The following is a 122,692-nucleotide window of genomic DNA, read 5'->3' on the forward strand; positions in this document are numbered from 1 at the left end:
TGTAAACTGGCCTCCCCCCTAAATACATTTCCTATCCCCCTCTGTGGCCCCACCCCCATAGCATTAAGCACCATCCCATTAACTGTGTACTCTGTTTTTTTTCCTGAGTACTCATACTAGAACATATGCTCCACAGTGCAGGGATTTTTGTCTTTTAAAAAATTACCCTATCTGTGAAGCCTAGAACAATGCCTTACAAATAGCAGGCACCCATTATTTGTTGAGTAATACTATCATCCTTTTCTTATTTATATAGCTGTTGATCTTTTATCTTTTTTTCATCTACATATGTCTCTCTGTCATAAGCCAAATTATCTTGCTTGCCTTGAGCTTTCTTGTTCTGGTGTTTCCTCTACGAATACTCCTCCCTCTCACTGCACCTTCAAAATTACTTTCCTCCTCCTCCTCTCTCTCTCTTCCATCTAGGTGTGATCTTCATCTGTAGCACCTCTTCCTTGTATGATGGGGTTTTGTATGTGTGTAGCTCCTTTGCTGGATTACAAACTCCTTCGGGGCCAAATCCAGGCCCCTTTGTCATCTGTTTCTCATGTATTCCATTCAAAGGGCACCCTGGAGCAAACAAAAACTCAGAGCTAGCCAGGCCAGCATGGCTAAGTGGTTGAGCATCGAGCTATGAACCAGGAGATCACGGTTTGATTTCCGATCAGGCACGTGCCCAGGTTGCGGGCTGAATCCCCAGTGTGGAGCGTGCAGGAGGCAGCCAATCAATGATTCTCATAATTGATGTTTCTATCTCTCCCTCTCCCTTCCTCTCTGAAGTCAATAAAAATATATTTAAAAATATTTCTGCTTACAAAACAAAAAACTCAGAGCTAAGTCACTTGCTCAATTGTTAATATAGTAGTTTTCCCTTCTTCAGAATTTCAGTTACCTGCAGTCAACCATGGTCCAAAAATATTAAATGGAAAATTCCAGATAGAAACAATTCATAAATTTTAAATTGCATGCCATTCTGAATAGCATGGTAAAACCTCATGCTGTTTCCCACCTGGGACATGAATAATCCCTTTGTCTAACTGTCCAAGCTGTACACACCCATTAGTCATTTAGCTGTCTTGGTTATCAGATCCACTACTGGTTTTGCAGCACTTGGGTTCAAATCACCCTTATTTTATTTCATAATGGCCCCTAAGATGCTGGCAATTGGGATATGCCAAGGAGACACCATAAAGTGCTTCCTTGATGTAAAGAGGTATGTATGTATGTATAGGAAAAAACATAGTATATATAGTGTTGAGTACTATAATGGTTTCAGGCATCTGCTGGGGGTCTTGGAAAGTATCCCACACAAATAAGAGGGCACTCCTGTACTTTTATCCTCATTTTCTTATGGTCAGGGCATCTGTAGTGAAATATATTTCACTTTAGATGTGAGACACCTACATAAGATAATGACTAAGTGTTAAATGAATGTAACATTAAATAATATGGAATCAAATGGTGAGAAAGTTGTTTCCTCTCTTGTCCCCTCAGCCCCCATCCTTCTGGTTAAATCAAGGAAAGTCCAGCAGGTGTGGCTCAGTGGATTGAGCATCATCCCATGCACCAAGGGGTCGCTGGTTCCATTCCCAGTCAGAGCACCTGTTTGGGTTGCAGTTCAATCCCTAGGAGGGGGCATGCAGGAGGTGGCCAATCAGTGTTTCTCATCCATGTTTCTCCCTTTCCCTCCCTCTCTCTAAAATCAAGAAAAACATACTTTTTTAAAAATCAAGGAAAAAGAATCACTCTTATGTTTGTCACATCTAACATATTTTTAATAGGCCTCTGGCTCAGAGCCTTTGGCAGACAACAGTAGCTACTTACTAAAAAATTTTCCTTGTACTTGTTTTTAAGGCTACATCTAAACATGATACTAGCCTGGCTGGCATGGCTCAGTGGTTGTGCATCGAACTATGAACCAGGAGGTCACGGTTCGATTCCCAGTCAGGGCACTGGGTTGTAGGCTTGATCCCCTGTGTGCGGCATGCAGGAAGCAGCCAATCAATGATTCCCTCACATCATTGATGTTTCTATATCTTCCTCTCCCTTCCTCTCTGAAATCAATAAATACGTTTTTAAAAAACCAAACATACTAATTTTCTGTTTACAGAAGTGATCAAATTTTCCTTTTAAAATAAGAGTGGAGCCCAGCCTGTGTGGCTCAATGGTTGAGCATTGACCTATGAACCAGGAGGTCATGGTTTGATTCCCAGTTGGGGCATGTGCCCTGGTTGCGGGCTTGATCCCCAGTAGGGGGGCATGCAGGAGGCAGCCAACTGATGATTCTCATCATTAATGTTTCTATCTCTTCCTTCGTCTCTGAAATCAATAAAAATATATATATTTTTTAAAAATAAATAAAAGTGGAACTCAGGAGTTGTGGCAGAGCAGTCAAATACTCTGAATTTTAAGGAGGGGTAGATCCTCCAAAGAGATCAGACATAGAGTGGTTCACCTGTAACAGAGCATGGGAGGAAGAAGTGTTGAGCACATATGAGCAGGTAAGAGGAAACCAACAAAAAAATGAAAGAATTGTTAAAGGCCAACTCTGGGCTAACATGGCATTTTAAAACCCCAGAGAGCTTCAGACACTAAGGAAACTTGCATGCGTTCACAAGCTCCTCCCAAGACCTTCACCAGGTGTTCACAAGAAAGACCCGCAGGGACAGGGAGTGGTGCTGGAACTCTGAGAGCATCCCTTGGTTTGGAGGCATGCAGGAGGGATCTGCTGCCACTTTTCATGAAAAGACATGAAAGCTTGCCTCCTCTCTTTATACCTTCCCTCATAAGGAGCATAAAGGCCTAAGTCATGGGGTGAAACAAATCCTGTCTCCACTGCTGCTGGAACAAGGTAAGAAAAAACCCAACTTAGAGAGGGACAGTCCTGACTGAGCCCCAGGATTCTATACCAATTCCATTAAAGGTTTCCTACCACTCACTATAGGAAGGGCCAGCTGCAAATACAAGACGGTTTGGTTGCCACAGAGAGGAGGGGCAGAAATACTAAGAAAAGACCTGTTTCCAAGACCTGGCCACAAGGGACCTACTTAAGACTGAGACTGAATTAGAACAAAGAACCCCTGACCCCTCCACCACTAACCACCTAGGAAGCAGCTAGTAACAAACATCAGCTGGTGAGGGTGAGCAAATGCACAGACCTAACCACAGTGGTGCAGGTATGCAGGACAGCTGAAAGCTAAGGATGAAATAACAACCCTTAAGAAAAGTTCAATTCTAACCTAAAGCACAAAATAATGCTGGAGGATATGAAAGCTGTGGTACACTGAAGGCAACCATAGCAACAACAAAACCCAAACCCAGCTCAATTCCTGACTAAATTGACCAAACCCACACAGCCTGACAGAAGAAGAGGCTTGTCCATCTCCAAGCATTACTACTCTTTACGCAGTCTCTAGTGGTATATAAGCATTGACTGGCAATCAAGAAAATAAATGAGATACACAAAAACCAAGCCATTTTTCATCGACAGTCAAAACTACATACAGATATGATCCAGATGTTAGAACTATTGAACGAAGACCTAAACTCTCATTAACATGTTGAAGAATCTAGTTGAAAATATGGATAATATGTGTGAACAGATTTCAGCAAAGAAGAAGAAATTATAAGAGACAAATTGAAATAAAAAACAGGATCAGAGATGATGAATATCTTCTATGGGCTCATCAGTAGACTTGTCATAGCTGAAGAATAATCAGGAAACTTGGAGATAGGTCAATAGAAATGATCCAAACGGATCCCCACCCTCAAAGGGTGAAACAACAACAAAATATTCCAGATCTATGGGACAATCTCAAATGGTCTAATATGTATAATTAGCATTCCAGGTGGAAAAGAGACAGCAGGAGAATATTTGAACCAATGACATCTAAGAATTTTCAAAATATAATGAAAGACAAAAACCACAGATCCAAGAAGCTCAGATAAACCCAAGTGCTTTCTCATACAGGAAAATATATTTTTACCATATGATCAAATAATCTCACTATTAGGTACTTACAACAACCTGTATATGAATGTTTGTAATGGCTTTTATATTCATGGAAATCTGGAACAATTCAAATGTCCATCAACTGGCAAATGGAATTTTTTAACCCCCCTGGTCTACCCATACAATGGAATTCTCAGAAATAAAAAGGAACAAATTATTGAAATGTCTAACAATATTGGTGAATCTCAAATACAATATCCTAAGAAATAGAAGTTAGACCCATAAAGGCTAAATAGGATTCCATTTATAATATTTTGGAAATGGCAAAACTATACGGACAGAACACAGACCAGTGATTGCCACTGACAGTGTATGTGGGAAGTGGATTGATTTGGGCACAAAGGAATTCTTGGGGTGGAACTAGTCTATATTTGTGGTGAATGTATGTAAAGTTCCCTAACTGTACAATTAGAAGGTAAACTTCTGTACAGAAATTATACTTTAAACTAGAGGCCCGGTGCACAAAAATTTGTGCACTGGGGGTGGGGGGCGAAGGGGGGGTCCCTCAGCCTGGCCTGTGCCCTCTCACAGTCTGGGACCCCTCGGGAGATAACGACCTGCTGGCTTAGGCCTGCTCCCGGGTGGCAGAGGGCAGGCCCAATCCCTAGGTGCAGCCCCTGGTCGGGCTCAGAGCAGGGCCGATTGGGGAGTTGGGGCGCTGCCCCCTGTCATGCACAGAGCAGGGCGGATTGGGAGGTTGCGATGCCACCCTCAGTCACGCTCAGGGTAGGGCCAATTGGGGGGTTGGGGTACCGCCCCCTGTCACACTCAAGGCAGGGTCTATGGGGAGTTTGTGGCGCCACCCCCTGTCACGCACAGAGCAGGGCCCATCAGGGGGGTTGGGGCTCCGTACCTGTCACACACAGAGCAGGGCGGATCAGGGGGTTGGGGCGCCGCCACTCTCACACTCAGGGCAGGGCCGATGGGGAGGTTATGGCTCTACCCTGTCACACACAGAGCAGGGCCGATCAGGGGGTTGGGCCGCTGCACCCTGTCACACACAGAGCCACAGGGCGATCATGGGGTTGGGGAGCTCCCCCGTATCAGGCACAGAGCAGGGCTGATCAGGAGGTTGGGGCACAAACAGAGCAGGGTGGATAGGGAGGTTGTGGCCCTGCCCCCTGTCACACAGAGCCGCAGGGCGATCAGGGGGTTTGGGTGCTGCCCCCTGTCACGCTGATCCCGGTGCCGGGAGGCCTCTCAGCTCCGCTGATCCCGGTGCTGGGAGGCATATTACCCTTTTACTATATAGGATAGAGGCCTGGTGCATGGGTGGGGCTGGCTGGTTGCCCTGAAGGGTGTCCTGGATCAGGGTGGGGGGCCCCACTGGGGTGCCTGGCCAGCCTGGATGAGGGGATGATGGCTGTTTGCAGCTGGTCACACACCCTTCAGGGTGGGGGTCCCCACTGGGGTGCCTGGCCAGCCTGGATGAGGGGATGATGGCTGTTTGCAGCTGGTCACACACCCTTCAGGGTGGGGGTCCCCACTGGGGTGCCTGGCCAGCCTGGATGAGGGGATGATGGCTGTTTGCAGCTGGTCACACACCCTTCAGGGTGGGGGTCCCCACTGGGGTACCTGGCCAGTCTGGGTGAGGGGCTGAGGGCTGTTTTCAGGCTGGCGGGTGACTGAAGCTCCCAACTGCTCCTTTTTTTCTTTTTTCTTTTTTCTTCTGGGCCAGCTTTAGCTCTGGCTCCAGCTCTGAGGCCTCTGCTGCTAAAAGCAGGTATCTGATTTGTTTGGGTTCTATAATCGAAACAATGTATAACTCCAGCTCTGAGATCCTGGCCGACTGAAAGCAGGTTTCTGGGGTTTTGTTTAGCTTCTATATTTGTTACAATGTTTCAAACTGCAAGCTCAGAGGCCGGCAAGGCAGGCGGGGAACATTGGAGTCAAGCCTCATGTTCGCTTCCAGCTGCCTGGCTGCCAGCCGCCATCTTGGCTGGCAGTTAATTTGCATATCTCGCCGATTAGCCAATGGGAAGGGTAAGGGTCGTACGCTAATTACCATGTTTCTCTTTTATTAGATAGGATAAACCTCATTTAAAAAAAATTAGGGAATAAATTTTAGGTAGTTTGATGATGGGATATGTAAAAAAATTATGAACGTGGTACCAGAATGCCTGAAATTAGTAAAATACTGGCAGAGTGGTTATAAGTTGTCCCCCAAATGATAAAACAATACCTGTATTGATCTTTAAGGCACTTTTCAGAAGTTAGAAAGACAGTACTATTGTCTTTGGATTTGTGGCTTCACCACTTATTAGATGAACATGAGCAAGTTGCTTAATCTCTCTCAACCTGTTTCCATTCCTATAAAAGAGGGACAATCATACTTGCCCAGAGGGTAGTGGTTACCAGATAAAATACATGACCTCTAGCTAAATTTGGCTTTCAGATGAGTCATTTTTGGGGTATAAGTGAACATGTTTATACTAAAATGTGGTTCATTGTTTAACTGAAATTTAAATTTAACTAGACATTCTGTGTTGCTTGCTAATCCTGGCAACCCTACAGGCAACGGTTCTCAACCTGTGGGTCGCAACCTCTGGGGGTCGAATGACCCTTTCAAGGGGTCGCCTAAGACCATCAGAAACACATATATAATTACATAGTTTTTGTGATTAACCACTATGCTTTAATTATCTTCAACTTGTAACAATGAAATTGGGGGTCACCACAACATGGGGAACTGAATTAAAGGGTCTCGGCATTAGGAAGGCTGAGAACCACTGCCTACAGGAGTGGTTGTGATCATTTAATAAGACACTGACTGGCACGGCAGGACGTTCGCCCAGCTTTGGCGTAAGCGCCCAGTGGGAGCTAACGCTGCTTGAACCCCACCCCCTCACTCATTACTTGCTCCTTTATTCTTTCACTCAACTATTAAATAAACCAGATGTACTTGTGGCTCTTCACCCCAAGCAGGGACCCAGGAGGGAGCTCCAGGGTTTAACACATCAGGACGACGTCCGAGCGGGTGACGTCAAGGCGTACAAGGGCGCACGAGACGCACAAATACGACGTCACAGGCCGGGAACCAGCCCGGGACCTGTCGGGATTGTGGCGGTCCTATCTGCCAACTCGGAAGCGGCGGCTGCCTCCGGACGCTCTCAAGATGGCGACTTCTCTGGGTTCCAACACCTACAACAGGCAGAACTGGGAGGATGCGGTGAGTGTGCCTGCCAGGCGAGGCCGGGAAGGGGCGGCGAGGCCGGGCCTCCCGCCGGGCCCGGCGTGGCTGCGGCGCCGCCGAGGGAACTCCGGGGAGGAGCCAGCGCCGCGGCCTAGCCGGGCTGGGGCGGGAGGCCGGAGGGCGGCCCTCCTGCGGCCGTGGAGGGAGGGGGCGCAGCCAGGGTCCGAGACCAGCCCCCTTTGCATGCCTGCCTCCTCCTCTCTCCGTGCTGCTCGCCTCCCGCCGCCGCCGCCGCCGGAAGGGCAGACGGCGCCCCCTCCCGCGACCGGGCCCGCGCTGGACCTCGGGCTCCTGCCCTGCGCTTCCCCGCCCTCGCTCCTCGTCCCTCCCCCACCCCCCGTCTCCCGGTTGCCCGCCGGTGTGGCCGAGATGGCGGGGTCTTCGGAGCCTGGCCCTCAACCAGATTTCCCATTGTCACCAGGACTTCCCCATCCTGTGCCAGACGTGTCTTGGAGAAAACCCGTATATCCGAATGGTGAGTGAGGGTGTGTGAAGCGGGGTTGTTGGCATTCTGTCAACGTGGTGGTCCCTGCACACGGTCCGCCAAGTGCTGCTCCCAGCCGGCGGAAGTAACGGTGCTCCTGTACCAGCCGGGTCTGTGACAGTTTACAGAGGACTGTCATGCTTATTCTGTCGCTTTGAAACGCAGACAGTTCCGTGATGTAGGAGTCATATAATACAGCTTGGGTTTGTTGAGCACTCACCTGGGAGATGGATCTATTAACCAGAAGCCGGGTTTATGTCTGTTCATTTAGCAAATCATGAGTGGGGCTGGGATTTAAATTCATATGGTCTCACTCCAGGGGCCTCAGCAAGTTCGGAGACACAGGACTGGAAGCTGGGTGTCCTTACTCCTAAACAAACGCCTCTTGGTCACCGCACCGTGTCTGTCTCTTTAATGTCAGGTGTTCCTGTCATCACAAATAAGGGTTAAATTCGTTAACAGTGAATAGTAATCAGGACTGTGTTATTGGATCCGTCCCAGGTGTTGATAGATTGATTTGTGCAAGATGTTGAATAGCTTATGGGAAGGGAACGTTTACTATATGCAGGATATCCGCACGGTCTGTGCTAGTTACTTTCTGACTAAATTTTGTAAAAGATGGGTTGGCCATGGCTACATCCCTCCTGAATCGGGAACTGTGGGAACAGTTAGGGCAGTGGTTCTCAACCTTCCTGATGCCGCGACCCTTTAATACAGTTCCTCATGTTGTGGTGACCCCCAACCATGAAATTATTTTCGTTGCTACTTCATAACTGTAATGTTGCTACTGTTATGAATCGTAATGTAAATATCATATATGCAGGATGTATTTTCATTGTTACAAATTGAACATAATTAAAGCATAGTGACTAATCACAAAAACAATATGTAATTATATATTCAATATGTGTTTCCTGATGGTCTTAGGCGACCCCTGTGAAAGGGTTGTTCGACCCCTAAAGGGGCTGTGACCCACAGGTTGAGAACCGCTGAGTTAGGAGGTTTCGTTCTTGGGAGACAGTGGTGAGCCTGAAAGTTGTGGCTGTTTAAAGACACATGCTACTTGGTGTTAGATCCATAAGATTCTTAAGAGGTTAGAACTCATAGTTGGTGATTAGAATTTATCCCCCCCCCCCCCCTGCCAAACACACACACCCCCTTTAGGATGCCACACACACTTCCTGGGTTGTATTGGGGGAAGAAGCAGACATCTGGTCTTTTTTTTTTTTCTGGAACTCCAGCTCTTTTCTGTTGGTTTTTTTCTATTTCAGACCAAAGAAAAGTACGGGAAGGAATGCAAAGTAAGTATGTCTGTTAAAGAGTAATTATTTCATTTTATTTTCCTTTTTTCTACCAAATTAGCTTTCAACTTGCTGAGCTTTGAGGTCTTCCAGTAAAAGTCAGTGCTACGCAACTTTCATATATCATTTATGTACTCATTGGCTGTTAACTGTTTAGTGTGTGAGGTAAGAAAATGAGCCCTTCAATATAGGGGTTCTTAACCTGGTGTCTGTGGATGGGCTTTGAACCCCCTGAGATTGTATACCAAGTGTTGATTGTGCACATGAGAATTTTAGCTGCAGAGGAAGATCACAGCTGTCATAAGATTCTCAAAGGAGTATATGACACTCCCCACTCACCCCGAAAAGGATTAAGGGTCACATTATTAATGGGGTGGAGAGGACTGAAAATTCCTCTTTCTGTGCTATGTGAATTTTTTACTACTGGGGCAGAGTGTTGTAAATATGATTGAAATATCAAATGGCATTTAGGCTAGATGATTGCTAAGGTTTCTTGTAAACCCTAGATTTGGGGATCCTTTCTTTGAATCCCCCGTTGTTATTAAGTCTGGATTCATTGTCCAGATGAGGACTCTTCACACTGTGACCCTTATTTTGTGTTAAAGATCTGTGCCAGGCCATTCACAGTGTTTCGCTGGTGCCCCGGAGTCCGCATGCGTTTCAAGAAGACTGAAGTGTGCCAAACGTGTAGTAAATTGAAGAATGTCTGTCAGACTTGCCTCTTGGATCTGGAGTATGGTATGTTTGCCCTGTCCAATAAATCTGAAAGTATGCAGGTGCCCTAGACAACAAACCAGTCTTTTCACCTCCCATGTCTACCCTACCTCTGTTCTGACCCCAGTTTGGAATGTGTGCTGTGGTCTGCTTTTTCTTGTAAGGGGAGAACCATACTAGGCGATCCTAGAGAACTCCTGAACAGCAGTAGGAACATAGAGAAAAGTTGGGAATTAATTAGAACTAGCCTAAAGCTCCCTTATGTGTATCTGTAGTCAAGGGGAGGTAAAGGCCTTGTTCCTATGGTAGGTAATTTCTTTGCCTTGGGCTTCTTTCTAGATCCAAAGCTTTTTTCCACAGTTCCCACCAGAAGCTCATAGGCTAATCTTGCTTTAGGTTTTTGTCTCAACTGTATTGTTAGGACTGATATGCTGCCACTGTTTCAGAGTAAGTGCTTTTTTTTCTTAATTGAAAGTGACTTGTTTAGGAGAAAATACTTTTTCCACAAGAGTTTCTGCTGTACGGTAAAAGGAAAATACAAGTTTATATATGTTAAATTCAGAAAGCTGCTCTGTTTCTCAGTCCTGGTCACAGTATTGTTATTATTTTTCAATATTTTTATTGATTCCAGAGAGAAAGGGAGAGCGGGGGAGAGAGAGAGAAACATCAATGATGAGACAGAATTATTGATTGGCTGCCTCCTGCACACTCCCTACTGGGGATTGAGCTCACAACCAGGGCATGTGCCCTTGACCAGAATTGAACCTGGGACCCTTTAGTCCCCAGGCCGATGCTCTATCCACTAAGCCAAACCAACTAGGGCCCTAGTCACTTATTTATATGTTTGTTAAGGAGAGGTTCTGGTCCTATAATACAATGACCCCATAAAAGACCATAACTATCCAGACAATCTGTAGGACTAACCTAAAATGAACCACTTTTTGCATTTATTTAAAATATGTCTTTATTGGTTTTTTTGTGTCGGTTTTTTTTTTTTTTTTTTTTTTTGAGAGCGAGAAAGGAAGGAAGAGAGAGATAGAAACATCGATGAGAGAGAACATTGATGAGCTGCCTCCTGCACGCCCCCTATTGAGGATTGAGCCCGCAACCTGGGCTTTGAACCCGTGATCTCTTAGCTCCTGGGTGGATACTTGGTGCCTGGGGCAATGCTCAGTCCACTGAGACACACCGTCCGGGCTAGATACATTATTAATTTACAAGTCAAATCTGACTATACCCAAAGTTTGTTCATCTAAAAAATTTTCTAAAACATTTGTTTCAGAATCATGCTAGCTCAGGAATTAGGATAATTTCTTAGAATGCTCCGTAGCAATATTTGCCTGATGGTGCTAAATATTTTCAGTAAAAATATAGTAAAGCCTCTGGTACTGAATAAGAAAGTGGAAAAAGGATGATACTATATTCTGTGTGTATATTCAGCAATGTTTTTAAATATGCCTGTTTTTCCTCCTTTCCTTTGTACCAGGCCTGCCCATCCAGGTTCGTGATGCAGGGCTGTCTTTTAAGGATGACATGCCAAAATCAGATGTCAACAAAGAGTACTACACACAGAATATGGAGAGGGAGGTATGCTGCCACTTTCTTGATGTAGTCTTTTATTTGGTAAAAGAATCCTAGTGGATTGACACAGTTTATATAATTTATCTTTTGAATTTGCCATCCCTGTGTGTAGATTTCTAACTCTGATGGAACACGGCCAGTTGGCATGCTGGGGAAAGCCACATCCACCAGTGACATGCTGCTCAAACTGGCCCGGACCACACCCTACTACAAAAGGAATCGACCCCACATTTGCTCCTTCTGGGTGAAAGGAGAATGTAAGAGAGGAGAGGAATGTCCATACAGGTAAGAGCTGAAGTGCGTTTTCAGTATTTGCTTTCAGATGATTAGTCATCTAAGAAGTGAGAGGTGCTAGTTTAAACAATCTCTGCCTTAAAATCTCAAAGTATGTACAACTAGTGTGGTATATCTCATCTCAAGACTGTTAAATTTAGAAAAGCTTGATTAAATTGTTTTTACATGTAATGGAGCTTTTACTTATAACTGAGCGTTGGGAAGCTAAATTACTGTGCTGTATAACACAGATGTGTACCCTGAGTTGTAAGTCTTCACTATTACGGTCTCACTGGCTTGAATTTCAATGGGCTGATGAGGTCAAATTAAGGCCAGGCATCTAAGGGTGTGTGAGTATGTTTCCGTCAGGACTGCCAAGCATGTGGATTAGGAGCTCTTAACTTGGGGTTGGTTAATCTCACCCCCACCAAAAAAATTATTTCGTTTTCTAGGCCTGGGTCCATAGCTTTAATCAGACTCTGAGTGGAATGCAAGACCTCAAATATGTTAAGAACCATTGACCGTGAGAGAGAGAATGATGTTTTGGTTACCTTTGTTTGGGGGTGAATTGTGCCAAAAGTATTTCTAAGGAAACTGCCGCCCTAGGTGGTCATTTCAGTGGGTTTCAGGAGGCTGGCAAGTCCTTGTAATACAGTAAATCACTTGATATCAGCTCTATATCAATAACTTTGTCTTGGTATGACCAGGGTTTTAGTTTAAAAGGCATTTCTGGGTATTTATTTGGGTGTAGCTACTGTTGGGTGATACCTATAAATTGTTTTGTTTCATCTTTATGCATTGTTCTTGAACCACAGACATGAGAAGCCTACAGATCCAGATGACCCCCTTGCTGATCAGAACATTAAAGACCGATATTATGGAATCAATGACCCTGTGGCAGATAAGCTTCTAAAGCGGGCTTCAACAATGCCTCGTTTGGACCCGCCAGAGGACAAGACTATCACCACACTATATGTTGGTGGTTTGGGCGATACCATTACTGAGACAGATCTAAGGTTTGTGGATATAATTTTATGAGCTCTTTTTGCTTTTAGCTGTCTTGGAATAACTTGTGGGGGGCAATAACAGTCAAGCATGATAATCCTTTAAAAATACATTTTTCTTTAATTAGTTTATAGTCAGTAAATATGCCGACTAGAATTTTTATAAAATTGTTCTTTACGATGCCAGAGTAGTAATGTTCATCAGCAGTGCTTAGTCCATTCTTGCATGTGGTGATAATTACATGAGATTCTATTTGGCCTAATAGCCAAATAGAGTTTTTAGAATAGGGCACACAATCAAGTAGGCTTACTTATGTAGGGGAAGGGAAGTTTTGCCATTATAAGACTCTTATGGTTTACATTGTTGGCTTTTTAAAGAGATTGGCATTTGGTAAATTTGTATGGTTCTCAGCTTGTATTTTAGTCAGCTAAATGAGACATCTGGGCAGAGAGTGGAAATACCTCTCCCAAAGAGAGAAAGTGGTAAAGAAACTCCTATAAGTTTATAAGCTGCCTTGGTAGCCTGTCTTCACTACACCCTAAGTGAGCTAGACAGTCTCCAGGGGGTGGCTGGCTCTTCTCCTTCTCTTCCTCTTTTTACAACCTTTTAAAACATTTCTGTAAACATTCTTGGCTCATGGGCCATGGAGGCTATAGTTGGCTATCCCCTTATCTAGGGTTTAGGGTCCTTAAGAAACTTACTCGGGCCCCCTTTCCTCCATGGGGAAGATCTGAGATGTTGAATAAAATTTATTTGTCCATTATTTTTCTTTTCCTCTCAGTACGCAGCCTCATAGTACGTAAGGTATTGGGGAAACTACCTGCAGGTAGTTGGGGCCATGTACCTTGTGGTGAGTCAGTACAAGAGTGATTAGCCTGCTGTCACCCTCCTGGGAACGTGTGTGTTGTTATCATTTTTCTCTGCCTGTATCCCTTCAGAAATCATTTCTACCAGTTTGGAGAGATTCGGACGATCACCGTGGTACAGAGACAGCAATGTGCTTTCATCCAGTTCGCCACAAGGCAGGCCGCTGAAGTGGCTGCGGAGAAGTCCTTTAATAAGCTAATTGTCAATGGCCGTCGACTTAATGTGAAATGGGGAAGGTGAGGATAGACTATTTTAAAATATCTTTGAGATTTTCAAGAAAACTTTCATTACCTGGGGCTAGTGAGCTTTTGGTGAATGGGTCAAAAAGAATATTTCCTTATCTATCTAACATTCATTCCTGTGGATGTTCAGAGTATCCTGTTTTGGACTGTTATTCTGGGTTTTGGTGTAGTAATCTTTGAGGGTTCATGTGTTTTGTGACCAGTTATTCTAGGCTAAGTATAATGCCAGGGCCTGAAGGTGGATACAAATGAATTAGACCAGATTCTGTCTTCTAGAGGCTGACCTCCAGTGGGGAAGAAAAACTAATTTAGGTTTGAAAGTGATGAAATGCCCTGAAAGTTCAAAGGGGAACATGTTTCTCACCGGGAGCCACGGAAAAGATTGCTGATAGCAGCAGCAACCCTTATGGAGAGCTTCCTGGGTGCTAATTAGGCTGTGTACTAAATATACATAGGTTGCCTCTTCTAGTCCTTATAATAGTTCCAGCAAGTTATGAACCCAGGTCTTTCTGGCTTCAAAACATGTGGTCGTGCCAAGCTGGCATGGCTCAGTGGTTGAACATCGACCTATATGAACCAGGAGGTCATGGTTCGATTCCTGGTTAGGGCACATGCCCAGGTTGTGGGCTAGATCCCCAGTGGGGCGTGCAGGAGGCAGCCGATTAATGGTTCTCATCACTGATGTTTCTATCTATCCCTCTCCCTTCCTCTCTGAAATCAGTCAATATATTTTAGAAAAAAGCAAAACAAAAACCCTTTGATCTTATCCACTGCACTGTGACATTTAAAGGGAAAAAGTGGGGCAAGGAGTGAAGAAAGTCCATTTGACTAGGAAGCCTGAGAAGTAGAGGTGTGAGAGAAGGGGCACAGTGCTGATGTGTATGTCTGTCTCTCAGGTCCCAAGCAGCCCGAGGAAAAGAAAAAGAGAAAGATGGAACCACAGACTCTGGCATCAAGCTGGAGCCTGTTCCAGGCCTGCCGGGAGGTGAGTGCAGGCTTTCTTGCTAGCTATGGATGCTCTGATGATCCCTGAGTGTTGGAGGAGACCCAGGTCTCTGGTTCCGGCAACAGCTCTGTCTCCCCTCAGAACTCCCAAATTTAAAGGCAGTGGAAACAACATTGCACAGTTGTCTTCCCTTCTAACTGTTGGCTCTCTTCTCTCCTCCAGCTCTTCCCCCTCCTCCTGCAGCAGAGGAAGAAGCCTCTGCCAACTACTTCAACCTGCCCCCCAGTGGCCCTCCAGCTGTGGTGAACATCGCCCTGCCGCCACCCCCTGGAATTGCCCCACCCCCACCCCCAGGTAACTTCTACCTTCCTTCTTAGTAAATAAGTCTGACTTAGCCCTAAAAAGTTCTTTTGAAAGTCATGTCTATTGGGCTACATCTTTTGAGTTTGTCTCATAGAATCCTCAAATAAATCTGATTTGTTAGGATTCCTGATATTTCTTTTTTTTCTGGCCTGCCGAGGAGGGGAAAGTCACCAGTTTTCTAAAGATCTGAGTATATTTAAAATCAGAATAGGAGTTCATCGATTACAGTGACATATGGCCAGTTTGTTCCCTGTTCTAATGTAATCCTGATGCCCTAGAGCACCACTGCTTAAAGTGCAGGCTGTGGATGTCCACCAGTTCACAAAGTGTTGTTACCTGTATACCAAGATAAGGAGCTTGTGCCAGAATGTGAATGAAAGTCTTGATATAAAAAATTGTAAGACAAACTAAACAGTGTGCTTGGTTGTGTAATTAGTTACATTTGGCTCACAGTCTTTACCTTGTTGGTGGCCAGGAGTACACAGTTGAAGAACTGGCAGTTTGTATAGTGCTGCTCTAGAAAATGTCAGTGTGGTTCAGTGGTTAAGTGTCAACCTATGAACCAGGAGGTCATGGTTGGATTCCCAGTCTCAGCACATGCCCGGGTTGCAGGTTTGATCCCCAATGTGGGGCATGCAGGAAGCAGCTGATCAATGAATGATTCTCTCTCATCATTGATTTTTCTATCTCTCTTCCTCTCCCTTCCTCTCTAAAATCAATAAAGTACATTTTTTTAAAAATGTCAGTGACAGTGTGAACAGTGTAAATCACAGGTGGCCAGTGCCCCTGTGGCAGAATTCCCATACTCTTTGAAGAAAGTCCCGGTTTAGAACACCCTCCATTCTAATATAAATCATTGAGTTTAATGATGACAGGGTCTTTCATCATTTGATTCCATCAAATCAGGGTCAGCCTGATTTCTTCCTCACCTCCCAGATCCTGAGGAATCCTGCTTGGCAGGATTGGCATGTTTGATAGCTAGCAGGGGCTCAGATGACATATTATCAGATACCTTGAGTCCTGTGGAATTTTCTGTTAACCTGAACTGAGAGGAATGGATTCTCAAACTGAGGAAGTAATACAGGGAGACATTTCTAAGCAAGTCTTAAGAAATGACATTTTCTGAAGCTCCTTGTTATTTGGTTTATGTGCAAGTGGTGTTGACCTTAGAAAGATGCAGAGGTTTGAAAGGTGGTCAGGGGAACTGCAAGTCTAACATATTTGTTCTCCCATCTGCAGGTTTTGGGCCACATATGTTCCACCCAATGGGACCACCTCCTCCTTTCATGAGGGCTCCAGGACCAATCCACTATCCTTCTCAGGACCCTCAGAGAATGGGAGCTCATGCTGGGAAACACAGCAGCCCCTAGCACATTATCACCATTCTGGGGCTCTACAGAAGACAGGGCGCTTAAAAATCCCAGTAAACGAATCTTGGAATAAATATATTTTTCCTTCCTTTGTAGTTTCCATAGTAGCTGAATGTGTTCAGATGTGGGCAGTCAGAAAACAATAGCCATGCTTTGATTGATGGACCTCAAATAAGCTGCCATTGACACATCTGGTTACTATAACGTTACTAATAAAACTTAATGCCTGTTCCCCTTCTATGGGGAGCAAGCAGTGGGGTGAATTGGAATATCCAATGGAGTTTCCATCCCAATTATATGTTCATTTTGTATTATTTTTTGGAGGGGGGGGGCATTAACCTGCGGAAAGAATCTTTTGACCGTTTTTATGTCCATTAGGTATTTTCCTTTTTATCATCTAAAAAAAGATTACTAGTACTAATCATTGTAGTGGCATAAATGTGATTTTACACTTCTGAAGTCACACCCTCAGAAAGACAAGTGGAATCCAGCAGGCAGCTCTGCCCAGGTCTCTACTTAACCTCGCCTTCCCTCATTGATGGCTAAAGGAATCTGGCTGATAAGTTGTACTTCTCTGCGCTACCAAAAGAGACAACAATAAAAATTACTTTGTATTCCTTTTGGGTGGAAACAAATGTCATGAAGCTGTGTATCATTGAAGAAACCTGGTGTCTGGGATGAAATTATTTTAAAGAACTTCCTGTAAAACACTTTAATAGACTGAAACGAAAAGCTTTGGAGTGTGTTTGAATGGAAGACTTGTGACCTCGGCTGGAACTTTGATCTTCAGCATTCACCTTCATGTGTCTCATTTTAATTCCCCGCTCTGGGCAGGGAACTCTGTTTGCTCTTAGGATGTTTGGATATAACTGAATTGTAGATGGTAAAACATAATTTGATGTTGTGTTGTGTTTTATTTTTTTGTTTTTAAAAAATTAAAACGGGTAAATTTTCCAAATGTCATGGGCTTATTTCTAGATTTCTGTTTTCTTTATCCTTTGGTAGATGAACTGGGGTTAATGGAAGTTAAAAACAAGCTATATATAAATGTAAATTTTTGCTTTAGACTTGATTTTTATCTCTGTCCACTCTGATGATAAAAAGGCCCACAGCCAGCAGGTGGTTGATAAATGGTAACTTTAAAATCATTCTCATATTATACAAGTCATTTGAAAAGGAAATGCAAAATTTATGTACAAATCCCTTTTTTCTGAAGGCAAAATTCCATGTCATTTTTATTGAAAATATGTATTTATGGGATGAACATACTCCATATAACACCATTGCTTCACTGGAGAATTTGTGTTTTCCTCTAGAGCAGCGGTTCTCAACCTGTGGGTCGCGACCCCTTTGGGGGTTGAATGACCCTTTCACAGGGGTAGACTAAGATCTTCGGAAAACACACATAACTACATACTGTTTTTGTGATTAATTACTATGCTTTAATTTTGTTCAATTTGTAACAATGAAAATACATCCTGCATATCAGATATTTACATTACGATTCATAACAGTAGCAAAATTACAGTTATGAAATAGCAATGAAGATAATTTTATGGTTGGGGGTCACCACAACGTGAGGAACTGTATTAAAGGACTGCGGCATTAGGAAGGTTGAGAACCACTGCTCTAGAGAGTTTTGTGTTGTTTTTTGAAAAAAGATAAAAATTAGAAACACTTCAAAAATTTGATTTTATTTCTAGGAATATAGGGTACTTTCAAATATTTTGACACCATTTTGGATAGGGTTTTGGGTTTGTGGGTTTTTTTGTTTACTTTTGAGCATATAGAAGATTTTAACTTGTGAATAAGATATGAATCATGTAGTGTTTTAATAATTGCCAAATTTGGCAATCCTATTGCCAAATAATTGCCAAATATATATATGCATAAGTAAACGTATGACTATCCAATCGTATATTGCCTTTTTTTTTTAATATATTTTATTGATTTTTTACAGAGAGGAAAGGAGAGGGATAGAGAGTTAGAAACATCGATGAGAGAGAAACATTGATCAGCTGCCTCCTGCACATCCCCTACTGGGGATGTGCCCACAACCAAGGTACATGCCCTTGACCGGAATCGAACCTGGGACCCCTCAGTCCGCAGGCCGATGCTCTATCCATTGAGCCAAACCGGTTTCAGCCGTATATTGCCTTTTTGAGAAGGAAGAGATTCTAAATTTTGTGCACTGTCTGGCAATGGATATATACGTATTTTTTGAAAAGCATAAGGCAGTGTAAATTGAAGTGTAGAATAGTTGCTCAATTAGTGTTTCTTAAGTCAGAATTATGAGCAATTAGATATTGGCAAAAATAGGTGCTCACCAAACTCCATTTCTTTCTCTTCTAGGGCACACAGCTGGGGGTACACTGGTGAGAAGTAACCTTTGCCATCCCCAGACCTGGTCTGTGACAACATCTCACCCAACCCTATGAGATCTCCCCACTCTCTCCCCCCCCCCCCCCCCCAATCTGCTGGTTAAATGTGCAGGTCCATCTCTGGAAGGTGGCAGTCACAGTGAAGGGAGTGGGTTTCCCTGTCACTGCCTTGAGAGCACTGTTATCTGAGGATTCCATTGAGACCTGGGGACTTTTCTGTTACAGCAGCTAGTGTTCCTCTACTGAGATGTAGTCAAACTTGATCATAAAAATGTTTTTAAAAAACTCACTTTTGTTTATACCAGGCAATGGTTGAAACAGAACCTAGAGCCAGATTACCTGATTTCAAATCCTCATTTCAGCACCTCCTGGATGTGTGACCTTGGTCATGTTACTTATCTCTGTTGAATCAATGCCTCACCTCCTAACCCTTCTGACTACCTGTTATTTTGAGCTGCTCCCCTCATGGAGAAGGCTCAGAAGGAATCGCATCATGACAACTGAAGTGACTGCCCACGGGGCAAAGAGTGATATGCCAGATTTTTGGAAGGCAAATTATAGTGAGACATTGAACCTGAAGTAAATGGAGGTGAAAGAGGAGAGGGTAGAGTGACCTCTGTCCCCAGGTCTCTGGCTTGATCACTGGTTAAGGTGATGTCGCAGGTTTCTTGGTAAAGGTAATATTTTCCCTTGCTATGCTTTATTCTTGGAAACCAATAAGCCCAGTCTAATCAGTAGGAGGGGAATTACGACCCTCCTCTGGGTGGGGGGATTATATGTATTTGGAAGTCTAAAAAAGTAAGGCTTGTCCCTTTTCCCCCTTTTGAGTCATTTATTTACATCACTGTGGATTCATGGATGTTTATTCTCTGAGGTATAATCCTATTCTGTGAGTTGCCTTTCACTCTCTTGACAGTGTCCTTTGATACACAAAAGTTTTTAATTTTGTGTGTTCATTTTTTAAAAGTGTTTCATAGGTAATTGAAAATAATGAGTATTCTCTAATTTGCTGGTACAGGATTCTACGTTTTTATTTTGTTCAAATTTTCTATATCTTTACTCATCTGTTTGATAACTGGTCAATAATTTAAAAACTCTATTAAATCTTCTATTATGAATATAGGTTTATCATTATGTAAAGATCCTTATCACAATAATACTTTTTGTCAGAAAGTCTTACTTTGCTAGTAATATGGCTAGAACACATTTCTTTTTAAAAAATTTATTTTCCAATTATAGTTGATATATTAGTTTCAGGTGTACAACATAGTGACTAGACCACCTCAATAAGTTTAGTATCCATTTGGCACAATATATAGTTATTACAATAGTATTGAATATATTCTTATGCTGTACTTTATGTTCCCATGATTATTTTTATAACGGCAATTTGTACTTCTTAATCCCTTTCACTTTTTTTGCCCATCCACCCAATCCCCCTCCTATTTGGTGACCATCAGTTTTTTCTGTAGCTATGAGTTTGTTTTGTTTTGTTTGTCCATTTACTTTGTTTTTTTTAGATTCCACACATAAGTGAAATCATCTGGTATTTGTCTTTCTCTGTCTGATTTATTTCACTTAGCTTGGGTCGATCCACCCATTGTTGCAAATGGCAAGATTTCCTTCTTTTTTTATGGCTGAATAATATTCTGTTGTATATATGCACCACCTCTTTATTCACTTCTCTATTGATGGACACTTAGGTTGTTTCCATATCTTGGCTATTGTAAATAATGCTGCAGTGAACATAAGGTTGCATATATCTTTTTTTAAAAAAAAATATTTTATTGATTTTTACAGAGAGGAAGGGAGAGGGATAGAGAGTCAGAAACATCAATGAGAGAGAAACATCGATCAGCTGCCTCCTGCACACTCCCCACTGGGGATGTGCCCGCAACCAAGGCACATGCCCTCGACCGGAATCGAACCCGGGACCCTTGAGTCCGCAGGCTGACGCTCTATCCACTGAGCCAAACCGGTCAGGGCTGCATATATCTTTTTGAATTTGTGTTTTGGATTTCTTTGGATATATACCCAAGAAGTGGAATTGCTGGATTAAATGGTAGTTCTATTTTTAATTGAGGAGCCTCCATACTACTTTCCATAGTGTCTCTACCATTTTATAATTTCACCAACAGTGTATGAGAGTAGAACACATTTCTTTTTTTTCTTTTCTTTTTTTTTTTTTTAAAATATATTTCATTGATTTTCTACAGAGAGGAAGGGAGAGAGATAGAGAGCCAGAAACATCGATGAGAGAGAAACATCGATCAGCTGCCTCCTACACATCTCCCACTGGGGATATGCCCGCAACCCAGGTACATGCCCTTGACCGGAATCAAACCCGGGACCCTTCAGTCCGCAGGCCGATGCTCTATCCACTGAGCCAAACCAGTTTCGGCAACACATTTCTTTTTAAAAAAATATATCTTTATTGATTTCAGGGAGAGAGAGAAACATCAATGATGAGAGAGAATGATTGGTCAGCCGCCTATTGCACGCCTCCCACCGGGGATTGAGTCTGCAACGCAGGCATGTGTCCTGACCGGGAATAGTACCATGACCTCCTGGTTCATAGGTCGACGCTCAACCACTGAGCACAATTGGCTGGATAGAACACATTTCTTTGGGATTGTATTGGACTGATTTATCCTTTTCCACTTCTTTATTTTATTTCTGTGTTATGTTTTTAGGAGTGCTGCTTGTGAACAGCATGGAGCTGGAATTACTTATTATCTGATCTGTGAATCTGTCTTTAAACTGGTGAGTCCTATACATCTATATCTGTTGTGATAACTGATATGGTCGAATGTATTTATATCACTTTATTTTATTTGTCTTTGCTTCTTTTGCATCCTTTCTGCTGCCTGTGGAATTGATTTCTCTGCTTACTGTTGCTTCTTAAATTCTATGCTTTCTTTCTGGATCCTCCCCAAAATAAGGTTCTTTTGTAGTTCTTGCAGGGGTAAGTGGAAAACTCTTTAATATTTATTTGTCTGAAAATTTATTTATTTGGCTCTTCTTGAAGATTTTGTTTTCATCTAAGTGTTGTTCTTTTGTAGGTAATCTAACTTTTTTGTCTGGGTGCCTTTGACATTTCTCTGTGACTTTGGAGTTGTATAATTTTAGTATAGTGTTTCTGAAATACGGATTTAATTTATCCTCCTCATGCAGGGTGAGGACTATGTGAGTTTATGTTTTTCATCAAGTCTGAGAAACCCTCAGTCATTTTTACAGTCCTTCTGGAACTCCTGGTGGTAGTGTTGAACATTTTAATTTTATTTTCCATGTCTTTTAACTTTTTTCTCTCATGTTTTCCATTTCTTTACTTCTCTGTGATACATTATGGGCACTTTTATTTTTTTCTTTTTTAAAATCTTTATTGTTGAAAGTATGACATATGTCCCCCTTTTCCCCCATTGACCCCACTTATCCCACTCTGCCCCAGGCCTTCACCACCCTATTGGCTGTGTCCATGGGTTATGCATATATGCATACAAGTTCAGATGTATCATTGCCAAATATGTTCTACCATACTGTGGGCTCCCTTTTCATTTTCTTTTGCTGTGCAGAAGCTTTTTATTTTGATGTAGTCCCATTTGTTTATTTTCTCCTTAGTTTTCTTTGCCCTAGGAGATAGATCCATAAACATATTGCTACAAGAGATGCCTGAGATTTTGTTGCCTATGGTTTCTTCTGGGATTTTTATGGTTTCACCACTTACATTTAAGTCTTTTATCCATTTTGAGTTTACTCTTGTGTATAGTGTTAGTTGGTGATCTAGTTTCATTTTTTTTGCATGTATCTGTTCATTTTTCCCAACACCATTTATTGAAGAGACTGTCTTGACTCCATTGTATGTTCTTGTCTCCTTTGTCAAATATTAATTGAGTGTAATGCCTTGGGTTTATTTCTGGGGTCTCTCCAGGGGGGAGCAGGCCTAAGCCGGCAGGCGGACATCCCTCTCGCAGTCTGGGACCCCTCGCTCCTTACTGCCCGCCTGCTTGCTGCTCCTTACTGCTTGGCTCACTGCTCCTTAGTGCTGCTGTGGAGGCTGGAGAGGCTCCTGCCTCCGCCACAGTGAGCCGGCTTCTGGCTGAGCAGCGCTCCCCCTGTGGGAGCACACTGACCACCATAGTGACCGGTTGTTCTGGTTGTTCCGCCGTAAGGGTTGCTTAGGCTTTTATTATATAGACTATAGGCCTGGTGCACAAAAATTTGTGCACTCGGGGGGTGGGGGGGGTGTCCTTCAGCCCGACCTGTGCCCTCTTGCAGTCTGGGACCCCTTGGGGGATGAACACCTGCTGGCTTAGGCCTGTTCCCCAGGGGATTGGGCCTAAGCTGGCTGTCAGACATCCCTCTGGCAGCCCGGCAACCCTCGGGGGATGTCCACTTGCCAGCAGGGAGCAGGCCTAAGCTGCAGTCAGACTTCCTTAGCACTGCTGAGGAGGCGGGAGAGGCTCCCACCACCACCACTGTACTGGCAGCCATCAGCCTGGTTTGTGGCTGAGCAGAGCTCCCCCTGTAGGAGCTCACTGAACACTAGGGGGCAGCTCCTTCATTGAGCGTCTGGCCCCTGGTGGTCAGTGTGTCATAGTGACCAGTCATTCCCAGTCACTCTGCTGTTAGGGTCAATTTGCATATTACTCTTTTATTATATAGGATAGAGGCCTGGTGCACGGGTGGGGGCCAGCTGGTTTGCCCTAAAGTGTGTCCCGGATCGGGGTGGGGGTCCTGCTGGGGTGCCTGGCCAGCCTGGGTGAGGGGCTGATGGGTGTTTGCAGGCTGGTCACACCCCCTTCAGGGCGGGGGTCCCCACTGGGGTGTCTGGCCAGCCTGGGTGAGGGGCTGATGGGTGTTTGCCGGCTGGTCACACCCCCTTCAGGGTGGGGGTCCCTACTGGCGTGCCTGGCCAGCCTGGGTGAGGGACTGATAGCTGTTTGCAGGCTGGCCACACTTTTAGGATGGGGGTCACCACTGGGGTGCCTGGCCAGTTTGGGTGAGGGGCTGAGGGCCGTTTTCAGGCTGGCCAAGCCCTCCTGGCGATGGAAGCTCCCAGCCTCTCCTTTTTTTCTTTTTTATTCTGGGATTTATTTACCTTCTATAATTGAAACTTTGTAGCCTGAAGTGGAGCTCAGAACTGGCCAGGGCAGGCAGGAGGGAAGCTTGGCTTCCTCCATCGCCAGGGGCAACCCAAGGCTCCAGCTCCGTGGCCACGACCTGCTGAAAGCAGGTATCTGGGGTTTATTTATCTTCTATAATTGAAACTTTGTTGCTTTGAGTGGAGCTCAGAGCTGGCAGAGGCAGGTGGGAAGCTTGGCTTCCTACATCATTGGGGCAACCAAGCCTCCTGCTTGCTCCAGCTCCGTGGCTGCCGGCCGCCATCTTGGTTGGGTTAATTTGCATATAGTTGCTCTGATTTGCTGGTGGGCATGGCTTAAGGTGTAGTGAAGGTAAGGTCAATTTGCATGTTTGTCTTTTATTAGTGTAGATATGCCTGTCCTTGTGCCAGTACCAGGCTGTTTTGATTATGGTGGCTTTGTAGTAAAACTTGATTATTTGGTATTGTGATTCCTCCAACTTTGTTCTTTCTCAAGATTGCTGCAGCTATTCAGGGTCTTTTTTGGTTCCATATAAATTTTTGGAGTATTTGTTCTAGCAAATATGTTGTTGGTATTTTAATGGGGATTACATATAATCTGTAGATTGCCTTGGGTAGTATGGATACTTTAATGATGTCAATTCTACCAATCCATGAACACCATATATTCTTACACTTGTTTATATCTTCCTCTATCTCTTTTTCAACAAAGTCCTGTAGTTTTTCAAGTACAAGTCTTTTACCTCCTTGGTTAAGTTTATTTCTAAGTATCTTAATTTTTTTTTTTTTTTTTTTTTTTTTTTTTGCAATGGTAAATGGGATTGTTTGTTTAGCTTCTCTTTCTGAGGATTCATTATTGGTGTATAAAAAAAAACTATCAATTTTTGGGTGTTGATTTTGTATCCTGCTACATTGGCGAATTCATTTCTTAAATCTAGTAGTTTTTTGGTGGAGTCTTTGGGGTTTTCTATATACAATATCATGTCATTGGCGAATAATGAGAGTTTTACTTCCTCCTTTCCAATTTGGATGCCTTTTATTTCTTCTTCTTATCTGATCGTTGTGGCTAGAACTTCTAGTACTATGTTGAATAAGAGTGGTGAAGCAGACATCCCTGTCTTGTTCTTGTTCTTAGGGGAAATGGTTTTAGTTTTTGCCCATGATGTTGGCTGTAGTTTTGTCATATATGGCCTTTATTATGATGAGATATGCTCCCTCTGTTCCCACTTTGCTGAGCGTTTTTATCAAAATGGGTGTTGGATTTTGTCAAATGCTTTTTTTGCATCTATTGATATGATCATGTGATTTTTGCCTTTCAGTTTGTTCATGTGATGTATCACGTTTATTGATTTTCGAATATTGTACCAGCCTTGCATCCTGGAATAAATCCCCTTTGGTCCTGGTGTATGATCTTTTTAATATATTGCTGGATCCAATTTGCTAATATTTTGTTGAGGATTTTAGCATCTATGTTCATCAGGGATATTGGCCTGTAATTCTCTTTCTTTGTGTAGTGTTTTTATCTGGTTTTGAAAGTAGGATAATGCTGGCTTCATAAAAAGCTTGGAAGTGTTCCCCCCTCTTGGATTTTTTGGAATAGTTTGAGGAGGATAGGTGTTAGTTCTTCTTTGAATGTTTGGTAAAACTCCTCTGTGAATGCATCCAGACCAGGGCTTTTGTTTGCTGGGACTTTTTTGATTACTGCTTCTATTTCATCAGTTGTTATTGGCATATTCAGGTTTTCTGATTCTTCCTGATTTGATTTGGGAGATTGTATTTTTCTAAGAATTTGTCCATTTCATCCCATTGTGGGGGTTTGCAAATTCTTCAAGTATATTTAATGCTGATTTTAGTTCACTAATTCTTCGTGTTCATCTAATCTGCTACTAATCTACTAACTTTTTTAAAAGGAGGGATTATTTTAGTAAAATATAACATATGTACAGAAAAGTGCATAAAACACAAATTTACAACTAAATTAAGTATTTTAAAGTCAATGTCTGTGTCACAATCACAGAAATAGAAAATGTCCAGCTCTCCCAGAAGTTTGTCCTCTCACAAGCACAACCCTTTCTTTCTCCCAAAGTTACCACTACCCTGACTTTATTTAACACTGCCTTGCATCACTAAACATATGCATATGGACCTGTCTCCCTTTGCTTACTACTTTGTTTCTGAGATGCCTCTGTATTGCTGCATGGAACTGTAGTTCATTCATGTTCAGGGCTGCTATGTCTAATGTCAGGTTCCCAATGCTTTGGCTGTTCTCCGTCCTTTTCATTTCCATATCACTATGATTTCATTTACATAAAGAACAAAACAGGCAAAAGTATAGAGTTTTATATGAAGGGTTTTGGGCCCTTAAATTACATGAAAGGTTAATGACATGGCTTTTTCAGGATCCACATTTTACTTATTGTTGAATAAAGAAGCAAAATACAATATAATACAGTATGATCCTATGAAAACAAAAACATGTCTGTGCACTTACGCAGCTATACACTGTACATATTTATCTCTTCCAAATAATCCTAGAATTCTAGAAGCACCAAGCTGCTACCAGTGGTTACCTATGGTATGTGGGAATGGGGCAGAGTGCAGGAAGGCAGGAAGGTCTGTGTTGAAGGGGAGGAGCTATGTGGGCAGATACCTTCACATTTTACTTTTCCCTTTATTTGTTTGTATATAAATCTTTACAGTAAGAATTCTTTCTTTTTTTTAAACAACATCAGTGAAAGTCATATTAACAAAAGAAGGAAGGAATGAGGATTTGCTTTGGGTGTAGCAGGCTCCTCATCAGGCTCTTGTCAGCTGTGCTGTGGTGGCTGCCATTATCCTCCAGAGCACGGCAGAGCCAACCTAAGGTGGTCGTAATGCTCTTCTTTGTTTAGGACACTTTAATGGTTGGTTTTCAGCACATGGAAACATGGCTTTAAACAGCAGTGCCCAAATTCAAGACACATTGATTGCAAACAATTCTCAGAGTCAGGCTGCTGCCCCTTGAGACTGTGTGGGACACAGGGAAAGTCCAGAGCAGAAGGAAAAGGTAACCGCTATCCCACATGCCCTGGGAACCAGATGGATTCCTGGCCTTCTCATCTCCTCAAGAGAAATGGGGTCAGGGAAGAGGCGGGTGGAAGCAAGGGAAAGAGGTGATTCATGGGTCAAGGGAGCCCTGCAGTGATCAGAGGCTTGCTTCCCTTCAGGCTTCAGCTCTACTGATCTCCAGTCTCATCCTAGGCCTGCTTCTCAAGCTGCATCCACTGCAAGATCATCTCTTCAGTTCAGAGCAGTAGTTGCATGAAGTCTAATGATCTAGCGCTCATTATGTATGTGTCCATCATTGTGCTCGCAACAACCCCTTACAGGGGCTACTATTCTTGTCCTCATCTTACAGGTGAGAAACAGAGGCCCACAGGGGAGAAATGGCTGGAAGTGGCAATTAGAACCATCCCATTCAGTCTGACTTCCCAGCCTGCACTCTTAACCTCTAAACTCTAAGGCAGGGCACTATTAAGAGGTGATTCCAGAGTGAGCAGGCAATGGGTTGGCCACCCAGTACAAAAAGACATTCATTGGAATAGGACAGTATCTATTTTGGCTCTGTCCCTGGACAAGCCCTTTTCTCCTTTTGAGCCTGGATATTCACATCTGTAAAATGGGACAATACTTTTTTTTTTAGGGTTTACTGAATTTTAGAAATTGGATGTATAGAGAACCTCCTAGCAGCTGAAGCACTGAGGCATCCAATAAAAAGCTGCCATCATCATCACCACATCCTCATTACCACTTGAATTAAGGCATTCCTTTCTCTCCTTTTCCTAGTGAGCCAGAGTAGAGCCCTGAATGACTTCTATAGGAAACTAGGCAAGATCTACCCAAGGCCTGCTCAGAGTGGTGAGCAGAAGGAAGTGGGAAGGAGTCTTTACAGGTACTCCACTTTGCACCTGTCCTGCAAGGTGCCCAGGGAGGTGTCCCTTCTTCCCATCCCCGTGGCCACCTCCCTAGTTCAGGCCTTGCTCCTGGAAGGCTTCCTGACTCCAATCTGTGCCCACATAGCAACCACTGAGACCCCAGACTCCCCAGCTTAAGAACCTTCCCCATTTTCTTACTGCAGCTTACCCCAACCTGGCCTTCTAAGGCAGCAGTCACCAACCTTTCGGACCTCACGGACCACCAGTGGTCCACGGACCATCGGTTGGCGACACTGTTCCAAAGGTTTCCTTAAACCAGCAGTCACCAACCTTTTGGACCTCGCAGACCACCGGTTGGCGACCACTGTTCCAAGGAGTCACCAACTGCTTAAACACAGCCCTCTCCCTGCTCCGGAACACCCTGCCCTGTGGCAGGTCTCCACCTTTCCAGCTTACCCTGGCCCACTGGCCAAGAGTGCCTCCCCTGGAGTCACACCCTCTTCCCTTCATCGACTCTTCCTCTTCCTCTGAAGTCCTGTTCAGATCTCCTGGAATTGACCCCCCCTCCCCCACCCACCCACACCCAGGGTTTGAGATGCCCTCCGCTGCCTCACTACATTTTGTTTTGCAGGTGCTTTAGGAAAAATTAAGATAATTTACTGCTTTACAATTCTGTCTTCCCTACTATCTTTTCCTACTCTAGGTCAGGGACCAGACTCCTCTGCATGGAGCTGTCACAATGTCTAGCACATAGTAGGTGCTTAGTAAATGTTAGAGCATGAATAAAGACAACTGCATCTCAGTAAAAGGAAAAACTTTCTAAACCCCATTATCTGTGAACTACCGAACTTTGTGACCTTTGAGGCCATTTGCAATAGGTTTTGTGTGTGAAGGCCCTTTGTAAACTGTGAAGTGCAGTCCACAAATCTCGGCTCCTGGTATTCCCCAAACTCTGAGACCGGGGACTGAAGGCTGGGCTACAGGTCCTCAGACTCTGGGAGGTTGCGGACCCAGCCCTGGGCCACTCTGTTGAAATTGGGTCTGAGTCGGAGGAGTTCCAAGCCACTGGTGAGCTCTGGGAGGAAGGGGGTGCCTGTCCTGGATGTGGTCTCCCCCACCAGGGGTCCTCCAAACGGCACGGGGGTCCTAGGGGAAGAAGAGAAGCAGGAGAGGTGGGCTGGGAAGGAACAAGATGGCAGCACACTGACATGCGGGTCTATGTGGGGCCTCTCCCTGCCTCTCTCTAGGACTCAGTTTTCCCTTCTGTACAGCAAGGTTTTGCACTACCTTTAACAGGTTTCTCTAGCTCTGCCCCTAGTCGGGATGGCTTGTTGCTTAGAAATTGGAGCCAAGTTTTCAGAGTTGGGATTGGCTTGTCCTAAGCAGAACTCTAGGTTCCCCATAAGCAAGCTCCAGAAGGCAGCAGAGTTGGAACAGGGTGTTTCCTTTGTCTTTTCATCTCCCCTCAGAGAAACATGCCACAAACTGAAGTAAAAGGGGAGGACGAGAAAGAGCATTGAGAATCAGGGAAGTGCAGATTATAATAGACCTGCGTTTCTAACCATAAGACTGGCAAGAAGAAATGATTGGATAATGGGGCAGAGCTTCACTCATATACTACTGTTTGGAGGGCACACTGGTGCCACTCCCTTGGAGGATAGTTTAGCAGGATCATTTTAACCTGAAAATATGCAAATTCTGCCATCCAGCAACTCTACCTGTAAGCATATGGCTTCGGGAAGCGCATGCACATATGCACAAGGAAGCAGATATGAGCAGGGATTAGTGACAAGCCAGAAACAATCCAGGTCCATTGGCAGAGGAACGGACACAACAGAAGTAGTGTAGTCACATGATGGAATATTATACAGTAGCTCAAAAGGAATGAAAAGATCAATATAGAGTAGGGTAGATTTTAAAAGCGTCATGTTGAGTGAAAAAAGCAAGCAAGTTACAAAAAGATGCAAAGTATTAAAACACATGTATACACACAAAACAATGCTATATCCCCTATAGGTATGTGGCTGCTCCTAGAAAATGTTCTGAAAACTTACACACCAACCTGACAACAGTGTTACCTTTGGAAAGGAAACTGGGATTGAGGACAAAGAAACCCTTCTTTTGTAGTTGCATAGTTAGTTTGTTTTTAAGAGAGTGTAAGTATGTGACTTTAAAACTATTCTTTAATTTTAAGAGAAATAAAAAGCATTGATCATGTGCTGTTTTCTCCACAAGCTGTGCCCAATGGGAAGAGGAGAGTGCTTGCCCCTGGGGTGGAAAGGCAAAACTTGGGCCAGGGCCTGGGTTCCAGCCGAGACAGGGTTTCTGCTTGGACTACCCCAGCTGTGGCAGCAACAGCCAGGCCCCCTAGGGACAGGCTGGGATGTTTCCAAGCCAATGCAAACCTCACAATTGGACCCTTGACTAGGAGCCCAGAGACCTGGCTCCTGAGCACAGCTTGGCCACCAACACTGCTGTTCCTCCTCAGTCTGCCTCAGTTGGCCCTTCTGCCCCAGAAGGATCTAGGTTCAGGGCTCCCTAAGACCCTTCTGCTGGTGAGAATGTGCCTGTCTGTCATACCTGAGGTTTAGATGGATGGGCCTGCAACCTGAGCTGGCCAGCCTGGAAGCTGGCTGTCAGGACTGAATGTCTGCTGAGGGTTTTAAATAGCTGGGCAGGCAGGGTCTGATGGCCCCAGGAGGTGAGAGAGCACAGGCCTGGCTGGCGAGAGACCCCAGAACATCTGCCAATGGCTCATGGCTCACACAACACCCGTTGGGTTTAATTCTTTCCATCAAGGCCCTCCCTGACTTTGAGGGCAGTCACATGCCGCCTCAGTAGTCTCCTCTCAAAGCTCATCACCCCCAGTTCCTTCAGCTCTTCCTCAGGGGGCCTGGTCTCCAGGCCCTGGCGCCACCCATCAATTTTTGTGAGACAGACATAGTCTCCCCGTGTGGTCTGAGCAGATGCCAGAAGAGCTGGACTGTGGCCTCCTCTCCATGGACCCTCCACTTTCACACTTACTGTGGTCCACGCCAGAGGAGCATTTTTCAGAAATAGCATCAGTCTGAGGAAGCCAATTGCAATTGAAATCTATCCCCCAGCCCAAGGTCTTCCTCCAGTGCCAAGCTCCTGTCTTGATCCCTATGATTTGTTTCTGAGCCCTCAGGGCAGAATGTTAAATATATCCTTTTATTCCCCATTAGCTTTTCCAACTATCATTTCAACCTGTAAATAATAATGATAATAATAGCAGCTCTTGTTTATTGAGAGCTTATTGCTTGCCAGAAACTTTGGCTATGGCTTCTTATGTGATCCTCACAACAATCTTATGAAGTAGGTACAATAATAGGTCTCATTTTACAGATAGGGAAATGGAGGCTCAGAGAGGTTAAGTCACTTTCCCACGGTCACACAGTCAGGTAAGGAATCTGCATTTAAGCCCACGTTGAGGCCCCATGCTGTAAACAGTATAAACCACTCCTCTGTGACCCTCATCTCCAGTATTCGTCTCACTGCTACTCCCTGCTTTGGTGCAGCCTCAAAGCCACTTCCTAGGCATTGATGGAAATGAGGAACAGGCTGTGCTATCCAGGACGGTGAGATCTGGGGGTCCCACCCAGGAAGGACGCATAACTCTATGAGCATCAAAGAGGCGGCACACAGTAGTGATGGACAACAAGAAACTAAGCTCTGGAGTCAGACAGCCCAGACTTGGACCCCAGCCCTGCCCTGCGCATTCTTGTTTTGGGACTTTGGGCAGGTTGCTGATATTTCTGAACAGGTCTCTTCACAGGCAGAATAGGGAAAACTGTAGCACCAGCCTCACCCTGTTGCGGGGAGGATCCAATGAGATGTGTGGCACAGTCCCTGTACATTTATTGAGGACCTACTATGTGCTGAGGCCAAGAGCTCAATAAATGTTTATGGCGTATTCAGATACAGCCTGGCATGTAGAAAGTGCTCAGGAAATTCAGCTACTACTGTGGTTATGATTGGCACCTGTGCACCCTCCCGCTCCCCCCCCCCCCCCCAGCTGCCCACCCTGCCTTACTTGTTGAAATTTCGATACTGTGCAGGGCTGGGGGTGTGACTTCGGCCATTGCTCTGGTAGTCCCGGTAGCTGACAAACTCCTGCCACGGGCAGTGGTAGCCCTTGGGGATGACCGTGTGGTTGAACTTCTCTGGCGGGATGCTCTTGAGTGGCTCGGCATAGCCTGGAGGTGAGCAGGGCATGTGGATTCCTTTCTCCCTGGGCCCCCACACCCACACCCACCTCAGAAAGGGGTTGGGGGAGGGAAGACCAAAGGTGGGAAAGGGGAGTGTATATGGGGTGTGGCAGGGAGGGTGATGCCAAAAGTTGTTCCCTCAAAAGGTAACCTTACCCATCCCTGGGAACAAGGAGGATTGGAGTAGGGGAATTACCAGTTGAGGTTCAGCTTCTAATCTTGACTTGCTGTGTGATCTGGGGTGCGTTGCTACTCCTCTTGGGTTAGGCCCATGGAGGGGTGTGTGTGTTTGGATAGGGAAGGGGGTGGAATAGATGCTCTGGGCTCTCTTCCTGCCCCACTGTGGAGCAGCGTGCCCACACTCTTGATTCCTACCCCATAACCCTGCCCTTGCTCTTTGGTCCAGATTGGGGAGGCCACTCACCTGGTGCCAGGGCGCTGGGGCTAGGGGCGCGCTTCACTCGGGAAGCTTCAGGCTGGGCATCCTCAGGGTCCCCGGCTGGGAAGATGTGGAGCTCTGAGTGGCAGTTTTGCAACTCCAGGCTGTTGGCAACCTGGGCAATGGATAGCCTTGATATTGCAGACCCCATCACCCAGTGTCCCCTCTTGTGGGATCTCCCTCCAGACTCACTGTCCCTGGTTTTCCTGTTCCAAGTCACTGTCCCCTAGGTGCTCTTCCAGCCACCGTCTGGGAGTGGGAGTGAGGGGTGGGCAAGGGGCCAGGGATCACCCTCCACAAAAAAGAGAGGCACATAATCCTAGCACCTACCTCCTGGAGATGTTGCGGGGGGGATTATGAGTGAATTGTGCAGTGCCCTAAACCCAGTGCCTAGGACAGAGAGATACTTTGTATATAGTTGCTACTATAATATTAACCCTGGGCAAATAACCTCCCTGAACCTGTTTCCCTCTCTGTGAAATGGAGATGATGATAATCTCACTTCTTGAGTGAAAAATGAGCTGATAACATTTAAGTTCTTAGCTACCTGTGTCTTAGATACATAGCAAAGGTAAGTGTTTGTTATCTTCATTATTCTGCCATAAAACTCAGTTGCCTCCTGTCTCATCCAGAAATTGGGTGGAGTACGGATGAGATGTCCCTGCGTTCATTAGGGTGGACGAAACTGCCTGCTGCCTTTTTGAAGCCTGAGAATAAGCATCCTTGCCTCCTTTCTCTACCAGCTGACTGGGCTGTGGTCTTGTCCTTCTTCCAGTGGGAAGCAGAGAAAGGGGCATTCTGTGTTTTCCATCTTAGATCAGGTCGAATCTAAATTTAGCTTGCTGCAAATTCAGCCCAGCACACATGACTATTTTTCAGCACGATTGGTAGGAGCTGGAGCCCCTTCACTCTGCAGCTCCCCCTGCCCACTCCATGTTATATTTTGTCTTGGGAGAGAGATGTGCACTGAAGACAAACTTCTAGGCTCACACAGCAAAGCCAGGGGGTCAGTCTGATGGGAATGTCACAGCCCTCTCTAGCTGGAGCTTGAGGGACTTCCCAGGTGCCAGAGGTCCTTACCTGGCTCTTTGGTTTTAGGCAAACCACTGGCCTCTCTGGGCCTCAGTTTCCCTATGAGCACAATGGGGTCTTACCTCCCGCTGGCTGGCAGCAAGCTCAAAGGTGAATTTCTGCACACGGCGCTGTCTCTTCTGGAAGAGGAGGGATCCTCGGTTGTTGCGTAGCGATAGCTCCTCCATCATTAAGTCCTGGGGCATGCTCAGCTTCTTGCCCAGGTCCAGCAAAGGGACTGCAGGGAGAGGCCAGGCCACTCAGAGACACTTCTAAGGAGATCTCTTCATGGCACTGTCCGTGGTGTGTGAGAATGCCAGCTTCTCCCCACACTTGCCAACACTGAGTGCCATCATTCAGTGGACTCTGTCCACCTGGTGGGCAGAGATGACACCTCAGAGTTTAGTTTGCATGTGTCTAACAGTGAAATGAGCATGGTTTCAGATGTCCTTGGCCATTTGTATTTACTTATTCCATGGATTTCCTGCGCAGCTCTTTGCCCACAGCGGTGGAGGTAGTGAGAAATGGCCAGGTCCTCGATATCTTTAAAGGTAAGCCCTGGGTAAGGGATACGGAAGAGAGAGGGTAGAGTGGAGGGCGACCGCAGGCTTTCTGGCCTGAATCACTGGAAGGTTGGAGTGGCCACTCCCTGAGATGTGGAAGGTCTGGAGGAGGAGAAACTATAGGGAGAGTTGGGAATTCAGTTTAAGATCTCCACCTTTCCAAGTGAGCAAATTTCTGTTCTATATAATGCTTATTCCATATTTAAGGTCTCCTAATTTCTTCAAAATTGGGCATATAAGGTTTAAAGAGACTTGTATGTATCCATGTGGAGAGACTCGAGCTCATGGGAGGTAACTGACCTGAGATAAAGATTAGGGCATAAGAAGAGAAATAAGTGTGATGTTTTCAATGAAGAACATCACACTTATTTCTCCTCTTATAGTTAAGACAATAACCAGTTTATAGCCTGGGGCTCCAACATTTAGACGGAGGAATGACACAGCCCTGGAGCCCGGGAGGAGCACCCAGTGAAACAGGAGGAAATCTAGAGCATGGTGTCCTGGAAACCAAATGATTAAAGCATTTCAAGGAAGATGGGCTGATCAACAGAGTCAGATGCTGCTGATGAGTCAAGTAAGATGAGGGCTAAATTGACGATGATATTTAGTAATGTGCCATTATATTGGTGATCTTCACAGAAGCAGTTGCTGGGAAGTATTGGGTGTCAAAGCCTTATTGGAGAGGGTTCAAGAGAAAATGGACAGAGGAACCGTTGGGCCACACCACGAGGAAGCAATGAGCCAAATCTAGGACGTGGAACATTCTACAGGGCAACTGGCCTGGTTTCTTCAAAAGAGTGAGTGACATGGGAAAAATAAGTGGGGGTTGTTTTAGATGAAAGGAGATTTAAGGGACATAGCAACCAAATAGAAACAATGGCCCTTATTTGAATCCTCATTATAACAAAGTAGAAGATTGGAGAAAGTTGACTAAGACTGGCTATTAGACACTATTGCTAATTTTGTTTTGTGTGCTGATAACTTTGTGGTGTGTAAGGAAATCATTTTTATGATTTTTATGCATTCGGAAGTATTTAGAGCATGAGATGACATACTCTTTGGGATTTGCTTTGGATTCCAGGAATGAAAGGAGGGCCATGGGGATTTGCACTCTCCTTTTATGTGTGTTTGGAAATTGGCTTGGTAAAATGATAGAAGAAGAGAAGGGGAAGAAAATAGAGACAACTGCTTTGAGGAGCTGTGCTCTAGACCAGCGGTCGCCAACCTTTCCGACCTCACGGACCACCGGTTAGCGACCACTGCTCTAGACCATGGTGAAGGCAGCTGTGCAATCAGGAGGGGTTGCTTGTTTATTTGTTTGTTTCTAAAGAGGGAGAAATAATAGCATGTTTGTTAGCTGATGGGAAAATTTGACAGTGCAATGAGAGAGTGGAGAATTACTGAAGGAATATCTGTCCTTGAGTAAGAGAGAGGGAGGGAGGGCATCCAGTGCCCAACTAGAAGGGTTGGCTTCAGACTGGCAAGGAGAGTTCATCTATCACATCAGGAAGGAAAACTGAGAACGTGGACATAAGGCCAAGCAATGAACAGCTGTGAGGGGGCAGCTTGCAGATGTTCTCTTCTGGTGACTTCACTTTTTTCAGTGAAATAAGAAGGTCATTAACTGAGAATGAAGATGGGGGAGGAGGCATTGGAGGGTTGAGGAGAGAGGTTGCCAAAGTTGTCTGAGAGTAGCATGGGTGGGTGAACAGGCCGGGGAGATAGACGTGGTCACCAGGCAGCACTGAGTCCAGTCAGGGGCTGTGACTCATTCCATTCAAAGGACTCCTACAGAGCCTTTTTAAAAAGGAGGTTGATGTTGTTTTCATTCTTTCAGCAGATGTAGAGAGAGCACCTTCTACATGTTAGGGGCATAAAGAAATCCGCTGTAGGTTAGAAGGGGAAAAAGCACGTTTCAGAAGAATTTATATTCTAAGGTCCCACTTGTATATTTAAAAAATAAATATATGTTCATACATGCATTGAAAAATCTGCAAGGAACATGCCTAATATTAGCAGTGATGACTTATGGGACATAGGCAGAAGGAGGGCTAGAAATTGTAATTTTTTTGCACTATTTTTTTTAAAACAAGAAAATGTATTTCACACTTAAAAATACAAGAAAAAGAAAGAAACAAAAACATAAAAAACAAATACATAACAAAAAGTCTCCTGGCATTATATTCTCAAATATTATCCAGACGAACAGAGCTTAATATTTTTTTAAAAAAGAAAAAAAGCTACAAACCAAAAGCTATTTGACTAAGCAATTCTGACTTTCATTCTTGGGGAGAAAAATGGAATAAACATGCCCGAAGATATAAGTACAAGAATGTTTATTAGAGTGAGGTTTCAAATTACAAAACCTGGGATCAGTCTGTGGTGGATGCTGCCAAGGTGCCCTTTATCAGTGGTTGACAGCCCACAACTGCCACCTTCTGCAGAGAACTGCCCAGGTGAACAGAAGGGGTCATGGTCCTTGCTGAAGATGGGATGAATTCTGTGGCACCCCCAGGGTCAGACTGAATCTGGGCTACAGCTGAGCCCACATCCTTGCTCAGCAATTTCCCCTGCCCTGTCCTACTTCACTTCACTTCTCCTGAGAGTGCAACCTCAATAAGTCACTTGCTCAAGAATCCTCAGGCTCTGCTCCTAAGGGTTCCACCCTGAGACGAGCCTTCATGACACCATTTGAAGGTTTGTATGAGTATAAATACATATAACATATGACATGCTAGGGAAGCGGGGGGAGGTGGTGAGGATGGAAAGGAGTCTGTGGTATGCTGCTAAGTGAAAAGAAATTTAAGTTGAAGAACACAGTCTTTAGCCCACGCGTATTTGCACTTATATAAACATGTTTATATATGAACAGAAAAAGGATTGACACAAATATTAGAACACTGGCTATCTCCAAATGGTTCTACTAGAAGGAACTTTCACTTTCAAAGTCCTTCATGTCTGTTTTATCTGAATATTTTCTAAAATGACTAGAGGCCTGGTGCATGGTTGTGTGCACCAGTGGGGTCCCTCAGCCTGGCCTGTGGGGATCAGGCCTAAACTGGCTCCCTGACATCCCCCGAGGGGTCCCAGATTTCGAGAGGTGGTTCTCCGGTGACACAGCCCAGAATCGGGCTCCCTCCTCTCTGGCTCCGGTGCATCACCTGAGAACCACAGCTGCCAAGTCACCTCAACTCAGCAGCTCCTGCGTTGAGCGTCTGCCCCCTGGTAGTCAGTGTGTGTCATAGCTACCAGCCAGTCGGGCGGTCACTTAGGCTTTTACATGTATAGATGTGTTATTTGTATAACCATATAGTAAAGAAGCAGATCTGGAGTGAAATCGCGATTATATCACCTACTAGGATGTGTGACCACCTAGCTCCTCTGGGCCTCAGTTTCTCATCTGCTAAATGGTGATAATAATGTCTAATTGACAGAGTTGTTGTGGAGGTTATGTAACATAAAGCATCAAAGCTCTTAGCACAGTATCTGACACATGGTAAGCACACAGTAATGGTATTTTCATTATTCTTACTCTGCAATGGGTGTCTTTTGGTAGCAAAACCATGAGGTAGTTTTGGTTTTGTTTTTTTACTTTATATTTTTCTTTAGTTTCAAAATTGTCTTTAAGTAATAACCTAGCAATAGTCAACATTTTACATATTTCCAGTCTGGCATAAATGATATGTGCCAATATTTTGGGATCAAATTAATTGCTTAGAAGAGAGAATGCATGGCCCTATTCTTCTGGTTAGAACACCAACCAAACACTTCACAAAGTTTGTGTGTTTCAGCACATGAAATCATGGAATAAAAGAAAAAACTTGACTCACACAAAAGGAGGCAAGAACACATAAAACAGGTTAAGAGGATGACTCACATATGCTTAAGTACTTCTTAGGCAAAACCTAGCAGTGGCCTTGGCTAGGGTTTATCAGAGCTCGGCTCACTGTCCATCTGTGTCGTAATAACCCAGGTGCTGGTCTAAAAGGCCATGCATGGCCCCCTCCCCAGGCCCACTGAGTCAGAACCCTTGGGGTGGATGCTGGCAATCTGCATTTTAACCAACACCGTGTCACTGTGATTGACATGAAAGTTTGAGAGGCCTGACTTAGTTGAATTTGCTTTTTTTAAATTTTTGAAATGCTCTAAAGTAGGCCAAGTAAATAGATTCCAAAAATTATGCCAAGAGTTCTGAGAGGTCTTATAAAGTTGATAAACGTGTATTTTAGATGATTTATGCATTAGGATGAGTCGGTTTTTAAGTGAAATGGTTTGAGTCCAACTGGGTAGCCTGTTCTTGCCACCTGCCCACTTTCCCCCCAACCCCTGTCTCTTGCCATGGGGACTCGGTGAGACGCAGTTTCACCAAGCAAGGACAAGCGTGTGGGGAGCTTGGGGCTGCAGTTAAGGCTGGATCTGGGATCAGAGCCCGCCGAGTTCCATTTGAGACTGAGGCAAGGACTTAGCTGGGGCCAGGCTTGGTCTAGGGCACACAACTGCAACTTCTGGATGTGAGGACAGCAGGGCAACGCCCTTCCCAATGCTTTGGGGAGCTTCTAGCCCAGGTGGCAGATTCCACAGGCACTCCCTTGGGGCTGGCCTGGAACTCACACCTGTTTTTGTAGGCCTGGGGCCAGCAGACCCAAGTGACTGCAATCTGGGACCAAAAAAGGATGGGGTCTGCGGAATGCACACAGGCTGGGTCCACCTTACCTGGTCCAGCTTGGTCCCCCATGGCAGCCATCACTGGCTCCTTCTGCTCCTTGGGGATCATCCTGTAGATGAGATGATCCACACATGGGCCAGGCCGCCTCCATTGCCCTCCCATGCCTCCTTCAAGTCCCTGGCCCACTCAACTCCAGCCCACCCCAAGGTCTCAAGCAAGGGCTGTCTGAGCTGGGTGGACCTTTGGGGTCTCTACATACAGAGGAGGAGGCTGAGTCCAGGGAGAGTGAGGGAGATGCTCAGTGCTTCCATGCAGCTAGAGGAGCACTCTCTCTTTAGGGGGTAAACTCTGGGACATTACGGGTGGGAGGTGGGGGTCTCAAACTATTTTCATCCACTGATGTAGGTGAGCTCTGATCAGTGGCTGAAAGAAGTTGGAGGTTTACATCAGGGGGAGAAGGGGTATAGGTGGATAGGCATGGGTGACACCGGGGTCTGCAAGGCTGGCCCTCCCTTACTTTCCCTAGTACTTGGCCCTAAGACTTGAGGTCACAGGCTGGTCCAAGGAAGCTGAGAAAACCATCATCCCCTCCTATACCCTCACCCCAGAACTGACTTTCATGATGCTCCCTTTTATTTTAATAATGTTTTTATTTTAAAATTACAGTTGACACACAAAATTATATAAGTTTTAGGTGTATGGCATAGTGATTAGATAGTTATACAACTTACGAAGCGATCACCCCAATAAGTCTAGTACCCCATGGTGCTCTCTTCTTTCTCACCCTTCTCTTTCTCCTCCTCCATCCCCCCCCCCATTTGTATCTCATGACACTTTCTAGGAAATTTGCAAATAAAATGAGGTTCAGAACCTCCCCCAAACCCCTGCAGGTCCCCAGTCCAAATCCCCAAACTTGCCCCCCAAAAGAGGAGGCAGAGCCTTTGAACCCCCAACAGATTACACACCCCTGTTACACACCTCTGCTTTTTTCCAGATTTTCCTATATTCCTTCCTACCATCTGTACCCCCACACTCACTCCCAGCCTAGGCCAGAGGGCACTGAGCTGGGTGGCTTGGCAGCTAATCGGTGTCTCTGACTTCCTCTATAACTGAGCAAGTTGCTCTCCAGCTCTGTGACTCAGTTTCCCCCTCTGTAACATAAAGGGTTGGGCTAGATCATGGGGATCCATGGATGGGCTTCAAAAGCATCCATGAGCCCCCTAAAATGATGCAAACATGAGCACGTCTGCATGCATTTGGGTGAGGGTCATGAGATGATTGAGAGAGCTCCGGCTGTGACCCCTGAGGACGCCACAGTCCGCAGACCCGTTTCTCGATAATCACCCCCTTTTCAGAAATTCACAGACATTGGGAAGGGCCCCTCATTTTCCAGACAGGCACCCTACTTCCCTCTACTCCCTAAAAATCTTGGAATCCTGAGCAGAGCCATTAGCTAACCCCCACCATGAATCCTAGCCACCCCTTCCCCATTTAACCTAGAGTAACCTAGGCTTAGAATCCCTCCCTTCCCAACTCAGGATTCAGGCTTCGATGAGGCCCCACACTCCCCAGACTCTGCAGTCCCTTCCCCTTCTTGGACAGGAAGGGGCTCTGGGAATTGGCTCATCTCCTCCACCCACTCCCCACAGCTCCTCTAATTCCCCTAGGATCCTGGTACCTGAGCGCTGGGACCACCGTGGGCAGAGAGAATATCAGACCCTCAAGATTAACACCTCTGTTGGGGAGCTGAGAGTTGGGTGGTCAGTGTCCGTGCAGCCGTCGGGCAGTCAGAGAGCTGAGTGTGCCCTGCAGCCAGCTCTGGCTTCAGCTGACGAGAATTGTTCCTGCCTTGTTGTGGCTCACAGCCTTATTTCGGGCTGCAACAGGATCCAGGGACAGATGCTAAAAGCACCAGGCCCCAGGGAAGACAGGTGCCCCAGCAGCAGGCCCTTGCCGACAGAAGGCTTTGCACACACGAACACACAAACGTTCATATGCACACACCAAAGTCACCTGGAAATGCTGAGAGTCAGTCTCCGGTCACTTGAGCTTGCTAATTGTATCCTTAGTGCCTAGAATGGAGCCTGATAGGATTACCATAGATATTTGTTGGATGGATGGATGGATGGATGCATGGATGGATGGATGGATAGGTAGATGGATGGGTGGATGGATGAATTGTCCTTCAGTATCTTTGTTTGACTTATTCTTTCTTTCCTGCCTTCTCTTCTTCTTTCTGCCTCCTTCCTTCTTCTCTCCCTCCACCTTCTCACATTCTCTGAGCCTCTATGGACTGTAAATAACTAAGGCAGGACTCCGTGCTCAAGGAGCTCAGCCAGGCCCAAGTCAGGCCCGTAAATAAGCCTTTGAGACGCATCATGGGAAATGCTCTGGGAGGACCCAGGGGAGGGTGCCATCAGCTCAGCCTGGGGGTGGGGAAGGCTTCCCAGAGGAAGAGACATTTGAGCTGGGCCTTGAAGGCTGAGTGGGAGTTCACTGGGCAGAGAGAGGACACAGGAATTGCAGGCAGAGGCCGGGTCATGTATAAAGATGGTAGGAGGTCGGCAAGAAGAGCCAGAACTGGGGGGTGGGGCAGTGCTGAGAGATGAGGCCAGACAGGTGGGCAGGGGCCAGATCACAGCAAGCTTTTCAACAGGCAAGTGTGCTTTCTAAAGAGCCGTGAAGAGTTTAAAGTGGTGGGATGGAGCGGTCAGATTGGCATTTTTCCAAAGATGTCTCTGGCTGCCATATGGAAAATGGGGCGGGGGGGCAGGGAAGGGGTCATACTGGAGGCAGGCCTTCACTATGGTTAGGGGAGGGATGAGTGGCTTAATGGGCAGTGACAGAGGGCATCCATAGGAGGAGAGGGATTTGAGGGGTATTTGGTGAATCACTAGGTCCTTGTGAGAGATTGAATGTGGGAGGTGAGGAGAGGGCCACTCCGGTATCTGGCTTAGGTGACTAAGGAAGGTAACAGGAGGAGCAGATTGGGCAGGGGGGATACTGCATTCCAGCTAAAAATAAAGATTGGGGGAGAGGCATACCAACTACTCCCATGGAAGGGTGGGAGCAGCAAGGTTGCACAAGGTCTGGGCAGGGAGATCTGTACCTGTGTGACAGACACTGTCTAAGGACGTATTTCTGACAACCTTCTTATGAAGAGCCTGGACTTTGCTGTGGATGGCCTGGGCGCGGCTTCCTTCCACTTGGGTTCCTCTGCTCAGCCTCTGCAGGGCCTGAGCATCCAGATAGGAAGGTGAGGAATGTTCCTAGGGCAAGCATGGCCTCACCTGGGAGTGGGGCCACAGTTCCCTTCTTCGGGCAAAGGATGCCCCCATCAGGAGAGGAGCACTCCTAATGGTTTGTCCTGCTCTCACTAGATTGTCTGGACTTGAACATTACCTCCTGCTCTTGCCTGGAGCTCTGACCTGCTTCTGAGGAAGCAGCCCAGAGCACTGAGCCCTGCCCAGCTTGGCCCTGCATACTCCAGTGACAGTGCCTTGTGGTCAGGGCCTGGGCCATACCACCCTGAGACATCAGCTAGCCCAGCTCACTCATTACACAGATAGGGAAGCTGAGGCCTAAAGAGAAAAGGAGTGGGTTTACCCTGGGTCACGTAGCTAGTAGATGATAGAGCCAGGTCTTCAACTCAGTGACATCTCCTATGGCCTGGAGTTTTTATGTTGTTCCCTATCTCTCATGGTTGCTACTTCTCAAGCTCCCATCCCATGTGTATCAAACATTCTCATCCACCCTAAGTCCCATGGACTGTCCCGTGGTTGGGGAGAAAGGAAGGGCTTTAGACACAGCTGAAAATGACCTAGGAGGCAAAAGGATTCAGGAAGCATTTATTTAGGGCCAGAGCTGAATTCTATAGGAGACAAGAGACAGGACACAGGCAATCTCTAGTGGGTTAGAGGAGAAGATAGGGAGAAGGCAGTGAAGCAAGGGAATAGCCAGACAGAACTGCAGCTTTTCAAGGCTGCCTCCTGCTGGCTCTTTGTGTAAATGCAGGTAGAAGTAGATGTTCTATGCCACTGCCTCAGCCAGTGGCCTAATAATGTCTCTTCTTTGAAACAGGCCTTAGCTTGGCTTCTATGTTACAAGGGACCCTGAAGCAGGTGAGGACTTTGGTAAATGTGGTCACTCATCATTGACCCCCTCATCTTCCCACCAACAGAGCCTGTGTTCCCAATCCTTATACCCTAGGAACCCTCTGGGATCACTTCTTTATTCCAAAGCACCCCAGTCACATCCTGATCCTCAGCTTCTCCTAGCTTCATTTAAGGGTTCCAGGTCTAACAAGTGAGTTTGGGTTAGGGTAAGTCTACCCCTAATCCAAAATCACACTCTATCCTTCATCTTTAGCAACATCCTGGTATCCTTTTACCTACACACCTCTGATCTTCAGCCAGTTCTAACACCACCACCCCCACCTGCACCCCTGCACTTAATATCCTAAAGTAAATATTCTGAACTTCTAGAGGGCATCACAGCCAACTCTGGAAACTGTGGAACTTGGCCAGTTCCTCCCCATGTCCCTCTGGGAATTGGAGTCAGAGCCACCAGGATTTAAAGGACATGCTAAAGCCTGCTACCAGGCTCCCCAAGGTCACTGGGTACTGGGTACTAGCTAGGCCAGAGTGCAATGGGAAGGAGATAGATAGTGCCCACTCATCAGGGTATGATATGGATGCTGGGGCCTGGAACTGAAGAGTGGGTGCTTCCTAAGAAACCAGAAACATAGGTTGGCTCTGGGCTAACTTCTAGCTCACCTGCCCCTGAATTTTGCCATCCAATTCTCCACCAGTATTCTCCTTCCCTTCCCTTACTGTGGAATGCATTTCAGGACTGGAAGAGCCCTCGGGTCATCTGAGCCAATCTATTTTCTACTAGAATATCTTCTGTGCATCTGGCCACTGCTTGCGTACATCCGATAACAAGGAAATCTTTGCTTCCCTCTTTCCATATGGCCAACCTCAAACTCAGGGCCACCAGGTAAAGCCACAGGCCAGCAGAGAGCTCCATGTCAACTCTGAAAGGGCTCAGCTTTGAAAGGGCTGCTATGAAAGGGCCTAGAAAGGATAGACGGGTTGGAGGCACCTATAGCATTCCTAGAGGCCCAAGTCCTGGGCCTGGGGGAAATCATTGCGGTAGAGCTCTCTTCTTGGGCTGCAGTTAAGATGCCCTGGGCAGTTTGAGCTGGGATGGAGAAAAGTATAAGAGGGATCTGGGAGGAGGAATCTTCCTGCCTCTTCTCTCCAGAGGAGCGGGGCACCTTGAGCTGGCCTGGGAGACCTCACTAAAGGTCACGGTGGTAAAAATAGAGCTTGTCTGGGCAGGGATGGAAAACAGCTGCTACTGCCTGGCACTTGGAGCCAGGAAGGAGGATGGTCAAGCCAGGACCTGGACAGGGAACTTAGGCCTAGGATCTTCTGAACATACCCCTCATTTGCCAGACTCTAGAGAGGAGAGCCTGGAAGGGAGGGAGTATGGAACCCTGGAATGCATCAACTCTTCCAAGGCCCGGGGCGGGGGTGGGGGTGGGGGGTGGGGGGGGCCTGTATGTGTGTGTGTGTGGGGGGGAGGCATTTAGACTTTTGGAGACTGCTTTGGCCAAAGCCTCATTGGAAAAGCTGAGGGTCAGACAGAGGAAGGGTCTTTCCCAGGTTCACACAAGGACTCCTTTTAGCCTTCTCAGACTGAATCATATCGTTAGAGCTAGAACCCAAGCTTGGATCACTACTCCACGCCCAGAGCTCTGGCCCTTAACCCCTTTTCTCTGGGGCTGTCCAAACGGGCCAGACCCTTTGGGGATGTGGTGCTGAGATATCCCAAGGTTGATCTCTGCCAAGATCTCTTCCAGCTCGGCCTTCCGGGGATGGGAAGGGGGAAGCTTTAGGTGGTGCAGGAAGCCTCGGTGGGGAGGCTGCCACGCTTGAGCCTCAGGCTCCCATTCCACCCGCGGGGACAAATGTTGTAGCCCAGGATGCCGGGCGACTTCGCCCCGGAGTCCTCAGAGTCGAGGGACACATCGGAGTCCGTGGGCGAGCGGCGATAGGGGAAGGGCCTGGACTGTGCGGGCGGCGGGCTGCGGGGGCTGGCGCAGGGCGAGGGCCCAGCCAGCAGCGGGCTCCGCGGGATTGGGGCGAACGTGGCCCCCGGGGTGGCTGCTGGGCCGGGGCGGGCAGGCTGCGGCGAGCGCATGCGCGGTGGTGGTGGCGGTGGCAGCGGTGCCCTGGGCGGGGAGAAGGGCCGCAGGCTCTCGGCGCCCGCCGGCCTCGGGGAGGCGCTCTTGCGCCGGGCCGCGTTGATTATGTTTCGGGCCAGCAGAGCCTGCAGTTGGCGGCTAGGGGGCCGCACCTCCGTCTCAGGTCGCAGTGGGGATACCGAGCGCTCGCTCCACGAAGGAGACATGGGTGGCGGAGGCAGCGGCGGGGGGCTGCTCATGCTGCCCCCGCGGGCGGGCTCCCATGGCCGTGGGCTCACCCAGCCGTCCAGGCTGCTGGGGGGCCGGGACGCGCCTGGCGTCCAGGGCGGGGAGGTGGGCCGGCTCTCGCGGCGGTCCTGTGGAGAGAGCAGAGAGGGTGGGGGCAAGCGTTAGTGTTGGGGTGCTCCACGCCGGGGTTTTGGAAGGTGCCGAGTTTGATTTGTCCGTTGTACAGTCAGGAAAGCCAGCGACTAAAGTCAGGTAGTGCCTGCAATAAAACGTAGATGCCCCCATGCTCAGCCCAGATGCTTGAAAAAGCCCACGCTGGCCCTAGCTGGTTTGGCGCAGTGGATAGAGCGCCAGCCTGCGGACTGAAGGGTCCCAGGTTTGAATCAGGTCAAGAGCACATTCCTGGGTTGCTGGCTCGATCCCCAGTGGGGGGCGTGCAGGAGGCAGCCAATCAATCATTATCCTTGATGTTTCTCTCTCTCTCTCCCTCTCCTTTTTTCTCTGAAATCAATAAAAATATATTTATTTAAAAGAAAAGAAAAAGCCCTGCACTTACCAGGGAGGCAGATGACTAGTGGTCACGAACTCTCACTTTGGAGACAGACCCCTATATTTACTGAATGAACTTGGGCAAGTTGCTTCAGCAGCAGAAGCAACTGGAAACCTCTGGACTTCAGTTTCCTCCTCTGTAAAATGGGGGTCTCATGTCAGCACGTACCCCATGAGGCTGTTCTGAGAATTGAATGAGATAACTAATGTAAAGAGTGTTACATGTTATTAGATGATTTCCTGGGAGAAAGAAAGTGCTCACTAGATGTCATTCATCATAAAGAAATACTGGAGGGATTCACGTGAAACTAACCGAAGTGGTTCCTTAGGAAATGGGGTGAGTGAGGCAAGGCACACAGGCACAGGGGTGGGAATAAGGCTTTCTGTATTACTTTTTATGTAAGTTTAGATTTTTGAACCAAATGGATGTATTATCTATTCTAAAATTAAAACATTTTTTATCATTATTATTAAGGTTGGGCTTAGGCAAAGACTCTTTCAGCCCCAATTCCACTGCCCTGTTGCCATGGTCGCCTTCTAATTTTTCCTTGAATGTCTTGAGCAGGAAGGAAGTTCCCACTGACAGATGGAAACACAAAAGGAAGTTGTGCCATTCCTCTCTAGACAGCACGCTCCCCTCACTGGACTTCTTTTGGCATGAGGTGGGTAGTATGGACATCTTTAAGCTTATAAATACTCTATCATATTTATTTCCTGCCTACTTGGGACTTTCTAGTCTATAAGGCTCGGTCTCATTTGTCTCTCATTAGATCCTCACAACAGACTGGTGACATAGCTGGCATTATCACACCCATTTTCCAATGGTGAAGATGAAGTTCAAAGATGTAAGTAACTATCCAGTATGTTCTGCTCACCAGAGTGTGTGTGTGTGTGTGTGTGTGTGTGTGTGTGTGTGTATGAAAGTATGAGAGGGGGAGAGAGAAAGAGAAACTGTCTGCTGCTTGAAGGCTACATCATGCTTAAACAGTCTGAACTGGTATGAAAGTGTAGGGAGTGGGGATCCTTCCCCAGCATGGATCTGCTAAACCAATTGTTCATCCAATCAGATCCCAGCAACAAACCAGTCCACTCAGCCTTCAATCCAATCCAAATTCACCACCAGTCATCCCTCAGAGTCCAGAACTAGCCAGTCCATTCAGTGCTTCCTGCTCAGTCAGTATCTCATAACATCCATTCTCTAATTCAATCAGTGATCAGCCACAGCCAAGCCCTTCAGCCTCTTATCTGATCAGAATCTAAAAGCAAGCAGTGGACATAAGTATCTGTTTTCTCCAATGTAGTGGCTACTAGATGAGTCCAGACACAGAATTTGAACCTTCTGCATGGAAGGAGAAACAGGCCCAGAGGTGGGAAGGGGTTGTCTAAGGTCACATAGGAGTCAGGTGCAGATACGGGACAAGAATCCAGTTCTGACTCTTGATGGCAGTTTGTACAGCAGTCTGAACAGTTCTTCATGGGATGGTAATGCTGGAGTGACCCTGGGCCTCAATCACCAAGTAAGAAAGTTAAAGCTTGGCATGGGATCCACCCCTTATACTCCCAGGATCAGAGTTGTTTATACGTGAGCCAGAGACTCTGGGAGCTGCTCTGTCTGTGCAACATCCCAGGAAGCTTGCTGTCAGCCCAGCTGAGGGAAGTGGGGCCAAGAGTTCATGATCAAAGCCCATCAACACGCATTGAGGCAGAGCAACCAGGGCTCTTTAGCCAGAAGAGTAGTCTGAGGCAGGGGGAGCTGAGGTAATTGTCTGAAATCTCTAAGGGTTGTCTCTGCCTTTGGTGGCCACAAGGGGAAAGCTAGGGCCAGCAAGTGGAAGGAATAACAGCTTGTATTGGAATGTTGGGGGCAGTGGTGAACAGCTCCTCATCATTTGGAGGTGGGCCAGAGCCTGACCTCATCGGAATTGCCATGGCTGGATACTGACTCTCTGTGTGTGTGTATGGGGGGGCTAGTGGGGGGTGCAGAATACAAAAAGGCTGCAGGAAATCAGAGCTGTTCACTCTCTGGCAAAGATCTCAGTGCACCCTGAATTTCTGTATATACCAGAACTGTCAAAGACACATGAGTGAAAATTCACCAAGTGCATCACTTAACCCAGCACCAGCCCCAAAGCAGGGCACATGTGTGGGGTGAAGGCATGAGGAGAGCAAAGTCAGACAGGAACTGCTAGAGACCAGACCTAGTCCCAAACTGCCTTCTGAGGTTCTTCCATTGCAATGGAAGGGGGAAACTGAGGCCCAGAGGTAGGAAGGGGTTGTCTAAGGTCACATAGAAGTCAGGTGCAGATCTGGGACTGGAATCCAGTCTGACTCGATGGCAGTGTGTTCCTCTCCACCAGGGGCAGAAATTCAGTGTTTTCTGGAGGCAGGTGGTGATGAGCATGGGAAATGGCCAGATTTACATTGTAGGGCAGAGGTTCTCAACCTTCTGGCCATTTAAATACAGTTCCTCATGTTGTGACCCAACCGTAAAATTATTTTCGTTGCTACTTCATCACTGTAATGTTGCTACTGTTGTGAATTGTAAGGTAAATATCTGATATGCAGGATGGTCTTAGGCGACCCCTGTGAAAGGGTCGTTCGACCGCCAAAGGGGTCTCGACCCACAGGTTGAGAACCGCTGTTGTAGGGAGAGGAGAAGGGGACCTGAGGGAACAGGAAAATGTATGCGCTGGCATTTAAATTCCACTTTTAAAGAACTCAAACCAACCTGAACTCTAAGAGGTTGTGCGTTTTCCCTAGGTTCTACAGCCTTTTTTTAGCCAAACTCTGAGGAAGGAGAAAACAGAGGAACGTGCTTTCCATTGGGTCTGGCTTCTGGGGAAGAGGGCACCTTGCTTCCAAGCCAGCACACATCTGTGCCCATGGCTGATCCAGACACAGCAGATGCAGGCAGCACAAGAGACACACCACACATTCACACCGAACTGAACAGTCCCGCCCCACTTCCCAGGCCAGAATCAGGGAGGAGGGAGACGGCCCTGACTGCCAGCCAGCGAGCACGGAAGAAAGAAAGCAAGACAGGTTTGAGGCAGAGTGTATTGAGAACAGGAGAGAAAACAGAGTGGGAAGAGCTTGGCCAGCCTGGCCGCAGGCATTGCCGGATGGAGGTTGGGCTCTTCCAGGAGTCAAGGGAGCAGGTCTAGGGTGGGGGCTTCACTCTGTCCTGAGAGGGGGCTGCATGGATCTGCTGAGCTCACTCAAGGCTTCCCCATACATGCCCCTGCATTCTGGGCAGAATGAACTCACTGGGAAGGCACCCGGTTCCCATGGAGATGAGCCCGGAGCTCAGGAAAACTGCAGGCTCAGCCCAGCATGGGCACCGCCTCCACCACCCCTCTCCCCACTGGGGAGCCCAGAAATAGGGCTGGAAAAGAGTAAGTGGGTGGTGCTCGGGCCCCAGCCTTGGGAATCTTCCATCTGAATTCTGCCTCTTGCCTCTGTATTTCACCCCCCACAAAGCCTGGTGTTGGGGGGCTGCAGCACATAAAACTTTCAGAGGTGGTAAAGTGCTCATACTACCTGACTGAGCACCCTCACTGTACTATGAATGGGGAAACTGAGAACCAAAGATACACATGGAGTCAACTCTTACGTCCCAGGCTTTTCCTCAGAACCTTAAGGTCTCCTCCGTCCCATCTCCCTGAGCTGCTCTGCTCCCACTGCCCCAGCAGTCCTGCACCTGAGCCATCCCAGTCTAGGCTTCCGATCCCTCGACTCCTCCAGCAGCTCATTCCAGCCACACCCTCCCCAGAACAACCTTGCAGACATCTCATCTCCATCTGTCCTACAGCAACTGCCCATCTCCTTCTCCTCTCCTCCCAGGGGACTGTCAACACTTACAAGGCCTTTCTCCCAAAGCACCAGCCTATCTTCTCACCCTCACAGATTGTCACAACTGGTGGAGCCTTCATTGTCTAAATGAGAAAACTGAGGCCCAGGGAGGGAAAGTGACTTGGCCAAAGGCACTCAGCAAATGAGAGGCTGAGATGGACCAGACCCTCCTCTCCTGCCTCTCTCCCTTCCACTGCATGGAGATGGCTGCTTTCAGTCAGGCAGATCTTGGCTGAGGTTGCAGCCAAAGCAGCCATTGGATACATTGCCAGGGGACTCTCCTCACTGCACAGCCTTCTACAGGGCTGTCTCTCAGGGGTCCCTGGGACCTCCCCTACCCCAGAGCAGTGGGGGCAAGCCAGGTGGAACCAGGGTAGAGGTCTGGGATGAGCTGCTTAAGCTGTCCCGTAAGCGGAGCCAGGTGTTTGGAGAAGGCATGGAGGCAGCTGACAGAGGGCAGGAGAAAAGCATCAGACAGCAGTAGGCTAAGTCTTCATCCAGCAGGAGGAAATGTGGAGGCCGAGGCAAAGCTCTCTGAAGCAGCGGAGAGGAAACGGTGTCCAGAAGGCAGAGGTGGAAGAGACAGACCCGTGGAGGTGAGAGTCCAGCAACAGGCAGAAAGGTGCCAGGAGTCGGGCCACATGAGGGTGGTCCCGCCGTTCCACAGGCTCTGGCAGGATGTTTGCTCCAGAAGCCCGTGTGGAGGTCCCCTTCCAGGCCATTCCCCAGCAAGACGCTGGCATCCTAATAGCTCACAAAGGCCAGAGGAAGCCCCAGCTTCATTGGCGCCTGCCTCCATGACCCTCCTCCCGCCCAGTAGCAAGCTTTCTATCCCTGACATGGAGTCCAGCCACCCTCAGAGCAGGGAACTGGCAGCTGCAACTCAGAGAGGAGAGGTGACTTGCCCAGCGTCAGTCAAAAAGCTAGCTGGCAGCAGCATCAGCCCTTGAGCCCTGAGTCCCCATATGCTTGACTCTCAGCCCTGTGCCATTTCCTGCCACATCTGCTTTCCATCCTGCCCTCAGAGATGGGGCCCTGACAGGCAGTGGGATCCCTGTGGGTCCGTTACTTGAAGCAGAAGGAAGGCTTCCACACCTGAGCCTCGATCCCGGCATTCCGGGTGTTGAAGGAGGGCCTGGGGGCCTGCTTGGCTCGAGGAGACCAGGCTCTGGAGGGAGACACAGGGGAGATGTCGCTGCTGTAGGTGGGGCTCACGGCAGTGGGCTGGAGGCCGTCCTGGCCTGGGGCTGTGTAGAGGCCTGGCGAGGAGCGGGAGGGCCGAGGCAGGGAGGGTGACCGTGGGAGGGTCGCCTTGGGCAGGCTGGGCGCCAGGTCCAGAGAGCTCGGCTTGGCGGGTGAGGCGGCTCTTGGTGAGGCCTTGGTTGGCTCCTTGATGGGGGAGAGGACAAAGAGCGAGGGCCGCAGCTGGTAGGGCGGCTGCTTGGTGGGCTCTGGGCGCAGGACCCCATTCTCAGGCAGGTAGCCATGGTAGAGGGAGGCAGGTGGGGTCCGAGCTGGGCTTCGGGATGCCACTCGGAGGCTGCCGGAGGAGTACTTCCAGGACGAAGGCAGGGACATAGTGGGTGAAGGGCAGCGGGCCAGCTCGGCGTGGCCCGAAGACTCTATGACATACTTCTCCATGCGGGACTGGCGGCGGGCATAGAGCTCAGCCCCTTTCCCAGAGGCTTCTGACAGGTTCTGGTTGGGTTTGGGCTTCGGTTTGGCCTGTATGCGCGGGGACTTGAGGCAGGAGGCCCACTCGGGGACAGCATTCTCGGCTGCGGTGGGGCTGTCCCTGTCCCTGTCCCTGGGTGCTGGCTCCTGCTGGAAGTTGGAGGCCTCAGCCCCCAGCGCAAAGGGCTCCTCCTCCCCTCCAGCTTCCCCCTGGTCCCTCTGCCTCCGCTTCTCATCAGCTGTCTGTACCAGATCCAGCAGGTCTGGATTTGGCGTCACCTTGGGCTTCTCCACGAAGGTGAACATGGATTTCCGGCTGCCCCTTCGGGCCATAGACTCCTCCAAAATTCCCGTCTTGCCGGTGGGAACCGCCTGGCCCTTCAGATGGGAAGGCTTGGAGTCAGAGCTGGGGTACAAGGCGGAGTAAGAGGGGGGAGACCTAACCCGGGACGCCTGGGGAGCGGTGGACAAGGTCTCAGCATAAGTGGGGGGTGGGGCGAAGTTCCCCAAGGGGCGTCTCTCCAAGGCGGGGCTGCGCTGTGCCATGGGCCTCCTCTCCACCATGGGGCTGTGAGACAGAACGTGTCTCTGTGGCCGAGGGCTCCTGTCGGCCATGCTGGGGGGCTGGGAAGCCGGGGCCTTCCCCCCGAGATGTCTTCTCTCTACCATGGGGCTCCGCTCCATCGGGCCAGTGCTCCCTGGTGCCTGGATCCCAAAGGGCCTGGCCGTCCTGTTGACCACGGATGGGGGTTTGGCCAGCGTGAGGTGGACCTCGCTGTACAGCTTGGTGGGCGTGGTGGCCACTGCCCGCCCAGATGTCTCTTGTTCTGCTGACACCGCTGGGGCGCTGGGCTGGACATCGACGAGCAGGGAGCTGGACATGAAGTCTGGGGCTGGGGACCCGGAGCTGGGAGCCACTTCTCTGGGGAAGGTGCTGCTGGTGGTCGATGGAGCTGACGCCTTGTCAGTTAGGAGTGTGCTGGGTCTCACCTGCTCCTGGGGTTGCCCGCCAGCACACTGGGTGCTGGGTGTAGCATCTGGCACTGTGCCAGGCGGTGGGAGCTGAGCCTCCGAGGAGTTCTGCTGGAGGCTAGAACACGGCAGGCTCTGAGGGGTGACCGCCGCCGCTGGGTTCTGATTGACATCTGTGGCTGGCAGGTGGTGGCTGCCATTAGCAGCTGGTGTGATGAGTGCGGCACCGGGGGAGGCAAGGTTTTGGTTGACATCTGGAGCTGGGCTGTGGACCTCAGCTGGAGGTGGGGTGGGTGGACTCTTCTGGGTCTCTCTGTTCTGGGACAGGTGGAGCCCATTGGCTGTCAGCAAGGCTGCGTTCTCCTTTAAATAAACCACCAGGGGCACCTCTTCCTCCTCACTGGCCACTTTCTCCAGGTGCCGCAGCAAGCTGGCCTCCTCTGAGCACCCCTCCATGCTGTGCCCAGGGACCCCTAGGTCGGAGCTCTCGCCGTGGGGGCGCCTTGGAGGGCCTGGCTCGTGAAGTGAGGCAGGACTCAGGCTGAGCCCTGGGGCATGGCCTGCGGGGCTGCCCGGGGGCCCTCTCGGGGACTCCTGGCTTGGCGTCTGTCCCCTCCGGCCGTGGCTCTCCAAGGTGAACTCGTTCACCCTCTGCCGGCGCCTGTTGAAGAGCTGGACGCCTCGGGAGTTGGAGCTGGGAGGGGTGGTCAGCTGGGCTGCGATCTGCTGGCTCCGCGCCTTGGCCTCTTTCAGATCCTTCTCGGTGAGGCTCGTGCTCCGGCCCAACGCTGCAGGGAGGGACAGAGGCCGGATTAGCAAACGGGGATGCAGAGCCACAGGGGTCCACCGACAGACAGACCAACAGACAATCACCCGTGACCCTCCTACAGGTGACCTTTTCCTCTAGCATCTTGATCTCAACTCCCTGTTTTCTGGAATGCCGTCTGCTCATAAAGAATCCTGACCCAGCCATTTTTGGCTCAACTCCAATGCACCAGCTGTGTAAACCTGCCCAGATGACCATTTTAGCGTTAGCCAGCCCCTCATTGGAGCCCACAGGTTGCTGATACAGCAGTCAACCGAACTCAGGAAGAACACCTCACGCTAGCAGTCCTGGCCCCGCTATATCCTGACTCGTTTCCCTTCTCCTCTCTCACTAGGCTCTGCCTTGCTGGCTTTCTTTCTAATTCTTGAAAATGCCGTTTGTTCCTGCCCCAGGGCCTTTGCACTTGCTGTTCCCTCTGCTTGGAATGATCTCCCAGGCGGCATTCCAGGTCAGCTCCTTCTTGCTATTCAGGACTTGGGTGTCACCTCTCTGGAGGGGCCTTTCTCTGATCAGCCCTGTCCTTTTCTATCCCATCTCTTTGTTGATTTTCTTCATGGCATTCACCACAACTCACAACTATCTTCTTTATCTGTTTCCTTGTTTATTATCTGCCCGCCCCCCATACACTCTAAGGGGACAGTGACCTTGCTTGGCTTGTTCAGTCCTCTAAGCCTGGCCCCTAGCACAGAGCCTGGCGCTCAGCAAGCAGGACTGAGTGCACGAATGAGTCCAGGACACTCGCCATGTGCTTTTCCTAGGGCCCTTCACACTCCCAAGCCCATAGTATAGCCATTAGCACAAACACTAACACTTCTCTTCTTAGAACAGGCAGTACATTCACATGATCTAAAAAATTAAAAACAAAGTACACAGTGTTCAAAGACAGAAAGAAAGTATACAGTGAGAAGTGTCCCTCCACCCCGAGTGTCCTCATCACACTCAGGTAACAACTGTCATTAGTTTCTTCTATGTCCTTGCACAGTTTCTTCCCATTTTTATGTAAATATTTAAAAATTCTCATATTTTAATATAAAAGCAATAAATTAGGCTAATTTCAGCTAGAACATTGCATTGCTTCATGTTATCCTCACAAGAACACCAGGCGACAAGCATTTCTGGTCCCTGTTCTACAGAGGCGGAAAGTGAGGTCTGGAGACGTGTAAATAGCTCACCCAAAGTCACAGCAAAGGGTGGCGGAGCTGGAAGCAGAACCAGGTCCCTTTGGGTCCACAGCCCATGCTTCTTTCAAAATATCCCTTTGGGACGTAGGGGGAACACAGCAGGGCTCGGGGTTCAGTCTGGAGCTGAAGTCCAGGCCTGAGGTCAGGGATCAGGCTGCAGTCAGACTCCTATTAATCTAAGTTCATGGCAGCAACCGTTTCTCTGTATATCCCCAGTGCCCACCTGGCACACAGTCGGTGCTCACTTTATGCTGTTGAGCAATGCCTAAACAAATGGGTGCACGAACAAATGGACCGATGGGCAGGTGGATGGGACAGGCTGTGGGCAGGATTAGCAGCTCACTCAGTGGCTGAGAAAATTCCTCCCCCACCCCACCCCACCCCCGCTGTGGGAAGCTAATTAGTTCTTGAGGAATCTGACCTTGCCCTTCCTCTCCCTTGCCCTCATTAGTACTGGCCATGACATGCTGAGTGAGTGGCCAGGGACAGTGTTTCTAGGTATCCTGCCAGCGGAGCTCAGAATTCAGGGACTCTCAGAGCTAGAAGGGCCCTTACAGAGGCGCAGTTTTACCACCACCCCCATGTTATAGACGAGGAAACAGGTACAGAGAGGGGTGCAGGGAGAGCTCCCAGCAGGGAGGCCACACAGAGCAGCATGGCTGCAGACAGCCGTTTCACTGGGACCAGGCCCAGCAGCCACAGGCTGGCCCCAACCTCCTTTCCTCTTCCCATCAGGATCTGGCTACCCTCTCCCCCCTACACACACACACACACACACACACACACACACACACACACACACACACAGACACCTGTGCCCACCTGGGGGAGATGAGGAGGCCCTGAGAGGTTGCTCAGCTCACGCAGTGCCCATCTCCTCTGCTCTGCTTAGAAACCAGGCCTCATGCCCAAATCCAGGCTCTGCCACTTGCTGGCAAGTTACTGCACCTCTCGGAGCCATTCCTTAACTGAGAAGGGGATGAAAGCACTGACGTTAGGGTCGGGAGGCTGCCATGCGGTCATGAATGCCTGGGGAGAGGGCTCATGCTACCCTGGATGGAGTGGAATTGGGGACCCACTCTTCTCCTGGGAGGGGTCAGAGGTTCTTCTAGCAAAGGAAAATCACTCCACAGATCAGGGTCCTGAGAGAGGAGGCGACCTAAGGCCACACAGCAGGGGATTCCAGCATTCTCAGGGCAGGGGGCTGGGATTATTGCCCCAAATTACAGAACCTCAGAGTCTCCAAGATGGCTGTCACCGAGTCCAATGCCTGCATCCCTAGAACCATACCCCTGAGGGTACACACCTCACTTTACACACTTGATCGACATGGAGCTCACTACCTGCACAGGTGCCTTCCACTAACGGACACTCCTCAGCGGAAAGCTGCTCCTCACATTAACTTCTGCCCCCAAACGCCCCCAGAGAAAACGCCTCCTCCTCCCAACCTGACAGCCCTGCAGGGATTCACAGATAGCACATCCCACACGGCATGGTCAGGACGCACGTGCCCAGTCCCCTCACACTTCTCAGGACACAGTTGCAACAATCGTAGCTGACACTGGCTCTTACTGTGGACCCACACACGTGCTCTCCATGTACTGACTTGTTTCATTCCCACGGCAACCCTATGAAGCACAAACTATTGTTACCCACTTTTCAGTGATGAGAAAACCAAGGCTCAGAGAGGTAAAGTGAGCTGCCCGAGGTCACAGAGCTGGAAAGGAGTGGAGCTGGCTCTCCCCTGGCTCCGCATGACTCCCGAGAGCACCAACCTTCCTGGCTGGCATGTTCCCTCAGTGCGAGGCTCCTAGAAAGCGTTTCAATTTGAATAACCAGGGCTCCAAACAACCCTGCACCCCCCCCCACCCCCCACTTGTCTGCTTCAGTCCTGTCCCCAGGCTGTTCTAAAGGCCATGGATTTAGAAAGTTCTCAAATGGTGGGACATGAAGGCCCCCAGTGGGGTAAGCTGGCCTGGGCGGCTTAGAGAGGGAAGGGCTGCAGAGAAGGCGTTGGGCCAGGACCTGGTGGGCTGACCCCAGTGTGACTAAGAGCCTCCCCGACTGCTGTTTGGGGACAAGAGGAACATGGCAGACAAGGCCAGGGGCCGAGAAAGCCCAGCCTCTGGTGAAGCTCCCGTGCCCTCCACCCCAGCCCACAGTGACTCCATGGAAAAGGAATTTAGCAGAAGGCTTGAACCAGACCCAGCTAGCAATCCACCCTGCCACCCTGCATAAACAAAGCTGAAAGAAGGGGCCAGGCCAGCCCCCAGCACCAGAGTCCCCATGGCAGGGCACCAGGGAGGCAGTTCCATCCAAAATTCCTCAGACCAGGGAACCCACCCCTGGCAGTGCCCAGCCACTGGGTCTGAGACTGGGCTCCCTGGTGTCAGAAAGGCAGGAACAGGCACCTCACTGAGCTCCCAATCTGCCTGGTACAGCCTGCACCTGTGCAAGTCACAACAGCGCCTCCCTGCCCCCCTTCTCTGTGCCTCTGTACAGCCAGGTTGGGAGCTGGCCCCTGAAAGACCCACCCTGGACAATGGATCAGAAGCTCTGAAGACAGGCCTTAGGAGAGGACGGGGTGATGGCAGGTGCAAGGAAGGGCTGCCGGAGGGAGGCAGGGGGCAGAGGGCCAGGGTCCACCAGGGTCCTCCCAAGCTGGGGAGGCGGACAGGAAGCCCTGAGCACACATTAGAATGAGGATGCAACGGGGCTGTAATTACTGAGCCCTCACTGCAGCCCAGGTGCTGTGCCAGGCCCTTTATATTCATCATCTTTTCAATCTTTTCGACAATCCCCAGAGAGAAGACTGTTATTCTTCCCAGTTTGCAGATGAAGTCAGAGGTCAGAGAGACCTGCCCAGGGTCATACAACTTGTAAGTAGTAGAGCTGGGATTCAGAACTCACAGTCTGGCTGCTGAGTCTCATTTCTTAACCACGCTGCCTTCCAGACCCTGACTCTGGGCGGGGGTGGAGGGCGGGGAGCGGGTAGAGGCTTTCACATCTCACGATCAGTGCCCTGCAGTGCCCTCTCCCCGGCATGGTCAGCTGCCAGGAACAACCCAGGGTTTCTCCCCTTCCTCCTCTTGGGAGAAGAGTTCTCACTAAGGCAGAAATGATTGCTGGGACATGAGAGCTCGTTTGGGAAGAACGCGTTGGGGTCAGGGTCCTGAGTTCTAGCTGTGTACAGGCAGGGCGATGCCCTTCCTCCCCCCAGCAGCTCTGCAGGCAGCAGCCTGCTCTGCCCACCGGCAGGCCTGTCTGGACGAAGGAGGGAGGTGGGGCAGGGGAAGGGAGGCCAGAGCAGAAGGTCAGGACAGCGAGAGAATTCAAGGAAATGTTCTTCATACGGCTGCCGTCAATGGGAGTATCCACCCCGCTGGGGCGGAGTGGGACAGGGGGCAAGAGGTAGGAACAGAGACTGGCTAAAGGCAGCCCACTCTGGCTGCCGGGGAGGCTTGGCAACAGGACAGGTAAACAGGCTGGGTAAACTGCCCCCCTGGTGGAGTCAGGAAGGAGCCAATGGCTGGCCGCTGCACAACCTCTGGCTCAGCTGGGGGCAGGAAGATGAACTGGGCTGAGTAATGGTCTGGCTACCTTGCCAGCCCCTGCCCCATATCCTCCCCACTGGAAAGAGGAAATGACACAGCCGTCATTCTCTGGAGAGTTCTCCATCCATGCCAAAGTCCTGGCGAGTGCAACCTGACAGTCCCGGCAGACGGCCAGACCTCGCAGGAGGAGAATAATTCATACTACGGTGGGAAGGACTGCCAGGACAGAAGAGAGCCTAGGAACAAGAGTGGGGAGCCTCAGACCTAGCTCCAGCCTTGCCACTGAAAGAAGTCACCATCCGCCTCTCCCTGGAGGCCCAGAGGGGAACTGAGACCAGAGAGGGATGCCACATGCCCTAAGCTGCACACCCCAAACGACAAAGGCACCTCTGAGTGCTCATCTTACTCACTGTGGCCCGGTCTTCCCTGGTGCCCAGTTCCCCTTCTGTGCTGAGCCGGCCTTGGTTCTCAAAGCCTCTGGGAAAGGCAGCCAATCGCCTCGCCGACAGAGAGAAAATCCCACATCGCCAGCAACGCGGAGGAGCTGGATGTGACTTCTCTCCTCCACAGATGACTCAGCCCAGCTCTTTATCAGGAAAACTGATTTTGCAACCGCCTTTTAAATGGTCTCTCCACCCCCAATCTCTTCCCCCGTCAATCTACCCACTCCACTCCACGCGGCCAGATTCATCGTCCTCCCGCCTGGCTCCCCTCATGTCTTTCTCCTGCCTCCCCAGGTCGTGGGGGATCGAGTAGCAAGCCCTCACGGTGGCATTCAGAGCCCCTGACGTCAGGGCTGCCTGAGAGCTTGTACCTCGCTCTTGGTGCACTCGCAATGGCCAGAGCGGTCCAACGGCTGTGGCTCCCACACCTGCACTGGGAGTTCCTGCCTCTGCTGTGGGGTTTGCACAGACACCTCCCCGGGGAGCCCTTCTCTGGCTCACATCCTCGCTACATCCCCAGCCTTCGCACCGATCTCCAATGCCACCAGCCCTCCCGAAACCCTCCCCCGGCCCCCAGTGCTTTATCTGCAGCACTCGATGACCTCATCGCTTCGCACGTTACTCATTTTACTGAAAGTTGCTCCTCAGGGTGTGCTCACCGCATGCCAGGCCCTCGCTTCATTTCCAGCTGCCCATGGGGTCCCCGCACCCATCCCTGTGCGGGAGGAGAAACGGCTCAGGGGTGAGTGGCTTGCTCCAGCTGGCATAGCTAGTCAGAGGCAAGGTTGGGATTCAAACCCAGGCTGGCCCAGGGTCAAGTCCAGGGCCCATCCTGCGGGCCAGGCTGCTTCCTTCCAATGTCTGGCTTTGCAGCGATCTGGGCCTGAATCTAGTTTTGCCCCACAGACTTCAGGAGCTGGGGGCAGGGGCCCCCACTGCGTCACAGCTGTTCCTCCCTCGCCCCCCACCTTCTGTGGTGCTCACAGAGTAAGGATGACAGTGATGAGGATGATGACAGCCAACCCGTGAGGAGCACCAGCTGCTGCCAAGCTAAGGGTTTAGCATGTGTGTTCTCATCGAATCCTCACAGCAGGCCATAAGGGAAGTTCCCTCACTCCATTGGACAGAGGGAAAACGGGGTCCGGAGAATTAGCGAGCTCACCCAGGTCCTGCAGCCAGCGAGGGGCAGGCAGAGGGGAGCTGGAGCGGGGATCTGACTGATCCCGAGCCTGGACACCTCCTCCTGAAGAGCTCTGCCCACAAAGCACACTCACTTTCCTCACCCACTGCCCCAGGTCCAGGTCAATGCCACTTCCTCCAGGAAGCCCTTGTCAATCCATTCAGGTTCCTAGATCAGTGCTCTTCTGCTCAACCTGGCCTACGGGCCTCAGAGCAGGAAGACTCAATGGCAGAAACAATAGGCTGAGAAAGCTCAAAACCAAGGTTGAGGGGAAGGAGGCTGTGGCCCAGCTCCCAATATCTCTCTGCTGACAGTGAGTTGGGATCAGGCAGAGCAGGATGGGTGGTTTGAGGGGGAACTTAAGACAAGGGCTCCCAAGTTGGCTGCAGCCTTGGCTGGCAGCTATCCCCACGGGCCACACGCACTGTTCCCCGCTGGCTGACCAGGACCCTGCTGTGGGGTCCACCTCTGCCAGGGGCCGGGAGCCACCGTCGCCCTCCTGCCTGCCCTACTGGCCTAAACATTAATCTACAATTAGATTTTCAGGGACTTGGAAATAGTGCCGCAGAGAGAGGCAGGCTCAGCCCCAGGTGCACAGCAAACTGGAAAGGGCTGGTTCACCCAGAGCCCAACCCAGGCCCCCGCCTCCCAGTCCAGCCCTGCTGAGCCTGCCCAGGCCTCCCTCACAGAGGAAACACTTAATCCAGGAGACAAAAGAGGTGGTGAGCTGGCGAGGGGTGGCGGTGGTGGGAAGTGACGGTTTCCCTTAAATTCTGCCTCTGCCAGGGGCAGAGCTGGGCCTAGGCCATTTCTGGGTCCACGGCCCCCAGCCCAGGCCTGGCACACTCTGGGCTCTCTATAGCTCCTCTTCCGGGCCCTGGGGCAGCCTGGGCGGCAGCTGGTCTCCATCTTCTCTAAATGCCCCACACTCAGCAGAGGCCGCCCCCCAGCAAGGGTTTAATAGCCAAGTGTTGACTAGATAAATGACTGGAGGACGAGCACTCCCACAGCCCAAATCCACTCATCCAGGGAGATGAATTCTAGATTCATCTGGATCCCAGATTGTCTAGAGTCCACATCAGAGAGCTAGAGGGTGGTTCATGGAGAAAGCGGAGGGGCTGGGAGAGTAACAAGCCTGTGGGTGAAGAGGGAGATGAGACCTTAAACCACAGTGTTAGACCTAAGAGGCAGAATATTCCACCAAGTGCTGGGAGAATCTAGAGCAGCCGTGGGCAAACTATGGCCCGCGGGCCAGATCCGGCCCGTTTGAAATGAATAAAACTAAAAAAAAAAAAAAGACCGTACCCTTTTATGTAATGATGTTTACTTTGAATTTATATTAGTTCACACAAACACTCCATCCATGCTTTTGTTCCGGCCCTCCGGTCCAGTTTAAGAACCCATTGTGGCCCTCGAGTCAAAAAGTTTGCCCACCCCTGATCTAGAGCCTCAGAGTGAGATGAGTGAGGATGAAGCAACCTGGGAAGTCTTCCTGGAGGAGGTGGCATATGCCCTAAGTTTTGAAAGATGGAGATGTAGAAGCATTCCAAGTAATGAGGCAGCTTAGCAGAGGCTGGAAGGCTCAAGGCAATCTCCACCCCACTCCACCCCCCACCCACCCCCCAAATCAAGACCAGGTGCACAGAAAGGCAGCTTGCAGAGGAACACACCATGGGCTTTCCCGGAGGCTGAGGGTGAATGGGTTGGTCCACGCAGAGTTCCATGGGAGCTCTGACATTAGGGCTCATCGTGCCCAGAGGCCAGAAGCACTGTGCTGGCTGCCTCAAGACTCTGGGTGGGTTGCATAACCTCCCCACTGCCCGGAGCCACTGATTCAGCTGGGACCCTCCGCCGCCTCCGCTTCCACCTCCTCGGCCTTAGCCATCTGTCTCGGCTGCTTCCCTCTTATGGAAGAGCTGCCCAGCAGCCAAAAGCGGAGGCCAGCGCCCTGTGGTAAATTCCCCACATTCCTTCCTCGCAGAAAAATAAATAACCCGGGAGAAAAACGCAGGAGGAATGGCAGTGACGCCCCAGCCCCGGCTCACTGGCTGGCTGGAGTCGCAGTGCCCAGCGCAGAGCCTGGCGCAGGGTAAACAGTGGAGGGAACCCGTCCTGGGCTGGGCTGAGGCTGTGTCTCTGCTGCTTTTGCACAGGAGGTGTCCTCACCAGCGCCCCTCCCCCCCCCCCAGCCCCTGGAGGCTCCTCCAGGCTGTGCTCACTCTCTTGGGGTCTCAGCTCACTGGCACCTGCCAAAGAAGGCCTGGGAATCCGCCCTCCACCATGGCAGTGGCCTTGGTAGGCGCACTTGTCAGGCGCCAGGCAAACTTCACTTCTATTACTCAGGATGCTATGTTCAGGCATTTCGTTTCAGCACTGTCATTATTGTAGTATGTTGTTTGCCTCACAATTTGTGAAGTGGGGGGGACTGTTATACTCGCTGCACAGGTGAGAAAACTAGGGCTCAGACAGGTTTTGGGATTCACCAAGGCTATCTGCCCAGTGAGTGGTTTGCAGTTTCCACCCCCATTCCTCCCTTCCATGTTCATGCAGCTGGCCTGCCCTCTCCAGACAGTCCTCATTTACCAAATCCAACCTGAGGTGCAGCCTGTTCCCAAGGCATGCTGGGCAACCTTTAGTAAATCACTTCCCCTCTCTGAGTCCCAGCCTCCTCATCAGTAACACAGGCATGCCGGTCTCTGCTTGGCAGAGCCACTGCTGAGTAAATTAAATGAAGAAATAATTTCTACAGTGACTAGCACTGTGCACACCTGAGAGGGATGTAACTTCAGCCTTTTGCACAAACCCACCCCTGTATAACTCTGTACCAGGGTAGGGCTCTGTCTGTCTCCCTCCAGCCCTCTCTGGGTCTGATCTCTCTTTCCTGCTCAGCCCAGTCAGGCACAGCACAACTACCCTCACCCTCATCCCTTCACCCCCAGAATCCTCTCTGCAAGGGACCCCAGCATCACCGTCTACCCAATATGTGTAGCAGAGAGGACAGGGTTTGAACACCAGGTCTACCTCTCGCTAGATGTGAGGGCCCAGGCCTCCTTGGAGCAGTCCCAGGTCCAAGACTCCTGGGAGGGAAGGTGCGGCCAAGGTCAGCTCCCATCACTGGGTATGCAGCCCTGCAGCCAGGAGGGCGCTGAGGCCCTGGGCGTGCCAGGGGCTGCTGACCCTGCCATGCCCCCCATGCCATTTACTAATTACCAGGCATGTCTGGCTCCCCTCCAGCAGGAGAAGTCTGTGCCAGAGGAGAGGCTGACTCATCCAGCCCCACCGTCCCCTCCCCTCGTCCCTCAACTGCAAAAGGAAAGCAGATTGGAGGTCAGGAGATTTGGTTCCAGTGTGTGTCCTGTCACAGCCTGGGTGCGACCCTGGATTGATTCCTGAGCCTTTGGGCTTCGTTTGTTCGAGTGTTCTGAGAAGGGACTGGCCTGGACCAGTGATTCCTAGAGTTGGGTGCCCCCACACCTCCAGTGGAAGCAAAGGGATTGAGGTGGTACCTGATCATGAAAACCTTACTAGTTATGTAAATTTCACATGTGTATTAGGAAAGGAGCATAATGAACACAGCAATCCTGTGAAAGGTAGATTACTGCTTAGGGAGAGGTAAACGTGGATATTTCAGTAACAAAAGTTAGTCAAATTAGCCCTAGTCGGTTTGGCCCACTGGATAGAGCGTCGGCCTGGAGACTGACGGGTCCCAGGTTCGATTCCGGTCAAGGGCATGTACCTTGGTTGCAGGCACATCCCCAGTAGGGGGTGTGCAGGAGGCAGCTGATGGATGTTTCGCTCTCATCGATGTTTCTCTCTATCCCTCTCCCTTCCTCTCTGTAAAATATCAATAAAATATATTTTTAAACAAGTTAGACAAATTAAAGACAATTAGTAAGTTAGGTGGTGCACGGACTCATTCACTCGACCACTATTTATTGCACACCAGCTGGGCACTGTTCACAGCCATGAGGAGAGACAGACAATCCCTGCTTGCATTCTATGAGGGGAGCAAGATAAATATATGAGTAACTAGACACGTAAGTCCAGTGGTAAATGCTATAGAGAAAAATGAAGCAGGGACGGAGATAAATGGGGGAGTGGCGTGCAACACATCACTGAGAAGTCACATCTGAGGAAAGAAGTGAAGAAAGTGCGAGTGAACCAAGCATATGCACGTCTAGGGAAGGAGACCTGGCAGAGGGAACAGCTGGTGCTAAGGTCCTGGGGCAGGCTCACACCTGGCAGGTTTGAGGATGGTGCACAGAATGTGGAGGTGGGACACAGGTGAGAAAAACAGGTTCTCTAATGGCCCTTCTGCCTCTGCCCTTTGGGATCTCAGGGATCCCCTGCATTGCTGCCATTTGTACACACACACACACACCGTGTAGCACAAGTATTCTCAATGCTGGTGTGAGCTAGCCAGCAGCAGCACATGCTCCCCTGCACACGCCCGTGCACGGAGGTGCTGCTTGCTTCACCCCTGCACTACACGAAGCAGAGCATGCATGCACACACACACACACACAGAGCATAACCCACACATGATGTGTGCACACTGAGCACCCACAGGTGTGCACATGGGGACACACAGGTGCTCAGGTGGCAGACTGGCATGGATGCACATGCAGCAGGTGCACACCTTGTAGGAGGGCACAGGTGTCCCCCTCCTGCCGGACTGCTCTGTCTCCAGGTAAATGAGTTACCGGACAACCCCTGCCTGGAGGGCACATGCTACTGGAGATGGTGAGTGCTCCATGGGTGGTTTCAAATTCGATTCTCCAGCATGTCTGCGCCTCAGCCGTGGTCTCCCTTTTCTAGGGGTGCACTAAAATCTGCCACCTCATGCTCAAACGTCCCTGTTGCTGTGGAGAATGTCCCCTTTTCTAACACTACTGCAATCTAACGGATAAGCCATGTAACAAGCCTAGCACAGCACTGTAAATGTTACCAGCTGCTCCCAGCGTCATTGCTCATTGCACTCATCCCTGGCTTCCTCCCTTTAGGATGCTTGGGCAGCTGAAGAGGAGGAAAGGGCCGGACTGGGAGCTGCAGGCCTGGATTTAAGTCTCCAACTCATTGTGAGGCCTCAGGCAAGTGCCGTTCCCGATCCAGGCCAAATCAGAAGCCTGCAGAATCCATCAGGGAGTGTGCCCCAAATGCAGATTCCTCGGCTCCGCCCCAGACCCAGCACCACAGAACACGCATGTGAACAGCCTCCCTGAGGGGTTCTGACGTAGTCAGGTTGGGGACCACTGGGCTTTAGAGCCCACGATTTTATAAATGTGCTTGTAACAACACACAGGAAAATGCATAATGTTAACAAAAAAATGCACTTGAGAAAACAGATTTTGTACATAACTATATCCACTAATTATATACTAGCCCTTCAACACGCACTACATTTTTATAGTTTTATAGCCCCGACACAACCGTCAGAGACGGAAGCAGAGCAGGAACTGTTACAGTACTTCACAGACCAGAAAAGTGACGCAGAGCAGGCCAAGGGCGCCTTGCAGAACACAGGTCTCTGGCTCGGCCATGTGAGGTGTGCCCCCTCTGGCCTTATCACCTCATCCCGTGTGGTTCTGACTTCCTGCCCTGAGTGTACCTGCCCTTTCACTCCAGGCTTACACTGCACACACATGACTTCAACAACTCAAGGTTCTCGGAAAATGGGGCCACCTCACCCAGCTAACGTCCTTCCAGTCCTAAGGGCCTCCTCAGTGGGCAGTGCAGGGAGTTCCCAAAGCCCCAACTCCACACCTGCCGTTTGATCCAAAATGGTCCTTCTGTTCCAGCCAACCTGAGTTCCAGTCCAGGCGGAGCCGATCACTGGCTACAGTGACTGTTAGCGAGCCTCGCATATGCTGAGCCTCGGGTTCCTCTTCTGTAAACGGGTCTCCTAATTCCCACCCTGCAGGGTGAGTGGGAGGACCGGGTCTCATATGTGCAAAGTACCTACGCTTCTGTGACGATGGAACTCCGCTAACTCACAGGCTAGTGCAGCGGTTCTCAACCTGTGGGTCGCGACCCCTTTGGGGGTCAAACGACCCTTTCACAGGGATCGCCTAAGACCATCGGAAAACACATATATAATTACATATTGTTTTTGTGATTAATCACTATGCTTTAATTATGTTCAATTTGTACCAATGAAAATACATCCTGCATATCAGATATTTACATGAAGATTCATAACAGTAGCAAAATTACAGTTATGAAGTAGCAACGAAAATAATTTTATGGTTGGGGGTCACCACAACAGGAGGAACTGTATTAAAGGGTCGCGGCATTAGGAAGGTTGAGAACCACTGGGCTAGTGTGAGCTGCTGGGAGGCAGGATTCTCTCTCATTCATCAGTGTGCCCACACCTACCATGTGTAATACACGCTCAATAAAAATGTGCTGATGCACGAAGACATGATATCGCCAAAGCCACTCTCTGCTAGTCCTAGCTTACCTCTCGGCTTGGGGGCTGGAGGCACAGCGCAGGGATGGTCAGGGCCAGAAGGGAGGGGCTGTGGCTCCTGGGAAGTGCCCTGCACCTGCCAAGGCCCTGACGAGGGGAGGCCATGTCCGGGGAGCCCTGAACGTAATCCTGTTGACTCAGAGGCATAAATAATGCACCAGCATGTTCTCCTCCTGCCACTCGTTACGCTAAGAATAGCACCGGCTACCCTTTCAGGGATTCCACAGCGAAGAGAGCAGGACCTCCAGTCGGGGACAAGCAGGGAAAGAGGTCGCCAGGCTGTGGACGGCCAAGCACCCTCCCTCCAAGCACCTCTTTCCACACCCGTGAGACGGAGGACCCCGAGGTCAGAGCTGAAAGGCTCCTAGAGGCTGGTGGTGAGGAGCACTCAAGGGACGAGGGTGAGGCCTGAGGAGATGGAGCACCCCTCCCCCTTCTTCCACCAGAGCTGTTTTATCTCCCCCTCCCTCCCCCACCCTCCCTCCCAGCTCCCATTCTAAAAAAGCCCAATCCTCTAACCCGCCCTCCCGCCACCTCCTCCCGTGCTCTGTGTTTCATAAGTAAAACTTTGGAGAGAGGGGAAGAGTCTATAGCTTTTAATGCTATTTTCTTTTCTGTTTAAATGGCAGACCTAACGTACACAGTAATTACTCAGGGGTGTTGTTAAATTGCGGATTCTGATTCGGGAGGTCTGGGGTGGGGCCTGACAGTCTGCATTTCTAAGAAGCTTCTGGGTGATGCTGATACTGCATCCATGGGCCAAACACTGAGTATAGAAAAACTAGAGTATTTCTCTTTAGAACAGATGGAGAAACTGAGGCCCAGGGAGGAAAAGGGATGTGCCAAGAGCGCAGAGCAGAGCTGGGCTCAGAACACAGGCCTCCTGACGCCTCCTAGGGTTTTGTCCTAGTGCAGTGGTTGGCAAACTACGGCCCCTTGAGTGTGGCTTTTCCACAAAATACCAGGTGCTGGTGCGATTGAAACTTCATGGCCACACTCAAGGGGCCAAAGAGCCGCATGTGGCTCGCGAGCTGTGGTTTGCTGAACGCTATTCTAGGGGGACTTTGGGGTTGAATGGGGGTGTCTGGAGTGGAATAAGGGACAGGCAGCAATTACAGGCGGCAGGAGTCGGTCAGGGACAGGCCTTCATTCCGCCAAAAGCTGAACCTCTGGGTCCACAGGCTCCCACACGAGTAAAAGGAAATAAGACTCCAGCCTCCCGCCCAGGAGCAAACCCACGCCAGGCACCGGGCATTTGATGGACCAAACCCTCCAGGGAGGCAGGATGCAGCAGGCGGCCGTTAAAGTGCAAACCAGATCAATGGAGAGAAGAGCTGGGCCGAGCACTCCGCATGCAGTCGCAGTCGCCGGTGAAGGCTGGGGGGTGCAGAGGGGCCCTCGGCAGCACTATCAGGACAGGACGGACATCAAAGGAAAGAGGAAAAGAAAGGAGGCAAGACCAGCCTCCAGCCTCCCCAACCAGCACAAGGAGCAGCCCCTCCTTCCTAGGACGGCCTCAAACCCCTTCGCAGGCGCCAGGCCCGTTGTGGCAGCCCACTGCCCCCCTTCCTCCCCCGCCGCTCCTCTCGGGGTGCTTCACCCTCCAGCCACACTGGCCCTCCTTCCAGTGCTCAGACAGGGACCAAGTATCTCTCACCCCAGGGCCTTTGCACTGGCTGCTGCTCTTGCCTAGACCCCTTTCTCCCCTCACCCTCTGTTGTCCCTTTCTGGTCTGTTTCCAGGTCTAGGGAGGGCTTGTCTGCCCTTGGAGGTCACATTCCTCTGCCACAGCACCCTCTGCCTCTCCTCCAAACTCCCACCAGGGCGGTAATTCCATCATTATTTGTTTTAGCATCAGTCTGCCTTGTCTGATCCTAAGCAGCCCCCATAGGGCAGGGACCTGGGTCGTCATTTCTCTGATATGCCTCTGCCCCCACGCCATAGCTGGGGCTCAATAAATACTTGTTGACTGAATAAGGGAATAAATGAATAAAAACACTGCTCATATTACCACTGCAAAGCCTTCACCTCTGTGGTTTCAAGTGACCTCGCTTACCCAGGAGAAGTTGTACAGGACCTGGATTTGCAAGATTATCTGGGTACACAGCCCTCTGCCCTGCCACACTGCCGCTGAGCGGCCCGAGGTCACGTGGCCTCCCTGAAGGGGTCTGCAGCTCTGCTGGTGGGTCTGTGTGAGAGGCGGAATCGGAGAAAGCTGCTGAAAGCTGTAAAGAGCTTTAGCTGGTGGCGTTACTCTGTCCTTGTTTGAGGCTTAGAGAGGGAAAGGGCCTCATTCAAGGCCAGACAGCCAGTGTGTGGTGATGCCAGGCCCCCCTGGCACAGCTTAAAGCCAACAGCTGAGATTCGGGCCCACCCAGGCTCGGTGAGGGCACCATCTGCCTGGAGGCTGGGCAGGGGTGGAGGAGGCAGAGGAGAGGGTGGCTGGGAGCATTCAGCCTCAGGCCCAGAGCCAGGGTGGGGAGGGTGGGGCCCCAGCGGGAACCCTGAGTGGGACCTGGCAGCTGGGCATGGGGGAGCCAACTGGCACAGGCTGGGTGGTAGCATGCTTGCTCTCCATGCGCGTGACAGTCTATTTTTTAATCAGCACCCTTCCCATCCCCCAACTCCATGTGCCCTCCCAACGGGCCCATAGCAGGAATCTTGGCTGAGACCAGGCCCCCCTTGGCGATGGGTGGTAGGGTCCCCACGTTCCACACCCCATAGTGCCCTTAAGTACTACGCAGCCAGGGTCGGGACAGAGATGCAGAGAATAAGGGCGCCTCCTGCTTATGACCTTGGGCCTGTCCCTGGACTCTCTGACCTCAGTTTCCCCCATGTGTACAGTGATGGGAGGCAGTCAGACTCCATGGGATCCACTCAAGCTTCACAGCACTAACGACGCCCACTCATCAGGCCCTGGCCGGGCCTCCCCTGCCCACAGCCCTCCCAGGCGCACCTGACCCTCCCTGGCCTGCTCCTGAGGGAGGAGGGAAGGGGAGAGAGGCCGAGCGAGCTCAAGGGCCAAGCTCAGGCCCCAGACCTCAGACCCAGTGAGGCTTCTGCTAGGACCTGAGGGGCAGAGGTGATGAGGATCGAGGAGGAGTGCTGTGTGTTCTTAAGCAGGTAGCTTGGCCCCTCTGAGCCTCTGACACTTCATCTAAAGCAGGAGAGACTATGTGGTGCAGTAGTAGCATACGGGCTCTGGGGCCAGGCTGCCTGGGTTTGAATCTGGCCACTTACCAGCTGTGTGACTTTGGGAGCTCCCTTAATCTCTCTGTGCCTCAGTTTCCCGTCTGTAAAAGGCTGATAATAATAGTACTTCACGTAGTTGTTGGCATGTAAAGAAATTGGAACACCCCTGGCACATAGTCAATGACCATAAACATGAGAGCACTGGCCTTGTCTTTTGAACACTCTTCATCTCTAAGAGATATTATTCCAGAGGATAAATGCAAGTCTCGGCTCAGCCCGCTCTCCTGCCTGTGGGGCTCATCAGCCTGCCCCTTCGATAGCCCCTCCTGCTGACCCCATGTTTCTGGAGTCTGTTGAGCTCTTCCACCCCCACGGCCCCCACATATCCTTCTTAGCCCGTTTCATGGCAGCTCAGAACAGAGGCCTGAGTCTCAGAGGAAGCACAATAACTTGTCCAAGACCGCGAGCCAGTTAGCAAAGACTCGAGGTTCAGGCAGCCATTCCTGAAGCGCAGGTCAGGCCCTTTCCACTGGGCTGTGCCCATCCTCCCACCCTCAAAACCTGTTCCTGGCCAAACGCCAAGAAGTAATTTAAACTGAGATATGAGTCCTGAGTGAGTGTCCATCTCCCCAAGGGCTTCCTATTTTAACAGAGATCAAGACATGATAATACTACTATTTAATAAGTAATAGGGTGTGGTTTTTTAAGCAGTATTAGCTCATTTAATTTTCAGAGCAACAGTACAAGATAAGATCTATGATTGTTTCCATCTTATAGACAGAAAACAGAAGCCTGGAGAGGTTATATAACATGCTCCAGCTCTCCCAGCGACTCGGCTGGGAACCCAGGGCTCCGGCCACGGCATCTGCATCTGTGCGTTAGCCTCGCGGGAAGCCGGCAGTACGGGAGCAGATTGAATCTGGTCCGTCGGTAGCAGCCCTGGGCCGCAGGCAGGGTAGTGCAGGGTCACCCACTGGTATGCAGTACTGCCTCACCAAGTGGAAAAGATGAAGCGAGGATGGTGGAATTTCAGGCAGTGGCCAGTTGGTAAAGATTTCATTCTGGAGAGAGAGGGCTTTTGTAAGCCTCTGGAATTACAGGGCCGGGAGGCTGTCCCCACACTGACTCCTCCTCCGGGACAGTTCACAAAGGACTCTGAGCTCACACACACACTGGGCGAACTCAACAGAGCCCAGCCACCCGTCTGACCAGGTCACGGGTCCCAGGCTCCTTCGGGCGGGTCTGCAGTCCGAAGCCCCGAAGCCCGGAGCAATGAAGGCATTTTCACAGCCGTAGCCGTTGTCCCGCCCCCTCATACCTGCAGTTCCTGCTTCGACCTTTCACCATCCTCAGAAACACTTTCCTCCCGACCAAATCCCTCCCATTCTTCTAGACCTGAGTTCTGGTCATGAGCCAGCCATGACCACACCTTCCGATAACATTCAGGCCTCTGCTCCAATGTCCTTCCAGAGAGAGCCCTTCCCTAACCACCAGCACAACGTAGCCCCTCTCCGTCTTAGCGGCATCGCCTACAGTTCACGGTGCCCCTTGTATCTCTCTGGAATCACCTTGCTGATGTCTTTGCTTCGCTTTTTCTTAACTATCTACCCAATTAACATGTAGCTTCTTGAGGGCAGGGGCCTGACTGCAACTCCAATGCCTGCCTAAAGGTCCCCCCTCCTCCCCTGCAACCCCGGTAGCCAGGGACACTGAGCTCCAGAGAGAGCAAGGGATTCACCCAAGGTCACACAGCAAGCAAGTGGCTAGCACCTAGGTTGCTGCACTGCAGGCTGTCCCCATCCCCACCCCAGTCGACTCTGCGGGCTTATCTTGTCCCTGCTGCCACACTACCTTGGGGCCAGGGCCGGCAAGTCCTCCACAACAGCACCCCTCCACTTCCCCAGGGGCCCACAGTGCCCAGTCTGGGCCCTGACTGCTTCCCCCTCAGTCCCTCCCTTCCTGGCATCAGCCGCTCCGATGAGCTCATGTCTGGAAGCCTGGGAGCTGCTCTGAAGGAAAAGGTGCCTTCCCAGGCCAGGCCCCGAGGCCTGGAGGTGTGTTGGGCCTGTGGGTGACAGCCCTGGCAGGTGGAGGGAGTGTGCTGACCCTGCCCAGCCTACCTCCCAGAGCTGTGACGTGGGCTCAGGGGGATACAGGCTCAGGGGGATGGATGCCAGGTCTGGGGGATGCATGTCAACCATGGAGCCGGTCCGGTGGGGGTGGGGTGGGGGGGTGAAGAGGAGATAGAGAGAAGGCTCCTCTGCCATGTGTGCCCCTCCCACTTATCAAGAAGCAGCACTGGCCTGGCAAGTGGCTCAGTTGGTTGGAGCATCATCTTTGCACCAAAAGGTCACAGGTCCGATTCCTGGTCAGAGCACATGCCCAGGTTCTGGTTCCATCCCGCATCAGGGTGCATGCAGGAGGCAACAAATAAATGTTTCTCTCTCCCATCGATGTTTCTCTCTCTCTCCCTCTCCTTTCCTCTCTCTCTAAAATCAATAAAAACATTTTTTTAAAAAGAGTAATTAAAAAAAAAAAAAAGGCAGCAACTCTGTTCCAAGGAAAGGCAGCTCTGCTGCCTTCTACTCACAGAATCACCCTGGGCAAATCTCTTCCCCTCTCCAGCCTCAGTCTCCCCAACTCTAAAATGGGGAGATTAGGTAAAATGATGACTGAAGGGGCTAGGGATCAGTTGGGAACCAGGCACCTGATTGTCACAGGGTCTTTTTCTAAAAAATATTTTTACTGATTTTCAGGGAGGAAGGGAGAAGGAGAGAGAAATAGAAACGTCAATGATGAGAGACAATCATTGACCCGATGCCTCCTGCACGCCCCCCACTGAGGATCAAGCCCACACCTGGGCATGTGCCCTTGACCGGAATCAGATCCAGGACCTCAGTCCTCAGGCCGACGATCTAGCCACTGAGCCAAACCAGCTAGGGCAGGGTCTTTTTCCTTTTGTTCACCTTAGGGCAGTGGTTCTCAACCTCGGCTGCACATTAGAATCACCTGGGAATCTTTTTAAAATCCTGATTTCTGGGCCTCATCCTCCGGAAATTCTGTTTCTTTGTTACTAATGTTGTGGCCCCACCCCATAACAAAGAAACAGAATTTCCAGAGGATGGGGCCCAGAAATCAGGATTTTAAAAAGATTCCCAGGTGATTCTAATGTGCAACCACTGCCTTAGGGGAAGGGCAACAGCCTACAAGGAGGGAAGGAGTTAAAGGCTTATTTTAACCATGTAAATGCTGATTCCAACCACAGTTTAATTTGGGTACTAGTTTGGGAGATGGGGTGGCTGGCCTAGGGCCTGCAAAGTGGGGGGCGGCCTGAAAAGTGGTGAGTGGGAGCCAGGTGGGAAGTTCTCTGAGCATCAAATTAAGTGATCCTAGTCCATTTCCCTCATTGGGGAAACTGAGGCCCAGAGGAGGAGGAGCCAGCCCAAGATCTCACATGGAGACAGAGGCAGGGGACCCGCCTCAAGCAGCAGGCCATCTTCACTCCCCTAAGGGGGCCCAGTCCACTGCCTGAGGTACACGGTACATAGTTTGTGGGGGGGCTCTGTCCCAGCACAGGATGGGGGCCAGGCCTCGGGTTGGTGACAGGCAGGCTGGCACCAGTAAAGACTCCAGTCCCTCACCCCAGCGTCCCCTTGTCCCTCTGGCCAGCATCCTGTCTCAGCCGACTCCTTGCAACACGGCAGGGGTGGGGCACACTCCGACCACCCCTACAGCCACCACCAGCACTGTAGTTGTCCCCTTGGGGCCCCCTTCCCACCCTCTCCCTGGGAGCCAGCGGGGGCAGGGGTCTCGCCCCAAGATCACACAGCAAGTGGGTTCATTCCAGTGCCACCTGCCACTCGGGACAGGGTGGGAGCGGGGCGGGTGCTGCTTCCCTGCTCACTCCTGTCCCTGTGGACAACCCGGACAGCGAGCACGGCGGGTGGGGGTGTCTTGTCAGGGCCCTGAATGGGGCCCCGCGAGGGCCCCCGTGTTCACGTGGCAAATGGAGCAAGAGTCGTGATGTTGTGAGCATTAGACGTGGAGCCATAGGACAGTCCCCGCTCTCCCCTAGGAGCTCAGGCTAGGCCTCGATTTCCCCGATTTCCCGGGTGGGGCTCGGGCCGGGGTCCCCGCCGTCAGACAACTCAGTCCTGCGTGCCTCGCCCGCACAGCCCGAACCCCGCGCCAGCTGCCCCGCCCGCGGGAAGGGGGGCCGCGGCTGAGCACACGCCGTTCCGCGGCCCCGCAGGCGCCCATGTCAACCCCGGGCAGAGTCCAGCCTTCCCCGGGCGGCTGGGGCGCGCAGACCTCCGGCGGCGGCCCACCCGTGGGGCCGGGGCCGGGGCGCGGGCTGGGCGCCCACGCTGCCCGGGGAGAGGCTTCCCGGAGCTGCTCCGGAGCCTGGAGATCCTCCGGCCCGCCCTCCGCCGCACGTGCAGACGGGGAAACTGAGGCCCCGAGCGCAGCAGCCCCTTGGCCAGGTCGCCCTGCTGGGGAGCCTGGAGCCGAGAGGTGCCACCTCCATCCGGGCGGCACCCGACCGCACAGGTGGGAAGGGCGAGGTGCGCTGGGTGCGCGCACCCCTGCCAGCCGGCTCCCCTCACTCACCTCCAGCCTCCGCGTCCCCGGCTCACGGGCGCCTCCACTCTGCGCACCTGGCCGCGTCCGTCAGGCCGCCCCGCCCCGAGACCCTCGCCCCTCCCGCCTGGGCGCCCCTTCCCCGGCCGCCGCCGCCGCAGCCACCTCCACCGACTAGCGGGCGGCTCGGGACCGGAGCCGGAGGGCTGGACGGGCGGGGAGCCGCGCTCCTGCAGGCCGCTCCCCCGGGCCCTAGCGCCGCCCCTCGCCCGCCCGCCCCGCCCCGCCCTCCGAGGTGCGACGTTCCCCCACCCCCACCCCCACGGGGTCGGGTCCCGGGTCCCCCAATCTCTCCATCTTTCCTCCCCCTTTGCCTCACTCTCTGCGTCTGGTTGTCTGCCTCCGTTTCCTCCTCCTGTTCACATCTCTAGGTCACCCCTTCTGCTTTCTGTTCCACTAGTTTCTTCAGGACTTCCCATCCACCTATCTCCACCTTTTCTCTCTGTCCTCGCCATACCCCCACCCCCACTTAAATCTGCCTGTGATTCTCTCCCCATAACTAGCGCCGCCTCCCTCTCCCCCACGTTCAGACCAGGTGCAGGACCCTCTGCAGCCACCTCCTGCCCTCAGCCCCAGTCACTAGACTAGAACGTAGGGAGATGAGAACCGAGGGAGGCTGTCAACCTCCCCCCCTGCAGCCTGGGGCTGTCCCCTGACTTAACCAGTGGGCCAGCAACAAGGGCCAGAAAGCCCTGTGCCTCTTGGGCTTCAGCTCCCCATCTTCTCATTGAACTAAACTCCACTGGGACTGAGCCCAGCAGAGCCCGGCAGGCAGCAATCAGTGCGATGGGAATCACATGGGATGCTGCTAAAAGTCCAGAGTCCCAATTCTGGTGCCCCTGCCCAGGGAAAGGGAGACGTACTACGGGGCTGGGAAACAGGCCTGAGAGCAAGCACCCTTCACTCTCCCAAAATTTTGACACAAAACCACACGTGGAAAGATGCTGGCCTGGGTTTTCACCGAAGTTTCCCTGGGTTCCAAGTACCCCAGCCCTTCAACCAGGGTGGTTCCACTTTCATTTGTCTTTTATGTCCAGTTCTTTCTGTGCTTAGATTTCTGCTAAAGGAAGTCAGAAACGAGCTGCTGGGTACCCAAACACGGAACTGCAGGTGGCCTGGTTTGGGGACGTTCCCTGGCCCCAGGGGGCGGGCTCAGAGTGCTGGTCAGGTGACAGATGACAAGCCCTCCCTGGCCGCTCTGCCTCCTGGGTCACAGAGAATCCCCCCAACACCGTGGATGCTCTTGTGCTGGGCCTGCCCCAGGTGGGGGTGGGAGGCACAGAGGGGCCCTGGAGATTGGCATGAGGCAGGGTGTGTTGCCTGCCCTGTGAGTGTGTGTGCGAAGAAAGTGGCTACAGCCCAGCCTGTGGGAAACCAGGAAACAAACTGTGTGGGTGAGAGAGAGGAGAGAGAGGCTAGGATTACTGTGTGGGTGGGTATGAAAGAGAAAGAGATGGGGAGAGGAAGGAGGACAGAAAGTGGTTCGTTCTGTACGTAGGTGTGTGACAGTGGGCGTGCAAGAGTGGATATGCCTGTAAAAGAAAATGTGTGCATATGTAAGAGAGATTTCAAAGTGTAGGTGTGTGAGCAAGAGAAAATGGAGAAAAGACCATGATTTCACCTGTATCTAAGGGAGGGAATCTGTGTGCTTATATGTTTCAGGTGGCACTATAGCTATGTATGCAAATCTGATACGTGTGAAAGGCATGTATGGGTCAGGGGGGGGTTGTGGGAGGGTGTTTATGGATGTATACCCCATGCATGGGTGTGTGGGTGCCTGAGGGCATGCACGTGTGCACATGTGTGCATGTGTGTGCAGATGTGAGTATACACACGTTTGCATAACAACGAGATGTGTATACACTATGCATGTTTACATGCATGTTTGTGTGTGTGTTTGTGTACATGTGAGGTATACATGAACCAGTGAGCCCTGCTCCCACACCATCACCCTCCTATTACTGTCCCTGTAGAGTTGGGGAGTAGGAGGAGCAGTGGGTGGCGCCCTGCCTTTCTGACTGCCCTCTCTCCCAAGGACGGAGGAGCAGGGGCCATGTCCTTGGCCAGTGACCACCGTCAGCTCTTTTCATGCGCACGGATTCCTCTGCTTCCTCTAGATAGACATGGCCAGGGGCCGGGCTCATCTGACAACCCAGATCCACCCCAGAGGCTCAGGCAGTGTCCCTCCAGATACCCCAAACCTCCAATACCAAGCGGCCTGGAGAGGAGGGGAAGTCACCTTCCCAAAGCCACGAGTGAGGTCAGCGTGAATCCTACGCCTCCCTGAGTGTCTCCATGGGGGAAGAAGATGACTTCACAGAACCCCCTGCCACCCGCCGAGCCTGAGCAACCTTTTCCCAGCCCCAGTGGGTGGAAGAACTCAGCCTGCTGCCTCAGCTCCATGGAGACAAGGCAGTACAGAGGGTAGTGTAAAGCATGGACCACACCTCCCAGGGTTCAACTCTTAGCTCCTCCAGCCTCAGGCCTGAGACTTGGCCTTAGTTTCCTTATCTATGAAGCAGAAATAAGAAACGTATGAACTTCTTAGTGTTATTTAGAGGATGAAATGAAGTAAGCCATACACTCGTTTTGCCTTGGTTTCCTCATCTGTGAAACAGATAAAAAAAAAAGTATGAATTTTCTAGGGTTAATTAGAGGATGAAATGAAGTAACCCATGCAAAGCATTTAGCACAGAGCCTGGTGGCTGAGCTGGGAGGAGGAAGCCCTGGGTTCTAGCTCTAGCTTTGCCACCGACTTACTGTGTGACTTTGAACAAGTTGATTGCCATCTCTGGGCTTCAGAGTCTCCACAGTGATCTCAATGAGTCCTTCCTGTTATGACCAGCTGAGACTTTGCAGAGAGGACATTCTCTGGGCCTCATGGGGCTCTCTTGGTGAGCTGTGGACTAAGGAGTGCGGGCTGAGGCCTAATAATGAGCCCCACATGACACTTTCCTTCCCTTGTATATTCTCCCCAGTTGGCAGCAGCTGGTGGCGGGGAACTTGAACTGCTGCCCACCTCATCTGTCTGTACCCCCTGACTCTCCAGCCGGCCAAGGACCCCATTCTGCCCTGCTCAGCTGGTACTCAAGCCTTAGAGCAATGGCACTGGTACCCACCCATCCAAGTGGTGGGTACCTGAGGCAGAAGATGTCATGACCCATACTTAAAGCTGTCAAGAGAGGCAGTTATAATTGTGGAAGGACGGGTATAATTGTCTGAAGATGCTTACAGTCCTCTAGGGGGACGGGAGGAAGCTTTAAAAGGAAGCCCTAATCCACTAATAACCTGGCAGCTCCATTGGCCTCTTCCCTCCGGCTCTCCGGGCAGAGAGGAGGGACTCTGACCACTCCCCTCCCCAAGGGAGCAGAAGGCCAGTGTGGCTCTGGCCCCAGAGCACCCGATTTCTACTCTCCTGCAAGAGCCAGCCCCCTTCCTGCCTCCACCTCTGAGAAGTCTTCCCTGCCATTCCATCCTCCTGAGGTCACTCTGCCTCCTATCTCTAGAAATGTTCAGGGCAGAACTGGAGGACCATCTGGCTGGGTGTTTAAGAGAGGAATGAACTAGACTGTGAGGCAAGAGCACGCTCTTGGTCTCAGCTCCAACACGGATTTGGTGACCTTGAGCAGAGGACCTCAGTCTCCGAGCCTCAGTTGCCTCACCTGTACAATGGGAACATTCGTACATTCGTGCCCTGAGAGGCTGTAGTGAGATCAATGAGGAGACACTAAAGATCTAGCTCCATACGAGAAGACGATCTATCTGCGCAGGGAGAGGAAACAGCACATGAGGCAGCTCGCTGGCCGCTCCGGCTGAGTTCGTGAGACCTGTCCCCTTAGGTCGCCCTGAGAACTGGCTGGGGGTCCAGGTCCCACAGACGTCCATGGGAAAGTGCCAAGCTCCAGGATTCATTAATATAGTCCCTTCTTCTCCCTTCTCCTTCTATGGTCTCTTCCACTCCAGGTGTCAGCAGACCACACTTCTCCCTTATAAATCCAGAATACAGTGGTGGCCACGGCCAAAGCCCCTTATTTAAAAAAAAAAAAAAAAAAAAAGCTGTGATTGGATCATGGCTTAGCGGCTTGCTAGCCATGAATCTAGGACAAATCACATATGTTCTCTGATCCTCAGTCTTCTCATGTGTGTATGGGAGAGAATAACAGAATGTCCCTCCTGGGATCCTTATGAGAAGAAATGAAATGACATGTGTAAAGCTCTTAGCGCCGTGGGCCTGGCACAGAGGGCTTAACAAATAATGGCTGTTGTATTGTTGAGCAGATGATGGGCATTTTAACGATTAACATCTTTACATGCTTTTCTAGGTTACTCTAACATTTCTAGAACCTTGCCCCATCTAAGATCGCTGTAGCTCACAACAGCTCTATGAAGTAGATAGGGCTCATATTTTTATTCACTTTCACAGATGAAGAAACCGAGGCTCACCCAGGGGCAGGGATTGGCTGGGGTTTGGCTAGTTGGTCCCAGAACCAGCACCCGTGTCTCCTGGCCCCCAGCCCTGGTCTGTGAGAGGGAAGGAAGCAAGTCCTGGGCTTGCAGGCTCCAGGGGGACTGAATGTGGGCTGACGCTGGTGTGAGGGCCCACCTGCAAGTTCAAGGCTGCGGGGCCCTCCTCCTTCCTGCCCCAGATGCATTGACAGCCCCTCGCTGTGGACCCAAGTGTGGGAGGTGGTGGGGGGTGGCCATGGGGGTGGGTGATCAGAGCCCGGAAAGAATTATTTCAGAAAAAAGAGTGGGCAGGATGGCTGGTGAGATGCCAACCGGGGCGTCAGCAACGCCTGCAGAGAAATGAAGTGTTCTTTCAGTTTTCTGACGCACAAGCCCTCCTGGGCCTGAGCGAGCGCGGCCCAGTTTACGTCCTCCCCATCTGGACCCACTTCAGCGTTTCCATGGGCCAGCGGGCGGTGGAGGTGATTCAGTGTCGATTTCCCTGACCCGCCCTGCTCTGAGGATGCCTGCCGCCTGTTATCGCCCTTCCTGCCTTCCTTCCTTCTGTGCGGGCAGCTCGCACGCACGGAGCTCTCCCCCACCCCTGTGGTTGGGTCCTCACCACAGCCCAGGTGATGTGGGTGCTGCCTCTGTCCTCTCTACCAGAGGGACAACCGAGGCCTGGGTGAGGAGTGTGCATCCGGCTCGGCCACCCACAGGCTGAGTGACCTGGTCCTTAGCTTCCTCACTCTGGGCCTCAGTTGTCCCCCACCCCCCACCCCCACCCCCCGTAAGATTAGGAGGTCAGACTAGATCAGTCTTCAGTCTCCACCTCATAAGCTCCGTGAGGGGCAGCAACCACACCTGTTTTGCCCAGTGCTGGGTCCCCAGCACCCTCGGGTAGCCGGCACTCAATACCTTCAACCAGGCAGTCCCGCCCCATCCGCTGTTCACACTCTCCAGTCATTTATTAGCACCAACGACTAAAGGGCAGACAAAAGTTTTCAACCAAGCGCGCTAGCACAGCTTTCTCTCACCGCCTTTTCGCGGGCCCCCTTTAGCAGAGAGATGGCCCTAGATGTGGGACAGCTGGAGTTGCATGCAGCTCACAGCCTCCCCGTGGTCTCCACAGCCGTCAATCTGGGCGTGCCCGTGGGCCTGTGATGGGCTGTAATGCATCATGGGAAAATATGGTCAAAGCCCCTGTGTTAAGTCCAGGGGAAACGGGACATGAGCTTACCTGGTTTCTGGGGAATCCTGGGCCCAGGGCTGGGGCTGGGGCTGGGGCTGGGGCTGGCTGTCATCACTTGCCGGGCCTTCACCACGTCCCAGTCCTGGCTGGCCCTGTCGTCATGCTGGGGGTCCCTGTGTGCCTCCCTGGAGAAGCTGGGTGGCTGGAGGCCCAGGGCCTTGGGCAGCTCCGGTGCCCCTGGGGTGGCTCTGTAGATGGAGTTGTCCCCATGCCTGCTGGCCACCCTGTCCTCTTCCAAGTCCGCAAGCCCTGCCTCTCCCTGCAGGCTCTCCTCGCCACCGCTCTCCTCAGCCTCCAAGGCCAGGCACCTGTAGCTCCCATCCGGGATCCGGAAGGCGCAGGGGGCAGGCCGGCTTTCGCTGGGTCCGAGGGGTGGGGGTGGCAGGTGGGGGCCCAGCATGGTGCCGCCTCCGCAGTGATGCAGGCCACCTGTGGGAGCCTCTCCGGGACTCCTCTGCAGCTTTAACTTCCTCCGGCAACGCACCGAGCTGGGCGGGGTCCCACTGCCGGCCTTCCTGGGCTGGGTGGGGTGGTGGGCCCCGCGCTCTCCTTCTTAACCCGTCTCTGGTCAGGGAGGCCCCCACTTCAAGACGATCTGTCTGCGCAGGGAGAGAGGAAACAGCACATGAGGCGCTCGCTGGCCGCTCCGGCTGAGGTCGTGAGCCTGTCCCCCTGGGTCGCCCTGAGAACGGGCTGGGGGTCCAGCTCCCACACACGTCCATGGGAAAGTGCCAAGCTCCAGGCACTCCACATCCCCACTTGTTGCCATATCCTTCTGCCATTTGACACTTTATTTGCTTAATGTTTTTCTGTAAATCAACTTTATATAACTTCTATTACTTTGGACTTAAGCAATCATTGCAGGAAAACCACAAGTATGTTGGGCTAAGTCATTTCCCCCCATACACATTAAATAAATATCTAGTTATTTAACAATACTTAGCTGGGCACCCCCGAGAAAGAATTCTCGCACGTCCACCAAAGGTACCTATGCCACAGGAAGCACAGAAACGGTGGACAGAGGGCGCAAGGCTGGGGACAGGGACCCCTGAGAAGGCTGTGCACCAAGGGAGACGGTGCAGTGATGTGCTTACATGACAGGCTTTCGGCTGGAACCCCAGCTCTGCCACTTGCTCACATGATGGGCAGCAAGTCGCTTGACCTCTCTGAGCCTCAGCTTCCCCATCTGTAAAATGGGAACTATCATATCTCCAACATAGTGTTGCATGAAAGATTAAGTGAGCCCAGCCGGTGTGGCTCAGTGGTTGAGCATCGACCTATGAACCAGGAGGTCACGATTCGATTCCCAGTCAGGGCACATGCTCGGGTTGCGAGTTCTATCCCCAGTAGGGGGGCGTGCAGGAGGCAGCCGATCAATGATTCTCTCTCATCACTGATGTTTCTATCTTGCTCCCTCTTCCTTCCTCTCTGAAATCAATAAAAATATATTTTAAAAAAATATTAAGAAAATGCATGCGGAGGACTTAGCACAGTTTCTGAGATGCAACTTAATACATGTTGGCTAGTTCTTCATCCCACAAAAGATTTCTTGAGTTCCTATCACATTTCAGACACTATAAAAGGTCTGGGGGATACGGTGGAGATAAAAAAGATATGGTAGTCTGGCTCATGAAGCCTTAAAATCCGGTGGTGGTGGGAGCTGTGGATGATAATAGGGAATAATAATAACAGCACGATGATTTAGAAATGTTAACTATGATGATTACACAGGAGAGAGGGGATGGAGGCTGCCTGTAGGGATGCGAGGGGGGAATGGATGGGAGAGAAACTTGGGTGGAAGAATTGGCCGGGCTGGGAGGCAGATGGAGTGTGGGTGTGGAGGAAGGGGGAGGAGCCTAGGATGCAGCTCTGGTGACAGTGTGGTTTCGTGATTTTCATCAATAGAGATCAGGAATAAACGGGAAGGAGCCGAGGAGCAGGTGTTCAGGGGAGCAGGGAGATGCATTCGATTTGGGATTTCCGGGGGAGATGAGCGCAGTCACGCCACACGAGGGCCTGGAGAGCAGGGGGAGTTCCAGGCTGGAGACAAAGGTTTGCAAGCCATTTGTGGAGGCACCAAGTGGAGGTGAACAAGATGCTCCAAGATGGGCAGGGAGACCTAAGCCCGGGCCAGTGGAGGAAAGCTTGGAATTTGCGGATCTCGGTTAACAGATCTTGATTCCACCACTTAGCCGTGTGAACTCCGCGAGTGCGAACATCTGAATCTCGCCCTTTGCAAACAGGGAGAGGAGAACCCTACACACACCCTGGCTGCCCCAGGGGCAGGGAGAGTCCTGCGAATTGTGAAAGTCTGTGCACATTGGTGACCTCAGGGCCTGGACTGGCCTCAGCTGCTGTGGTACTTGACCTGGAGGCCAGGCCTCGGTCCCTAGGCACCCACACCCCCACCCCAGCAGGCTGGGTCAGGGCCTCCACTTCTGGTTGGAGCTGTGCCAGGGAGAGTGTGGTAGGCAAGAGGAAAGGTAAGCACATTACCAGGCCCTGGGGAAAATCAATGCCAAACTGGGGAAGGCAAACAAGTATCGGGATCAGAAAGATAACGGGCACCTGTTACAGCTGCCTCGCTGACAGAGACGTCAGCGCCACGAAGCCAGCCTCTGTCGAGAGAGGAATGGGTGCTCACAAGATTGAACACCTGTTGGGTGCGGGGCTCTTCACCTAGGCCAGTGGTTCTCAACCTTCTGGCCCTTTAAATACAGTTCCTCATGTTGTGACCCAACCATAAAATTATTTTCGTTGATACTTCCTAACTGTAATGTTGCTACTGTTATGAATCGTCATGTAAATATCTGATATGCAGGATGGTCTTAGGCGACCCCTGTGAAAGGGTCGTTCGACCGCCAAAGGGGTCGCGACCCACAGGTTGAGAACCGCTGACCTAGGCACTCGAAGTAAACCGTCACAACAACCCCGAGGGAGGGACAGTTACTATTATCCCCTTGCAGAGGTGAGGAAACTGAGGCTCAGATGGGCAAAGTGACTTCTCGTCTAAGTCACAGAGCGCCAGGCCAAGATCTGACCCCAGCTCTGACACCGGCCCGCGATGTGGGCCCGGAGACCCAGCAGAGAGAGCTCGAGGGCCTTGTTCTCCGAATTCATTCTCATGCTTCAGCTGCTGCCCGGTTTCTGCCATTAGAATTTCAAAGAATCTTAAAATCTCATAAAAGGCCAGTAGACTTCTGAAGAGCCCTAACTGGCTGTGTGACCTTGGGCAGGTGCCGTCTGGAGTCATTTTGCTCAAAGGCACAATGGTGGGGTTGGGACAAAGGATGTTGGGGAGGGGGTGTCTGTCTAGCCCTGGCATCGCAGGATGCCATGATTCTCAGCACTTGGAGCCCCCACCCGCCGCCCACACCACCATAGGGCCAGATGGCTGGAGGCAGGAGGAGTGGGCATGGGGGCCGGGTTCCTTCTGACGCCCCACAGGGGCCTCTCCTCGCTCTATCCCTGCTTCTGTTTTGCTGTATTTGACGGTGGCCACGGTTTCCAGGAAAGAAGAGAGAGGCGGAAAAGTTAACTTTCCGCCACCCACACAAATATTTTTGGCCAGCGTTGTCTTCACATTGCCAAGCCTGGAGGGAGGGGTTGGCAGGAGCACTCCAAAGCAAGTTTCCCTTCCCAGGAGGAGGGCTCCCAACCCAGCCGGGGGCCTGGGCAGGCCCCATGTTGGCCTGAGACCTGGAACACCCACCCTGCTCCAGAGCCCCAGGCAAGGTGGAGGGAGGGAGGTTGGGACCCATAACTACAATGGCAGCTGCCATTTTCCTTTTTTCTTTTAATATATTTTTATTGATTTCAGAGAGGAAGGGAGAGGGAGAGAGAGAAATAGAAACATCAATGATGGGAGAGAATTATTGAGTGGCTGCCTCCTGCACGCTGCCCCCTCCCCCCCGCCCCCCAACCCCGGACTGGGGATCGAGCCTGCAACCCGGGCATGTGCTCTGACCAGGAATCCAACCATGACCTCCTGGTTCATAGGTCGATGCTCAACCACTGAGCCTCACCGTCTGGACTGCTGCCACTTGCTAGTGCTGGTGGGGTGGGCATGTGAGTGCTGTCTACAGATGGGGAAACAGAGGCATGGAAAAGCAATTCCGTATCCAGAGCCGCACGGATAGTGAGTGTAGCGCAGGGCCCATTGCTCTCAGCGGCTGCAGACTGGCTCTGGGACCACCACAGCCCCTGCGGTTGCAAGCTCACGCACAGCACACTGGTCCCCGTGGGCACATTTCACAGTGGGCCACAGCGGGTCTACTCTAGCCTCAGCAGAAATGAGAGGGGGGTCCTCTAAAGCCAGCTCCCCCAAATCCACGTCATTCATCTGGTCACAGGCTCTAGACGCCAAGTCTCGGCTGGCAGGGATGACAGAGCCCAGCCAGCCCACTGTCCTCATCTCAGGCGTGGGAGGGGTCACCCCCGTTGCACAGCAGGCCTGAACCCAGGAGCCCAGACACATGCTCCAGCTCCTCACAGCCCTGGTCCCCTGAGCCATCAGCTTCCCCTTCTTGCCTCCCTGAGCTTCCATGAGTCCAAGCAGAGTCCCTAGGACCGGAGGCCGGGCTGAGGGGCCGGAGGAGGAAGACCAGGGTGGAAAGAGGCGGACTGAGACATGCAGGATCCCCGTGAGGGAGTGCTTGACAGCAATTTCCTCCGTGCCTGGCACCGTGCCAGGCACATCATAACAATGATAATAGCTAATGTTTGTGAAGTGTTTACTATGTCAGGTGCTATTCCAGACACTTAGCCGGCATCATTCGATCCTCATCACAACCCTACAAGGAAGGTGCTATTATTATCACCATTTTACAGATAGGAAATCAAGTTTACATGACTTGCCAAGTTCACACGGCCAGTAAGTGACTGAGTCAGGGTTCATATCCTGATAGTCTAGCTCCAAATATCGCTGCCGCCCATAAAGCTGTGCTGCCTCAATGGTTTAAGTAGTTACTGAATGAATGAGTGAATGAATGAATGAATGAATGAATGAAGAATGAGCAGGAAGGAAAGGAGGGTAGGAGGATGGGAGGAAGAGAGGGAGGAAACTATTTCCGGTGCCTGGTACATTGCCTGGCACATAGTAGTCACTCAATAAATCTTTATCAAGTGGAATAATGAATGCGGTGTGGCTGAGACATTCACTGTACATATACCTGGGGAGTCACCCTGGGGGAAAGGGTTAACTTAGAACGGGTCCAGGTAGCTCAAGGTGCCCCTACCGGCCCCACGACTCCCCACCCCACTCCAGGCATCAGGAGTGGGTGGGGAGTCGGGTCTGGCCTGTCCAGAGCTGAGTTTTCCCTGCCACTAGGCAGAGAGCTTCCGTTGCCCCCAAGAATCTGAGCAAAGAGTATGTTCCTGCCTTAGTGCTTCTCCCCAAAGGAGGGAGGGAGCCAAGGTGGGTCCCTTCTCCCCGTCTCTAAAGGGGGCATCCCAGGCTCCTCCAACCTCCAGGCTGGCGAGCACGAGGAAGCCTGGCATTTGTGTCCTTGCGACGTGTTCTTAGAAGAGTCACTTCCTTTCCCTGGGCCTGTCTCCCCAGCTGAAAAAGGCCTTGGGCAGAGGGGTTGGTGGGACTGACAGTAACCACGATGGAATCCTCTTGGACCCGCCCTGTCCCAGCATTTCCCAGAATCAGTTCCAGAGGACGTGCAAGTGCGACCCCACATCACCCACCCTCCTTCCCGTCGCAGGACACGCTGACCAATCCTGGCCGCCTTCCTTCCTGCCTCAGCCTCCAGCCAACACTGCCCAGGCAGCCCAGCCTGCTCTGACCTCTGCTCCTCCCTCCCCACTTCACCCCTCTCCTCTGCTCCCGCCCCCCTCCTGGGGCAGAAGGGGCCAGGGTTGGGCTGGCACCACGGGCAGCTGGAGGGAGCTCTGGAGGCATCAGGAAAGCAGTCCTGGGCCAGAGGTAGCTGTGAGAAGCTGGAAGAACTCCCCAAGAGGGGACGCTGGGTGGTCTCAGGGGAGCTGTGAGCCAGGCCTCACCTTAGCCTCAGGGTGGCTGGGGAGCTTTGGGCCAGTCACCCATCTCACTGAATTTTAGTTGCCTTCTTGTAGCATGGGGATTCAGACTCAGTCATTCACATTCATTCATTCATTCAACACGTAGTCACTGAACGCCCATGTGCCATCCGCTATTTTAAGTGCTGGCGGCACACAGCGAACAAAAGAGAAAACAACCTCGCCCACGTGAAGCTCACATGTTAGTTGGGGTAGACAGATAATAAATAAATAAGAAAGCATGTCAGATGGTGATAAGTGCAATGGAAAAATCATTAGGCAGGAAAGGGGACCGAGGCCTGCAGCGTGTCATCAGGACAGAGAAAACCGTGGTATTAACATAAAAAGCCTTGACTGCTACCACCCCACGTTTTGTATGGCACGTGTATTTCAAGTTCATTATTATGTTAAATTCTCATATGCAACTATAAACACATAAAGTCAACGTTAGGTGGCGAACTCGCCTGGCGGAGCCTGGGAGATAGAATTCTGATGCTAATATTCTGAGTATTCAATTGCTCACCATTTTAGAACCTTCGTGTTTCACTAGGAACATGGCTACCATTTAATACAGTATTCTTTATGACCCGGTATATAAAAATAGGATCTCACATATTGGCATTATTTCTTTGAGAACCTTCTTTTTCAAGTTTCTTACTTGGAAATAAACTCCAGAGAGGTTCTCCTCAGTGTAAAACACATACCATACAATGAGTTGGAGGATGATAATAATAATACCATATAGTTGTTGTGAAGGTCAAATAAATTAACCATGTAAGTGCTCAGAAGGATGCAGTTTTGTTGTTATAATGGTCCTTTCAGTTAAGGGGTGACTGAGGATATAATCAGAACAAGAGGCTGCTGAGTAAACATTGATTATGTGCAGGGCTCCGCAATGATCCATTATATTCAGCTCCATCTTGTTTATTCCCCCAAATGACCCCATGAGGCAGGCACCTCCTACTATTCCCATTTCACAGATGGGGAAGTGGAGGCTCACGGACCGTAATCTCTGGCCCTGGTCCCTGAGCAGGAAAACAACCCAGCTGGGACCGGAAAGCTGGGGCGGACACTGGGGGGTTCTTGGAGGCCGGAGGAGTGGCCATTTCGCACAGCCCAGAGAGTCCTTCATTTTGGCCCTGGCTCTGCCCTGCCCTCTGTGACCTTGGCCACATCCTCCACTCCTGGGTCTCCGTGACCACCAACCACACAATTGTAGCTCTGGGCGTGGGGCCCCTCAGTGCCCTTCTGCTCTGGATTGCCCCTGCCTCCCAGCACCCAGCATGCAGGCGGGCTTGAGCCCGTTCCAAATGGATGCCCTGAATCCAGCCTGCTCACAAAATCAGCCAAATCCCCTGCACGTCACATCTATTTCTGCCCTGCTGGGTTCATAAATACGTGGGCCAGGGAGCCAGCCTCAGAGGAACCGGAGAGACTGAAGTCATGGATATAAATACGGGGTCAAGGCTGGCTGGGGTCGGGCAGGAGGTGCGGCGGGGTCAAAGTCAGCCTGGGAAACCATGTCCCTGGGGTCCCGCTTGCAGTCCCATCTCCTTCCGGCACATAAGAAAACGGAGGCCCAGAGGGGCAGGGGCAGGGGCTGGCCCCAGGTCACCTGAGCAGCGAGGGTCAGAGGTGGGCCGGGGCACAGGCTCCTGGCTTTGAGAAGAGGCTGCTCCTCATGCCACCTCCTGCCCCCCCCACAAGTCCCTCTCCCCTCACCCTGGGGGTCAGACTGGCCACGCCCAATTTGAACAGGAGCAAGATATTAAGATTTAAGTTTATAACATAAACCTCTACTGATAACAGACTGCTTTGTATCTGTTGGGTATATTGGGGTTCTCAAATTCTCATTGGGGAGAGGGTTCTATGGCTAAAATTCAGAACACAGCTAACCGTGTCTGCCTCCCACTCAGTAGGACCTCCTGCTCACCCGGCAGAGTGACCCAGCCGTGTGCTGGAGCCGCCGAACTGACCCGTCCGCCAACTGTGTGACTCACTTCCCAACTGTGCAGTCAGTGACATCACTCCGGTAGCTTAAAACCAGCCATGGTGGGAGTCCCTGCGCACGGCCACGGGCAGATGCTACAAAGCAGGGCTTTTTTCCCTCCCAGAGAGCCAGCTGTGAAGCATTTACCAGCACACCACCGAGCAAGACCTTGGCTAGTGGGTTCCTACTATGCAACTTAGGCTGCGAGCCTCAGCTTTTCCATCTGGAAAGTGGGAACCATAACTACACCTGCATCCCAGCTACTGTGAGGGCTAAATGAGCTTGTGCCCCTAAGACAGCGGTTCTCAACCTGTGGGTCGCGACCCCTTTGGCGGTCGAACGATCCTTTCACAGGGGTCGCCTAAGACCATCCTGCATATCAGATATTTACATGACGATACATAACAGTAGCAACATTACAGTGATGAAGTAGCAACGAAAATAATTTTACGGTTGGGTCACAACATGAGGAACTGTATTTAAAGGGCCAGAAGGTTGAGAACCCCTGCCCTAAGAGATGGCACAGTAGTTTCCAAACTTGTCTCCATGTTAGATCTCCTGAGGATCTTTTTCACATTCCAAAGCCCTGGCCACACTGCAGACCATTCAGTCCTAACCTCTGGGGCACCAGCATATTTTTGAAATTTCCCATGTGACGCCAGTGTGCAGACTGGCTTGGGAACCACTGGTTCCCATTGCCTGCCTCTTTGCAAGTACTTGGCAGCTGTCTGGGAACCACAGAGAGATGGGGGACAGTGCAGAGCCCTCATTCCTGCTTCACTGAACTCACGGGGTTGTTGTTTTTGTTTTTGGAAAAGATTGTGTTAAAAGAGTGGTGGGGATGTTTGCTCTATTTAAAGACCTACTCTGCCTAACGCGTGCAGGAGGTGCTGCTTGCGGGGACCACGGAAGGAGGAGCCTTGGCCCTCTCCCTTCCAGATGTGCGCCTGGCCGCCCCTCACACTCCCGGCAGATGGGCCCGATAAACCCGAAGAGGCCTCCCTTCATGTGGTGCTCAGCTGGCCGGCCGGGGAGATGGAGACCTCCGCCTGGTCTCTCCCTCTTCTCTTAGAGAGAGTGCGGCTGCCTCTTCTCACCCAGAGGCCCAGGGCTCACAGCTTGGCTCAGCCCGGGAGCCATCAAGCTGCTGGCTCGGAGAACTCAGATTAAGAATAGAAACATCAGTGCGGATGCCAAGGGCTTGGGGCCTCAGCCCAGCCTCCCCCTGACCACCATCAGCAGGAAGCAGGGATAAAATAATGTTAATAGTGGCTAACGTGTATTACATCTTTCCCGTGCACTAAGACACACCACAGCAAGCACCTCAAGGGCAGTCTAGAATGGAAGTGCACTGCCCAGTAAGTATGATGGCCACCGGCCACCCGGGCTACTGAGCACTTGAAATCTGGCGAGTTCAAACTGAGATGAGCTGCAAATAAAGAGTGCACACCAGGGTTCCAAGGCTTGGTACCCAAAGAAGAAGGTAAAATGTCTCAAGAACATTTCTTTCAGATTTATTACATGTTTAAATGATGCTACTTTGGATTTAAATCAATGTATCATTAAAACAAATTTTATAGTATCCTTTTTTTATTCTCCTGCTTCTTTTTACTTTGTTAGTGTGGCTGCTAGAAAATTTAAATTTGCACGCATGCTTGCATTTATTTTGATGGGCAGCGCTGGCCTACATACAGGTCAGGAGGGCATGCTCTCCCGTGCCCTGACCTGGGCTTTGAATTGTATTCTGTTTTCTGCCACTTCCCAGCTGTGAGACTTTGGGCAAATTACATAGCTCTCCGTGCCTCAGTTTCCTCATCCGTAAAACTAGGATAAAGATGGTCCCTACGGCTTTGGTATGGACATCACGAGCCCGGCACAGAGAAAGCACTCAGACAAGATCAGCGATCAGGGGAGCATTTGGCACTAAGCGAAGTCGTTTCGCTGGATTACCTCACGCCTCAGTAGGTGCTGAGCAACCTGTCGCCGGCGGTGAGCAAGCAGAGCTGGGAAACTCCTTGGAGGCTACTCTAGAGGGAGTCCAAAACTGAATGTGGGTGGGGGCGGCACTGGATGAAACGGTCTTTGAAGACGGCTGCCAGCACGGACACTGAGTTACGCCGCTGCCTGCCCTGGCTTGGTGTTCTCCACTCATCCTCTCTTCCTCCCCATATCCTCCTTTGCTTTCCCTACGTTTCCTTCCTCCCAACGGAATGTAATAAACACTTATTGGTGCCACTGGGGGCTAGCGTCGTGCAAGACCCCATGGGGAGAACAGGGAAAAGAGAAGTGGCTCCCGCCGCCAAGGCATCTAGTGTGGGCAGAAGGGCAGCAGGCAGGGGTTGGAATATCCATAATATAAGATGGGGGAGTCAAGGGCATGAAGAGTGATTTAGCCTCAATTTCCTCATCTGTAAAATGGGACCAATAATAGCACCACCTCCTGGGCATTGCTGTGAGGAGTCAATGGGAGGTTGTGGGAGAAGCATCGGCCATGCACAGGGGACGGGCTCAGGGAGTGCTGGGCACCCTCTGGTTCCACCAGGGCTGGCACCGCGTCTGTTTGCTCAGCATTCACTCACTCAGCGGGACGTTTCGAGCTCAATGGAGGACTCGCTATGTATCTCAGTCAGTTTGGCTCTCTGCTGGAAAGGACTCTCAGTAAGTGGTGGAGCCAAGATAAAAGAAAATAATAATCTCCCCAAACACACACATACAGGATGAAATAAAATAATGAAGGGAAAGATGTTTTGTCAACAGTATCCAAAGCTATTATTAAGGACGCGCAGAACACACTTGTTGAGGCAATGGCGGGCGGGCTGCACGGGGTGAGGGCGTGAGACACTGCACAGGCAAGGTCTCGGGGTCGGGCAGGTGAGGAAAGGGGGCTACGGCAGAGGAAGCTGCAAGAGGAGGCTGGAGGTTGCTGGCCTAACTCCCCGCCTCTCCTCACCCCCGAAGCCTCGGCTCAGCGCACACTAGGACGTCAGCCCTGCTCCTCCACAGTGACCTCGGCAGGCCACTGCCCTCCCCTGGGCCTGAGAAAGGGGCAACATCGTGTTGCTGCTTCACATGGCAGGGGCAGTGCGGGTGATGGTGCCGATCCCAGGGCCTGGCACAGAGCCAGAGCCGCTGCCCTCGAGACAGTGTGGGGCAGTGGTCGGCCCCTGCGCCCTGTGCTCTGCGGGCCGCGTTGGAGTGGCTGCCGAACAAACTATGTGCTCTCGGGCAAGTTCCTTCACCTCTCCGAGCCTGTTTTTCCATCTGCAAACCAGGGGTGATTAGTGCCTGCCTCCCAGGCTCCTGTGGGGATTAAACAAGATTATATACTCGAAGAGCTTAGAGCTCAGGTGTGCACGGTAGGTGCTAGGGTGGTGCAGTGAGGGGCTGAGCTAGTGTCAGTTATAGGGAGGAGAGGAGGGTGAGCTAGTGTCAGTTATAGGGAGGAGAGGAGGGTGAGCTAGAAGAAACCCGCCACCCTAGCATCTGAGCTTGGAGCTTCCGTGCTGTGTGTGTGCGTGTGTGTGGTATGTGTCTGCATAGGTGTCAGTATGCATATGTGCGTGTGTGCGTGCGTGTGTGTGGTGTGTGTCTGCATAGGTGTCAGTATGCATATGTTGCGTGCGTGCGTGCGTTGGTTGTGGTGTGTGTCGCATAGTGTCATTATGCATATGTGAAGTGTGTGCGTGCTTGCGTTGTGGTGTTTGTCCTGATAGGTCTGTCAGTATGTGTGTGTGTGTGTGTGCATGTCTGTATGCCTGTGTGTAGCTGTGTGTCTGTATCTGTGCACATGTGCGTGTGCACACACACATGTGGTGGGGGTTGGAGTCTGTCTGCAGAGCTGCCGGGAGTGGCCCAGGAGTGCTCAGCCAGACCAAACAATCCCAGCACTTCAAGCTCCGGGCTCTCTGACTGTTTGCTTTGTTTCTCTCCTTTCCCTGTTCCCTGTTAACCATCCCTGCTTCCAGCGAGCAGAGCTGGGAGGGAGGCCCTGGCAGGGTAGGCACAGGGCCTCCCCTCTCCTCTCCCCACTCGGTTCCCCAGCTTCTTGCCTCCGCCCTCCAGTTTCTGCCTCACTGCCACGTTGAGCCCACACAGGCCCCTCCCCGGTCCGAGCCTCAGTTTCCTGGTTTCCTGCAGGAGGAACTAGTCCGGTGCTCCTGCTGCCAATCATCACGAACAGCAAGGTCACTGCCCGCCCACTGCCCGGGCCTGACGCACAGCATCCCCCAGGAGGTGTTTGGGAGTGTTTGCCTCAAGATCTGAAACTAGCCCCTGGGGCTCCCCATGTCTCGGTCCTGTCTTCCTATCTTCAAAGGCTGTGTCTTGACCGGGCACTGGAGGGACTATTTGGGGGGGGGGGGGGTCAGCCCAGGGCCAGGCCTCTGGCCTCCAGGTTCCCATCTAACTAGGCAGCGTGCACTGAGCACCGACTATGCGCAGGAGCCTCAGGTTGGCTCATTTAACCCCCACAGCCACCCTGTGAGGCAGGCGCTATCGCTTCCCTGACGTGACAGATGAGGAAACTGGGCCCCAGAGGGGTAAGTAACCTTCCACAGCCAGGAGGGGCGAGGCTGGGTCTGTACCGAGGCCTGAGAAAGAGTTGGTGCTCTTCCCTCATCTCAGGGCACGTTCTCTCTCATGGAAAATGACCATCACTCCCTCCTTAAGTCAGCAGAGTTATTGACAGGCCCGATACCTTTGACCTATGATTGATCAGGTGGCAGGCCCAGTGTGTGCCAGGGCTTGTGGGCTTCATCACCTGGGTCTTCACGAAAACCCGTTTTACAGAGGAGGGAAGCGGAGCTAAGGAGACGCGGCAGCCTGGAAAGGCTGACCGGCGCCCGGGAGCAGAGTGCGGCCACCCTGCCTCCTGTTTTCCGAGTCTCTCTCCCTGACCCAAGAGCAAACTTCAGCCTTCCTTTGCGTGGAGCCGATACCGTCACCCACAGACCTGGAGGTGACCGTGTGGGTGAAACGCTTTGCTGCCACTCCACACTCGGCCTGTACGGGGCCCAGGAAAAAGAAATCAAGGGGCGAGCGAACAAGGGGGAGCCCCAGCGCGTCGCTGTGAGTGGGTAACCCCAGTTTAACGAGAACCCTTGGCCTCCCTCTGAACCCAGGCTTCGCCCACATATCTAAGGGGACCATGGTCCTATAAACAGTTTCATTTTCCAACGGAGAATGTTTCATTAGGAAGAGGTTCCTTTCTAAGCCCACATCCTGCCACTCCCGGACCCGCAGATCTCTCTGTAACGATGCCCACAAAGCTGCCCAACACGTCATAGAGCCGGCCTCTGTCTGCCCTTGGCCTTGGGTGTAGCTGCAGGACCCGCAAGGCCAGCTAGAATGTGATAAGTCCTGCAAGCAGGGAATGTGCCCCTGACCATGGCCAGCTGCTTCCCCAGGATTTGAAACAGCTTTGAACCTGGGCCCAAGGGTGTGGATGACTCCATGTGACCCATCCCTGCTCCAGGGAGCCTAGCCCTAAAGCTCCCACCTCCCACCCCCGGGAGGGCGTCTTTCTAGAGAAACATGAACCCCCTACAAGTAGACAGATGTCACTCCGTCCTAGGACAGAGCTAGAAAATGACTTCGGCTTTGCCGGGGACGTCGTCCTCAGGGCGCGGAGGGGAACACAGAGGCCCAGGGGCTTGCCCTGGGCTCCTTCCTCTGCCCCTGCTGTCTCCCCAAGAAGGGGTCAAGAATTCATTCCCCACCCCAGGAGGCCATCCACACCCATGAGCCAAAGTCTGGTGCCCTCTCCCTGTTGCGGGTGAGACAAGAGGGACCATTGGGGAAGCTGCGCCCCCTGCAGGAGGGCAGGGATGAGACCAATCACCAGTGAAGGTTCACAGATAGACAGCCTTCGTCAGGAGTAACAAGAGCAGGAGCGAGCCACTGGGTTAGGGGGCAGCATGCAGGGCCCGTCCCCAATGACACCAGCTCCAACCAGCCCAGCCTGGGGAAGTGACGGGGGTGCCTCTACCGAGGGGCTCCCCACACCCCGCCCACCTCCCAGGCCGGTCCTGAGTTGGCTCATAAAATGCAGCCAAGTGGCCAGGGAGCCAAGGCTGAATGGCAGGAAAAGCTGAAGTCAGCTGGCCCCTGGCCTACCCACACACCCCAGCAATTCAAAGCAGGGCTGACGCCGGACACAGCACTTGAAAATGTCCGTCAGGGAACAATCTCTTTCCCATACTCCTTGCCTTTGACCTAGGGCACCCAGCCCTGATCTGGGATGGGCTGATCTGGTTCCCAGCTCTGCCTATTCCATCCCCGTCCCTTCCCACGCAAAGCGCGCGCACACACACACGCGCACACACACACACACACACACACACACACACACACACACACACCATTCCAAAATGACAGCTGAGCTTTTCACTCTAACCAAAGAATTACAGGGCTGCTAATCTGTGGGGACCAAAAGATGGTCTACACCAGTGATGGCGAACCTTTTGAGCTCGGCATGTCAGCATTTTGAAAAACCCTAACTTAACTCTGGTGCCGTGTCACATATAGAAATTTTTTGATATTTGCAACCATAGTAAAACAAAGATTTATATTTTTGATATTTATTTTATATATTTAAATGCCATTTAACAAAGAAAAATCAACAACAAAAAAAATGAGTTCGCGTGTCACCTCTGACACGCGTGTCATAGGTTCGCCATCATTGGCTACACACATCTTCGGGTCCCAGACACTCAGAACCAACCCCTGTGATCATTTTAAATGGTAGAAGCATAAAGAGAGCCTGGTGCCAGAATGGACAGGACCCGAAGGGTCCCCAGTCGTCATTCATTAGGGTTGGGTAGTTTATATTTTTATCGAAATCCAGTCACTGGTTGGATGTGCTTTTATGTTTTCCCCCCAAACATGGGTGAAAATAGCAATCTTTGTTAAATGAAATCTGGTAGCCCACACAGCACCATCTCGAAGCAGCAAACCCGCACTTCGGGAAATGCCATCTTGGCTCAGCCTTGCCACTGTAGAGACGGGGAAACTGAGGCCTGGAGAAGAAAGGAGGCCTGTCCAACATCCACAGCAAGGCAGTGGCAGGACCACCGCAGGAACCCAGACCCAGCTCTCAGCCAGGCTCGCTCCTTAGGGGAGAGACCACCCAGGACTCAGGTCCCCCCGCAACTCCCAGGGTGCCCCCATTTGCCACAGAATCTGAGCACAGCCTCCAGCCTTTCCCCCAAGGCTGAGCCCAGGCCCCACGAATCCTGCGACCCCTCCAGACCTGGACAGCCCACCCTGTCTCCCTGATGCGGTGGGCAAGCTGTGCCCTCGCCCGGGCCTGGTTTTCTCACCTTCTAGGGCCACCGTGACCATGCCGCACTCCTGGAGGCAAGCATTCTGAAAGAGATGAACACAGACGAGGGAGAAGAGATTGTCAGCAGCCCCTTGCTCTCTGCCTCAGCCTTTCTTTCTGGGAAATGGGTAGATGCTTGACAGGTGTGAGAAGACCGAACTGGCTGGAGGAAAAAGGTGGCCATAGAGGAGTCCCAGCCTAAAAGGGCTACCACCAACTCAGCTGGGGTGCCTCCTCCCTAGAGGACCCTCTCAGGAGGCACCCCCTCCCAGGCTCTGGGTAACAGGTAGAAGTCTGCCCAGGTCTTGGGCCACAGGAGGCCAAGAGGGGAGGCCAGTTCAGCAGACACGCGTGCACGTTCACACACACACACACACACACACCGTGCGCACACACGGAACTCAGACATTCCCTCACTCTCTTTGACATGCTCTCACTTGTACGAATGCAAAAGACCCCAACCCTTCCTGAGGGGACCCCCTCACACACATACACCCCGGGGCACAGCACACGGAGGGCCAGCCTGCATCTCCCCCACCCCCCAGCCCCGAGCCCCAGGCCCCAGGCTTGGCGGCGTCTCTGCCCCGCTGCCTAGAGACACATGTGGTTTCAGTTAGCAGCAGAGCGGGCATTTCCGTCCCAGACAGTGGGGCCCTGCCAGGGTCCCGGCCCCATCGGCGCCCACAAGAAGAGCCACCTTGCCCCCCATTCCTCCACTGGCCACCCTGGGGACCTCGGAGACCCCTCTCCCCTGGAAGACCCTGCTCTCCTCTCCCGAGGCCTCCCCTCACCTGGAGCCAGAATCCGCACCCACTCACGCAGGGCCCGGCTGTGCCCGGGCTCTGGCCACGGCTGCCCGCCTGCCTCCTCGATCCTGCTCTGTCTCCAGCAGGCTGAGCAGGATGGGAGGAGGGCAGGGTGTCAGGGGGGCGGGCAGGAGGGAGGGGAGGGGGCGTGTGGAAATGAAACTTTAATAACAGAGCCCCTTTTGTTTCCGAGCATATGGGATATTTCATACATACTGAAGACATTAGCCGTCTATATTTTTAAGGGCTCGGGCTAAAGGATGAATAAATACAGCCCATGCTCTGCTCGGCACACACGCACATGTGGAGTGCTGACTTCTGGAGCATTTCAAAACCTAAAGAAAAAGCCCCCCCAGTGACACCGGACACTTAAAAATAAATATGTTTCCAAAACCTCAGACTCGCCTTGCCCCCTCGAACAGCCACCTGGAGGCCTTGGGCTCCTTTTCTCCCGCTGCCCTCCTTCCAACCCTCTGCCTTTGGCTCTGCGGCAGGAAAAGCAAGTCCCTGGAATCCAGCCCCCGCCTCCCAATTCCCTGTCCCAGTACCCCCAGCCCTCAGCAGGACCCCGGATGTCAGAGTCTGAAAGACCTTGGAAAGCTTTGCCTTACTCATTTCCGAGACAGGAGACCAAGGCCCAGAGAGGGGCAGGGACTTGCCTGAGGTCGCACAGCAATCAGATGTTGCGCCAAGGGGCAGTGGCTCCTTTCAACGGGAGAGATCTCCCACTTCCCCACCTCAGGGGAGGAGGTGGGGAGACCCTAGGGCCCAGGTGTGATCTGGGAGCCTGCCCGCATGCCTTTCTCACTAGAGGGCTGATTGGAGCAAACCCCCCAACTCTGGGCACCGGTCCAGGGGAGACGTCAGCAGGGCTGGGAACTGGGCTGGTCCCAGGAAATCCCCTTTAGGATGGCGGGTCCCAACAGGCCCGGAGGCCTCGGGTGCGGAGCCTCCCTCCCTGACAGCTTGGCCCCAGGTGTCCTGTGTCCTACGTCTGTCCTGCAGGAGGAAGAACAGAGGCCCAGAGAGGACTGGGCTTCGGTCAAAGCCACACAGCAAGACGATGGCAGAGCAGAACATGGGGCCCAGGTCTTCAGAGCACGCTTGCTGACACGCTTCGCAGGCATGCCCGGCTCCCCGGCTCCCTCCGGTCAGTGTGCCTTCCTCCCAGTCTGCAGTCCCCCCCCCCCCCCCCACCTCCCAGCAGCGGCCTCAGCTTCCCATTGCTGTTAGAGTTCAGTTCCTTCTCACCAGCTGTCCAACCATCCATTTGGTTTAGTTAGCACAGTGCCTGACCCACAGTAAGTGCCCATAATAAATGTGAATAATTTTATGAGGGTGATGTTGATGGAGTTCCTACCACTGAGTCCTGTGCAGACACGGGGGCTGTAGCCGGTACAAGAGACAAGTCCACACCCTCCCTGGGCTCATGGAGAGAAAGAGCCTCCCTCTTTGCAGATCTCTTCTCCCCATCCGGGAGAAATCGAGGCTCAGAGACGTCCCCAGGCCACACTGGTAGTAAGTAACAGAGCTGGTGGCCAGAACCAGTGGTCAGCATCTTCAGGGGGCTCGCTGCGGGGCCCCAGCCCTGGTCCCTTGACTGCCAGCACCGTGTCACCGCTGAGTGTCTGCACGCTCAGTGAGAGGGGGCAGGCAGAGCACCCCAAACCTTCCATGACAAAGGGGTTTTGATGCAGGAGAGCTGGGTTCCTGGCCGCAATCTGCCCCTAACAGCTGTGTGACATCCCCAATCTAAGGACACAGCTTTTCTCCTCTGTGAAGTGATGGTAACGATTTCATTGAATTATGGAGATCATGTGATAGGTAGGATGTGAGGGGTTTCGCCAAGGGCACGGTGATGCCCCTGTCTGGAATTTCGTGTTGGGGATGGATCCTGGCATTAAGGCCTGTAGGGGTTCCAGAAGGTCCAGCAGGCACCTCACCAGCGATGCCCCTTGGAGTGAGCTGTATCAGCCACCAGCAGCTTCCTGGAGAAGCCCTTGCATCTTGTCACCTCCCCGCAGTGACCCAGCAGCAGCTCCCATAGCCCCAGTGCAGCCAACGACTTGGAGGGACATTCAAGATTCCTGGAAAGCTGGTGCCCCACCTGAGCACCCGCTCCTTCCCAACCCAGACTCCCCACCCCTGTCGGTGTGGCATCCTCTGGCCTCGGGAAGCCTTCCTGCCCAGAGGGCTCTGAGCCGCCATCTGCCCATCATCTGCCTTCTGTCCGCAGCTTGCTGACGAGACAGGCCCATGAACTTGGCGCACAAACTTGCTACTCTAGTGGCGACCGCTCAGCGGCCTTTTCGGAGGGAGGGCTTCAGATGAGTTCTTGGCTGGGCTCTGCGGTAGGAAGGTTTCCCAAGTGACAGGTCTTTGTCTCGATGCTAATTGTTTCGTAAGATAATAATAAAGCAGCCACTGGTGGAGCAGGTCCTCTGTGCCAGACACTTGTTCCCCACAGCCTGACACCAGAGGAGGCTGGTGGGGAGGCTAAATGGTTTGCCTGAAGCCCCAGCCAGAACGTGGCAGAGCCCCCATTCAAGCGCTGCCTTCCCTGGCTCCAGCCCGTGCTCTTACCTGGCTTCCAGGCCAGTGTTTTCTATCTCCAGGGCCAGCGTGAGCCCCTGGAGCGGTGGAGATTCTGCCCCAGACTTTCCATTCTCCCCACGTCAGAGCTGAGCATGAATGAATATTTGCTGGAATGAACTCTAGAGTGGTCCTGGGGAGACTCTCTGATGGAAGGAGGTGGTGTGTGTGTACGTGTGTGCTGCGTCCTCAGCCGTACAAGCCCTGCCCGGCCCATGCCCATGGTGCCACCTGGAGGGCAGTGGACACTCACAGGTGTGGCCCTGCTGCTGCTGCGCGTGAGGGTTTTGACCCGCTCTGTTTCCAATCTGGCCCGATTCACCCCTCCTTGGGCAGCCTGGTGCTCCCCACCCCCCGGAGGTCACCCTGCAGAAGGGCACAGCGCACTCCAGCCCAGGACTCCTGGGCCCAGGACGCTCCTGTGTGTGTGGGTGGTGAGGGTCGGGAAAACAGTTCTCGACTAACGGGCTCAGAATAAGAGGCAGTAAATGCAGGCTGGAAGAAACAGGAGACCCCAAAGCCCACTGCCTCTCATGGGCCGACTTAGCAGGAGCCACAGGAAGACAGGAGGGAGGATCCTAATTCCCAAGAGGGCACGCGAAGGCACTGCACTCGGTTCCCAAAACCCCCCCATCGCAGTCTTGCAGGCAGGCGCCAGCCTTTCCCACCAGGCTCCTCTGCTAGGGATCGGAACATACGTCATGAGGTTACCACCCTCATAGACTCCACTGGCCCGGCACTGGACTGGGCCACTTGGTGTAAAAGTCATGCACCATCTTCCTCTCCTTCTGGTCTCTACGTGCTGACGTAGGTCTTAAATGAATAGGGGGACTGAGTCAGGGCGGGGGGGAGGGGGTGGCAGCCCCTTTTGGGCCTCCACCTCCTGTTCAGCAGGACCCTGGTGACCACGCTCTGCCCCCCCAGGGGCCTCAGGAGGCACCCAGGCTGAGAGAGGCGTGGACCGCAGGCCCAGGCACCCTCATCTCCGGCGGAGCAACCTTCACCAGGGCCCCCGCTGACACATGAGCCGTCCTGATCAGATCACCGGTAATTGAATTGCTTTGGGGGGTAAATTCCATCCAGATGTGAAGGGTGGGGTGGACTTCCTGAGCAGAGCAGGGGCGGGGCACTGATACACGGGGGCCAAACAGCCAACTTGCTGAGCGCCCAGGAGGCCCGAGGTAGAACATCGTCTTCTGAAAAAGCCAAAGGTAGAATTTCAGGGCCAGGACACCTGAGTCCAACCTCCTTAGCCGGAAGATGGGGAGACTGAGGCCAAGAGAGCCTAAAGAGCAGAAGGTAGTGCTCCAGCAATGACTGGCGGGTTTCCTATCTCCTGTCTGGCCAGGTCTCTTACGTCTGGGAGTTTTTAGGTGGAAATAGGCAGGGTAGCCCCTTCCCTGGAAATTCCCATCAGGCCTTGGACCAGGAGGTCAGGAGTGAGGGTCATTGAGCAGGGAATCTGCAGGTGGGGAAGGCTCTAATCACCTCCAGCTTAAACCCCCAAACCAGAGAGAGCTCTGGGTTTCGTTTGCAGGGCTGTGGGGGCAGGGAGAGAAGCTTCCAGGGAAGCCCATAAAAACATGTCCCCCACTGCTGCCCTCGCTGGCACATCGTGATGGGAGCGCCTGTGGCCTGAGCCTCTGTTTCCAGGGGAGGCCCCTCTGGGCTTCTCTCCTTTGACCTCCCCTGGGCCACATACCTTCCTGGCTCCTTTGGGCTGACTTACTGGAAGGCAGGAAGAGGCCAGCCAGCCCCAGGGAGGTGGGGGTGTTGGGGGGGGGGGGGAGGCGGGCACATGAGAACTTGGAGAGAATGAGAGGAAATGAGGGGGGAGTGGGCTAGGGTGGGGGGAGATTAAGAAGGAATTTTTTTCCTCCTGCCTCATGTTTTGGCTGCCTTAGTGTGAGCATGTCTAGGTGCCTTATCTCGAAGGTCAGTATAGTCTGCATGAGAAAGAAAATAGCGTCTGCAGTGGGAAAAATTACATCTTGATAAAATATCCTTTTGCAATGGCATTGTGGGTCTCTTATCAGCAGGCGGCTGGCCCCACATACCTCCTGTCTGACTGCCCCCAGACCCCCAGCCCTCTCTTTTTCTTCCCCTTCCCCTGTCCCCTACCTTGTTGCCTCCTTAGAAAGTGGCCTGGGCCCTGGCTGGTATGGCTCGTTTGGTTGGGAGTCGTCCTGTGCACCAAAAGTTTGCTGGTTCGACTCCCGGTCAAGGCACATGCTCGGGCTGAGGGCTCAGTCCCTCAGTAGAGGATGTGCAGGAGGCAGCTGAGACTCAAGTTCTTGTCCTGTCTCTGTCACTGATGCCGTGTGACCTGGACCAAATCCCTTCCCCTTTCTGGGCCTCAGTTTCCCCTCAGTAAAGGGCAGGGAGGAAGGGATGGATGGACCAGGTGGTTTCTAAAGATCCTTCCAGCGTTAACACTTGGTGACACTGACCTTGGCGTACTTTGTGGTTCTCTGTGTTGTGAACATGTCCCACCTCCATGGGAAATGTCTCTGGTCACAAATGTGCAAATCCCCTTTATCACCATTGGACACAGGAGGCTCTGGCCCAAGTCCCAGGCAAGGCCCCTGACCCAGAACGCGTGCAGCCAGAGGGGTCCTTCTCGGCTCCCACCGCAGACGTCTTGGAGAGCACAAGGCTTGCAGTTTGGGGACACAGTATTTTTTCTCACAACACTTCCTACGTGGAAATCCGCATAGCAAACGGCAAGTGGACCAGTTGGGCCTGTTATGACGCATGCTCCCTACCCCTACACTCTGGGGGTGTGCATGCCGTGGGCCTCCATTTCATCATCTGAACAGAAGTGGGGGGATAGTGCTCACCATGTCCACCTCACCGGGTTGGGGGAAGTAGCTATAAGTGGCAAGAGCTTATTATTAGCACGAAGAATCTGGATTCCCAAATGCGAGACCTGGGAGGGCTTTCAGAGACCATCTGTCCAAGTCCTTCCTCATTCATTTGGGGAAACTGAGGCCCAGAGGGATGGGAAGGGACTTGTGAAGGTCACATGGTAAGAGAGCAGGAGAACCAGGAAGGAGCCAAGGAGAGAGCTGGGGAGGTGGTGGGACCCCCTCTTGGACTGCGTTCCAAAGAAAGAGATGCCATCTGTCAGGAAGGCCTGTCCATAGCTGGGGAGGACGCCTTGATTTTTAGGGATCCTGTCCAGCTGGGGGACTCGGTACGAGCCCTCTGAGGTACTGGGAGCCTGGGTTTCCCCCTATTCCATCCTCCCGAGGGATGGGGAGAAAGCCCTTTTGTGGAGCTCTGACCCGAGTCTTTTTTCCTAGAGACCTTCCCCCTCGCGGAGACGGCCCAGCCGCACTCCCACAGCCGCACCCAGCCAGCCTCCCCTGCCGCCTTCCACACCACCCGCTAGCCTGTGTCTTGGCCTGCTCACAGCGTTCCACAGAGCGCCTCTGTGCTCTGGCCGGCTGGGTGGCAGGGCACGGGCAAGCACACGGGTGATAGTCTGCAGGCTGGAGAAGGCAGGGCCCGGCCACCGAAACCACGCAGGCACCTCCCTCCCCCCAGCAGGGACAGCCCTCCCCCACCCCTGACTTCACTGGTCATCTCCTGGCATCTGGCTTTGCCATCTCAGAGCTGTGCTCTGCCAGGCCAGCAGACCCCTCCAGGCGACAATTGGCACAGATGCAGTTCCCGGACCACCATGCCACCTCCCACACACGACCCGTTTTCCCACTGAACCCAGACACTGCCTCAGAATCCTTCTCATCCCAGAACTCCAGCCAGAACAGACTTGGGCCAGCCAGCACCCATCAATCAGAACAGGCACAAATGGTTTTACTGATGGGAACAGGCCAAGCCACTTAGTACATAAAGCAGAGCTGAGGCCAGAAAGGAGAGGGGACTTTCCTGAAGCCACAGCAAATTGAGGACTGAGCGGAGAACAGACCCCCGATCTCAGGGCTCTTCCTGCAACTCTTACTGGCTGAGCATCTGCAAGAAAGGAACTCCCCTCACTGTCCTGGTCCCCTCCTCACCTCAGCTCCCAGCATTCCCCACGGGCAACCTTTCCCGTCTCCTGCCTGAAGATAGCACACAAGTCAGGCCCCCCCCCCAGGCAGTGTCCCAGGTCCGAGGCCCTAAGCCGGTTTCCCTGCAAATGAGGAAGCTAGACATCAAGTCATCAGTGGCACAGTTCAAAGAAGTGGGTCTCTTCAGACCCCAGGGGGCTATCATCACAGCCCACAAACATCAGGTCTGTCCTGGGCACAGGGGGGCACTTTGTTACACAAGCCAGAGTGAATATGCAGATAGAAGGCAACAGGAAGGCAGATTCCTGCTCAGTCTAAAGGTGGGCTTTCTCACAGTCATGGTGCCCGGCCATGGGAAGAGATGCCTAGGGAGGTAGTGAGCACCCCGTCACTGGAGAAGTGCAAGCAAGCCTTAGATTCCCAGTCGTGTGGGCAGGGGCTCAGGGAGGTGTTAGAGGAGATGTCCTCAAAGCCCTTTTGTGTCCCGAGAGGGTGTGATTTGGGCAAACACATGCAGCCACTCATGCTCACAAGCCGCAGTTCCTCAAACACAAGCCCCTCTGTCCTCGGAGAGCAGGGTCAGGACTTTATCCCTGAGGCGTGTCCTCTCTCTCAAGCCTTAGGGTTGGAGGGGGGAAGGGTGTTCAGATCTCCAAGAGGCTGCTGCCCGCTGCCCAGCACTCGCTGGCCCCCAGGGTCCAGCCCCAAAGCCTCCTTCCCCTCCAGGGAGCCTTTCAGAATGTCCCCAACCACTGTGCTCCTCCCACCGCCAAATTCCCACACTTGTGTGTTTTCTGGGTCTAACTCCACCTTGAATCAGAACAGCCTTTCTCAAGATTATTTTTGGTGGCATTAGGGGCACCACATGCAAACATCGAATCCCTTAGCACTGAGAAAGCTATTCATTTAAAACTGCCTTTCGCTCATCAAGGGCAGGGTGGCCAGATTTAGCAAAGAAAAGCACAGGGTGCCCAGTTAAATTTGAATTTCAGATAAACAACAAATAATGTTTTTTTTTCAGGATAAGTATGGCCTATGCACTATTTAGGACTTGCTTACACTAAAATATTACTCCTTGTTTATCTGAAATTTAAATGAACTGGGCATCTTGTATTTTAAAAATATATATATTTTTATTGATTTCAGAGAGGAAAGATGAGGAAGAGAGAGACAGAAACATCAATGATGAGAGAGAATCATTGATCGATCAGCTGCCTCCCACACACCCCACACGGAATGGAGCCTGAATCCTGAGCACGTGCCCCGACTGAGAATCGAACTGTGTCCTCCTGGTTCATAAGTTGACGCTCGACTACTGAGCTACGCCAGCCAGGCGGGCATCTTGCATTTTGATCTGGCAGCTCAAATCAAGGAGAAAGTCTTAGTGGCTGCGAGTCAGTCTTTCTCTCACACTTGCTAATCTCGCTCTCTCTCTCTAATCAAAGAGAGAGCAAGTCTCAGGCTCCATGTAGAATCTAGCATTGTTTTGTTTTTATTGTATTTTATTTATGGGGTTACTCTGTGTGGCAAGTGACGCAAGTCTACTATTTACAGTAGCAGCGTACAGTTCCTTTTTCAAGAAATGCATTCAAGGTCTTAACAAGTGAGTCCGTTTTAAAAAATGTGATGCAAGTAAAATCACAGGCTAAGCACAGATATGACAAGCGCCAGGAAGGGGGAGCCCCCAGGACAAGGCTTGAGGCTACCTGAGAGGATGCCCCCCTCCCCACCTGGGAGTGCCTGACGGCAGGATCCCTTCCTCGGGGCCACTCAGGCCGGGTCAGGGGCTGGAATTCTCCAGCCCCCGGGGCAGGCGCGCTGGGAAGGGCAAAGGCTGTGCGTGTTGCAATTCTGGGGGAAAGGTTTCAGCCCTTCCTCCATCCCTGAGGTCCCCTGAGCCCCTTTTATAGAAAACAGCCTCCCCGGCCTGGGCTCAACTTCAGAGAGGCTGTTTCTGAGGAGGCAGCCGCCAGGGACATCTCAATGCGTTTCCAAGTCAAATCCACAGCTTGTCGGCTCTGCCAGGAAACCGGCCCCCTTTCCCTCTCCCGCCTGGGAGTCAGGCTGTGGGGCCATGCCTCCCAGACGCCCACCCCCACCTCGCACCCCCACCGGTGTCCCCACCCACGCCTAGCACCCTCTCCCCACCCATCCCCCACCCCCTCCAGCTGCGGCTCAGAGGAGGAGGAGGAGCAGAGAAGGGTCTCATTCCCTGGATTGCAGGGCCGGGCCAGCCCTTTCTTAGAACATGACTGGACAGGGTGGGGACCTGCATGAGCCAGTCTCCTGCACACTCGCCCCTTCTCCTTCAAACCCCCCTTTCTCAATCCTTTTTATCACCGTTGACAGCAGTGATAAGAGCTATTCTTTTATTTATTTATTTTTAATCCTCAGCCGAGGATATTTTTCCATTGCTTTTAGATTGAGTGGGGTGGGGGAGGGGAGAGAAACATCGATGTGAGAGAGACACATTGATTGGTTGCCTCCCTCCCATGCGCCCACTGGGTGGGGGATCAAGCCTACAACCTAGATAAATGCCCTTCCTGAGAAATCGAACCCTCTACCCTTGGGTGTGGGGGTGCGGGGCGGGGAGGGGAGATGTTCTAACTGAGCAGACTGGCCAGGGCGATAAGAGCTGTTCTTGAGACTGTCCAGGTGTTGGGCACTGTGCTAACCACTTTCTGAATCTTCTCATTTCCCTCCCGAAGACCCTCTGGGGTGCGGATGGCTGTTATCCTATTTTAAAGAAGAGAAAGTTGAGGCTCAGAGGTGGTAGGCACTTGACCAAGGTCACACAGCTGAGAGAGGGCCCAGGAGTGAGCCAGGAGTGACTGCAGACACGCCTGAGCCACCCACCTCAGCGCCAGAAAAGGGCCTAGGAAGTGAGGAGGGAAACTGAGACCAGCAACCCAAGGCTGCCAGGGTCCCAGCAGAAATCCCTCCCCCGTGGCCCCCAGTGTCTGATCACCCCGAGAGGGAGCGGTCACCAGCCCCCTTGCCCTCTCTGGGCCTCCGTGTGCTCTACTGGACTCTATCACAGGGGCCTTGGTCCGGCTGGAATGGTCCCACACCTCCACCCTGCCCCAGCCCCTCCAGGAGCCTGCTGTCCTGGCCAGAGCAGAGCCAGGGGAGCTCTTATAGGGCAGTGGGGGGGGGGGGGGGGGGGGGGGAGCCTGGGGACGATCTCAGCTTGACTCCCCTCTGATCCTCAGCAAAGACGCTTCTCCCCAAGGCGGAGGCAGGCTGGGCCCAGACATCAAAGGGCCTCCAGCGCTGGCGCTTTCCAGGGAGCCTCTAAAGTAACAGGAAACAGGAGGATGACACTGTGCCCGCCTGAAGCGTAAGACTTGGGAGAAGGAAGAGAAGAAACTCCTGGCAGAACCTCCGCAAGGGCTTTGGCTGAACTCGGCCCTCGCAGCGGCCGCCGTCGGACCCTCTCCCCACGCTGGGCTGTGTGCAGCCAGCCTGGGGGATGTGGTCCGTGCGTGGCCGAGGGGCTGGGCCTCTCCCCACGGCCAAGGGACCTGTCTACTCAGGCCCCGTCCTCCCTCCCTCCAGGGAGCACCTGAGCTGGGAGCTCTCGGAGACACAGAGTGAACCCTCATTTGAAGATCCCTGAGCCTGTCTCAGACCTCGAGACCTAGGGCTCATCATCAAATACCTCACTCTCCCACCTCGCCAGATGCACCTGGCGCGGTGGCCTGGACCTGGAGGCCAGTCACTCCTCTGCTCAAAACCTCCCCAGGGGGCACTTGGATCATGTGGAGGGAGAGTTGGGTGCACGCACCCTCTGACCCAGCAATACCACTTCTAGGAATTTATCTGACACGTGTAGCAGCCCATGTGCTCGAATGTGGAGGAACAAGGACGTATTCATTGCAGAATTGTTTGTGGAAGCAAAAGGCTAGAAAAAAAGTCACTGTCCATCAGGAGGGACTGGGTAATGAAGTGCAGAGCATCCGTGCAGCTGGAGGGCACGTGGCAGTAAAATCAAGGCTAAGGGATGATCGGCAAAGCACACAGCACAGCAGCATGGTATGTAGCATATGGCCCATTGTGTAAAAAGGAGGGATTTGCGCATTGACTCATACAGCCGCGATCTCACGGATATGAAAGACCTGGCATAGGGGTGCCTTCTAGGGAGGGAACTGGGAAAGAGAGAAGGGAAATTTATTTCTTACTGAGCATTCAGTTGTATTATTTGCTTCTTCTTATTTTATTATAATGAGTGTGCATATGATTTCTTTTAGAGTCAAAAAAAGAAAGAAAAAAGAGAAAGCCTTTTTAAAAAAAAATGGTTCTTGTCCTGCTGGCGTGGCTCAGTGGTTGAGCATCAACCTATGAACCAGGAGGTCATGGTTTGATTCCCGACCAGGGCACATGCCCGGGTTGTGGGCTCAATCCCCAGTGTGGGGCGTGCAGGAGGCAGCTGATCAATGATTCTCTCATTGTTGATGTTTCTATCTCTCTCCCTCGTCTTTCCTCTCTGACATCAATAAAAATATATGGTTCTTTGCCCTAGAGGATAAAGTCCAAAGGCCTCGGCCTGATTTTATGGCCCTAGGAGTCCTTGTGACTGATGCCCCAGCCTCCTCTTCTCTCCTGGCTTCCCGCACCCCACACCTCTGTCACAGGGCACAGAGCTGTCTTCTCTCTCTCTCTCTCTCTCTCTCTCTCTCTCTCACACATACACACACACACACACACACACACACACCAAGATCCCCTTCTCCAGTGACTCCCGCAGTCCTGTGTTGGGGCCTAAGACCTACTTTCTAAGGCGGCTGCCACAAAGGCTCCTTCCTTGTCAAAATGTGGAGCCCCTGTTCCTTGGAGCTGTCCCCCAGCTTCGGGCTGGGGTCGCACGAATAGTGAGAAAGGTCCAGGCAGGACATGTGGAGCCAGAAAATCACTGAGGAGCCCCTTCCACAACCTGCATCCCCCACCCTCCTGCCCCCGGGGCACACCTGAGGGTGGAAAATCCCCACCGAGATAGGGCTGCTGGCCAGGCTGGCTCACCTCAGCCCAGAGGCCTGGTACCCAGCCTGACAGTTCCACTGGGCTTTAAGGAAAGTGTGGGGAGAACCAGGCTGGGCAAATCCCGGCGAGGCTGGCTTTCCCGAGAAGCTAAGGGAAACCCTAGGTTTTATAACCGTTTCTTTTAAAGAGGAAATGGAGGCCCAAGGACTTGTCCCAGGTCACACAGAAACCACAAGTGAGACAGAACTCAAATAAGGGAGTCTCACCCCTTTTCCAGACGCTGTTGGCACAGTGGTTAGGAAGCAGGGGTTTGGGGTCACGTGGCTTGCTGTGTGATCTTGGACAAATCTACTTCACCTCTCTGAGTCTGCATCCAGAGTTTCACGATAACATTCTAACAGTCTAACATTCCAAAGTTGCACCCATCCATCCTTCCACTCATGCATCTTCCCATCCACCCATCCATTTGTCTACTTACCCACCCGCTCACCTACCTGCCATCCACATCCATCCATCCACCCATCCTCCCATCCATCCACCCATCCTCCCATCCATCCCTCCATCCACCCATCCTCCCATCCACCCACCCATCCTCCCATCCATCCCTCCATCCACCCATCCTCCCATCCACCCACCCATCCTCCCATCCATCCCTCCATCCACCCATCCAATCATTCACACATCCATCTCCCTGTCCACCCACCCATTTGTTCAACAAATATCACCTGTGACTCTACTATATGCCAGGGCCTGCGGATATTATGGTGAGCGTAGCAGACACTCTCCTGCCCTCCCAGAGCTCACAGAAGATGCACAAAATCAATCACACAGCCCTATCAAGGAGAGTATAATTGCAAACGATGCTCGGAGAAGCCTCAGTTCCAACAGTACAAATCCGGAGGAGTTTGGCCACACCTCCAGTGTATGAAGCCGGTTGCGGGGCAGGTATTGGGGTGAGTTTCCCTGAGGAGGGGTCACCTGAGCTGAGACCTGATGTAGGAGGAGGCGGTTAACTAGAAGACGGGAAATCGAGGTGGAAAGTGAACCCCCACAGGTTGTGGTTTGGAGGCTCCTGCCTGGATCCCTTGCTGGTTCCGCTACAGTGCAATTTGGGATCCCAGTGCTGGCCCCGCTGCCCCGCCCCGACAGAGTCAGCCTGTGCAGCTGGGTTCCCGGCTCCATTTCCAGTCTCCGCCCGGCACTCACCTCTGCCACCTGCCACACTGGCCTGCAGTTGCCCGATCTGCCAGGGAGCTTGAAGTCAATGTGTCCCTCAGACCTTCAGAGCCTGGTACCTGCACCCATCTGGCCGCCTCCCTCTCTGGGGGTGGCCCAGCCAACAGGGCCTCTTGGCTCCGCCCTCCATGAGGCCTGGTCAGTGATGCCAGGGAGACCTTTGCCCAGCTCAGCGCCTCCCGGGGCTCCTCTGGGGCCAACCTTGGCAGAGTCCCCGGGATCACTCCAGACCTGTCAGCCCCTCCTTCCAGAAAGAATCTGAGGGATGCCAAGAGCTCGCACAGCTCCCTTAGCCACCAGCCTCCCCCGATAGGCCTGCTTCCTCCTTGGTGCTGGGCTCACAGGTACCTTCCAGCCTCCAAACCGTGGCTACAGCTGGTCCCACTTCCTAGCATGCTCCTCTCACCTCCCATCCCCTCCCTCATCCTTTTAAAGCTGCTCAACTCCTGCTGCCAGAACCTTCACCAGCTGGGCCCCCATCCCTTCCTCATCACGGCAGTGAGTGCAGCCTGGAGAGCCTGGGTTTCGGAGAAACGGCACACGCCTTCGCTCTCCTGGCGGACAAGTGCTGTCTCCCCAGAGAAAAGCCTGGCCCGGGTGGAGGGGGACTTGGCTGTTAGGCCTGGCTCTGCTGTCGCTTCTTGTGTGACCTTGAGCAATCCCGTCCTCTGGGCCTCATGTGACTGGCTGAGCAGTCAGTCCCTTGAGGATGGGAACCGGGCTGTCTTCCCACTGCAGCCCAGCACTGACCTCAGAGCCAGACATACAGTCAGTCGCCGTCCTCAAGGTTGGCTTGAGAGGAAGGAGGGAGGAGGGAGGAGGCAGAGGACCTATGGGAAAACGAAGGACTCAGCACCAGACTCAGCAAAGTGACAGAGTGGGGTGCTGCCTCCTCCCCGCTCAGAGCAGGTCCGGGAAAACGCTGGGTCTATGCAGAAGCCAAGAGCGTGGTTTGCAGCTTGGATTTACAGCGTCTCCAGCTGCCTGAGTCCGGACAAGCGGGATCTGTTCGACTGTGTACCGAGGGCTGGGTGAGGCAGGGAGGTATTTGCATGGGGGGGGACAAAGGCGGGGCTCCTCCCCTCACTCCGCTGTGACCTCAGGCAGGTGCCTTCACCTCATCTGTGCCCGTTGTTGGGAGGACTCAACAAGGCCTGGGAAGTGCCTGGCACGTAGTAAATGGGCAATACATGTGTTATTAAAATTATCACTATTCTATTATTATTATTGTGTGTCTAAGTATGATCACGTATGTGCGAGGCTGAAGTATAGGCTTCCATGTGTGTGCGTGCACATGTGTGATGGGAAGAGAATGCTGGGTGCTCTGGGAGGGGCTGACGTGCGGGCCTCGCGGGCAAAGCTGAGTGAGAGTGTGTGCATGTGACAGTCACGAAAGGGGCGCTGCTTCTGCACAGCTCACAGGATTGTTGGGGTCCAGGAACCCTTGAGAGGTCACCTCCATGTCCATTTTCCTTCAGCGTTCTCAGAGAGGTCACAGCTCCTGCGATGTCACACACCCTTCTCCCCAGGAACCAGCGGCTGCCACCAAGCCCTCCTCAGCCGCCCACTGTATGGTTGTACTGCTCACCCGAGCCTGGTTTTCTCGTGTCCAGCTGGTGGTTAGCAGGCCTGTCACTGCACAGCCCGTGCCTGGGGTGAGTGCTCAGAAAATGACGCCCGCCCTGGTGCCTGCCACAGTGCCCGTGTTGGTCACAGAAGTCCCTGCCAGTGGGTGGAATTATGGAGATGCTTGCGTTCAGAGACCATATGAACTGGAAGAGAACTGCGAAGCCGGCTTCCCCAATTTGCAGATGGGCAAAGTGAGGCCCAGGCAGGGCTTGCCCAAGGTCCAGGATTTCTCCACCCGTGGTACCCTCTGGTTTCTGGGCCCCACAGGGACCCACAGCAGCCAACACCAGCCACCTTCCTCCAAAGATGGGGCCAGGGTGGGTGCACATGGCCACAGGCTCCAGGGCGAGCATGTGGGCCGAGCTGGGGTTGAGGGAACGAGGGCCTGTGTGTGCGAGTTAAATTGGTTCATGCTTTCTGAAAGTCAGCTTGATCATCTACCCCCCAAAGTCCCCATACCCGAAACTCTTTGACGGACCAATTTTAAGTCTTGGAATTTCCCCTGCGGAAATGATCCCCATGTGTACAAAGGTGTAGGTACAGAGAGACTCGGCACTGCATTGCCCATATTTGGGCAACTGAACATCGCCCAGAGCCAGCAACCCAGGCAGCTGCACCATGGGAAGGCGGCAGCCTGCTGGGGGTGGGTCCCCCTTCCCCAGCGCCAGGGCCAGAAGGCAGGTCACAAAGCCAGCTGTACATGATGAGCCCACTTTGGGAGAAATGTGCACACTTAAATATTTACACACACAGACGCAGAATATAAACAGCCGAAGAATGTACAGGAACATGTTAGCAGTTAATCATTCTGCATGGTGAGCCTTGGGGGGATGTTTAGTTTTCTTTTGTTGTTGTTGTTCCATATATATTTCCCTGTTCTCTAAAAATCACTGGACAGCCCCGAGACGCTGCTGTGTCACGCTTTGCCTAACCATGGTCCTTGGTAGGAGCACATGAGGCAGTACGCTGGGTCTGTCTTAGCTCCTGCTGGTGGAACGCCACCTTCTTGCCCGGCATCAGCCTTCAGATTCACTCTCGGAATCGGAATCGGAAATCCAGAGACTTCACCTAGATCCCCCTCCCATGATGCTCAGGCCCCAGTCACGCCTCTCCCGGTGGCTCTGACCAGAATACCCCCAGAGCCTTGGGCAGGGGGGACATTTTCCTCTTTGGAGCTTAAAGCCCTTTCCTGGGTAGCTATGGGCTCCTCCCACCAGCACAGGGTGAGTGAGGACCACCGTCCCCAATTCTGAACAGAGTCAAGGCCCAGGGAGACGGGCCACTGGCCAGAGGTCAACAGCAGGACCAATGCCACGGGAGCCCAGCTGCTGAGAAGGAGGTAGGGGCTTGACATCTGGGCGGCTGCCCCCTGGCCCACTGCCGGCCTTCCCTGCCCCCATCCCCGCCCCCCAAGGCCAGGAACATCTGGCTGCTGGCCTGGCTCCAGGAGGGGTGAGTGGTGGAGGGGCCTCCTTCCGCCAGGCCCAGACGCTGCTGTGGTGCAAGGGACATCCATCAAGGCTGCAGGGCTGGCTGGTGCTGGGAGGGAGTCGGCTCTTCCCTCCCCCTCCCCAGACATTCCTGCGTAATGGAATCTTTTTTCCTGTCCATTTATTAGAGCCCACAGAGCTCTACCAAGCCCAGTCTGCGTATTCAAACCCCCTGGCCCCGCCTTTTCCTGGGGAAAGGGGTCTCCCAGGGGGCACCTGGGAGGAGCGCCTTCACCCTCACTAACACATCTCGCCCTGCTTTGCTCAGACCTGGCTAAGCACTTCACACAAGGGGTCTTGTGTGTCCATGCCTGTGAGAGGGGCACTCTCCTTGTCTTCGTGTTAACAGATGAGAAAACTCAGGCTCAGAGAGGTTGAGTTACCTGTGCAGAGTCACAAAGCATGGCAATGGAAGAGTGTCTGACCCCTAAACCCAAGCTCTCTCCTCACTCTTCTCTGACTGATGAAGAAAAGGGCCAAGACAAGGATGTCTGCCCCGGCCTCTTCTCTCAACATGCAACATTGAGAGACAAGTAGGCAAGAAAAAACAAATAAATAAAAGGCATCCAGAATGGAAAGAAAGGAGTAAAACTAATCTCTGTTTGCAGATGACTTAATCTCGTGTATAGGAAAGTCCAAGGAATCCACTAAAAACGCTTAGAACTAATGAGCGAGTTCAGCAAGTTTGTGGGAACCAGGACCAACAGACCAAAATCAATCGTGTTTCTATACATTTGCAATGAACAACCTGAAAATAAACTTAAGAAAGCAATTTCCTTCACCATACCATCCAAAATAATAAAATAAGAAGAATAACTTAACAAAAGAAATGAAAATTTTATCTCTGAAAACCACAAAACATTATTGAAATAAATTAAAGAAGATCTAAATAAATGGAAAAACGTCATATACCCATGGACGGGGAGACTCTATGAGCATTGTTAAGACTACCTGAACCGATATACAGATTCAGGGCAATTCCTATCACAACCCCAGCTGACCACTGTTACAAATTGACAAGCTGGAATAGTCAAACAACCCTGAAAAAGAGGGGTAAAATAGGAGGGCTGTTCAACTTGAAAACTTACTACGGAACCACGATAATTAAGGCAGCACAAGGCTACACGTATCAGTGAAATAGAACTGAGAACCCAGAAATAAACCCTTACATCTGTGCTTACCTGATTTTCAACAAGAGTGCCAAGACCCTTCAGTGAGCTCACCTGTGACTTAGTTTCCCCTTCTGTAAAATGGGGAGAATCACAACAGCCACACCAGAGGACTGTTGTGAGGGTTGGAGTGGTTAATGTGCCGTGTTGAGGAGAGGGCCTGGCCTGCAATGGCATCTGAAGGTGGTTCCTCTTCTGTGTTTGTTCTTCTGCAAGCCTGGCCATGGGATGGGGCTGCAAGGCTGCCTTGCTGGGGGCTTGGGAAGGAACTTGTGTTTGCTGCTTGGACCCCTATGGAGTCATGGAAGAAACAACATGACTTCTGCTCTCTTCCAGGACAGGGTTCCGTGGCATTTGCCAGGGACTTACTGCTGGGACTTCTCAGAGGAGATAATGATAATGATTATTATTCTCATTTTAGCTTACTATATATATTGGTCAGCGTTCAGCCAGAGAAACAAAACCAGTAGGAGATACACATTAAAAGATTTATTACAGGGAACTGGCTTACTCAACTCTAGGGCTGGCCAGACAAGCCTAAAGTCCATAGGTTATGGTTACTTTTATGTGTCCACGTGACTGGGCTTCCAAGTGTCCAGATATCTGGTCAAACATTATTCTGGGCATTTCCCTGAGGATGCTTTTAGGTGAGATCAACAATTGAATCAGGAGACTGAGGGGAGCAGATTGCCCTCCCTAATGTGGGTGGGCCTCATTCAATCAGGCGAAGGCCTGAATAGAATCAAAAGGCTGACCGTCCCTCAAGAGAGAGTTCTTTCTGCCTGACTATCTTTGAACAGACACTGGCATTTTTCTGCATTTGAACTCAATCTGAAATGTTGGCACTCCCGGTTCTCAGGCTGGACTCGAACTAGAATAAAACATCAGCTCTCCTCTGGTCCAGCTTGCCACCTCACCGTGTGTGTGTGTGTGTGTGCGCGTGTGTGTGTGTGCGGGCGCGTGTGTGTGTGTGTGTGCGTGTGAGTGTGTGTGTGTGTGTGTGTGTGCGTGTGCGTGCGCGCTGAACTCTCGGGCACAGATGCAATTTCTTCTTCGGGGAAGCCTCAGCTCTGCCCTCAAGGCCTTCACTGATTCCACTGATGCACCAGCCCCTTCCCTCTCCCCCCATCACCTCTGATCTCCCTTACTAACATCAGCTGATTATGGACTCTAATCGCATCTATAAGAAACCTAGATGACTGCTTGACTGAACACTGGGCACTGCAGCCTAACCACATTGGCACATGAAACTGGCATCACAGCCTGGGCCTAATGGGATGCCAAGTACACAACTATGTGTCAGCTAGTTTGTTTCTCCAATAATCCCAGGAGGGAGTTTTGTAAAATTCTCTTTTCTGGAAGAAGGTGACTTGTCCAAGGTCACAGAGCTGAGAGGAGGAGCGGGGGTCTGAACCCAAGTTGCCTCCAGTCCATGCTCTTCCCTCTCCGGTTCTGCCTCACAGCCTGGTCCTTCCCAGCCTCACCCAGCCTCTGTGGTGGGTTCTTCTCCGCTGTGGAGGCAGGCGGAGGCTCAGAGAGGGTGAGCGGCCGCCCTAGTCACTCAGCCAGGAGGTAGAGGGCTGTTCCACGCCGGCTCAGATTCCCTCCTCACGACAGCCACCTGCTCACTACTCCCTGTGACCTCGGCTGCCCACCCGGAGGAAAACACTAAACTTCTGCCCCTGAGGACTGTGTGACGTGGGCCCCCCTCCCCCCGGCCTCCGCGCTGTCCTGGGTCAGGAGGTGCGGGATTCTTCCGAGTGTGACAGTGGAGGCTGGGCCTTGGAGCGCATGGTAGAGTTAGCGGACCCCTGTCTCCAGGAGCTCCTATTCTGGGGTTAGTTCCACCCTCGGGGATGTCCCACGGGCACCCCATGGGAGATGCCCAGCCAAGGCCAAACGCCCTCGAGGTGTCCCGCTCCCCAGCCTCACGCTGGGCGAGGCTCGAGTGGCCCAGCAGAATGTGTGTCCTGGGAAACCAGCGGTTCTCAACCTGTGGGTCGTGACCCCTTTGGGGGTCGAATGACCCTTTCACAGAGGTCGCCTAAGACCATCGGAAAACACATATATAATTACATATTGTTTTTGTGATTAATCACTATGCTTTAATTATGTTCAATTTGTAACAATGAAAATACATCCTGCATATCAGATATTTACATTACGATTCATAACAGTAGCAAAATTACAGTTATGAAGTAGCAACGAAAATAATTTTATGGTTGGGGGTCACCACAACATGAGGAACTGTATTAAAGGGTCGTGGCATTAGGAAGGTTGAGAACCACTGTGCCAGACCCCAGAAGGGTCCCGGCTCAGCCAAGATTGCGGTCAGTGTTGGCCATGCCGAGGCCCGCCCACCCCTTCCTGTGGGGGCCTCAGTGCCAGGGAGGCGGCCCCGTGAACAAAGCCCTGCTCTGTTCTTGGCCCCGGGGGCGGGGGGGGGGGGGGCTGCTTCAGCTGCACCTCACACCAGCCAGGACCCGCTGCTCCCCTGCTCACCCCCACGAACTGGCACCTTTAGGCGTCAGAGGAAACCCACCCCATGCTCAGCACCTTCCAAACTCCCAAATAGGCCGCAGCTCAGAGACCAGGAGTCGGGGCCCTGGGGCTGGGGCCCGCCAGGAGCACCGAACACTGGCTCCACCTTTGCTTGGGCCCTCGGACCAGGCCTCAGTCTTCCTTTGGTGAATGAGGAGAGGAGGCTGGGCAGCTTTGCCTCTGGGCACACAGCCTCTGGGCGCAGCGGGAAGAAGCAGAGGTGGGACTCAAACCCAGGTCTGCAAGCCTGCAGAGCCCATGGTCTTAACCACTGCACCAAACCGCCCTTTGGAAACCGTGCGGAGATCATGAGTCCAAGGGCTCGGGGCACACACACACACACACACACACACACACACACACGTGCATGCACACCTTCCTCAGCAGCCAAGCTGTGCCAAGAACAGCCTTGGAATGGGCGAGGTGTTCCAGGCCAGTCCCCAACCTCACCTGGAGCGAGCTTCTGCCTCCCGCGTCCGCCCGAGGCCTGGGTCCAGGAGCCAGGGCTGCAGCTCAGGGTCCCCTCGGTGTGTGCATGTGTGGGGGGAGGTCTCCCCCGCTCAGCAGGCTGTGGGTCAGCTGGTCCTCCTCCCCCAGTCCTCCCGGCACCCACAGGCCCCGGCCAGGCCCAGCTTCCGGAGCTGCCGCCACCTCGGCCGGCCGCACACACATGGTTTCAATCAGCAGCCCGCGTGGATGAATGGTGCCTTGTGAGAGCGCGGCAGGGCTCACCTCCGCACAGGACGGGCCAGGTGGGCAGCCTCCGGGAGGGAGGCCTGTGAGGGGGCCTCTGGTGGGGGGTGGGGTCCTGACCCCACCATGCGAGGTCTCAGTCGGCCTTGGCTTCACCCTCCATGTAGAGAGATAACAGCCCCTTGGGGAGAGGGGGGGTGAGGGGTGGGGAGGGGGCGGTGTGGGGGGGGGGCAGGGCTCTGAGGATTCACTGATGTGATGCTTAGTGTGTACTAAGGGCCTGGCACATGGTGTGCACTTCATACCTGGAGTCCAGCCCAACCTGCCAGGGGCCTGGGGCCAGGGGCTCACGAACGTGGTTTAATTGGGAAGGGAGAGGCCCCAGCTTGGAGCAAGGGGCTGGCGTCCATGATGCCATTTGTGAAGGGGGGAGGCTGCAATCAGCTCTGTGGTTCACACCTCAAAGGGGCCTCACAAAGGGAGCTTTGGGGACCTCTGCTCCATGAAGGGGGTCGACCAGGAGGCCTGCCCCCCACCTCTCCTGCCGCAGGAGCGCTTCCGCTTCCATAGCAGGACCAGATGCGAATGCTGGCTGAGCACCGACTGGGGCAGCTCAGCGTTACAGGCACCTCTCTGGTCTTCCTCCTCCTTCTGTCAGTGGCTCTGTTTTGCATATAACAAAACGCCGACTCCGAGAGGGTAGGCTAGCAGGCTGCCAGCACGCAGCTAGAGGAGGCAGAGCTGCGGGTGAGGCCGCGTGATGCAGTCGGGCCCAGGCTCTGCTGCATGCGTGGCCGGGGCAGGCAGCCTGCCCGAGGGGAGGGAGAGCGCCTTCTCTGAGGCCTCCAGTGCACGGGGCTGTGGGGGCCGTGCTCCCTGCTTGGCTGTCGTTCCGCCCCCAGAGCTTCCTTAGGCACCTCTCCCTACCTTCCGCCCAGCACCCAGCACAATCTGGCACAGAGAAGGGGCTCCTGGGCATTTGAGAACAGAGGGAGGGAGGGAGAGAGGGTCACGTCTCCAGTGTGGCTGTCCTGTCACCATGGGGATGAAGTGTAGAATCCTTACCCCTTGCACAAGCCCCAAGGACCCACCCCTCCTCCCTCACCCCCACCCCAACCTTCAGCCTCCATGAAGGCCTCCGGGTTCTCGCAGCCCTTGGCCCTCTGTCCGGCACCTCTGGCTCTGCTTGCACTTTCACCCGCCTGGAACCCTGTCCTTTTCTACCTGCCTAGCCAGTCCTCCGAGACTCAGCCAAGCACCGGTGCACCGGCCTGGCCTGGGCTCCAGGCACCTCCCCACCCTGTGATTCCCGGAGAGCCCGGGGCTGTGGGCGTCTCTGGGACTGGCCCCAGATTCAGAGTCTGTCTCTGTGGAGGAAGGAGGTGCGTCCTCTCCCCTCAGCTGCAGACAGGATGTTTCCTTCTCTTCTTTTAACTCAACCATCTGTGAAGTCGAGGGGGCTGCACCCACACGGCTACACAGGGGTCATTTGCCGAGCAGGTCCCTCCTGGCTCCGAGCCTTTCAGCGGTTCTCCGGGCTCCGCTGAGGGACCGTATTTGGAGGACGCTTTAACGGACACGCGGCCCCTGCCGTCTTCTGCACCAACCAGGTGTCTCCCTCAAGGTGAGACGTCACCAGGCCCCTGGTCTTTGGTGTGACGGGTCAGTAAGGGACCTTAGGAAAAGCATTTCTGTGGGAATAACTATGGACGTGCTCAAAGGTAAAGCCACAAAAGTATTCAGCGCAGCTTCGTTCATGACACTACAAATCTGAAATAACCCGCACGCTCACAGCAAGTGCGGTAACGACACAGGCGATGGCCACACTCACCTCTGACGGGGAAGCATTATGTGGAAGAGGGGGCCCCCAGGCAGGTAGGGAAGGGAAGCAGGGGTGCAGGGTAAGAGTGCAGACCTGGGAGTGAGGGACCCAGTCCAAAGGCAGACTGTGCCATCTGCAGCCAGGAGACAGCGGACGAGTCACGAAACTGAACAGGCGGTGAAGGGGGAGGGAGGGGGCACCTGGCACTTAGCAGACTGTAACTGGCGCAGACCACACGTCCAGTACGCATTCGCTCTTATGATCACAGGCCCCACACTGCGGGCAGAGCTGATCGCCATGTCATGAGTGATGTTTATTTTCTTAGGTTCGCTAATTTGTTTTTTAAATTTTTCCTGCAATGAATGTGTATGACTTGTATTAATTTTTTTAAATATGTTTTATTGATTTTTTACAGAGAGGAAGGGAGAGGGATAGAGAATTAGAAACATTGATGAGAGAGAGACATCGATCAGCTGCCTCCTGCACACTCCCTACTGGGGATGTGCCTGCAACCAAGGTACATGCCCTTGACCGGAATCGAACCTGGGACCCTTGAGTCCGCAGGCCGACGCTCTATCCACTGAGCCAAACCGGTTAGGACTGGTATTAATTTTAAAAAAGAAAAACAAGCAGGACTTCATAAGGAGACAGCCCTATGGAACTCACTGCTGCCAGCATGTTGTTGAGGACATAGCTTACGATGCACTCGGAGACTTTGTGGGGAGAAACCCATCTGCTCTTGGTACCAGAAGGCTCCCTGGTCCCACCGGCTGCCCGGGGGCTCCCAGCCACAGCTGTGTACCCAACCTTGGTGTCCAATACGAGAGGCCATTCAAGTAAACGCCGACCCAGCTACGCACCGAGCACAGGAGAAGGTGGGAAGGAGTCTCACCCAGGCACCAGGGCATGAGGGATACTTGGTCTTTAGATTTCGTGCATTTCCCTGATGACGGCAATTTTGTCACAATAATCTTGGGTCACAATAAACTGGAAACATGATTTGATGTTGCAGAAAAAACATTCAATAACAGAAAAAGATGTGGACCATTTATTACAATTAAAAGGAGATTTGCAAAACAGAATTCCATTGCTAGGAGAGCGACTTCGTACATCAGCCAGAGAGAGGACGTCCTCAAACATGAGCAATGGTATCGCGGAGCAGAGGGACAGACATCCCCCTTTCTTCTCATTTGTCTGTGTGTTCTCAATTTCCCACAATGAATATCTATAACTTTTCTGATAAAAATATATTTTCTTAAAAGGAGAGGTCTGGCCATGGCCGGTTTTGCTCAGTGGATAGAGCGTCGGCCTGCGGACTGGAGGGTCCTGGGTTTGATTCCAGTCAAGGGCATGTACCTTGGTTGCAGGCACATCCCCAGTAGGAGGTGTGCAGGAGGCAGCTGATAGATGTTTCTCTCTCATTGATGTTTCTAACTCTCTATCCCTCTCCCTTCCTCTCTAAAAAAAATCAATAAAATATATATATATATAAAAAAAAAAGGAGAGGTCTGGCTCCACAGCTGGCCTACATCGAGCCTCTAAGTCACGGGGGACTCCATTGTTAGCCTCCTTCTTGCCTCCACGTTCTCCCACTGTGTGCCTGCTTTCCCGCCTGCTTTTAATTGGTGCCACCTTGCTCTCCTTCCTGTGTCCTTCCTTGTAAAAGGCCTGAAACCCTTGCTGGAAGGAGGCAAGGCAGAAGCCAGGGCGCAGGTCCAGCCCGCCCGCTGCTCCCTGCCACCCCACACCGCCTCCTGCAGCCTTGTTCTAATTAGTGGGGACGCAGAGCAGGCCCAAAGGCAGAACTATAAACACCCAGAGGCAAAGACCCATAAACAGCTGGGTAACCAGCTCCAGCTGTGCAGATGGCTGGCTCCTCGTCCATGCTGGGGGCGCAGGGGGCTGGCCTGGCCACTGCGGACTTGCCTCTGCTTCCCGTTTTTAACTATAAGCTGCCATGAGCTGGGCAGTTAGAGAGTTGTGTGGGTCAATCTTAAGTGCTTTTACATTCAAGTGAGCAGGGGGTATGGGGACCAAGGCTCCTCAAAGTCACCTGAACCCCATTACCTGTGCCCTTGAGCTTCAATTTGCCTATCTGTAAAATGGGTTAGAAAGGGACTAAGAGACTAGATGGGCCTTCTCAGCTCTACCACATTATGCTTAACTCATAAATCTATGCACTGGAACTAAAGGCCGATAATATACCTATCTGTACTATAATAAAAACATAGGTCCTATGGTAATAGAAGTGTGCTATAGTCAAATTATCTATACTGTAACCCATACCTCAGATTCTATATTGTTGTATCATACTCTTTAATATAAAATTTTAAATTTGTAAATGACTATCTTGGATATCTGTGATCACAGAGAACACAGAGGCAAGCCAGAAAGACTGCCTGTAAGAAGAGAGGCTTAAGGGCTATGAATTTGACAGGTAGGGGAAATGAGCCTCCAAAAATGTCGTGATGGAGGAGAAGGGAGAGACTTTGGGGAAAGGGGGCTGATGGGGCTGTCTGGATCATCCAGAGAAGGAATCTGTGCCCATCTTGCACTGCATAACACCGCCTGGCATGGCGGAGGGTGAACTTAGTATCTGTAAGATGGCAACTCCCCAGTGACCTACAGATTCACCACAATCCCTATTAAATCCCAGGTACATTCTTTACAAGCTGATCCTAAGATTCACATGTAAATGTAAGGACCCCAAAATAGCCAAAAACAATTTTAAAAAGGAAGACCAAAGCTACAGGAACCATTCCTGACTTCAATAATTACTACAAAGTTACAGTAATCTGTCTAAAACTGGCTATAGATCAGTGGAATAGAATTGAGGATATAAGTAAATACTTATATTTATGGACAATGGATTTTGACAAGGGCGCCATAGCGATTCAATGGGGGAAAGGACAGTCTTCTCAAAAAGGGGTGCTGGGACAACTGGCTATCCACACCCCAAAGAATGAAGTTAAACTCCAGCCCCACATGATACACAAAAATCAACTCAGAATGGATCAAAGACCTAAATGACCCATCTAATAAGAATCTAGTATCCAGAATAAAGAACTCTTATAAACTCAACAACAAAAAGACAGGCAACCCAATTCACAAAGGGGCAAAGAACTTGAATAGACATTTCTCCAAAGTAGACATAAACAGCCAGCAAACACATGAAAAAATGCTCATCGTCATTAATTATCAGGAAAATGCAAGTCAAAACCCACAATGAATACCACTTCACACCCACTTGGAGAGATGTAATGAAAAACGTGGAACATGACAAGCTTTTATTAGGGCAGGAGAAATTGGAACCCTCCTCCATTGCTGGTGGGACTGAACATGGTTTGGCCACCGTGGAAAACAGCTTGAAGTACGCATACACGCGACAACATGGGTGAACCTTGAAAACATTATGGTGAGAGAAACCAGACACAAAAGACTACAGATTGTGGGATTCCATTTATGTGACTTGTCCAGAAAAAGCAATCCTCCATAGAAACAGAAAGTGGTGTAGTGTTTGCCAGAGGCTGGGAAGAAGAAAGAGTGGGGAAGGACCACTAATGGGCATGAGCTTTCTTTTTGAGGTGATAGAATGTTCTGGAACTAGTGGTGATACTTGCACAGCTTTGTGACTATGCTGAACAGCACTGAATTAATTGTGCACCTTAAAGCATTATTTTATGGTATGTGAATTACATCTCAATATTTTAAGAGCTGCCTTTTGTGCTATATATGTATTTTTTTATTGTGGCAAAATTTGCCATTTTAAGTGTACAGTTCAGTGGCATTAACTACATTCACATTGTTGTGCCACCATCACTACTAACTGTAACATTTCCCACCTCCCCAAGCAGAAACTCTGGACCCACGAAACAATGACTCCCGTTTCTCTCCCCTCAGCTCTTGGTAACCTCTAGCCCACCTCCCGTCTCTGAATCTGCCTGTTCCAGACAGCCCGTAGGAGTGGAAGCACACAGTATTTGTCCTCGTGTGTCTGGCTTATTTCACTTAGTATAATGCTTTCAAGTTTAATTCCTGCTCTATCATTTACCAGGATTTCTTCCCTTTTTTGCTAAATGATATTCCCCCCTGTGCAGAGGCCATATTTTGCTTATCTATTCACCTGCTGATGGACACCTAGGTTGTTCCCAGCGTTGGCTGTTGAGAACAATGTTTCGGGGTTTTTTTAGGAACTGTTTTCCACAGAGGCCTGTTTTACAGTCCCACCAGCAATGTATGAGGGTTTCAATTCCTCTATGTCCTCATCCAAATTAATTTTCCTTTTAAAATAAGTTATAGCCATCCTAATAGGTATGAAGTAGTCTTGATTTGCATTTCCCTGATGGCTAAGAATGTTGGGCATATTTTCACGTTGGCCATTTGTATATCTTCTTTGGAGAAATGTCTAATCAAATTCTTTGCTCATTTTTAAATTGAGTTGTTGGAGTTCTTTATATATTCCAGATAGTAAGCCCTTACCAGGCATATGGTTTGCAAATATTTTTTCCATTCTGTGGATTGTATTTTCACTCTCTTGTTAGTGTACTTTCATGCACAAAAGTTTTTAATTTTAATGAAAAAGTTTACCTATTTTTCCTTTTTTGCTTGTGCTTTTGGTGTCATATTTAAGAAACAATGACCAAATTCAAGGTCATGGAAATGTGCACTTGCATTTTCTTCTAATAGTTTTATAGTACAGCTCTTAAATTTAGGTTTTTAAATTCATTTTGAGCTAATTTTTGTATATGGTGTGAAGTAAGGGTCCAACTTCAAACTTCTGCACATAATGCCGAGGGTCTGCTTACCATGAGATTGATAATACCTACCTCAGAGGACTGTCATGATGATTAAGAGATATTACTAACTGAGCACCTGCTGAGTCAGAGTGAGAAATACTTTTTATTATTCATGTTATTTAATTTGATAGTCTTATTTATAGTATTATTACCCCACCACCATTTATTCCTCCCCCTCCCCAACCCAGTCTTCGATGGGGAGATT

The 122,692-nt window shown here is 51.7% G+C and overlaps 4 protein-coding genes and 1 long non-coding RNA gene across 14 annotated transcripts; 2 read left to right on the forward strand and 3 right to left on the reverse strand.

Annotated features, from left to right (window-relative positions):
• Positions 1 to 7,025: 7,025 nt before the first annotated feature.
• Positions 7,026 to 17,312, forward strand: RBM22 (RNA binding motif protein 22). Of its 4 annotated transcripts, XM_036313952.1 has the most exons (11): positions 7,026 to 7,181; positions 7,627 to 7,680; positions 8,961 to 8,990; positions 9,596 to 9,728; positions 11,191 to 11,291; positions 11,398 to 11,570; positions 12,374 to 12,574; positions 13,502 to 13,666; positions 14,569 to 14,657; positions 14,841 to 14,972; positions 16,221 to 16,439. In XM_036313952.1, exons 1-11 carry the CDS (start codon positions 7,128 to 7,130, stop codon positions 16,349 to 16,351), a joined length of 1,263 nt encoding a protein of 420 aa, XP_036169845.1. In that variant the 5' UTR covers positions 7,026 to 7,127; the 3' UTR covers positions 16,352 to 16,439. The 4 variants fall into 4 exon arrangements, with proteins under 4 accessions (XP_036169845.1, XP_036169844.1, XP_036169847.1 ...); XM_036313951.1 differs by lacking the exon at positions 14,569 to 14,657 and having other exon boundaries at positions 16,221 to 17,312; XM_036313954.1 differs by lacking the exons at positions 8,961 to 8,990; positions 14,569 to 14,657 and adding an exon at positions 9,052 to 9,155 and having other exon boundaries at positions 7,093 to 7,181; positions 16,221 to 17,312.
• A 1,210-nt stretch (positions 17,313 to 18,522) lies between these two features.
• LOC118658015 lies at positions 18,523 to 57,151 on the forward strand. 5 transcript variants are annotated; one of them, XR_004968180.1, is made up of 7 exons: positions 18,523 to 18,758; positions 21,426 to 21,495; positions 26,725 to 26,879; positions 33,979 to 34,037; positions 34,689 to 34,846; positions 46,269 to 46,365; positions 46,474 to 47,337. It is a non-coding gene; the product is annotated as an uncharacterized LOC118658015 (long non-coding RNA). The 5 variants fall into 5 exon arrangements; XR_004968179.1 differs by lacking the exon at positions 26,725 to 26,879 and adding an exon at positions 31,827 to 31,970 and having other exon boundaries at positions 18,524 to 18,758; XR_004968178.1 differs by lacking the exon at positions 26,725 to 26,879 and adding an exon at positions 57,013 to 57,151 and having other exon boundaries at positions 18,536 to 18,758; positions 46,474 to 46,548.
• MYOZ3 (myozenin 3) lies at positions 28,343 to 44,257 on the reverse strand. Its single transcript, XM_036312860.1, has 6 exons — positions 40,394 to 44,257; positions 38,763 to 38,824; positions 33,570 to 33,724; positions 32,401 to 32,530; positions 31,802 to 31,964; positions 28,343 to 28,893 (listed from the first exon to the last, which is right to left on the reverse strand). Exons 2-6 carry the CDS (start codon positions 38,821 to 38,823, stop codon positions 28,725 to 28,727), a joined length of 678 nt encoding a protein of 225 aa, XP_036168753.1. The 5' UTR covers position 38,824; positions 40,394 to 44,257; the 3' UTR covers positions 28,343 to 28,724.
• LOC118658012 (synaptopodin-like) lies at positions 44,259 to 73,823 on the reverse strand. 3 transcript variants are annotated; one of them, XM_036312858.1, is made up of 4 exons: positions 73,658 to 73,823; positions 55,031 to 55,176; positions 50,651 to 52,989; positions 44,259 to 45,282 (listed from the first exon to the last, which is right to left on the reverse strand). In XM_036312858.1, the coding sequence occupies exons 3-4, from the start codon at positions 52,655 to 52,657 to the stop codon at positions 44,614 to 44,616; spliced, it is 2,676 nt and encodes an 891-aa protein (XP_036168751.1). In that variant the 5' UTR covers positions 52,658 to 52,989; positions 55,031 to 55,176; positions 73,658 to 73,823; the 3' UTR covers positions 44,259 to 44,613. The 3 variants fall into 3 exon arrangements, with proteins under 3 accessions (XP_036168751.1, XP_036168750.1, XP_036168752.1); XM_036312857.1 differs by lacking the exon at positions 55,031 to 55,176 and having other exon boundaries at positions 73,658 to 73,822; XM_036312859.1 differs by lacking the exons at positions 55,031 to 55,176; positions 73,658 to 73,823 and adding an exon at positions 58,173 to 58,411.
• A 5,124-nt stretch (positions 73,824 to 78,947) lies between these two features.
• On the reverse strand, positions 78,948 to 95,602 carry LOC118657870 (synaptopodin-like). Its single transcript, XM_036312556.1, has 3 exons — positions 95,512 to 95,602; positions 79,374 to 79,984; positions 78,948 to 79,051 (listed from the first exon to the last, which is right to left on the reverse strand). Exons 2-3 carry the CDS (start codon positions 79,783 to 79,785, stop codon positions 78,948 to 78,950), a joined length of 516 nt encoding a protein of 171 aa, XP_036168449.1. The 5' UTR covers positions 79,786 to 79,984; positions 95,512 to 95,602.
• Between the last annotated feature and the right edge of the window lie 27,090 nt (positions 95,603 to 122,692).

This window comes from Myotis myotis, unplaced genomic scaffold, assembly GCF_014108235.1.
Source record: "Myotis myotis isolate mMyoMyo1 unplaced genomic scaffold, mMyoMyo1.p scaffold_m19_p_6, whole genome shotgun sequence".
NCBI lineage: Eukaryota > Metazoa > Chordata > Mammalia > Chiroptera > Vespertilionidae > Myotis > Myotis myotis.

Bases quoted from the DNA above. Each gene is read 5' to 3' on its own strand.
- RBM22 (XM_036313951.1), top strand. From the start codon at position 7,128: ATGGCGACTTCTCTGGGTTCCAACACCTACAACAGGCAGAACTGGGAG. The intron at 8,991-9,595 runs GTAAGTATGTCT...TTTGTGTTAAAG, and splicing joins AGTACGGGAAGGAATGCAAA to ATCTGTGCCAGGCCATTCAC. The intron at 11,571-12,373 runs GTAAGAGCTGAA...CTTGAACCACAG, and splicing joins GGAGAGGAATGTCCATACAG to ACATGAGAAGCCTACAGATC.
- MYOZ3 (XM_036312860.1), bottom strand. From the start codon at position 38,823: ATGATCCCCAAGGAGCAGAAGGAGCCAGTGATGGCTGCCATGGGGGAC. The intron at 32,531-33,569 runs GTAAGACCCCAT...TCCATTGCCCAG, and splicing joins TTGCTGCCAGCCAGCGGGAG to GTTGCCAACAGCCTGGAGTT. The intron at 28,894-31,801 runs GTAAGGCAGGGT...TTCTTCCCCTAG, and splicing joins CAGTATCGAAATTTCAACAA to GACCCCCGTGCCGTTTGGAG.
- LOC118658012 (XM_036312858.1), bottom strand. From the start codon at position 52,657: ATGGAGGGGTGCTCAGAGGAGGCCAGCTTGCTGCGGCACCTGGAGAAA. The intron at 45,283-50,650 runs GTGTGGAAGCCT...CTCTCTCCACAG, and splicing joins ATGCCGGGATCGAGGCTCAG to GACCGCCGCGAGAGCCGGCC.
- LOC118657870 (XM_036312556.1), bottom strand. From the start codon at position 79,785: ATGCTGGGCCCCCACCTGCCACCCCCACCCCTCGGACCCAGCGAAAGC. The intron at 79,052-79,373 runs GTAAGCTCATGT...GCCTGGTTGAAG, and splicing joins CAGGATTCCCCAGAAACCAG to GTATTGAGTGCCGGCTACCC.